The following is a 125,755-nucleotide window of genomic DNA, read 5'->3' as shown; positions in this document are numbered from 1 at the left end:
CAGGCCATCCCAGCCACCAGTGTGGGAGCCCCTTGTCTGCTCCCAGGCCCCACCCATTGCAGACGATTCCCAGGGGCTCTGAGTATTCTGATGGTGCGCCAGTGCTCCACCCCATCCTCCCAGATCCCTCTGTGCGGGCTTTGCTTTTAACAACCTGCACCTGTGGCTTCCTTAAAGGCCCGCCCTTGGGCTAATGGAGCCACTTTCTCCTTCAGGAGCTGGAAGCCCTGGGAATGTGTAAACCCCATTGCCAGGGTCACCTGTAGCCGTGGATGACTGTAGGATGAATGCTCAGCAACCTTCCCTAAAGGTGGTACAGACACTGAGGGATGATTTCCACTCCGGAGCTCCTCGGGGCCCGGCTGGAGCTGGGCTTCATCTCCGGTCATATCCATATCCCTGCCCTGCCTACTTCCCTGCTCCCACGAGAAATTTCTCGTGCACACACACATCATCACGTGCGCACAAACCTCATCTCAGGGTCTGCTCCCAGGAACCAGACTTAAGACAGTGTGGCTGTGAAGTTCCAGCAACATCTCTGGGGAGGCTGAGTTGAGTTGAGCTGACAGGACACCACGCCAAGCCTGAGGCTCCAGGGACATTTGTGGGTCAAAGAACCCCTAAAGGAAGAGGGAGAGCTTCTGGAGAGCAGGGCAGGGACGTGGACCGACTTTCACCCCTCCCACAGGAGCGCCTGTCTACGACTGCACATAGCTACGACTTCTGGGGTGGCCGTGGGCCTTCCTCTCAGAGAAGGGACTCTGCTCTCCTGCCCTGCTCATTCCCACGTCACACGCATGTGAGGGGCTCAAGTTATCGGGAACAGAGGAGGGGAAACGAGGTGACTCCTGAAGGATAGAGAAAAGGTGAGGGAGAATATTCTTGGGAGAGAAACAAGATGAACACTGAGGAGGAGGTCCTCTTGGGTCTCCCATTCATCAGTGGAGCTAGACCTGGGGCCACGGCCTTGCAGCCTGCTCACTGAAGGTCAGACCCCTCTAGGCCACCTGCAGAGCCCTCAGCCCACAACTGGGACAGACACTGAATATGAGCCTTTTCTTCCTTCAATAAATCCTACTCCTGCCAACCATGGCACACTAAGGTGAGAGGAGGTGGTGATTCCCACGGGGGTTACCTCACCTGAGGAGCCATGTTCCCTGAGTTTCAGGTACAAAGACTCTGATGAGAAGACACACAGTGATTAGGACTCCCTCTTTGGAGATTCCACATCACCCCCTGCACACACACACACACATACATGCACACACATGCATGCACACACACGCACGCACGCACGCACACACACACCCTTCCTGTATTCTCTCAACCGTGCGTTGACCTCAGTCAAGGCCAGCTGGGTCGAGGCAGGTGACCGGGCCTTGAGGCCGGTTGTAAAGCCAGACTTCGGGGTGCCTGCGTTTTCCTGCTTGAGTAAAGCCCTATCTGGCAGCCTGACCCAGATAAACACCAGCTCAGGTCACAGGAAAAGTGGTGGGGTTGGGAGAAAGAACGTGGAGCACCACAGGGCCTTGAGACCTGGCTGACAGTGGTGGGCCCCTCCCCTGCTCAAATCATCTCGACTCTCACTCCACATCTGCTCAGAGACTGTGACCTGCTGCCTGCGGAATGCAGCTGCCTCCCTCCACAGCCTTGCGCAGGAGAGGAACAGCTGTTTCACCTCTGGGGAGGAGTCTCTCCCTTGGCCCCAGAGGGATGCTGTCTCCTGCCTTCTTCCTCATTCCTGCAGTTTTGGCAATTCTCCCTCCCTGGGTGATGCTAGGTGTGGCCTTCATTGGAGCTTATCCTCCACTCGTGGGTGTTTATCCATCATGAACCAGGAACGTGCTTCCTCCTCTCAGTCTGGGAAGGTCCTAAGGTAGTGTACAATTCCTCCTCCTTCGTCAGAACTTCCACTGATACTTCCCACAGCCAAACTCAGGCCTCAGAGTAGGCTGCGAAAATCTTCAGCAGGAAAGGTAGAGTTCCTAGTGATATATTTCCCTCCATTCAGGAAAAGCAGTAACTTCAGATTCTCTCAGTAATAACTCAGTTGACCCTTAGGGCCATCGTGGACTATTGTGTAGGTGGCATACTGCACAAGTTTGCCCTGCTGAAGGGATGAGTGGAGGCTGAAACTCAGCCAGAGCTTTCTTTGCCAAGCCATATACTCTGGTATGAGGCTGCATCCTTTTTATTCCTTTGCACAAAACCCCTCTTTGCTCACTGGGCTGTGTACCTAGAAGGGACACCTTTTCCTAATTCATACAAAGGCTCCCTATAATCTAGCTTCTGACCTGGCAACCTTGCTTCCCTCATGCTCTGCCTAGAAATGTTCTCATCTTCGCAGTCTCAAAAGACAACGTCTTTCTCTTTTCATCTCTCCCCCTTCTGTCTGAAGTCGGTCTAATAGAATCAGAGACCAACAGTCTATCCCTGTCATTGAGAAAATAATGCCCACGTGCTTTCTCAGATTCTCCATCCTCAATGAACAGTAGCCCCAGTCGCGCTGGACAGAACTGTCAATACTGGTTTGCCCATCCACTCGGCCTGGTCTTTCTTTTCCTCCCACAGTGTCCAGCAAGATCATTTCTTATGAGACTCTCTCCTGGGAAGGTGAACAAAGATGAGCCTGAAAAGATCCCCCTGATCCTGTTGCAGACTTAAGAAATGGCAGGTGGAGTTCGTGACCAGCCTGGCTCCAATTCCCCTTTGCTCTCCTATGTAATACTTATTTCCCCTTGTCGGGTCTGGCCCTGCTAGGCTGTGAGCTGGAACTAAGCACTGCAGCTGGGGCCAGTGCCCAGCACAGAGAAGAGCTCAAACAAAATTGTAGAAAGGGCCTGCCAGGTACACTCCCCTCACCAGCTTCAGTCTGTCTGATGCAGTGAAGGCACACATATCTCAAGCCCAGTTAGAAACCAGGTCCATGAAGAAGTGGGCTGATTTCTCAGTGTGTCTTTGTCTTCTTGAGCTTGCTGTACAAGCGAAAAAAGAACAGTTTCTCCTGACCAATGAATGCAAGAACTTTATGCTGGGGAGAGGGTAGAACAGAAAGAGTAGCATTTTGACACCAGGGCTCAAGTCTTCTTTGGGGATGAAGATAATACGTGGCCTGTTTGATTCACGCAGTTGTAGGACCAAGTGTGGTGGAAACGCTCTGTTAAGCCCTCAAGTGCTGAACTAATGAGAGTTGTTATTACTGTAGCTCTAATCCTTCTGCCCTCCATCCTGTCCTGTCACGGAGAGAATATTGAACCTGGAGAACCTCTATATTTGTAGAAAAATCTGTCTCCCAAAACATGATTGTTTTCTCCTCATTAAGACTTTTATTAGCAGTTATGGGAAAGTTTCATGAGCTTGGCTTTGAACCTTCTAAATTAGCAGTGATTTTTCTGCTGCTGTCTCAGGAGGCTTCAGCAAAAACAATCAGTCTGGGTTTGTTCTCCCTCCTCCCTTGCAACTACAGCCCTGAACCTTCAACCCAGCACTTGCTCTACAACGTGACCCAGTGGAGCCCAGAGGATGTAAAACACCTTTGGGAAAGTGTGTTTTTCACAATCCAAATAGGCAAACTTCACCTGCTGAGAAACAATTTAAGTTGCTGTCGCTAAAGAGAAGAAAGATAAGGGGACTGAGGTCAATCACACATCTAGCCTTCTATGCCAGGCACTGTACTAGGTAGTTCAATGTTAACACATTTCATTCTCAGACCAAAATAAAGAGAAGTGTCCTTATATTATATAAAAGGAAAGTGAAGCTTCAGTTAAGTAGATTTCCTGAGGTTACATACCTGCAAGATGGTGATTAGGTTTTGAGAGAAATGTTTTTGACTTCAAAAGTTGTCGATAACACACTCATCATACACAGAGTGGCGAGGCTGATTTAAAGATTTTAAAACTGGAATGACAAGAAAGGAAGCGGGGTGGGCTGGTTGCGGGGCTAAGAGCCTGGAAAATGACCATTACCTTAAAGGTGCCAGGGGTTTTTTAGCCTCTAGAGGTGGATACTTCTTTTCACCTTTGGCGAAGAGTACTCCTTGGTTTGGGGACTATCATCACGGGAATGGGCTTCCTGGTGCTGAGAGGCACTTGCAGGAATTGAGGAGAATGGTTTCATGAGAGACTTGGGGGACCTGGCTGTGGGAGCTGCTTCTTGAACCAAGGCAACAAGCTTGGCACAGATAAGAGGAGATACCAGGGCCACCCCTCGGGGTCTCTGTCTATAAAAAACATATGGTTTAAAAACGTATTACTAAATTCACAGGTCCGTGTTAGATATAGCCATGTATCCATGAAGATTTAGAATAATGGGTAGGAAAGAGGTACTTCTGTTTGTGCTTATCGTTCAATCAGTAAAGCTGCTTACCCGAAGATTCTTTGTAAAGTTCAAGCACCCAAAAGGGTAGCAACACAATTATTTCTCACAGTTCCATGGTGCTTTGGAAACCTTTGTAATTAAACAGTACAGGTTTCTTACTTCCCTAATACTGTTGTTTAATACTGGTTATATCATTACTCATGATGCTGCATCATTCATCATGCCACCAGCTGCCAATCACTCTCTCAAAGGCTGTTCTGTGCTTCCTTGATGACGACCACAAATGGAAGTTTTATTCAGAGTATGCAGATGAATGTAAACAGTAATTTGTTTTCTAGTCATGTTAAATTATTGATAGGAATTTTATAGTGAAAGCACAGAAACACACTTCTGATTGTGTCTTATCTTAAACTCATTAGTCTAAATCACCGCATTCCTAGAATGTGATCTCTTTCAAGAGGATACATCTCTAAAGACAGCCTCTTCAGCAAGTGGTGCTGGGAAAGTTGGACAGCCACGTGTAAAGCAATGAAGTTAGAACACACCCTCATACCATACACAAAAATAAACTCAAAGTGGCTTAAAGATGTAAATATAAGGCATGACATCATAAAACTCCTAGAAGAGAACATAGGCAAAACATTCTCTGACATAAATCGTACCAATGCTTTCTTGGGTCAATCTACCAGGGCAACAGAAATAAAAGCAAAAATAAACAAATGAGACCTAATCAAACTTATAAGCTTTTGCACAGAAAAGGAAACCATAAACAAAACAAAAAGACAACCTACAGACTGGGAAAAATATTTGCAAATCATGTGACCGACAAGGGCTTAATTATCAAAATGTACAAACAGCTCATACAACGTAATAGCAAAAAAAAAACCCCAATCAAAAAATGGGCAGGGCTCCCCTGGTCGCGCAGTGGTTAAGAATCCGCCTGCCAATTCAGGGGACATGGGTTCGAGCCCTGGTCTGGGAAGATTCCCACATGCCGTGGAGCAACTAAGCCCGTGTGCCATAACTACTGAGCCTGCGCTCTACAGCCCACGCACCACAACTACTGAAGCCCATGTGCCTAGAGCCCATGCTCTGCAACAAGAGAGGCCACTGCAATGAGAAGCCTGCGCACCGCAACGAAGAGTAGCCCCAGTTCACTGCAACTAGAGAAAGCCCACGCGCAGCAGCGAAGACCCAACGCAGCCAAAACTAAATAAATTTATAAAAACAAACAAAAAAATGGGCAGAAGACCTAAATAGACATTAAGAGATTCCTCCCTCCCAGCCCTCTCTTCCTCTCCACCCCCAAAATACTGGAGCAAGAGGAAATGTAAGACCGGGTCCACCAACCCAGCTCCTCTAATGAGATCCACAGTGAACCACCGACAATCTCCCACCAGCCACAGTCCTACTTTCATTTCTGTGTCCTTACCTAGTTTCATAGGAAGTTTAGTGCCTTCTGCTTTTGGCCACCAGAAAACTCAGAGATACATTTGCTACCAGATATCTCAGGTGTATAAGACCCTGTCGTCCAGAGAATCTATTCTGATTGGTCTTTTCCCTCATCCTAATTTTATTCTGCATTTATATTTCACTAAGCACTGTGCATTTCCTATAAGCCACATTTAATCCTTTGTGGAATGAGGTGGGGTACGAATAAATAAATAAATCATAAAGCCTGACCTCGGAGCTAAACTGAAACCACCTACATGTCTTCTCTACCCCCACCCAGCAGAGGTGGCTGATACAATGGCTCCTTCTTCCTGCGAGTGCAGCTGCCTCTGGAGGTGATGCTTTCCAGCCTTCTCACCAGCACTTTGAATTTTCGCTTATTTATTCATTCAACAAGCATCTATTGAGCACCTAAAATATGTCAGGTGTGGCGGGAGATAAGCAAGTCCCTTCTCTTACAGAATCTATGTTATAGGGTGGGGGAAAGAGACAAACAAGTGAGTGAAAAAATAAATCACATGACTTTAGATAAGTACTATAAAGAATAATACATCAGGGTAGGGCAATTTATTGTTTTAGCTAGGATGGTCAGGGAAGGCCTCTGGGAGGGGCGATATCTGAACAAAGACATGAATAAAGGGATGGAGGTGAGCCAGTGGATGTTCTGGGGGAAGGATTTTCCAGGCTTCGGTAACAGCCATGCAAACGCTGTGTGATGACCCCAATGAGCTTGACCCATTCTGGGTGACACCTGACTATCGTCACCCTCTCCTTCACTAGCATTCTGGTCTAAGCCACCCCGCACCACTGCAGGGGCCTCCTGACTAATCCCCCTGCTTCTACTCTTGCTTCTCTTCTGTCTGTTCAGCACACAGCAGCCGGAGAGATCTTTTAAAATTATAAATCAGTTCACCCCACTGCCTTGCTCAAAAGGTTTCAACTGTTTCCCATTATACTCAGAATAAATTCCAAACTGTTTACCATAGCATATGAGGACCTACATGACCTGGTTCCTCATCTCCTACCACTGCTACTACAACCACCATCAACACCACCACCATCATTATGACCATCATCACCACCACCACCAACAACCACCACCACGACTTCATGCTACACCACAAAAAAGCCTCCATAATAATACTAGTTAATGTATACGTGTATATATGTATATACATACAAAGCTCCTATAGTATGGCAGACACTATTCTTAGCACTTTCCACATAATAGCTCATTTAAGCATCACATTTGAAATACAAATTTATATATAATTTATATAAATTTAACTTACATATAAATGTAAAGCTTCACATAATAGCCCACTTAAGCTTCAACAATGCTGAGGGGAAAGTACTATTATTATCATCATCATTATCCTCACTTTTTTTTTTTTTTTTTTTGACTGCGTTGGGTCTTCGTTGCTGTGTGCGGGCTTTCTCTAGTTGAGGCGAACAGGGGCTGCTCTTCATTGTGGTGCGTGGGCTTCTCATGGCGGTGTCTTTTTTTTTTTGCAGTACGCGAGCCTCTCACTGTTGTGGCCTCTCCCATTGCAGAGCACAGGCTCCGGACGCGCAGGCTCAGCGGCCATGGCTCACGGGCCCAGCCGCTCCGCGGCCTGTGGGATCTTTCCGGACCGGGGCACAAACCCGTGTCCCCTGCATCGGCAGGCGGACTCTCAACCACTGTGCCACCAGGGAAGCCCGCGGTGTCTTCTCTTGTTGCAGTTGCAGAGCACGGGTTCTAGGTGCACGGGTTTCAGTAGTTGTGGCACGTGGGCTCAGCAGTTGTGGCTTGCGGGCTCTAGAGCGCAGGCTCAGTAGCTGTGGCGCACGGGCTCAGTTGCTCCGCGGCATGTGAGATCTTCCTGGACCAGGGCTCGAACCCATGTTCCCTGCATTGGCAGGCGGATTCTTAACCACTGCGCCACCAGGGAAGCCCTAGCCTCACTTTATAGATAAGGAAACTGAGGCATTGAATAAATAATTTGTCCACGGTGAACTAGCTATCAAGTGGTATAGCCAGGATTCAAACCCAAGTGGCCTGGCCCTGGAGTCCAAGTGCTTAACCACTACTCTCTGTGGCCATGTTCCTGCAGTGCAGCTCTACCTCCTAAGCAAGGGTTGATGGGTGCAGTACCTGGTCAGGATGTTAAAGGGAGGGTCATGGCCTCCTTACCCCTTTCCCCCATCTCTCTGGCTGGGATGTAGATATGGTGGCAGGCCACCTTGGAGAAAGCAGGTGAAGGCAATAACTGAAGTTTAACAAAGCAAGAAAATAGAAGGAACCTGGGTCCCCAACAAGATGGAGCCCTTCTATCCATCCTGGATTGCTTAGGGGAGAAAGAAATCAACTTCTGCCTGGTTTAAGTCTCTGTTATGTCATGTCTTCATTACAACAGCTGGGTCAATATCTGTAATAATAAGTGGGCAAATCAACCTAGAAAACAGAGGTTTGCCAGTGGCACAGCTGCCTGTCCGCGTCTCAGAAGCTGTGATGTGCCAAGGGGCCGATTCGGTCTCTGTGTGAGGTCGGAGGTTTCTGAAGACCACTGCACCAGGCTGCACAAGCCAGACTCACATGCTAGAGGTGGGGAGGGGCCCATCTCCACAACAGGGTGCTAATGATTTTATTTATGTAGAACCATAAATGTCCCAGTAGTTTTTATGAGTGTAAAGCAGAAAATTATCAAACCAGAGCAAGGCTTCCTAAGCAAAGAGCTGACACTCCAAAAAGCAGCCTCATCTCACAAAACAGTGTGTGCGTATATTTAGAGAATGTAAGATCACAGGAGAAACTAGATAGGCAGGCTTTTTTTTTAATTAATTTATTTTTTTATACAGCAGGTTCTTATTAGTTATCTCTTTTATACATATTAGTATATACATGTCCATCCAAATCTCCCAATTCATCCCACCACCACCACCACCACCCTCCCACTTTCCCCTCCTTGGTGTCCATATGTTTGTTCTCTACATCTGTGTCTCTATTTCTGCCTTGCAAACCAGTTCATCTGTACCATTTTTCTAGATTCCACATACATGCGTTAATATACGATATTTGTTTTTCTCATTGTGACTTACTTCACTCTGTATGACAGTCTATAGGTCCATCCACGTCTCTACAAATGACCCAATTTCGTTCCTTTTCATGGCTGAGTAATATTCCATTGTATATATGTACCACATCTTCTTCATCCATTCGTCTGTTGATGGGCATTTAGGTTGCTTCCGTGACCTGGCTATTGTAAATAGTGCTGCAATGAACATTGGGGTGCATGTGTCTTTTTGAATTATGGTTTTCTCTGGGTATATGCCCAGTAGTGGGATTGCTGGGTCATGTGGTAATTTAGATAGGCAGTCTTATCTGATCTGAAGACTGGGAAAGAGAAAAGTAGAGTGAGGTGAAGGAGGCTAAGTTGAGTCACAAGGTTTGAGCATGGTGGTTTGGGAGGTGCAAAGAAGGATTCAAATTGCTTTTCCAAATCACTTTTTCTTTCTTTTTTTTTTTTTTTTGCGGTACGCGGGCCTCTCACTGTTGTGGCCTTTCCCTTTGCGGAGCACAGACTCCGGACGCGCAGGCTCAGCGGCCATGGCTCATGGGCCCAGCCGCTCCGCGGCATGTGGGATTTTCCCGGACTGGGGCACGAACCCGTGTCCCCTGCATTGGCAAGCGGACTCTCAACCACTGCGCCACCAGGGAAGCCCTCCAAATCACTTTTTTTCATTGAAAAATCAATATAATAGTGAAAGAAAATGTTAAGCTTCTGTGATTTCACTAATCTTTAACGGAACTTTAAGAAGAATCTTTTATATATCTACCCCTTCAAGTCTTTGTACCCATAATTATCAATCTTATCTACAAATTTATTCAACTTTTAAAATTTCTAATTATGCTTCCCCATATTTCTACATACCTATTGCAGTTGTTGGGAAAGTCATTTAACTCAAAGAGCCTCAGTTTCCTCATCTTTAAAATGCAGCTAATAATACTTAGAGGGGTTGTTATTGAGGATTAGCTGAAGTAAAGAGGGTCAAACACTTAGCAGAGGGTCTGCCACACAGTCAGTATAACACAGAAGCATCCCTTCTCCCTAGAGACTTAAAGTTTCCCCCAAAATCCAGTTCAAGGCCCCTGAGAGTTCAAAAAATCCCCTTCAATTCTGTGAATTCCTAACAATGAACTTCCTCAAGCTTCTCTCTGCCTCCATGCTCATAAGCTATTTCTCATCTGTTCACATCAATCCAGTAAAGGAGTAACAAATAAAAGCTTGGGTACATAAATCAATTATGGTATAATTGGTTGATGGATTACTAGACGGCAATAAAAAAGAACAGACCATTGCTACAGGGAGCAATACAGTGCAGCTCATGGTGGTAATGCTGGGTAGAAGATGTTAGACCCAAAATGACACATACTCTATGATCCCATTATACAAAGTTCCAAAACAGGCAAAACTAAGCTATGGTGACAGATGTCGTAGTAGTGGTTACTTTAGGGGGAAGATGCATGGGTCACATTGCCAGAAAGCAGAGATCACCATGCTGGTTGCACACCATTGTAACGCTCAGCCTAGCACACAGCACAGTTCCACGCTCCGGGTGGACACTTAGTGCTTGTGGAATGCATGAATGTGGATGATGACACGTTTGAGATGGACAGTCACCTCGAGTCTAGAGAAGTATCATCACTTTCAGGGAAATGGTCTAAGAGTGGCCAGGCTGGTGCCCTCAGGAGTGGTCTTTTTTCCTGGTCTACATATTGATGAGAATTAATTGTTGTGTATGAAAATCCCTTGGATGTTGTGACTGAGTACAGCCAACTTAAGAAAGCAAAGCGGCCATAGGAATAAAGATGTGATCTCACTCTTTGAAAGTTCATTCAAAAGAAAAAATATACACACACATAAAGGAGTTAATCACAATGATATGAAGGAGAAAAGAATTTGGAGGGAAGAAATTCATCGACATGGCACTTAAGAGCAGACTCTGAGCTTCTCCTGGGACCATTAGGGTTGGAAAACTGTTCTGCCTGAGAAAGGGAGAAATGTTTGGACACTAGAGAGGAGATGGCAGAGAGGAGGGGTGGGGCCAGAGCAGTCAGTGCAAGCCAGGCATCCTGCGTTGGCATCTGGCACATAATTGATAGGACACTAGCTAGAGAAAAATCTGCATTGGCTGGTTGAAAAAATAAGTGACCTCTAGAGCCTTCCCATGAGTATTGGTCCATTATACCTTCAGTCAGGCCTTTCTCTGCCTCTTTCAAGGCCAACTAGGATAAGAGATCAGAATAAGATCTCATTATAATAGCTTACATTTTTGAGCACTTACTATGTGTTTGGCATAGTTCTAAAATGTTTCATATATATAACTTCACTTAATCTTCACAACACTCCTATAAGATAGGCACTATTTTTATCCTTGTTGTACAGATTAGGAGTTGAAGCACAGAGAGGTTAAGTCACTTACTCAAAGTCACACAGCTGGGGCATATTGGAGCCAGGATTCAATCTAGGAATCTAGAAACTATACTCTTTTCTAATCGCTCCTCCTAAAGAAAGGAACCAAATCTGCTTTCCAGTAATGCCATGGCACCAGCCAAGCATGTCCACAAGCTACTCCCACAGATGAGATGTGGACTGTTTCTCTCAGGATGAGATGGGCCAGGAGTAGTCAGGCATTTGGGGTCAGAGGTGGCTTTGTGGAATGAGTTGGAAATGCATAATATGGCTAAAGTCTTGGAGGACATTCCTGGGGGAATGTGGGGTATATAGCTCCTTGTCCCTTTCTTTCCTGTTTTCCATAGTCACCATACCAAAGCACCTCATCATCAAGGCCCTATTTCCCTCACTCTCAGCTAATGGCCTCACCACCTGTTCCACCAAGGAAATAGTGTATGAGCCCCTCGACCTCCTGCTCCCATAAACGTGCCGGTATCTCCAAAGAGCCCTGGGTCCACGTGTTCAGCCTAAGAGGACGTGTCCCCTGTCTCCTCCAGGCTTCACCTCCACTCCTGTTCCTATTCCTGTTACCTCCGCAGATTTCCCGGCCTTGGTTATTTTCTCTTTGCCCTGGCTCCTTCTCCTCAACCAATAAGGCCGCCCAAGTCCTTCCCAACACTAAAAAAAAAAAAAAATCCAACCACCAACTCCTTTTAATTGCTGCACCTCATGAAGGAGGTCCACCGTGGTGTTTCTACTTCCTCAAACCCAGTCCCTCCGCCACCCGCTGCAACCTGGTTTCTGCCCACCACACTGTTCCCTTTACAAATTGTTCCTGTGCCGGGTATGGATGACCTAATCTTATTTGATATCCCTACAGTGTTGGCAGCCTCCTTTGCCTTTTGTGAGTGTGAATAATAGTGTGGCAGTAAAGAGTGCTGGCTCAGGAGATGGACTACCTGAATTCAAAGTCCCGCTTCTACCTGTGTGACCTTGGGCAAGTGACTTAATCTCTCTGAGCTGCACTTTCCTCTTTTTTAGAGGTACTCATAATAATGGTAGGTACTCATAATAATGGTAGGTTACACAATCAGGTACCTTAGATTAGATGAAATGTGGTACCTTCCTAAACAGAGATTAATGGTGTTTCTCACTGTTAAAAGCCTTAGCGACTCTCTTTTGCCTGGAGTATGAAGTCCAACTAACCTTAGCCACAAATACAGGGCCCTTTCCCATCTTCCCACTCTCTCCCCCAATTCCACTGACACCAGATCACAGTGATGACCCAACAAACTACTCTCGCCACTGCAGGGGGCCAGTTCAGAAGGGAATATGGGGGGATGCTGTGCTGTGGCCTCTTTTACAGAAGTCAGCAAGCTGGACCTGCGTTCAGAGCTTTACCCCTCCCTGAGTTATGGCTTGAAAATTATTTTTCAAAAAGAAATAAACTATTAAATTTTCAGATTTTATCTTACAAAGATAGGATAATTTTGAAATTAAATGGCATTTAAAACTGGGATTAAATATGGGAAATAAAAAGAACATGTTTGGGGAAAATAATGTTATTTCATACATGTATAAGTATTGTTCAATATGCAGATATTTCAAACCCATATTTAAATGGTTTCTAAATTTTGTAATAGAGCTGATTTCCACAAGAAATGCAATACTTAATTCAAGTATAATTTTGCAATAAAGATTTGTTATGATGTTCTTAAACTTGGTTGTTGTTTTTGATTAGTTTGTTTTTTACTCTTTATTTTGAAATAATTATAGACACAGGAAATTACAAAAATAGTAAAAGAGGTTTTATGTACTCCTGAGATTGGTTCTTAACAGATGCTAGAAACCAATATAATAAAAAATGTCCATACATTTAAAAGTTCAAAGAAAATTTACTAAAGAGGGGTTTTATGCATTTTATATATATTCCTGGGATAAATTCCACTTGGTCACAATGAATTATTATTTTTATGTATTGCTGCATTCCATTTGCTTATATTTTGTTAAGGATTTTTGTGTCTATGTTCACAGGTATACTGGTCTGTCATTTCATTTCCTTAGATGCCTTTGTCAGGTCTTGATATCAGGGTTATGCTGACGTCATAAAATGAATTTGAAAACTTTTCCTTTTTCTCCCTTTTTGAAAGAGTTTATGCAAGATTTATATTTTTTTCTTAATCAATAATTTGCAAGTGAAATCATCTAGGCATAGGGTTTTCTTTGTGGCAAGCTTCTTATAGTGAAATTCAATTTCTTTATAAAACATAGATTATTTAGATTTTCTGTTTCTTCTGTGTCAATTTTGGTAAGTTGTATTTTTCAAAGAATTTGTTCATTTCACCTGTTTTCAACTTTATTGGCATAACGTTGTTCATAGTATTTCCCTATTACCATTATAATGCCTGTAGGATTGGTAATGATAGCCTTTCTTCCATCCCATATATTGGTAATTTGTATTTTCTCTCTTTTTAAAAAATTGATCAGTCTTGCTAGGGGTTTATAAATTTTGTGAAACTTTTCAAAGAACCAATTTTCAAGTTTGTTAAAAATCCCTACAGTTTGTTTTCTAATATATTGATTTTCTGTCTTTATATTTATTTTTTTTCTACTTTCTTTGGGTTTAATTTCCTTATTTGTTTTTCTTTCTAAAGTGATAATTTGGATAATTAACTTTAAACCTTTCTTCTTTTCTAATATGATCAGGTTAGTGCTATTAATTCCTCTCTAAGCACTGCTTTACCTGCACCCTATAAATTTTGAAAAGGAATATTGAATTTTCATTAACATTCAATTTGAATATTTTCTAATTTCTCTTAAAATTTCTTCTTTAACCCATGGTTATTGAGAAGTATGTTATTTAATATCCAAATACTTAGAATTATTTAGTTATTTTATTAATTTTTAATTTAATTCCATAGCTGTCAAAGAACATACTCTGTAAGATTTCAATCTTTTGAAATGTATTAACATAAAACAAGTGTGTAACTTACTTTATAGAAAGTGGAAAGTGGTCATCAAAGAGGTGTAGATCAAAGTGGCCATGGGAGTTAGACAAGGGAGAGGGAAATTCCAACTAAAGTTAATAATGGAAGGCTTATGAAAGGAAGTGGCATTTGAGCTAGGTCTTGAAGAATGGATAGGATTTAGAAATAAGGAGTTAGAGGAAGGAAAAACTACATTTAGACTCAATTTTCCTTAAAAGGAGAAATTATCTTTTATGAAACCCAAGACCTCAGAGCACTGCTGCGAAAGTGACTACCAACATATTGCCCCAATATTCTCCACTAAGTGTCCTTAAAACACCTGTTCCAAAACAACCACTTAGGTACTTCGAACTCTGAATCTGGCCACCTCCTGTGTTAGAAACTTAAGCGACACCACATATTTAAAACTAGCAATGATAACAACTAGATTTCATAACTTGAAAAGTATTTTTCTTTCCATTTTCAGGATACTCATCATTCTAAGATTTCCTTTTACGCCCACAGGTCTGGGAGTGTAAGAAGTAGGATACACTGGGAAGTCTGTATTCCCAGTCACAGCCTTTTCCTTTTGGGAAAGTTTGGAATTCTCAATGGCATCATTGGAGAAAAGCTCTACTTGTCACTACAGTCATGTGGCAAGAGTCACTCTTAGAAGTGTCACAGGAAAGAGACAAGTGCCTTGTGGGGATCTATGTCATCTGAAAGTAGCTCCTGGTCAGAGCTCTCTGGGTGAATGAGGCAAATAAGTTTAGGCCTGAGTCCATTATCCTTCAGCCAAGCAACATGTAGGCCACCTTTCAGCTCTGCAGGCATCTTGGGGGCTTACAGCCACCATCTCAGAGCTCAGGGCAGAGATGGTGTTCTTTCCTACTTCACACGTCCTAGTCTCCAGTGTAGCGTTTATGGAAGTCCATCAAGTGACTGAGCAGGGCCCAGCTGAGCCTCCGTCTTCCCTGAGCTCTGCACTTTGCAGGCGTGGCCTTTACCCTGCACTGCCCTCTCAGAGGTAAGATGCTCGCCCTTATCTTGATTCTTTCTTAGGGACTGAGCTCCCAGTGTGGCCAGGTTGGTTTGGAATATTTTCTCAGATCTACTCTGACGTGTTAACACTCACATTCTCGCCTAAAGTTAACAATCCTGCCAGCCTTGCCAGACATCACGCACTTGCCTGTGTCACAGGTGCCCTGCGGGGGAGGGGGTTAAGGGCTGACCTGGGATAAGTATGAGCCCTTGATAGCGGATTCTCAAAAGACTGAGAAGCTACACCAGTCTATCAAGACCTTCAGTTCCAGACAGAATCATTTAATATAATTCCTAGCAAGAAAAGCATAATCCAAAATCAGGTTTAGGGTTAGTCCTCTGTGGGTCTGATGAAACCTATTGGAAAAAATCAGCTTTCTGTTTCATTTGGTCTTGCCGAAGTCAGTGTCCTCTGGCTAGAGGCTGATTTTGGACACACTAGCATGCCTGCCTACGTGTGACACATTTCAGCCATGTGTTTACGATGAAACCTGCAGCAAGGTCCCCACCTCTAGTGAGCGGCCCCTCCATGACTTTTGCAATTCTAAGGCTGTAAGAGCTCCCTAACCAGGATGGTGGTGAAGATGAAACTCTCCCCAGAATGCTTCTCTTCAGAGGCAACTGATGCTTTCGTGTCAGAGACATAGACAAAATGTGAGAGCAGAAAATGCCTCTTCCTCATCTCCAGTGATGGCATCTGATTGATTTTCAGGCTGAGTGATCCTGACAAAGCCTGCCAGCTCAGTTCTTAACACTGGACAGAAAACAGGCATCTGGTATCTCACCATCCAAGCGCGGAGCTTGGATGAATACACGGGAGCCTCTGGGCTAGAGGCCCCACAAGGCTGTTATGCCTGGATGAATCTTAGAGCGTTTAGGAACAAACACTTCAGTCTTGAGTCTGGTGCCTTCTTCCTGATGTGTTGCTTTATGTTACTAGTCCCCCCTTCAACTCGTCAATGACTTCCTTACCTACTCCTCCGTGTTTTCCTCTCTCTTTGCAGAGGAGGCTAATATTTGAGGACTTCAAGATTTGGAGGCTTTTAGACTCAGCCTGGAAACTAGAAAGAGGCCCAAGTGAAAAACAGAAATGCCTAATTGGGCCCTATGGCATATGTTTGTCAAGGGAGAAGAGGAGGGAATGCTGAGGACCCGAAAGGCCATGAGAGGGCTCCTTGTAATGCCTCCTACAATTTTTGATAACACATTTATATGCCAAGACAAATGCTACAGAAAGGCACGTTCCAAACGTAATGGGTTTGACAAGATGGGGTAATGTCAATGTCATACTTGTTTGAGATGTTTCCAGTATCTTCCCAGAACGTGCCCAGAGCAATAACTATTACAACAACGTCATTGAAACAGAAGTGCTCTGGAGTACTCCACCCTCCACTTTCGGGGTTAGGCTTTGTGTATTATCATACATTCCTGACATGTAATAGAACTCCCTCCTTGTATATAAGATGCTTGGGCTCCAACATAACTGGTTTGCATTTAAATGCCCAAATATGATTATATAACCTTGATTCAATTAACAGGTCTGACTTGACTTAAGCCTTGCTCAGGAATGAGCCAAATAGTCATCTAAATAATAATTAGAACAAGACAAACCAGGCTTTCTGGTCTCAAGTGTTGAGGACTGAAGGAACTTCGGAGTCACCAGATGGAGTTGAGGATGCAGAGATCCCAAGACTATGCTCACTCACCTTTGAGGTCCAGGGTTAATGATCTGGGCTTCACCCACAGTGGCCAGCAAGGGATCTGACAATTGCTCCCTCTTTCCAACTCAGCAATGATAAAATGGAGCCCAGGAGAGGTGATGTTTCCAGGCCAGGTTTATTCCATCAGCTGAAAGCAGGGTGAAGACTTAAGTTCAGCACAAAGGGCTGTAGAGTTTATCTCATTCAACCTCCCACCCAGTATAAGAACCTCTGACTGTCATCACACCTCTGCCTGGCCTCTGTGAACAACAGAAAGCCCACTACCTCCACCAGTCTTGGATGGCTCCAACTATGGTAAACTCTTCCTTGTTTTGAGCCCAAACCCACTTCCCTATAACTTTCATCCAAAGATCCTTTTATCCTTATCAATGTCACTTCTTAAATTCCTCTATTCCACTCCTTCAAAATAGATCCTGGATCTTAAAAAACTTGCTCTGCTAAGGTATCAGCAGCTTAGACTTGTGGTTTCTTATGAAGCCCAGTCATGGGCCTGTCTTGAATTTTGAATGTTTCAGCAGCCGTACCATTGAACACTACCACAGCCCCAGACCTGGCAGGGCTCAGGGGAATTAAGGAATCCAGAACTTTGCTGTATAAAGTCATTTGAAGACTAGAACAAAATTGGAGAGGAAAATAAAATAATTAATTACAGCCTTTGCCAACAGAATGACATGTGTTGATGAGACAATCTGAGTTGTTTTTCTGAATAGATTTTTGTATCAGTTTGACAGGGTCATTTACGAGTAGTTAAGGATGATATAGTGCGTCTTTCATAATATTAGACATGATCCCACTGAGGGCCAGTTTGTGGAAGGGGAACCCAGATAACCCAGTACCTTGATTAGATTTTCCATTTGAAGAGACTAGAATTCATCACAGTTTACACAATGCATGGCGCCTGGGAGGCTAGGAGCTGTGTACCTGTCTGCCTTTGCCACCAGACTGTGAAGTCCTTGGAGGCAGGAAGCATGTCCCCTTCATCACTGTACCCTCGGGGTTGGCACAGGCGGGTTCTCAGTAAAGCATCTCTGGCCCACAGCCTCCGTGCGAGAAGGGCTTCGGCTTCTTAGGCGGGGCAGGTGCTGCCTTCAGATTTGGATTTCTCACCACAGGTTCACTGTCAACCCAGAATCCCTTTGCTTTCCACCTCTAGTTGTAAATTACTTAGAAAAACGTGTCTGGGAATCCCATTCTGACATAAAGGGGGTGCGAAAGCCGGGCCTCATGTGCTGGGGTGCTGGTGAGTACCTGCTGTGGATGGTGAACTGGGCTCTGACACTATACTCCTGTCACCTCCCCCACCTTTTTTCCTGCCTCCCTCTGCTTCCTTCTCCACACTCAGTCCATGGGGCAGGAGAGAAGCCATAGTGGTCCTGGCACGCCCCAGACTTCAATCCTGTCTTTGCAGGTATCAGATAGAGACCCTGGCTTCGAGACAACCAACTTAGGATGCAGCTTGGTCTGGGCCTGTAAGCCAACTAGGGAGAGAACGTCTATCACGAGTCCTTCACCTATAGACTAAGGGAGAAGGGTCATTATGGGACTACAGATGTCCTCAAGTGGTCTCTTTGCTGGCCTTTTCTCGGAATGACCCTGGTACGTGGTGTCTGGGATGACCCCAGGATGGCTGGGTTGAGCCTGCCCTCTGAGAATGAGTGCGGTTGGAATGAAATGGGTGACCAGCTCCATTTCTCATTGTTCATCCCAGCCAGAGGAAGCATTGTATAAGATGGCTCTGGCGGTATTAGCCCCCAGTTAATAATCTCCTTGCCTCATCTGCAGAATCATGGCCCTTTACCCACCCGATCTCCCCAAGTCTCTTCCTCCACCCTGTCTCCACTCGTGCTTTACCCTCAGAGTACCTACTCTTTATCCTCAAACACACCATGCTCTTTGACACCATCGAGACTTTACTGTCCCTTGTATCTAAAAGAGCTCTCCCCAATCCTCTCCCAGCTGTCTACAGCCACCACTGATGTCACCTTCTTGCTGTAGCTTGCCACAACAAAGCAAAATTCATTCCTCCCTCGTCCAAATTCCCACAGCAGCACTCTGTCTGCCTATATTGCTTGTCTTATGATATGAGAGCATTCGTTCCTGTGTCTGTCTCATGGTGGTTGGACAATGCACTCTTTGGAGGAGAGGGATCATTTCGCATCCCTATGAACATCCCTGGGGCCTGGAACATGGGAGGTGCTCCAGGGATGTTGTTGGAAAGTGATGAGAGCAGCAGCATTGGGAGATATTTTTTGTGCTCCAAGGGCCCTGGGAAGCTCCTCGGGACCAGGAACACAGCACAGGCTCCTGAGTGACAGGATCTCTCCTCCCTCTCTTACCACATTCTCCAGAGGGGCTCAGCTTGGGTCCTGCAGGAGACAGTCCATCAGTTCTAGTGCAAAGAGGGTGTTCTGGGGGCAGAGTTTGGTTTGGGGGCTCAAAGTGTCCTTTGAAGGAAATCAAGGTTGTTTGTCAAATCCATGAGGATGGCTCCCTAAGCAGGAGGTACAGAGAGATGTAGTTGCCACTTACGATCTGGCTGACTTTGAACATGTTATGTAATCTCTCTGAGCCTCAGTATCTTCATCTGTACAGATGGGGAGATAATCATACCTCATGTTGCCGTGAAGATTAATAATTACTATTTATTGGATTTACTGTAGCACTGCAGGCTCTATAAGTATCAGCCGGTGAGAAAGCAATAGAGACAGAATCAGAACCACTACACCATATGAAAAGGACATGGAAAAATGCAAAAGACTACACAAATGTTACTACAGTTATTTACTGAAAGCACATTTAGACTTCAAAACCTTCGTCCTGTTAGGAACTGAAACTGGAAAAAAAGACATTTTTCCTGAGCCATGCTAAATAGCTGTTATAGGAAGTCCAAAGGTGAGGGGATGGAAAGGATGGCTAGTTGTCCACCAACAAATTGTGCCTCACCTTCCACAGGCTTAATTACTTCTGGGAAGTGGCTACCGAGCCAGGGACTACATTTCCCACCCTTCCTTGTATGTAGGTGGGACCATGTAATAGGTTCTCCTAAGGAATGTGATCAAATGAAAGGTGTCACTTGCAGGTTAAGATGGCTAAGAAGAGGGTGTGAAGAGCCAAAAGGTAAAAACAACCCAAGTGTCCATTAACGGATGAATGGATAAACAAAATGTGGTTTACACATCTCATGGAATATTATACAGCCTTAAAAAGGAAGGAAATTCTAACAGGTGCTACAACATGGGTGAAACTTGAAGACATTATGCTAAACAAAATAATCCAGTCACTAAAGTACAAATATTGTATGTGTCCACTTATATGGGTAGCCAAATTCATAGAGATGGAAAGTAGAATGATAGTTGCCCGGGGCTGGAGGAGAGCAGAGAATGGGGAGTTAGTGTTTAATGGGTATAGAGTTTCAGTTTGGGAAGACGAAAAAGTTCTGGAGATGGATGGTGATGATGGTTGTACAACAATGTGAATGTGCTTAATGCCACTGAACTGTACATTGAAAAATGGTTAAAATGGTAAATTTAATGTATATTTTATCACAATAAAAAAAAAAGAAGAGGATGTGATTTCTCTACATCCGCCAGTTAGATGCAGAGCACTTTCAGGTCCTAGGATGGAAAGAGCCACAGGATGGAAATAGCCACATGACAAAAAGCCACTTGCTGACTGGGAGTCTGCCACTGGACTCTTACATGAGTGTTAAGTAGACTTCTAATGTGTTAAACCACTGAAATCGGGGTTTAACTGTTACAGAAGCTAGTGGAACGCTGACTAACATGACCTGTGGCCGATACTCATGGCTGATGTCACAGCATGATACCACTGCAACACGGTCCTCTGAGAACAAGACACGGTCCTCTGAGAACAAGACGGAGGATGCCTCAGAGCTTGGCTTGGTTTGGGGATGAGTAGATCTTTGTGCTGAGGGCCCATCTCCAAGTTCAGCAGTTCTCAAAGACTGAATCACAACCCCTTGGCTATGAGATGGATTCCAAGGACTTTGTTACTAAGGAAACCCAGAGGAGTCTGTCTCCTTGAAAGACACATAACTCATTCAGTGATAGGAACTGGCTGTGGGCTTGGGCTGTAGGAATGCAGAGGAGAATGGAACTGTGGTCCTCAGTCAGCCAGGGGCAGACATGGGAACCTGTCCCCATATGCTGTCCTGGCCCAGCCTGCCCAGGGGAAGTGGCTCCCTGTGGCTCCAGCTGGGCAGTAGCTTTAGCTGAGCATAGCATTCAAGGGGCCAGGGATTGTCCTGTCTTGGGCTCAAAGGACAATTGCCAGTGGGACCTGCACCAGGGCTGCCGGCTGTGCCACAAACTTGTTCAGCAACAAGAAAAGTCCTAGTCTCAGGGTTAGAGGAAGTGTGAGCAACCAGGACAGGCTTTGGGGCTCAAACAAGGTCATGGAATTACAAACTGGCAGCAACAGCAGCAACCGTACAAGCTGTTGCCCAGGCTCTGGCCCCTCTGGCTTTGGTGGCCACCCAAGACCCCTGGGTTTGGCAGTAACTGAGGAGCCCCCAGCCTGAAGGCATGCATCTGAGGTGGCACCAGAGACCAGGAGTGACCACTGGGTTCCAGGTAATCATCCTGGGAACCTGGACTTCTTGGGCTTATCACAGGACAAGTGACCTGGGGAAAGAGAGAAGGTCATCCTTACAATAGAGGGGATGAAGCTGGAGCCAAAGTAATAGAACTGATGAAAGAGATGCAACTTCATTTCATTCTCAGTTTTGCAAAGAATTTACTGTTTTAATGAATTAGAGCAATTCAAGTTTACCATATAATGCCAATACTCTTACATGCATTCTTCCTGAGCTCCTAAGCTGGAGAGGAAGAGATGGAACGCGGGCTAGAGAGCCAGGGATTGCACACAAATTTGACGGTTGTGTCAAAATCTGGCAGTGTCTGTGGGGTGACTCATGCAGGTGAAGGTCATGTGAGTTGCGTTAAAATAAACGTTGAGAATGATTGTGTTTTCTAGATTTTTTTCAAGGATTCAATGTTTGTTAAATGCAGGCATGCCTCCCTGTCCTTGTCACCACAGCTTCAAATCTCCAGAATTCTCTCCATAGTGGCCATCAGCACTGCTGTTGACTCTTAGCTCTTTTCAGCTTATCCTGGGCATTCACCATGTGATGTGACACCAGGCTCTGAGGCATTCAGAGATGACAAATGGCACAACAGTCAAAGAAAGAAGTGCCGACCCTGCCTTTCTCTGCATCCCGTCTCTTTGAGTCATTCCCTCATTTTCCTACAGGGTAGTGTCTGTTTCTTTCTCCACCTCTGGGCTAATGTTTGCATTTTCCTTCACTAAGGCCCAAGTGGTGTGGAAGCACCTTGCCTATGGTCTGAGCCTTATTTTTAAAAAGCAGTTCTGACTTCCCTGGCATTTTGTACATTCTTATGCAACTCAGCCTGGGCCTTATACAAAAGCCCACTGATAAGCGTATGAAGCCAGCCTTTAAAATGGTGCCAAGGCTGCCTGGGTCGCTTGCTGCTTCCTGGGAGCTGGTCCCAGGGCCAGTGCTGAGCACCAGGCCTCCCGCCTGCCTGACCTGGGCAGGGCCCAGCTGAGAATGGAAGCCCTTGGGAAAGGGAGGCCCATTGACTTTTGCCAATTGGAGGCTGAGTCAGAGCTGCCAATCTGGAATCCCAGTCCCACAACGTAACGATACTCTCCTCACCACTCACTTGCCAGGATGACCCAGCAGCCCCTCTCTGGCTGTCAGCGCTCACCTGCATGGGAAGCACTCACTGGGTCACAGGAATATTTTCCCATTCCCTTCAGCATCAGGGTGGGGTGGTGGCTGTGGTGACTTGACGTCATTCAGGGCCCTGCCTGCTCAGTCTCCTCTGTGCCTCCTGCCCTCCTGCTGCCACTGGGAATGGGTTGAACCATCCCTGACACCTGGAGTTGAGCAACACTGCAGGGATGCCATGGGAGAATGAGGATAACCAAGGTGTGCTCATCATGCCTCACAAAACGCAAAGCATGTGAACCCCAACCTAAGGCCCACTTCCATGAGAAGGCTATTGCCTTGGGTGGGAGGGGGAGAGTAGACTTCTGTTCTTGGGATCACCCCTGCTTCCTAGTTTCTGCTTCTGCTGGATTCTTTCAGTTCGAGTCACGTTGCGACCTGCGTGCACTGTCCTGGGTCTGTACCCCGATGTGGAACTCAGGCCCTTGCTTCAATTTCCACCAAAACCAAACCAACCACCCATGGGAGGCCTTTGTGTGTGTCTGCTGAGGTTCTATTCAGACCAAGGGGGTTTAGGCTGCAGCAATTCAAACGACTTCAAAAGGAATTTTTGATCTTTAATGATCCTCTTTGAGGCTGCCCCACCTCCGGAGATTTTTCACTGGCCAGACCACCCCATGTTGCTAATCAAGACCATGTTTCTCAGAAGTGTGGTTCATGAGCCGCCTGCACCAGAATTCCCAGTGTGGAAGTGGGGTCTGTTGGGGGGAGTGTGTGTGTGTGTGTGTGTGTGTGTGTGTGTGTGTGTGTGTGTGTGTGTGTCGTGCGTGTGTGTGTGCATGTGTGCGCGTAAGAGAGAGACAAGGGGAGTTTGTATTTTGGCTTGTTTGTTTGGATTTTGTTTTTTTGTTAGGACTCCTGTTTGTAAGGGAACCTTTACCTTTGGGGCTGTTTTCCTATATTATTTACAGTGCCCACTCCCTAGAGTGATCTCTTAGACCACATGCACAAAATCCAAAGAGCTGAAAGGAACAATGAACACCATCTAGTTCAGGGGTCTTCAAGCATTTTGCTTTCATATCGCTCAAAAGAATCGTGAGACACTATGTACTCCCCTCAAACATTTTTATGTTGGTATCTAAAATTTTTCATCTTAAGTTTAAATAACTGCAAAAGATTAAAGCCCATTGTAAATGTGAAATATTTTAATAGCTTAAACATTTAAAAATTACTATTGTCACTCATTTAAATGTATCCAAATAGAATTTAAACACTAAAGTAACTGATACCCTCCATCATCCTTTTAAAAATATCATGAATGCTCTCTCCTTTAACAGTCAGAAATTTTACATTATTTCTTTATCTCCTTGAATCTGTATTTCCATTTCTCTTCCCCATAGAACTTTACCCTAATATAACATAAATTTATGATTTAAATATTTTATTAATCACCTTGTCATAGTTCTCTTAAAAATGTATACATTATACTCCAATAAAGATGTAAAAAAATTAAAAATATAAAAAAACAAAAATGTATACAGATTCAAATTTAATTTTTTTCCTTTTCTGTGGCCATAAAGCTCTAAAGCTCTGCTGTCCAATACTGTAGCTACTGGCCACATGTGACTATTAAAATTTTTTTAATTGAAATTCGGTTCCTCATTCACACTAGCCACATTTCAGGCATTCAATAGCCACATGTGACGCATGGAAATTATATTGGATGGAGCAAATAGAAAACATTTCCATCATCACAGAAGGTTCTATTGGACAGCGCTGGTCTACAGCATGAAGATTTTCTTCCAGAATGAGTTATCATTACAATTAGTAGTAACACACAATTCATCAAAATAACATAAATATATCACACAATTACTAAATATTTTGATAAAATACTATTATCCCAAAGAATTTTATTAGGAAATGCTTGTCTTAATGAGAAAGCATTGGTGCTGTTTTATCCATATATCCATGGATGAATACTACTCTCTCTAGAATGAGAGTGGGTTCAGCCTCAATTCTAGCTTTTTCACTTTTAAAAGTATAAGTGCCGGGGCTTCCCTGGTGGCGCAGTGGTTGGGGGTCCGCCTGCCGATGCAGGGGACACGGGTTCGTGCCCCGGTCCGGGAGGATCCCACATGCCGCGGAGCGGCTCGGCTGGGCCCGTGAGCCATGGCCGCTGAGCGTCCAGAGCCTGTGCTCCGCAGGGGGAGAGGCCACAGCAGTGAGAGGCCCGCGTACCGCAGAAAAAAATATATATATATAAGTGCCAAGAAAACTTGTTCAGAATGGAGGGATTTTATTGTAGTGGTATTATTTGATTCTCTGAACTCTTTCCGAGTTCATGCATAATGACAATATTATTATTAATCATTTATCATGTGATATTATTAAATGTTCATTAGCTTCTCCTCCACCTTTGTTAAAATGATGGGATAATATCTGATTTGCAAACGGATTTGTAATCCTATCTTTAGAGTAATTTACTTTCTCAGCTAGAACCAGTACTTTGAATTGTTTCTTTGGTTGGAGTCTGGAGATTTTTACCAATGACAAAATGACAGGATGGACCACATCTTTCTTCTGAAAAAACATGGGAGAAGGACACTTTGAAAAGAGGAAAGGGGAAAGGAGAATAGCTCAAACACAGGAGTATTCTCAGGGAGACGAGTTTCAGTAAAGAGGACATCTGGAAGTGAGCATCTAGAAATTAATTCTTTAATAGAATCTGTACTGGAAACTTTTAGTATGTGTTCATGGACCCTGGGAATATGCTTACCCCAGTTTAAAGACCACTGCTCCAGGAATTCCAAATGTTTTTCAATTTAGCTCTCACACTCTCCTCTCTTGGTCTCTATTTTCCTTTATCCAAATATATGAATTTGTACATCACAATTAAAGGCTTCTTCTTTTTTCTCTCCCTTTTTGTTTGTTTCTAATATTTTATACCTAAAAAAGAAATAAAGATACATATATATTTAAATAAGACATATATACATATATAGTATATAATAATAAGCATAAGTTTATCTATAAATTTATATGTATATAACAATTAAGCAAATACCTGTGAACCTACCACTCCACTTAAAGCCAAATGGTCCTAAGGAAGTAGAACAATACCAAATGACCCGAATGTCTCAGTTTCCCTCCTTCTGGGCACATGATCAGATGGCACTTCCCCACTCCGTTGAAGTTATACATGGCCATGTGACTTGCTCTGGCCAATAGGATGTAAGCAGAAGCAACAAGTGCCTCTCCTGGATGGCCTTTAAGAGCCAGTGCATGCCTTGTCATGTTCCCTCCCCCCACCACACTTACTAGAGACACACCAATTGGTGGAGTCCCTATTAGCTGGCCCATAATGAACCTCTGTTGTATCCAACCCATTGAGATTTCAGGGGCTGTTCGTTACTGAAGCATAACTAGCTCATCATAACTGAAACAGAAATATCTCTGAAACTTCATGTATATCCTTTGGCAGTGGTATTCCTTTCCCTCTTCCCCAGAGATAAACACTATTCTTGCTTTTCTTTAAGGTTTTGCCATATATTTTTATCACTGAATAATATATTTTATGTTTTTGATCTCTATAAATATGAAATCATATTTTATTGTTTTTTGTAAAGTATTGTCTGTGAGATTCAGCAATACTATGAATATTTCACAATTTATTTATCAATTCTACTATTTATGAACATTTAAGTTGAGTTTCTTTTTGCTGTTATGAATTATACCACTCTGAACATGCTCGTATATATCTACTGGGATAGAAGTAAGAAATGTTCTCTGGAATAGCAGAGAACCTCTGGGAGCCCCTGAGATGATCTCAGCGGGGGGGTGGGGGGTGGGCAGGGGAGGTCTGTTAAGTCAAAACTATTTTCATAATAATACAAAGGGGTTTTTTGGCATTTTTACTCTCAAGCTCTCATAAGTAAATGGTGGAGTTTTCCACCACATGAGATATCACAACACACAGATGCAGAAGCAGATATGAGAATTCCAGCTGTCTTCTATTAAGTCAGATTTGCAAGACTATAAAACAATGCCACTCTTCCCACTGTTTTGTTTTAGAAAATATATTTATTTTTCATAAACGTTATTTGTTAGTGTGTAATGAGTTTTTATTGCTACTTTTAAATGAATTAATAAGTTTTTGAATTCTTAGGTTTAATTTCTAATATGGTAAATATTGGTCGATATAACCCATCCAAGCAAAAGTTATTTGGGGTCCTGAACAATATTTCAGAGTGAAAAGGGGTCCTGAGACCAAAAGGTTTGAGAATTGCTGCTCTAGGACAAATAACTAGGAATGGAATTTCTGGGTTGGTTTTGCATTTTCGTCTTCCCTGTATAACACGACAAGTTCTCCCAAGTGGTTGTACCAAGTCACCTTCCCACCAGCAACACCTGAGAGTTCCTATAGCCGCATAGACGATCCACCTTCTCAGAAAGCCTCGTGAAGGGGGTGGGTTTAAAAAGCATCCACTCCTCCCCCTCTGCCTTCCCCTGCCCTCACACAGGTTTTCCAGGTGGGCTTCCCAGGTGAACCAGATTAACAGTCCACTTCCTGAAAAGAGGAGGTTCCCTTGGCTCTGGAGGCCACCATGAGGCTCTGAAGTCAAAGAGATTATGAAATGCCCCAACCCACCAGGGACAGCTGTGGGTTGGGGTTCTGGACAGGAGAATGAATTATTGCAGACTATCCACTTAGGGTCTCGTTGGAACCATGTTGATTTTACACCTCTCTGCAATGATAAATGTGTAACTCCTTTCCCCCTCTTCATCAAGGCCCCTTGCTCCCCCTCAGAGCTTTCCTTCCCTGAGTTCACCTTGCCGGAGCAGTCAGCCAAGGCAGATTGTCTGCACGTCTGTATCCCTTACCCTCCCCAGCCTAAAAAAGCCCTGAAGAGGCCATGATTGGCTCTGGCTCTAATGGGCTGGAAAGGAGCTTCCCAGAAGAGTTTCCCAGCCTTGTCCTGGAAGAGAAAATCTAGAAGGCATGTTCATGCCTCAGAAACACGAAGAGGTGCGGCTGATTTTTGCACTCCGTTATTCCAAAGCATTCTCAGGCAGGGACCGTGAATAGTTTATAATAGTCCTTCTTTGAAAACAAACACACACACCTGGGAATAATTGCATTATTCCCAGCCTAGGAAGTAGGCTGGCCTGGAAGAATAAAAACCCTCTTCATTTTCAGAAACATGTTTACCTCCGAACAGGGTTTTTAACCAGGAAAAATGTTGCTGGGTTGTGTCCACTCCCTTCAATGCCCTCTTCCCTCTGCCCTTCCCACAAATCCCCCACTTCCGTCACAAGTTGGCAGGAACTTACTGTTCCTCAGGCCTGGGCAGCATGCCAGAGCCCTCCCATTTTCCGGAGGGATTTCTTCTATTTCTAAGTAAAGTTGTTTAAAACCGGATGCCACGTGGAGCCTGGACTCCTTGCCCTTCAACCCCCCTCCCAACCCCTGGCCCCACAGAGCAGGCCCCTCCTCCCTTCACTGTTCTTGACTTTGGAGCCTGACAGTGTAACCACAGCCAAGCTCCTTCCGTGGAGTGGGCAGGCGCAGGCCCCCGGCCAATGGGGGTAAGCTGCCAGAGGAAATCTCACTGGGCAGTGAGGCTCCCGAAAGGCCTTCCAGCCACCTCTTCTCTCAGGCCCCTCATTTCCTTCTCCCCCTGCCTCACTGTCCTAGAATCCTGAGGCCAGAAGAATTAGACCAGCTCATCTAGCCCTCAGACAGAGCCAGACTTAAGCCAGCACAGATTACAGGGAGATAGTCCAGTTGAAAAAACAACCAAAGGAGTACCTACAGCCTTCATTCATTTTGTTCCAATACACAGCCATTCATTCATTCATTTTCTGTCCAACAAGATATCTACCATGTACCAGCTGCTGTTCACAGTATTGTGCTGTCGTGGATCTTATGCACTGAGAGATGTTAGAAATTTAATACAAGGAAAGAAGGAACAGGAAGTCAGCAAAATGATAACAAAGAGAATAATTAGAAGGTTGCTCAGTCCCAGAGTATGAAAATATCCTTTGACCCTGTTGCAATCTTATAGGTGCATCCAGGGCTCACCAGGCCTGAAGCCCAGATCTAGCAATCAAGAAGGCCGAAAAACCTGCCCAGAGTGTAACGGCTAATGGGAGTGGGAAACTGGAAGTGTAGCTTTGAATTTCCCCCAACACGTGTATGGACGCGAGCCATCTGAAGCTTAGACGGGTGGGCCCTGGACCCAGCAACAGCAGAACCCCCTGCTCACGTCTGGGGGGCAGCTGGCAGTTAGAGAGTCTCCCCCAGACCAGGGGAGGGGCCCCTGACCTCCCTCCCTGGTGCTGCTTTTCTGGTTGCTACAGGAACTATGAATCCATTATACCCACAGGTCGCCCATGACGATGGGTGGGGGTGAGGGGGGGACCCAAAAAGAAACAGCCACTGCCTTCCTTGAGAGCTGTGGTGGTGTCTACGTCTTTGCAAACCAAATTAAGTTTTCCACAGTGAACTAGTCACCTGGGTGGGAGCCTTTACCACTGTTCCTGATTATTGCTTCTTGGGTAAGGCCTTCAACATTTTGCTTTCAGTTTCCAGCTTTTCTGTCACGTGGATAGTGATCTATAAGTACACATTCATTCAAGGAGCATGCACAGGGTGGCAACCATGTGCCAGGCCCTGTGCAGGATGCTGAGAATGCTCTTGTGGAGGAGGAGCATGGGCCCTGCACTGAGGGCTGTAATGGGAGACGCAGGCACCTAAGAAATGCTCTCATAGAGGGACTAGTGAGCTGAGTGTCTGGGACAGACGGGAAGGCACTCAAGTGTCCCTGGGGATGGGGGAGATCTGAGAGTTCATCCAGTGTTGGTTGCACTGTGCTAGGCACTGGGATCTCAACAGGCTTAGCTCAGGAGGGACAGTGAGCTTATTTGAGATAAATGAATAGAACTTTCCAAGGGAGGCACCTGATGGGGAGGGAGCCGGGAGCTGGGTAGTCAGAGTGAATAACTTGTGCAAAGGCTTAGACAGGAAAAAAGGCTAGGTTCACAGCAGGCCAAAGAGTATTTGCCGTGTGGGGGTGGGGGTGGCCTGACGAGGAGGAGGGTATGTATGGAGGAGGTGCCAAGGAGAGTTTAGACTTTGTCCTATTACAAGAGGGAACTATGGAAGGCTTTTAAAGCATGACATAATCAGATCTGAGAGATACACTCACACACATACATACATACATATATACTACACACACACATATACACATATAGATATCTATAAAATAAACTAAAATATCTATTCTAAATGTATACACACTTGAAATACATATTGCATATATTTCACCCCTATAAATCTAGATAAATCAGTTACTATGCTTTTCTTCCTCTATTCACTCTCTCCTTTTCAGTCAGAAGCCTGCACATTGCCCAGAATTACGATTCTCTTAGCAGAAATATAAAGAGAAAAACATAGTTAATATTCATTTGGGGTATTTTTCCCTTTCTTCCAAACGATGCTCTTGAGAATCAATAAGGAAGGCTCTAGGGAACTGAATTTGGAAGAGGAGGGGAGAGAGGGGTGGGCAGACGACAACCCTTCCAAGGGGGCCTTCTCCTGCCCCGCCCCCCCACCACCACCGACGTGGGGGATGGCACAGAGGGAGGCTGGAGATGCAGGCGGCCTGCGGAAGAGTCTGCATGACAGACTGCCAGCGCCTAGCATGTTGAGTACTAGGAGGCGGGGCAGAAATGATGCCCGCACCTGCGGCCAGTTCAGTGTCTTCCCACCAGCAGATCTCCACGCCAGGGCAGAAAGGGTTGAAGTTATAAATCAACAGCTGGCTGAGTGCTTTGGGGGGGGGGGGGGTCACATAGTAGTGGGAGGGGCCACACCACAGGGGGAGGAGCCCACCCCAGGGAGGAGGGGCACGTGGGTCCTGAAACTGTTGAGCTCCGTCTGAACTGGTTGAGATGACGGTTTAGGACAGCCCTCACTGCTCTCCCACTCCAAAAATACCCCAGAAGTATAGTCTCTGAGATGCCACACAAGAGAGGAAGGAATGGTGGGGATATACCACCTATCATTAAATATGCATATCATTATATGATACGAATGGTGGGGATATACCACATATCATTAAAATATTTTTTCAGGTGACTTACAAAATCTACCCACTGTAAAAAATCTTTTTAAATTTGATAAAGAAATAAGGTATAAGGAGAAAATGGGGGAGAGGTAGAAGAAAGGAGATTCATGTAGAAGGAAAGTCAGTACTCAGTTATTTAAACTGATCTTATAAAATTTTCAAAAGTAGGCTCTAAATTAGGTTGTGAGCTTCCTATGAAACACAGCAAAAATGAAAATGTGAAAGTAACAAAATTGACATTGCACAAAAGATCAAAACCCAGTTCCTCAGGAATACTCTACTCTTCTTTGTTCTGAGACTCTAGTGATCTTTCTCCTCCAAGTCCTCATAAAGGGCAGTTTCCCAGTGCCCTCAACAGCTTTCCAGAAATCCAAGCAACACTAAGTTTCTATGGCAATTTCCGTAGGGTCACTGAGGGTGACAGATATTCCAAAGCTCAATTTAGGACAGCAATTCTGTCAGGTGATAGAGGAGGAAAGCCAAACACATTTACCCATGGTATTAGACTTACCTGATGTGGATCCACGAATGAGATCTACCTTATCTAAAGACTGGACTGCATATCCAGCAATCCTCTGTAAATATTTGTTAAAAGTTGAGTCATACATAATTAGAAGTTATATTATTTGAAAAGAACCCAGCTAGAATAATGTTCTATTACTGATTAAAAGCAAATCATTAATCTTAAAAATCAATCTAACACATATCCAAAGAAACACTAGAAAGTCAGTAACGATTATTTTCTATATCATAATTTTCACGATCTGACAAATGTCCGTAATACTACAGTTAGATAAGAATTCAGTAACAAAATATGATGTATAGCATGAAGCCCTGGGAAAAGGAAAGATATAAAATATTAACTGGTTACTTCTAAGTGGAAAAATGTGTATATAGATAGAGAGAGAGAAGAGTAGAAGCAAAGTATAAATGTTAACAGTCTCTCTCTAGGTAGTAGACTCCTACCACTTTGCTCTTGCATAGTTTGGGTTCTCCTCACTCCTAAGACAAGGATTTGGGTGCAGGTAGTATGTTTGGAGATAATCCCAGGAAGCACTAGAAGGGAAGTGGGAAAGTGAAACAGAGAAGGGAAGAAAGCCAAAAAGCAGTGCATTGGTGAGTGGGTTGCCAGTGTAAGCAACTGGAATGAAATCCCCAGGGACTCTCTGAGAGGCCATGTGGAACATACCTCAGTGCTGTCTGGCACTAAGGGTCAGACAGCTGGGGTATTTACCTACCCACTCTCATCCCCATTGTTGAGGATTGCTCCTGAGGTGTTAACTCCCCGGCACTTTCGACCTGCCCTGTGTGGAGGCCAAACAGGACCCTGTGGCCTCAAGAAGATAAAGTCCTCCCAAAGGTGACAGAGATGCTGAAGAAAGGAAGTCACTGACAGATAAGGGAACTGTGCATCAACTGTAGGGGACCTCCAGGACGGATTGAGGAATATGGGCAGATGACAGACACTGCAGTTTCCAAGTTTTCTACGTATATTACTTTTGCTATTGGGAAAATATTTATAAAAATCAATTTGTCAGAAGATATCTGTTGGCACCTGTTATGAGAATTAAATAGCTGACCATGACTCTCCTGAACAATGACAATGCCATCTCTGTCCGAAGGTGGGCTGGGGCAGTACAACTGAAGGAATGAACTTTGTCTCAACAAATATGCTGGGACCAATCCAGAACACAAACCAATGAGAAGTCAAGATCTCAAACCTTCACCCATGGAATACTAGCCACACTGATGTTGGCCTAAACTTTGTTCACATTAGAAGTTGCCAACTGTCCACTAGAGCCACAGAGCTTAGCCATGCATTCATGAAGCGTTTAAATTTGAGTTTCCAAGGAAAGATGGCTTTCACCTTATTTTTCTAAATTAATTAATTAATTTGTTTATTTATTTATTTTTGGCTGTGGTGGGTCTTCGTTGCTATGCATGGGCCTTCTCTAGTTGTGGCAAACGGGGGCTACTCTTCGTTGAGGTGTGCGGGCTTCTCATTGCAATGGCTTCTCTTGTTGTGGAGTACAGGCTCTAGATGCATGGGCTTCTAGAAGTAGAAGCATGTGGGTAGTTGTGGCTTGCGGGCTGTAGAGCACAGGCTCAGTAGTTGTGGCGCACAGACTTAGTCGCTCTGTGGCATGTGGAATCTTCCTGGACCAGGGCTCGAACCCATGTCCCCTGCATTGGCGGTGGATTCTTAACCACTGTGCCACCAGGGGAGCCCTGGCTTTCACTTTAAATTCATAATCACAAACTTCAAATGGGTGCCCAACACTGCCTGGCAGCATGACTACATCTGTTCTAGTGAGTTCATCTTCCCCATTGTTGCAGTCATGAGAATGCCTCACAGGGAGCATAATTAGCCTAAGGCCCCAGCAGCTGTGCTCTGAAATCCATCACTGTGTTGAAGCTAAGACCACCTTCCCAGATGCTGCTTCCCAATGGCTGAGCTCAGCAGGGACAACAAGGAAACAGGGAACTCCTCTGATGGCCAATTTTGGCTTCCCATTGGCCTACTGAAAGTTCTCTAGATTTCATGGCAGTCTAGTACACTTCTACCCACCCTTCCTTTCCTCTCTCTTGACTTGGAGTCAGACCTGCATCACTGTCTGACAGCTCTCCCATCCTCTTCTGGCTCCCTCCCCCTTTTCTCTCACAGATGGTTCTACTAATAAAATCCTTCTAAGAATAAACCCACCTAAGGAGACAAAAGACGTGTATGCAGAAAGTTATAAGACACTGATCAAGAAATTAAAGATGATACAAACAGATGGAGAGATATACCATGTTCTTGGATTGGAAGAATCAACATTGTGAAAATGACTCTACTACACAAAGCAATCTACAGATTCAATGCAATCCCTATCAAACTACCAATGGCATTTTTCACAGAACTAGAACAAAAAATTTCACAATTTGTATGGAAACACAAAAGACACTGAACAGCCAAAGCAATCTTGAGAAAGAAAAACGGAGCTGGAGGAATCAGGCTCCCTGACTTCAGACTATACTATAAAGCTACAGTAATCAAGACAGTATGGTACTGGCACAAAAACAGAAATATAGATCAGTGGAACAGGATAGAAAGCCCAGAGGTAAACCCACACACATATGGTCAACTTGTCTTTGATAATGGAGGCAAGAATATACAGTGGAGAAAGGACAGCCTCTTCAATAAGTGGTGCTGGGAAAACTGGACAGCTACATGTAAAAGAATGAAATTAGAACACTCCCTAACACCATACACAAAAATAAACTCAAAATGGATTAGAGACCTAAATGTAAGGCCAGACACTATCAAACTCTTAGAGGAAAACATAGGCAGAACACTCTATGACATAAATCATAGCAAGATACTTTTTTACCCACCTCCTAGAGTAATGGAACTAAAAACAAAAATAAACAAATGGGACCTGATGAAAGTTAAAAGCTTTTGCACAGCAAAGGAAACCATAAACAAGATGAAAAGACAACCCTCAGAATGGGAGAAAATATTTGTAAATGAAGCAAATGACAAAGGATTAACCTCCAAAATTTAGAAGCAGCTCATGCAGCTCAATGTCAAAAAAACAAACAATCCAATCCAAAAATGGGCAGAAGATTTAAATAGACATTTCTTCAAAGAAGATATACAGATGGCCAACAAACACATGAAAGGATGTCAACATCACTAATCATTAGAGAAATGCAAATCAAAACTACAATGAGGGGCTTCCCTGGTGGCACAGTTGTTGAGAGTACGTCTGCCGATGCAGGGGACACGGGTTCGTGCCCCGGTCTGGGAAGATCCCACATGTCACGGAGCAGCTGGGCCCGTGAGCCATGGCCGCTGAGCCTGCGCATCTGGAGTCTGTGCTCTGCAACGGGAGAGGCCACAACAGTGAGAGGCCCGCGTACCGCAAAAAAAAAAAAAAAACTACAATGAGGTATCACCTCACACCGGTCAGAATGGCCATCATCAAAAAATCTACAAACAGTAAATGCTGGAGAGGGTGTGGAGAAAAGGGAACCCTCTTGCACTGTTGGTGGGAATGTAAATTGATACAGCCACTATGGAGAACAGTATGGAGGTTCTTTAAAAACCTAAAAATAGAAATACCTTACGACCCAGCAATCCCACTACTGGGCATATACCCTGAGAAAACCATAATTCAAAAAGAGTCATGTACCACAACATTTATGGCAGCTCTATTTACAATAGCCAGGACATGGAAGCAACCTAAGTGTCCATTGACAGATGAATGGATAAAGAAGATGTTGCACATATATACAATGGAATATTACTCAGCCATAAAAGAAACGAAATTGAGTTATTTGTAGTGAGATGGATGGACCTAGAGTCTGTCATACCGAGTTAAGTAAGTCACAAAGAGAAAAACAAATACCGTATGCTAACACATATAACTGGAATCTAAAAAAAAAAAAAAAAGGTTCTGAAGAAACTAGGGGCAGGACAGGAATAAAGAAGCAGATGTAGAGAATGGACTTGAGGACACGAGGAGGGGGAAGGGTAAGCTGGGACGAAGTGAGAGAGTGGCACGGACATACATACACTACCAAATGTAAAATAGATAGCTAGTGGGAAGCAGCTGCATAGCACAGGGAGATCAGCTTGGTGCTTTGTGTCCACCTAGAGGGGTGGGATAGGGAGGGTGGGAGGCAGATGCAAAAGGGAGGAGATAGGTGGATATATGTATATGTATAGCTGATTCACTTTGTTATACAGCAGAAACTAACACACCATTGTAAAGCAATTATATTCCAATAAAGATGTTTAAAAAAAAAAGCAAAAAATAAAATAAAATAAAATCCTTGCATGTTTACTCCTGTCTTGGCATCTACTTCTTGCAAGACCTAGACCAATACAGCACTCTCTAAACTGGCTCTTTTCCTCCCTTCTTCTCTCTTCTCAACAACTCCCTTCTCTTCCTCCTAACAGCTCATGTCCTGACTCCTGCTTCTTTGAGACAATGGAAGGCATCAGAGCCTAAATCCACCAGCATCTCCTTCCAACCCAATATGTGAGGAGGAAGTATCCCTCCTCCTGCCAAAGTCCAGTCTTTCCAGGGGCACTCATGATCTCATCCTGTCCTCCCCAAGAAGATCTTCAATCCTTCATGTCTCTCCTCCCTCTCCTGCAACACCAATCTCTTCCTTACTCTCTGCTGTCCAACCCCTCTGGCTATTGCCTCATCCTTTACTCCTCTCCTAAACCAAATTTTTTTTAAATCTTTTTTTAAAATTTTTGTTTTATTTACTTTTTTATACAGAAGGTTCTTATTAGTTATCCATTTTATACATATAAGTGTATAGATGTCAATCCCAATCTCCCAATTCATCACACTACCATCACCACCGCCCCTCCAGCCACCTTCTCCCCTTGGTGTCCATATTGTTCTCTACATCTGTGTCTCAATTTCTGCCCTGCAAACTGGTTCATCTGTACCATTTTTCTAGGTTCCACATATATGCGTTAATATACAATATTTGTTTTTCTCTTTCTGAATTACTTCATTGTGTATGACAGTCTCTTAGATCCATCCATGTCTCTACAAACGACCCAATTTCATTCCTTTTTATGGCTGAGTAATATTCCATTGTATATATGTACCACATCTTCTTTATCCATTCATTTGTCGATGGGCATTTAGGTTGCTTCCATGACCTGGCTATTGTAAATAGTGCTGCAGTGAACATTGGGGTGCATGTGTCTTTTTGAATTATGGTTTTCTCTGGGTATATGCCCAGGGGTGGGATTGCTGGGTCATATGGTAATTCTATTTTTAGTTTTTTAAGGAACCTCCATACTGTTCTCCATAGCGGCTGTATCAATTTACATTCCCACCAACAGTGCAAGAGGGTTCCCTTTTCTCCACACCCTCTCCAGCATTTGTTGTTTGTAGATTTTCTGATGATGCCCATTCTAACTGGTGTGAGGTGATATCTCATTGGAGTTTTGATTTGCATTTCTCTAATAATTAGTGATGTTGAGCAGCTTTTCATGTGCTTCTCGGCCATCTGTATATCTTCTCTGGAGAAATGTCTATTTAAATCTTCTGCCCATATTTTGATTGGGTTGTTTGCAAAACCAAATTTTTAAGAGCCAATATTTACACATCTTATCTCCACTTACTCACTGCCCATTCACTCTGAATCCACTTCATTTTTGTCTCAGCAACCACTGCTCTAGTGCTCTTGCCAAGGGCAATGCGACCTCCACGTAGGCAAATCTATGGAACACTCTCCTATCTTCATCCCACTCAACTGTTCAGCAGCATTCAGCACAGTTGACCATTTCTTCATTCTTTAAACCTTCTTCTCTTTTGATTGACACCATAGACTCCCGGTTTTCCTCCTACCCTGCTGGCTACTCCTTCTCAGTCTCTTTTCTTGATCCTTCCTCTTTTGCCAGATATCCAAATGTGGTGTCTTCCAAGGCTCGCAACTCCTTTCTCTGCCCTTTCTCCCTAAATGAGCTCATTCACACCCTGGCTTTCAAATCCACTAATATACACATGACTGTCAAGTTTATACCTCCAGCTCTTACATTTCCCCCGATCTTCAGACTTGTTATAGCCATCTGCCTATTCCACATCTCCACTCAGATGTCTAATGGGCATCCCAAATTTAATAGATCAAGAATTTTTTATTTCTCTCCCCAGATATGCTCCTCCCTGGCCCCTCCTCTTCTCAGTAAGTGGCACCACCATTCACCCCGGTTGTATTAGTCAGAGATCTAATTCCTCCCTCTTCAACTCCAAACTATAAGGAAAGGCAGATGTGTTCCTCTTTTTGTGTATTTCTAAGTTTTATTCATTACCTGGACTTTCCTTTCATATATGACTGAATCTTTCCATTTCCTTGCACTGTAAAGTGAAAGGCTCCTCAGAGAGTGGGGCCTGACTCTGGCAGTCCTCCGAAGGTTACAGAGTTAGGCTCTAGCCCCTTGGAGGATACCGCATGCTTCTATAGGGGTCCTCTGTTGTCTAAGACTCTACGGCTGAAAACCATGCACAGAGAAAAGCACAAAAAGTGGTGTCCCTGAGTATTGGAGACCTGTATCCCACTGAAACCAGATTAGCAACCACAATGCAGTGTCTCAGGGTTAGGGTGGGTGGTTGCTGTTTTACGTTTTATTGGCTGCTGAAAGAAAAGGTGGAGGGGAGAGGAATCATCAGGAAAGCTTCCATAAAATAGGGATCAAATCATCACCGCCCTTGGCAAGGGGAGAGGAGGTGAATCATAACTGTCACATCAAAAGTCAACCCCTCTTTAATCCTCCAGCCTGATCCTAAGTCATGATTTTTAAAACTGCAACAAGAAGGGCTCAGTGTAAATAAGTGTTGAATGAATTAAATTACAGGGAAAAGAAACTAAACATGCTTGAATATAAATCCCAGAGAAACAGATGCACACGTTCATCTAGAGACATGTATAAGAATATTTACAACAGTTATATTCATAATAACCAAAAAGTAGAAACATCCCAAACATCCATCAGTAGGAAAATAGATAATGAAATAGTGGTCTATTCATGTAGAGGAATACTACACAATGATGGGAAAGAATGAACAACGGATACACTCATCAGCATGGGTGAATCTCATAGGTGTTCAGTTGAACCAAAGCAGTCAAACACAAAACAGAATGTGGGGCTTCCCTGGTGGCGCAGTGTTTAAGAATCCGCCTGCCAGTGCAGGGGACACAGGTTCGAGCCCTGGTCCGGGAAGATCCCACATGCCGTGGAGCAACTAAGCCCACGAACCACAACTAGTGAGCCCACATGCTGCAACTACTGAAGTCTGCGCCCCTGGAGCCCGTGCTCCACAACAAGAGAAGCCACCACAATGAGAAGCCTATGCGCTGCAACGAAGAGTAGCCCCAGCTCGCTGCAACTAGAGGAAGCCCATGCACAGCAACGAAGACCCAATGCAGCCAAAAATAAAAATAATAAATCAATAAATTTATTAAAAAAAAAACCCAGAATGTGGCAGACACACTCTACAGTGACCCCCTCCCAACAAGTCACATCCTTATACAATCCTGTCCTTGTGATTGCAGGCAAAGCCTGTGACTTGTTTCCAGCAAATACAATACAGCAAAGGTAATGGGATGCTGCTTCTTTGATTAGGTTATAATATATGTCACAATTGATGGGATACCACGTCTCCCATGATTATGTTATTTTATTCAAGACTCTGTCTTTGTAAACTAGAGAGAGAGCTTCTCCCTTACTTCCATGAAGTAAGCTGTTATATTGTGAGAGAGCCTGTGAGAGGGCCATGTGGCAAGGAACTACAGGTATTCTCTAAGAACTGAGAGTGGCCTTTGGCAAACAGTCATACAACCACAAGGAAGTGAATTTTGCCAACAACCTGAATGAGCTTGCAAGCAGTTTCTTCCCCATCAAGCCATCAAATGAGAACACAGCCCAGCCAACACCTTGACTGCAGCTTCGTAAGATCCTGAGCAGAGAACCCAGGTAAGCTGTGCCCTAGCTCCTAACCCACAGAAAATGTGAGATGATAAACGTGTGTTGTTTTAAACCACTAAATTTATGGTTATTTGTTATACCACAATAGAATACTAATACAGAAAATATATTGAATAATTCCATTTTTATGAAGTTCAAGAAAAGGAATGGGGAGGGTGGGAGGGAGGGAGACGCAACAGGGAGGACATATGGGGACATAGGTTTATGTGTGACTGATTCACTTTGTTGTAGGGCAGAGGCTAGCACACCATTGTAAAGCAATTATACCCCAATAAAGATGTTAAAAAAAAAAAAAATAAAAAAAAATAAAAATAAAATAAAATACAGTTTACCCAAAAGATAAAAAAAAAAAAAAAAAAAAAAGAAAAGGAAAAGCTAATCAATGGTAATATAAATCAGAATATTAGTTACCTCTACAGTGAAGGAAGGATAATTAACTAGGAAGGAGCAAGGGTTACTTTCTGGGATGCTGAAAATGTCTATATATTGATCTGAGCAGTGGGCACATGCATATACATGTAGACAAAAATTCATTGAGCTGTACACATAAGGTTAATGCTCTATAAACACTTTACTGTATATATTATATTCTCTGATTTGAAATTTTTAAAAATAAGAAGAAAACCAAAGGAGAGCAAGAATTCTGAAGAAGGATCCCTTCTGAAGAAGGTGTCTATCCGTTCACCAGTCTTGCATCCAGTTGAGCCTCCAGCGAAGAGGGGTTCCCAGGATTTGGGTTCTAGTATATTACCTCAGTCTTCCCCCAGCTGAGGTACACTTCCCTGCCCCACACTGCTCCTTCCCTAGTTACAAAAGGAAGCCACTGCAGAGTTCTGAGCAAAACTTTAAAAGCAGGCTCAGGGTATTAATTTAATGATGAGGGTTTGACTAGTCCTTCATAATTCAGAATGCCTGTGATGCAGGTGTCCTTTGCATGAGGCTCACTTGTGACTATCTCCCTCTGGAAGCTTGGTGCTCCAGAATGTCACTTAGCTAGTGTGAGTGAACCTGGCCAACTGTGCAGCAACCGCATTGCAAGGGGACTTTACTGTTCTCTACTGTCTTTGTGTCCACATTCCACTGTGTATAGTGTATACTTTTGGGTATTCACATATTTGAGGATTCTGGCAGGTCTCCAGTTATCTTCTGCCTCTTGAAGTCAATCACCCAGACAGGCACCTTCACTGCCCAATCCCACTCCTCCATCCCCCAGCAGAGTTCCCTCTTATGTCTTTGCTAAAGCCTCCTGCCTGCTCTGCTCCTAACATGACACAGCCAACCATATTCTCTGCAGGATCCTCTGCTGACAATCTAGCTTTGCCCATGCTCTCTTTAAGTGGGCTCCAAGAAAGTGCTTCTGTTTCTCAGCCCTTTTCCAAGATACGTATTTATCCCAGAATCCTCCTTCCCACTCCTCTGAAAGATTAACCTCCACCTTTTCATGGGGAGCGGGGCAGCGAGGATAACTAACTGTGGAATGTCGGCTCAGCTACCTGCACAGGCGTGACACTAACCTTCCTACGTGGGGGATGAGAGGAGAAGAGGGAAGGAATACAGATGAACTCCATACCAACAATGCAGTCAGAGTCACAGCACTTCACCCTAGAGGTATGTGCCCAAGCCTTTCAAAACTCTCCGCGCCCTTGGGGAAATATCTCAGCCCTGTGATTCCCACAATCAACCCTGGTCTCTGTCCCAGTATCAAAGCAGGTGTGGATCTACTGTAAAGCTAACGAAGCTCTAAAATCCTGGGACTCCCCTTGCACTGGCTCCTCCATGGCTTTCGAAGGGCCCTAGCAATGGGATCATACAGCCCACATATTTTTGTAAAATTGGCAATATATATGTGTGTATACCAATTTATATGGTGTATGTATATAGTATAATATATAATATTATTAATGTATGATATATAACAGTTGTATATATAGTGTGTATATATATTATATATCATTGATACATATAGTATGTATATTATATACAAGCCACAGGGTCCACCTGAAATATATACTATATAACTTACAAATAATAAAATATACATATATAAATATATATATTTCTGACAACCATAATTTAAGATGACAGTCTCTTTCCACTCTCCCTCCTCCTCTATCATGCATCCCTCAGAGGTCAGGCAGCCCTGGAGTGATCATGGGCATTTGGGGGATCTCGCTGAGAAGAATTCAAGTTGGAGATACACTTGGTGTGCATTTAAGGGAATGTTTGTGTTCATTTCCACGTGCAGTTCAGTGATGGTGAGCCGTCCCACTGTAAGAATGGCCTCGACAGCCCTCTCTGCCAGCTCACCCAGTGTCCCAACCTGAAGGTGCAGAGGGGACATTGTGCTATGAACCTGGCACCAGCACCATAGTGCTCAGCACCAGAACTATCCAGGTAAAGGAGAAAAAACAAGGATTAAAAGGTGGAAGCTAGTACATGGAAAAATTCTTCCAACTCTTACAGCTCTAATACGAAAGAAGCTTGATTAAGGTTTTCCCAGATTTGACTATAATCCTAACATTGTATACAACATGACCAATAATGAGTTGTGAAGCTGAAAGAAACTTTGCTAAACTATCAATAGCTTAGAAAAAAATTTCAAACACATTAAAGACAATTGTCTTTCTATTTTCTCCAAATAAAGTGATAGTGTAAAATTATTGTCACATGAAGAGAAAATCAAAATGTATGAAGACCAAAGCTATAGGAAAAAAAGTATTATAAAGGTATGTCAGGCAACGAACTAATAAAGATATTATGGTTTTTTTCTGGATAAGCAAATATTCGCTTTTATACTAAATTTTCATGGTAATTTTGCATTCTTTTTCTTAAAGAGGACACTTCAAATTACATGTGTCAAGCCCCGCAAAACGCGGATTCCCCCAACGGAGAGGCCCTTTGCATGAGACTCTCTCCCCACTTGTCTCTCATACCCGTGCCTCTTTCCCAGTGTCTTGCTTCCCTGCACCTGCATAGTGATCTTCATAGAACCCCTGAGTGGCTTCAGACATTTGTGTCATAGACAGTCTTTGAATTATAATGTGGGTGCTGGATAGAATGTTACCACTTATTTGGACCACCACCCATTTTACAGATGAGGAAACTGAGACCCAAAGAGGCAAAGTGAATTTCACAAGGTCACAGCAAGCTGGTGGCAGAACTTAAACACAGCACCCTGACTCCCCATCCAGTGCTCTTTACACTGTTACTTGTAATCTATTTGTTATTCCAGTGGTTTGCAAACAAACCAGTGCATCAAAATTACCTGTCTGTTTGAAATGCAGTTTCCTGGGCCCCACTCCCAGAAATTGTAATTCATTAAATCTAGGTCTAAATATCTACGTTTTAAAAAACCTCTCTAAGTGAAGCTAAGGCAGAGGTGGATGGGGCTAGTTCAAGTATCCCAACCTTCTTATTTCTCGAATCCTACACTTTCTCTTTCCTCTTGGTCCCCACATCTCCCAATATAACTGGGAAAGGAGCGGCAGCTGCCAGGTCTCTTCTTTGTTTCTTTTCTTTTTTTCTTTTTTTTTTTTTTTTGCGGTACGCGGGCCTCTCACTGTTGTGGCCTCTCCCGTTACGGAGCACAGGCTCCGGATGCGCAGGCTCAGCGGCCATGGCTCACGGGCCCAGCCGCTCCGCGGCATGTGGGATCTTCCCGGACCGGGTCACGAACCCGTGTCCCCTGCATCGGCAGGCGGACTCCCAACCACTGCGCCACCAGGGAAGCCCTCTTCTTAGTTTCTTACTGTCCCACCTCCCACCAGATACACACACACACACACACACACACACACTCACTCACACGCTTGTACGCAATACTGTGGTCTTTTTTCCTAACACCTTTAGCTTACAACCATTTATAAGGATAAATACCTAGTGAGGCTCAAGGATTATCTAGAGTCTAAACAGCAAATAGACCACAGATCCCATACCAGGAGTTTTGCAAAATAATTCCCGGTAGATTTCACAAATGCTTACTTGTCCTCCATATGAAATGTAAAAGCTGGACCTGTCATATCCAGTTTCATTACTGACCATGGGGATAACCACAGGGTGAACCAGAGAATAGCTGGTGTGATTAAGTTCTGACTCAGGCCTTTAACACCATCTTGATGATAACTAGTAGTGATCTGATCTGTCAGCTCCAGATATCTGGGGCCTCATGAGGTTGGCAACCAGAACAGGACACACACTCCTAATTTCCAAACAAAGTGGATGCCATTTGAGGCCTTAACAATCATGGTCCCTGAACTTCACCTGCCCCTGGTAGACCAAGTTATTAGCAGAGGACAGCTTTTTCCTAGTGGAATAATGTATATGAAACTCTTTACCAATTCTCAGAAGCAGTACAAATGCAGTGTTTCTATTCACTATTTTTATAAGGCCCAGATCTGGAAGTCCTCGAAAGGTGTTCCTGAGCCCAGAGTAATCAGCTGGTGCTCCCCTCAAGCACGTTAAGTGTAGACCTGACTAACAACTTGACCCAAAGAAACCCTCACAGTAATACCATTCTATTTTTATAAGAGCTACAAGGAAGACTATTAATGGCAATGCTTTTTGTTATTAGTAATCAAGCTTGCCAAAAACAGTACTCTGTGGTGTTCAGGTTCTCACACCCCTGAGACATGAGAGACCTCTGGGGCTCAAACCAACCAGCCCCCAGGAACTGTTGGCTTCTTTTGCTACAGAAGTTTTGCTATATGAAAAGCGTGACTTTTTTATGTCCTTTGGCCTTTCTTCTTCCTCTGCGTTCAGTGTCCCCAGACTAAATTCAAAAGAGAACCTAAAGTCTATGTGTTTCTCTAAATAGACGTGTAGTTAGTGCTCTAAGAAGAAATGTCATCCTTACCTGCATGAACATAGTGGTCCTGATTCTAGGGGTAACAGCTGAACAGCAGCTTGTCCCAGTGGTTTAGGAAGTTCTTTTCTCCGTTTTCAGGATAAAAATAAAGATTACTCAGATAGATCTGTGATTCTGTCTTGGCAGAGAGTTTCAGAGCCTGGGAACCAGAGTCTATTGGATGAACATTCAGAGGTTTAATTTCAGAATCTCAAATGACAGAAACATTCTCACTGACTGCAGTGACGGCCAGAATGCTTGGCTAGTTTTGATATTTTAAACTAACAGCCTTAAAACAATAGTGAATACCATCTCTTGAATTTCCTTATTTCAAAATGTACTCTTAGACTGCCTTCACACAAAAAAGTTGAAGTTCCATCACTGAGAAAACTACCTAATAAATTATCAAGAACATTTTTTGATACACAAAGAACTATGCTAAGTACCTTGGTGCCAAAAACTAGGACACAATTTCCATCGGGAGGACCCTACAATCCAGTCAGGGAGTCAAAACATGTTCACTGGTTTCACACAAATAGAATATGAGAAGTACCACAAAAGAGGGACAAACAAGCTATAGCATTTCAGATGCAAGAGATTACTTCTAGCTGAAGAGACTCCAAGAAGATCTTACAGGAGGTGACATTTGAGCTGGGTCTGACAGCGTGTGCACAGTCTCGCTACTAGATCTGCTGAGTGTTTCTCCAATTACCCATTCGATAACGTTTTCTTGTCGGTGGAGCTCATGGTCATCCTCGTGTGAGTTTTCTATTGCTGTATAACACATACCACAAATTTGGTGGCTTAAAACAACACACATTTGTCATCTCATAGTTTCTGTTGGTCAGGAGCCTGGACATGGAGTAGCTAGGTTCTCTGTTCAGGGTCTCAAGATGTCAGCTGGTCTATGTTCTCATCTGGAGTTCTTCTGAGTTCACTCAGGTTGTTGGCAGAATTTTCTTGCAGTTGTAGGACTGAGGCCCCTGTTTTCTTACTGGCTGTTGTTTGGGGTTGCTCTCAGCTCTTAGAGGCCACCCTCATATTGTAGCCACATGGCCTTCTCACAACATGGCATCTTACTTTTTCAAAGCCAGCAGGAGAATCTCTCTCTAATTTAGGGAAGACCTGACCGTCCTTTAAAGGACTCACCTAATAATGTCATGCCCACCAGGGCAATCTCCCTTTTATTAACCCAAAGTAACTGATTAGGGACCTTAATTACATCTGCAAAATCCCTTCACCTTTGCCATCTCACGTAACCTAATCACCCCAGTAAAATCCCATCATATGTACAGGTCCCCCACACTCCTAAGGGGAGGGGCGTGTACACCAGGAGGCAGAATCTTGGGGTCCCTCTCGAGGCCATTCTTCCTACTACATGATTCAAGCAAAAGTGTAAGCTTTAACATCCATGTCTTACACAAACCTTACTACAAATTCCATCTCTGTCTATAAATTTAAACCACTAGGACTGTAAGTGGCAAAGAAAGTGATGGTGAATGTGGAAAGAGAGGTAGTAGATTGAACTTTCAAACACAGCTGTCACAACATAGTGCATGTTCACTACACTTAATACATATACACTACATTACTACAATAGAGTACATAGTACACTACAAGAGTGCGCGAACGCACACACACACACATACACACCACAGGCTGTTTTTACAATATGACATTGAACCCTCCTCCTAATGTGTAGTGGGGTCTATGTCACCCCCTCTTGGACAGAATTTTGTAACTGCCTTGGCCAGTAGATTATGACAGAGTAACACTAAATGACTTCTGAGACTAGGTCATAAAAATAATATGCACTTCCACCTTATCTCTTGAGACATTCTCTCTTGGAACCCAGCCACCAAGCTGTGAGAACACCAGTCTCATAGAAAAGCCACATGAAGGCGTTCCAGCCAACAGTCCCAGTTAAGGTCCCAGCCAACAGCCAGCAATAAACAGCAGACACGTGAATGAATGAGTTTCAGATGACTCCAACCCCCAACTGTGGAGTCACCCCTCACCTTCAAGGCACCCCAGCAAGTGCCATGCTGAAATCCCAGATTCATGAGCAAAACAAATGATTGTTGTTTCAAGCCACTTAATTTGGGGTGACTTGCTAAGCAGCAATACAGAACTGGAACACACGTGGAATGGCAAGCTGGACCCTGGCAGCTCTGTACATCCCCAGAATCAAAAGGAAACCCTTCTGTGGCCAGGAAGGTGGAGGTGTTAAAGATTCTGATGCCCAGCATCCTAGCAACTATAAGCCATTCTAACCTTCCTTGCTTTAATCTGGGGCCCCCTCCACACAGCAGATTAAGAACACTGAGCTGCTGTCACAAGGAGCTTGACATGCTGTTCCAAGGCAAAAGAGGAAGCAGGGGGGCTGGAGAGATGCATGAAGAACAAAAGAACTAGAGAAAGAGATGCAGAGGAAAGAAGAGGCTGACTTTTAAATTGGAGCCTGAAATGCAAATACACGTGTAAATGGGGGAACACTAGAAAAGACAGAGATTTTAATGTAAGATACCCCCTACACACACACACACACACACACACACACACACACACACACACACACACACACACACACACACACACACACACACACACACACACACACACACACACACACACACACACACACACACACACACCCCCTTAGCTGCCAGCAAGAGGTAGCCCAGCCTCTACCCTCTCTTGTCCTCTCAGGTTTGGGAAAAGGAATTTGGTTTTCAAACACAAACTGAATTTTTTATTGCCATGCCACGTCCCTGGTTCTCTACAAAGCATGTAATTCCAGCTGTTTGGCTGCATCTCAAGAGGCCGTGGAATAAGAAAGGCTTTTTACATGTGTTCTTGCTTACTTGGCTGGGGGTGGGAGACAGGGTTTCTGAAGGATCTGGAAATCTAGCATAGATGGGGCAATGGGGGGTCACTCTGGACAGCAAGAGTAAATAGTGCATGACACACCAAATGCACACATACTGTACACACAACACACGCACGTGGCACACATAGGCCACATACACACAGCACATATACATGATGCACATACACACTACACTACACCCACACTACACGCACATACGCACCACACACACACACAGCCATTTAACCTTTGGAAAGAGAAACACAGTGATATGTAGGGTTTGACTTAAACACTTGTAAGAACCTAAGTAAAATTACAAATCCTAGAATTGTAATATTTTGCAATCATTTAATCCAACCTCTCTATTTTATAGGCAAAGAAGTTGGGGTTTAGCCAGAAGTAGGAGGCTGGAGCTTTTTCCTCCCATCTCAGTGCTAGGGAAGCCCTCACTGTGCCTCTCCTAGAGTTTTAGAAAGATCCACTCTGATTGAGACTTCAGCCGCAGTCACACACACACACTCATCTGTGCGACTGTTGTTTTGACTTAAGTTTAAAGAAAAAGAAAGGAAGGAATTTGTTGCTTCCTCTCATTACCCATGCAGAAAACCATGGGCTTCCTTTTGCTCCCAACACATGCAGTCTCGTCATTTATTTTTCAATTTGAGCACCAAATCCAGATCCCAAAACTCTAAGGATAAAGTTGCTGTGGCAGCTGAGGCGCAGAGCAAAGTGAGAAAATGTAGGCCACAGGAAACCTCTCATCACTCAGATGCCACCCTTCACTTTGGGGCCAAAGAGACAGTGTCTGAGCCCCTGAACCACGTATCCAGGAGGCCGGCCTCTCATTGGATCCTCTACCCAAGGCATCCTGGGACGCCTCAGGAAGGCAAACCCATGGGTCTCTCCATGGATGGTGCCGCTCAGAAGCCCTGCCAGTCACTGGCCATTTCATCACCGGCTCCTCCCGGCCGCCCTGAGTCTGCTTAGACAAGGCACGTCCGCATCAAGTCAACTTTTGAATCCTGGGCCCAGCGAGAGAAAGAAACCAATTTCCCCTCAACCTCGTCTCCCAGGAGCTCGGGCTGCTTCACAATCAGGTTAATCATTTTCCATAGAGACGCAGCTCTGCCCACCAAGAGGAACTTCTGCACCTGGAACCAGGAAAGCTCCCCGCAACTCCGTCCCACCCCAGTCCGGCCCCACCTCAGTTCCTCTGATGGATCTTCCTCTCCACAACATCCTCACCCCTCTCAGGGCCAAGGACCTTCTGTTGTGGGGGGACTTAACAAGCGCCCCGGGCTGTTGTTGAAGGAGTCTGCCGAGCTGCAGATGGAGCTCAGCAAATGTCTTGGCCATGGGAAGTCTTCTTTTCCATGGTTGATGGGAGACCCTCGCCAAATAGCAGGTGCATTAGTCTGCTAGGGCCACCATAACAGAATACCCCAACTGGGTGGCTTACACAACAGAAATTAATTTTCTCACAGTTCTAGAGGCTAGAAGTCCAAGATCAAGGTGTCAGCGGGCCTGGTTTCTCCTGAGGCCTCTCTCCTTGGCTTGTGGATGTCTGCCTCTTCACTGTGTCCTCACATGGTCCTTCCTCTGTATACACACATGCCTGGTATCTCTTTTTGTGTCTGTGTTTTCTCTTCGTATAAGGATGCCAGTCAGATTGGATTAAGGCCTACCTTAATGGCCTCATTTTAATTTAATCACCTCTTTAAAGGCCCTATCTTCAAATTGAGGGCTTCAACATATGAATGAGAGGAGTGGACACAGTTCAGCCCATAATAACAGGAGAAGACCTGCCTGGCACACAAGTGATATTCCTAGTCAAATGGTGCAGGATGGCTCTCGTAGCAAGGCACCCCAGCGCTCTCCCCCTCCAGGGCAGGAGATCCCCAGTAGTCTCCCTGGAGAGTAGGGGGCTGGGCAAAGGATGGCTTCCCCTTTCTCACCTTTCTTGTCTGTGCCCTGGCATAAACTCTGTGCACCTAGGCCCTCGGAGCCCTGTCTTTTGATTTGCAAAAACCTGGTTTGGAAGTTTATAATAACCTCAATATCAGTATTTTCTTCTTTTTGTATTCTTACTATAACAAGCCCACTAAAAGAAGAACCCAGAATGCAAGGGGAGAAAGAACAGCACAAAGATTAATATTTCAAGAACCCCTTGCTTTGTACTTTTTAATGTAGAGCTCTTCAAGGTTCATGGTCCTAATTTTGGGGTCTAATTTCAGAGCATTCCCATTATACTTTTCTTAATGATGACCAAAGACCTGAGAAACGGGAGGTTGGAAACTTTGACCAAGACTAACTGTGAGAATGAAATCAGATAATGGCTGAATATCAAAGTGCCTGGCACAGAGCAGTACCTAAATCTAAACCTCTCTGCACCAGATTTGCTCATCTGTGAAATGGGGATAATTATTAGGTACACAGGTTATTTTAATGCAGAAATCTCATGCTTCACACATAGTACATGCTCAGTAAATATTCATTAAACTTTTAAAACCTTCTGTTTTTTCAGGACTCTGAATTATGTCCAGTAGTGTCCAGATTTAGAGCAATGATTACAACAGCAACACTGTAATTCCTTGGGGTTTATAGAGTGTATAATTTCTCCTTTCCCTGGAGGCCTTAGTATCAAGTCTTCAAATCAAGTACCACTTGGTTTTTTTTTTTTTTTCATTTTAACATCTTTATTGGAGTATAATTGCTTTACAATGGTATGTTAGTTTCAGCTTCACAACAAAATGAATCAGTTATATATATACATATGTTCCCATATCTCTTCCCACTTGCGTCTCCCTCCCTCCCACCCTCCCTATCCCACCCCTCCAGGCGGTCACAAAGCACCGAGCTGATCTCCCTGTGCTATGCGGCTGCTTCCCACTAGCTATCTACCTTACGTTTGGTAGTGTATATATGTCCATGCCTCTCTCTCGCTTTGTCACCGTTTACCCTTGCCCCCTCCCCATAGCCTCAAGTCCATTCTCTAGTAGTAAGTCTGTGTCTTTATTCCTGTTTCACCCCTAGGTTTTTCATGACATTTTTTTTTCTTAAATTCCATATATATGTGTTAGCATACGGTATTTGTCTCTCTCTTTCTGACTTACTTCACTCTGTATGACAGACTCCAGGTCTATCCACCTCATTACAAATAGCTCAATTTCGTTTCTTTTTATGGCTGAGTAATATTCCATTGTATATATGTGCCACATCTTCTTTATCCATTCATCCGATGATGGACACTTAGGTTGTTTCCATCTCTGGGCTATTGTAAACAGAGCTGCAATGAACATTTTGGTACATGACTCTTTTTGAATTATGGTTTTCTCAGGGTATATGCCCAGTAGTGGGATTGCTGGGTCATATGGTAGTTCTATTTGTAGTTTTTTAAGGAACCTCCATACTGTTCTCCACAGTGGCTGTAGCAATTTACATTCCCACCAACAGTGTAAGAGGGTTCCCTTTTCTCCACACCCTCTCCTGCATTTATTGTTTCTAGATTTTTTGATGATGGCCATTCTGACTGGTGTGAGATGATATCTCATTGTAGTTTTGATTTGCATTTCTCTGATGATTAGTGATGTTGAGCATTCTTTCATGTGTTTGTTGGAGATCTGTATATCTTCTTTGGAGAAATGTCTATTTAGGTCTTCTGCTCATTTTTGGATTGGGTTGTTTGTTTTTTTGTTATTGAGCTGCATGAGCTGCTTGTAAATTTTGGAAATTAATCCTTTGTCAGTTGCTTCATTTGCAAATATTTTCTCCCATTCTGAGAGTTGTCTTTTGGTCTTCTTTATGGTTTCCTTTGCTGTGCAAAAGCTTTGAAGTTTCATTAGGTCCCATTTGTTTACTTTTGTTTTTATTTCCATTTCTCTAGAAGGTGAGTCAAAAAGGACCTTGCTGTGATTTATGTCATAGAGTGTCCTGCCTATGTTTTCCTCTAAGAGTTTGATAGTGTCTGGCCTTACATTTAGGTCTTTAATCCATTTTGAGCTTATTTTTGTGTATGGTGTTAGGGAGTGATCTAATCTCATACTTTTACATGTAGCTGTCCAGTTTTCCCAGCACCACTTATTGAAGAGGCTGTCCTTTCTCCACTGTACATTCCTGCCTCCTTTGTCAAAGATAAGGTGACCATATGTGCGTGGGTTTATCTCTGGGCTTTCTATCCTGTTCCATTGATCTATATTTCTGTTTTTGTGCCAGTACCATACTGTCTTGATTACTGTAGCTTTGTAGTATAGTCTGAGGTCAGGAAGCCTGATTCCTCCAGCTCCGTTTTTCATTCTCAAGATTGCTTTGGCTATTCGGGGTCTTTTGTGTTTCCATACAAATTGTGAAATTTTTTGTTCTAGTTCTGTGAAAAATGCCAGTGGTAGTTTGATAGGGATTGCATTGAATCTGTAGATTGCTTTGGGTAGTAGAGTCATTTTCACAATGTTGATTCTTCCAATCCAAGAACATGGTATATCTCTCCATCTATTTGTATCATCTTTAATTTCTTTCATCAGTGTCTTATAATTTTCTGCATACACGTCTTTTGTCTCCTTAGGTAGGTTTATTCCTAGATATTTTATTCTTTATGTTGCAATGGTAAATGGGAGTGTTTTCTTGATTTCACTTTCAGATTTTTCATCCTTAGTGTATAGGAATGCCAGAGATTTCTGTGCATTAATTTTGTATCCTGCTACTTTACCAAATTCATTGATTAGCTCTAGTAGTTTTCTGGTAGCATCTTTAGGATTCTCTATGTATAGTATCATGTCATCTGCAAACAGTGACAGCTTTACTTCTTCTTTTCCAATTTGGATTCCTTTTATTTCCTTTTCTTCTCTGATTGCTGTGGCTAAAACTTCCAAAACTATGTTGAATAAGAGTGGTGAGAGTGGGCAATCCTGTCTTGTTCCTGATCTTAGTGGAAATGCTTTCAGTTTTTCACCATTGAAGACGATGTTGGCTGTGGGTTTGTCTTATATGGCCTTTATTATGTTGAGGAAAGTTCCCTCTATGCCTACTTTCTGCAGGGTTTTTATCATAAATGGGTGTTGAATTTTGTCAAAAGCTTTCTCTGCATCTATTGAGATGATCATATGGTTTTTCTCCTTCAGTTGTTAATATGGTGTATCACGTTGATTGATTTGCGTATATTGAAGAATCCTTGCATTCCTGGAATAAACCCCACTTGATCATAGTGTATGATCCTTTTAATGTGCTGTTGGATTCTGTTTGCTAGTATTTTGTTGAGGATTTTTGCGTCTATGTTCATCAGTGATATTGGCCTGTAGTTTTCTTTCTTTGTGACATCCTTGTCTGGTTTTGGTATCAGGGTGATGGTGGCCTCGTAGAATGAGTTGGGGAGTGGTCCTCCCTCTGCTATATTTTGGAAGAGTTTGAGAAGGATAGGTGATAGCTCTTCTCTAAATGTTTGATAGAATTCACCTGTGAAGCCATCTGGTCCTGGGCTTTTGCTTGTTGGAAGATTTTTAATCACAGTTTCAATTTCAGTGCTTGTGATTGGTCTGTTCATATTTTCTATTTCTTCCTGATTCAGTCTTGGCAGGTTGTGCCTTTCTAAGAATTTGTCCATTTCTTCCAGGTTGTCCATTTTATTGGCATATAGTTGCTTGTAGTAATCTCTCATGATCCTTTGTATTTCTGCAGTGTCAGTTGTTACTTCTCCTTTTTCATTTCTAATTCTATTGATTTGAGTCTTCTCCCTTTTTTTCTTGATGAGTCTGGCTAATGGTTTATCAATTTTGTTTATCCTTTCAAAGAACCAGCTTTTAGTTTTATTGATCTTTGCTATCGTTTCCTTCATTTCTTTTTCATTTATTTCTGATCTGATCTTTATGATTTCTTTCCTTCTGCTAACTTTGGGGTTTTTTTGTTCTTCTTTCTCTAATTGCTTTAGGTGCCAGGTTAGGTTGTTTATTCGAGATGTTTCCTGTTTCTTAAGGTAGGATTGTATTGCTATAAGCTTCCCTCTTAGAACTGCTTTTGCTGCATCCCATAGATTTTGAGTCGTCGTGTCTCCATTGTCATTTGTTTCTAGGTATTTTTTGATTTCCTCTTTGATTTCTTCAGTGATCACTTCGTTATTAAGTAGTGTATTGTTTAGCCTCCATGTGTTTGTATTTTTTACAGATCTTTTCCTGTAATTGATATCTAGTCTCATAGCGTTGTGGTCGGAAAAGATACTTGATACAATTTCAATTTTCTTAAATTTACCAAGGCTTGATCTGTGACCCAAGATATGATCTATCCTGGAGAATGTTCCATGAGCACTTGAGAAAAATGTGTATTCTCTTGTTTTTGGATGGAATGTCCTATAAATATCAATTAAGTCCGTCTCGTTTAATGTATCATTTAAAGCTTGTGTTTCCTTATTTATTTTCATTTTGGATGATCTGTCCATTGGTGAAAGTGGGGTGTTAAAGTCCCCTACTATGAATGTGTTACTGTCGATTTCCCCTTTTATGGCTGTCAGTATTTGCCTTATGTATTGAGGCGTTCCTATGTTGGGTGCATAAATATTTACAATTGTTATATCTTCTTCTTGGATCGATCCCATGATCATTATGTAGTGTCCTTCTTTATCTCTTTCTAATAGTCTTTGTTTTAAAGTCTATTTTGTCTGATATGAGAATTGCTACTCCAGCTTTCTTTTGGTTTCCATTTGCATGAAATACCTTTTTCCATCCCCTTACTTTCAGTCTGTATGTGTCTCTAGGTCTGAAGTGGGTCTCTTGTAGACAGCATATATATGGGTCTTGTTTTTGTATCCATTCAGCCTATCTGTGTCTTTTGGTGGGAGCATTTAGTCCATTTACATTTAAGGTAATTATCGATATGTGTGTTCCCATTCCCATTTTCTTAATTGTTTTGGGTTCGTTATTGTAGGTCTTTTCCTTCTTTTGTGTTTCTTGCCTAGAGAAGTTCCTTTAGCAGTTGTTGTAGAGCTGGTTTGGTGGTGCTGAACTCTCTCAGCTTTTGCTTGTCTGTAAAGGTTTTAATTTCTCCATCAAATCTGAATGAGATCCTTGCTGGGTAGAGTAATCTTGGTTGCAGGTTTTTCTCCTTCAACACTTTCAATATGTCCTGCCACTCCCTTCTGGCTTGCAGAGTTTCTGCTGAAAGATCAGCTGTTAACCTTATGGGGATTCCCTTGTGTGTTATTTGTTGTTTTTCCCTTGATGCTTTTAATATGTTTTCTTTGTATTTAATTTTTGACAGTTTGATTAATATGTGTCTTGGCGTATTTCTCCTTGGATTTATCCTGTATGGGACTCTCTGTGCTTCCTGGACTTGATTAACTATTTCCTTTCCCATATTAGGGAAGTTTTCAACTATAATCTCTTCAAATATTTTCTCAGTCCCTTTCTTTTTCTCTTCTTCTTCTGGAACCCCTATAATTCAAATGTTGGTGCGTTTAATGTTGTCCCAGAGGTCTCTGCGACTGTCCTCAGTTCTTTTCATTCTTTTTTCTTTATTCTGCTCTGCAGTAGTTATTTCCACTATTTTATCTTCCAGGTCACTTATCCGTTCTTCTGCCTCAGTTATTCTGCTATTGATCCCATCTAGAGTATTTTTCATTTCATTTATTGTGTTGTTCATCATTGTTTGTTTCATCTTTAGTTCTTCTAGGTCCTTGTTAACTGATTCTTGCATTTTGTCTATTCTATTTCCAAGATTTTGGATCATCTTTACTATCATTATTCTGAATTCTTTTTCAGGTAGACTGCCTATTTCCTCTTCATTTGTTAGGTCTGGTGGGTTTTTATCTTGCTCCTTCAACTGCTGTGTGTTTTTCTGTCTTTTCATTTTGTTTATCTTACTGTGTTTGGGGTCTCCTTTTTGCAGGCTGAAGGTTCGTAGTTCCTGTTGTTTTTTGTGTCTGTCCCCAGTGGCTAAGGTTGGTTCAGTGGGTTGTGTAGGCTTCCTGGTGGAGGGGACTAGTGCGTGTGTTCTGGTGGATGAGGCTGGATCTTGTCTTTCTGATGGGCAGGTCCACGTCTGGTGGTGTGTTTTGGGGTGTCTGTAGACTTATTATGATTTTGGGCAGCCTCTCTGCTAATGGGTGGGGTTGTGTTCCTGTCTTGCTAGTTGTTTGGCATAGGATGTCCAGCACTGTAGCTTGCTGGTCGTTGAGTGAAGCTGGGTGCTGGAGTTGAGATGGAGATCTCTGGGAGATTTTCGCCGTTTGATATTATGTGCAGCTGGGAGGCCTCTTGTGGGCCAGTGTCCTGAAGTTGGCTCTCCCACCTCAGAGGCACAGCACTAACTCCTGGCTGCAGCACCAAAAGCCTTTCATCCACACCGCTCCTTAATTTGGGATGATTCGTTGTCTATTCATGTATTCCATAGATGCAGGCTACATCAAGTTGATTGTGGAGCTTTAATCCGCTGCTTTTGAGGCTGCTGGGAGAGATTTCCCTTTCTCTTCTTTGTTCTCACAGCTCCCGGGGCTCAGCTTTGGATTTGGCCCCGCCTGTGCGTGTAGGTTGCCGGAGGGCGTCTGTTCTTTGCTCAGACAGGACGGGGTTAAAGGAGCCGCTGATTCGGAGGCTCTGGCTCACTCAGGCCAGGGGTAGGGAGGGTCACGGAGTGCGGGGCGGGCCTGCGGCGGCAGAGGCCGGTGTGACGCTGCTAGCCTGAGGCGCGACATGCGTTCTCCCGGGGGAGTTGTCCCTGGATCCCGGAACCCCGGCAGTGGCGGGCTGCACAGGCTCCCCGGAAGGGGGTGTGGATAGTGACCTGTGTTCGCACACAGGCTTGTTGGTGGCGGCAGCAGTGGCCCTAGCGGCCCATGTCTGTCTCTGGGCTCCGCACTTCCAGCCGCGGCCCGTGCCCGTCTCTGGAGCTCTCCCAAGCAGCGTTCTTAATCCCCTCTCCTCGTGCACCAGGAAACAAAGAGGGAAGAAAAAGTCTCCTGCCTCTTCGGCAGGTCCAGACTTTTCCCCGGACTCCCTCCCGGCTAGCCGCGGTGCACTAACACCCTGCAGGCTGTGTTCACGCCGCCAACCTCAGTCCTCTCCCGGCGCTCCGACAGAAGCCGGAGCCTCAGCTCCCAGCCCCGCCTGCCCCGTCGGGCGAGCAGACAAGCCTCTCGGCTGGTGAGTGCCGGTCGGCCCAGATCCTGTGCGCTGGAATCTCTCCGCTTTGCCCTCCGCACCCCTGTTGCTGTGCTCTCCTCCGCCGCTCCGAAGCTCCCGCACTCCGCCACCCGCAGTCTCCGCCTCCGAAGCTCCCCCACTCCGCCACCGGCAGTCTCCGCCCGCGAAGGGGCTTCCTAGTGTGTGGACACTTTTCCTCCTTCACAGCTCCCTCCCGCTGGTGCAGGACCCGTCCCTATCCTTTTGTCTCTGTTTATTTTTTTCTTTTGCCCTAACCAGGTACGTGGGGGGTTCCTTGCCTTTTGGGAGGTCTGAGGTCTTCTGCCAGCGTTCAGTAGGTGCTCCGTAGGAGTTGTTCCACGCATGGATGTATTTCTGGTGTATCTGTGGGGAGGAAGGTGATCTCCGAGTCTTACTCTTCCGCCATCTTCCCGGAAGTCTTCACTTGGTTTTATTTTATACATTTTTTTCTCTCTTTCAGCCTACAAAGGCAGAAGTAGTGACTCCAGAATTTCTATATAAGAGGTGTCAATTGTATTAAAAAGAGATTAGTCCAGGGGACTTGAAGATGCATTTACATAAAATATAGCTGTTCTACACATTCATATGCAGGTTTTTGTGTGAACATGTCTTGATTTCTCTGGGATAAATGCCCAGGAGTATAGTTGCTGGATTGTATGGTAGCTGCATGTCATTTTTTTAAGAAACCACCAAACTGTTCTCTGGAGTGGCTATGCCAATCGACTTTCCCACCAGCAATGAGCAAGGGACCCAGTTTTTTCATATCCTTGCCAGCATTTGGTAGTGTTGTCACTACTTTTATTTTAGCCATTCTGATAGGTGTGTAGTGATGTCTCACAGCAGTTTTAATTTGCCTTCCCCTGATGGCTACTGATACTGAACATATTTTCAGATGTTTATTTGCCATCTGTATGTCTTCTTCAGTGAAATGTCTCTTCATGTCTTTTACCCATTTTCTAATTGGATTCTGTTTTTTTATTATTGAGTTTCAAGAGCCCATTATATATTCTAGATATTAGTCCTTTGTCAGATATGTGGTTTGCAAATTTTTTCTCCCACTCTGTAATGTGTCTTTTCACCCTCTTCCCAGGGCCTTTTGCAGAACAAAAATTAATTTTGATGAAGTCCAATTTATCAATTTTTACTCTTATGAATTGTGCTTTTAGTGACAAGTCTAAGAACTCTCTACTTAGCCCAAGATCCGGAAGCTTTTACCCTATGTTTCTTTCTAAAAGTTTTATGGTTTTATATTTTACTTTTAAATCCATGATCCATTTTAAGTTAATTTTTGTAAAAGATGTGCAACTTAAGTCAAGGTTCAGTTTTTTTAGCCTATGGATGTCCAATTGCTACAGCACCATTTGTTGAAAAGTCTATCTTTCCATCATTGAACTGCTTTTGTACCTTTCTCCAAAATAAGTTGGACATATTTGTGTGGGCTTATTTCTGGGTTCTCTGTTCTGTTTCTTCACCATTATCACATAGTCTTGATTACTGTAGCTATATAATAAATCTTGAAATCAGGCAGACTGAGTCCTCCTACTTAATTCTTCTTTTTCAAGATTATTTTAGCTATTCTAGTTCCTTTGCCTTCTGATCTAAAATTTAGAATATTCTTGCTGTATCTATAAAAGCTCCTTTTGAGATTTTGATAGGAGTCGCGCCAAGCCTGTATCCAGTTTGGGGAGAATTTACATCTTTACTTTGTTGAATCTTCTCATCCGTGGAAGATGGCATGTTTCCATTAATTTAGATATTCTTTGATATCTTTCATCAGTGCTATGTAGTTTTCACTATAAAGTCCTGAATGTATCGTATCAGGTTTACACTTAAGCATTTCTCTTTTTTTGAGCAATTATAAATAATATTGTATTTTTAATTTCAGTGACCATGGTTCTTATATTTCATATAGAAATACAATCTATTTTTGCATGTTGTTTTGCATCTTGTATCATGTGCATCTTGTATTCTGTGACCTTGCTGAACTTACTGCTTCTGGGAAGGTTTTTTTGTATAGATTCCTTGGGATGTTCTACACAGTCACTCATGTTATTTGCAAATAGGGACAGTTTTATTTCTTCTTTACTGATCCATATGCCTTTTATTTCCTTTTCTTGCATTATTAATTTTTTTCCTTCCAGTCTATTTCTCTCTGTCATTCAGACTGGGTAATGTCTATTGTTCTCTCTTTCAATTCACTGATTCTTTCCTCTGTCTCTTCCATTCTGCTGTTGAGTGCATTCAGTGAGTTTTTTGTTTTCATTTTGTACTTTTCAGTTCATTTGTTTCTTCTTTGTATGCTTCTATTTCTTTTCTGAGACTTTCTATTTCTTTGCTGAGGTTTTCTTTTTTTTTTTTTTCACTTTTTCAAGGGTGTTCATAATTGCTGTTGAAATACATTTTATCATCGCTGCTTAAAATCTTTGTCAGATAATTCTAAAAATCACTGTCATCCCAGTGTTGACATCTATGTTCATTCAGTTTGAGATCTCCCTGGTTCTTGGTACGATGAGTGGTTTCTGATTGAATCTTAGACGTGTTCATATTATGTTATGAGACTGGATCTCATTTAAACCTGTTTTAGCCAGCTTTCTCTGACACAACTCTAGCAGGTGAGAGAGGAATGCCGTCTCATGACTCCTGGGTGGAGGTAGAAGTCCAGGTTCCCTCACTCAGCCAGTGAAAAGGGAGGGCGGTGTTCTTTGTTACTGCCGGGCAGGGGTGGGAATTCCAGGTCCTCACATGGTCATCACTGACACTGTGGTGGGGATGGCCTCATCACTGCTGTGTGATGGTGAACGTCCTGACTCTTCTCTAGGCCTCCTCTGATACCACCCCAGCAAGGAGGGGGATGGGTACCTAATTATAACTAGGTGGAGGTAGAAGTCCAGGCTCCCCATGTGGTCTTTATCCAAGAACCCATAGTTAGTAAGTTGTGGAGCTGGGACTCAGGCCCAAGTATCTTAGTCTCCAGAGTCCAAGGTCTTAACTGCTCCATCATAATGCTAGAAACTGTGATTATAACTTTACACAAGTACTTTTATATATGGCCAAAGACTGGGGAGTTACGGAAGCATGAGAATAGTAATTCTGCTGGAGGGAAATATGATGACCCTTTTTATTTAAAACATATTTTAAAGTACTTTTGCCTCCAGGGAAACGGAGTAGACATACTGTTCTCTATTCCTCCCACTAGGTACTTCTAAAAACTCTGGATATTATATGTAAACCAAACATGAGAAAACTCTGAAAGGTAGAGAGAAGAAGGCAAACAGGCTAGGCACCTCAGGGCCTGAGGAGTGGCAGTGGTGTGTCCTCTGGTTTACGCTTAGTCTTCATAAGCCTATATTTCCTCATCTATGAAATGTATATACTAATAGTACCTCATGAGGTTAAGAGGATTCAGGGAGAAAATTAATGTTAAATACTTGTCGGAAGGGTTTGGCCTGTAGGAAGTGCTTAATGTTAGAACCATCACTGTTATTAACGGTCATATACACTTGTGGGTCCAAGCGCTGGCTTTTAATGCAAGGAAATCCCTGTTGCCCGTGAGTTGTTTTATCATTTTCAAGTTTTCCATTTCCATTTGGATCGAGTCCACTAACATCTGTGAGGTTGTAGATTTTGAAGCTTTTTTCTAAAGCTTTTGTTGTCCAGCTGCTCTAAATGACAGTCTACTGGCTCCATCAGAATGAGCTGGAGCCCTTGTTACAATTACAAAGTTCCAGGGCCCATCAACCTACTGAATCAAAAAGTTTTTGGTAGACTCAATATAATCCCTTTCACTCTTAACATTCCTGGACTGTTTCCCCTTTGCTTATCCTTTTGCTTTCTTACTGACTTCTATGATTTAGAATGCTTCTTTCTTACTTGTTTCTGAAATTCTGGTTTAATAAAACTTCCTTCAAGTGAAGCATAAATTCTCCTATCCAGATTCCTTAAAAACAAATCAAGTAATGGCATTAACATTCTGTTTTGTTTCCATTTGAAGGCTTAATTATGTAAATTAAATGATTTTTAATAACATTCAAAAGTTGAATTAAGTGAGACCTCAGATCCATCATCTTGCATCTATTTGTGAAGGCTCATATTACCGGCCACTCTAAAATATCTTAATGCCATAATACCTATGCTGAATATTTTCCATTTGTCCTTCCATATCCATCCACCTCTCTTTCTCATCCTGCTGAGGGCTTGAGGAGATTGACCTTTACGGATTGCATTAACTAACCTCTGGCTGTTGGACTGGGTCAGTGGGAAGCACCCCAGGAAATCAGAGGGTGAGTAGAACTCATCAAGGTCAGGATATTCATTTCCTGTTCCCTTTCTGCTGGGTCACCATGGATTGACTGTGTCTCCCTTTGAAAGGTCATAGCTCTACAGATGGCAGGCAGCCATTTCCTACAGCAGTCTCTCTGGGTTCTGTCTGGGTCCCCCCTAGAAATGGTGCCATTGTTGCTAGTCCTGGGTACTACACCATGCCCTGTTAGCTTCCCTTGGCACATCACACCTTTGAAAATATCCCCTTTATTAAGCACTCCTGACCATGCTGAAGAGTAAAACCTTGACTGACATAATATCCTACCCAATTCTGTGTTTTCTTTCAACATTCCAAGGGTGACTTCTATAAGCTTTTCTTTTTAGAAAGTGAACAAATGTGTGATCAACAAGTTTACCTTTAAACAAGTATCAACAGGATTTCTCTGTGAGAGGAGGTACAATTAGTAAAATGAGCATATGGAAAATATTCAATATTTAGCCTCAATTGTTATCAAAACAATAAGCAACAATGAACTTTGTTTTCTGCTGGTCAATTCCCATTATGCTGGCAAAAATATAAAAGATAATGAGATTACTAGTTCTGGTGAGGATGCAGGGACTGGTACACTCATACTTTGTTAACAGGTATAACCCCTGGAAACTGTGTTAATTGATACAACTCTTACAAAGCCACTCAGCAACATATTTTGAAAATCATTCACTGTTCATACCCTTTGACACAATAATTCTGCCACTGATAGTTCATCTAAGAGGAGATAATTTATAAAAATTAAAGGGCTATATTAATGTTTAAGTTACTTAGATAATTATTTAAAATAAAGCAGAAAACAAGATTGGAAATGACTTAGATGTCTACTGATTGAAAAACTGTTGAGTAAAGAAAATGATAATTAAGAAAATTAATGATAAGAAAATTAAAAATGAGAGGAAATTCTTAGGGTATAATGCTAAGTTCAAAAGCAGACTTCAAAACTGTAATGATGCTATAACTATGTAAAATGATAAATACATGTGATCAAGGACTAAAATGGAACCATTAAAATAAAAAGAATTGATTTTTAAGATGATAGAATTATGGTTATTTCCTCATTTCACTGATTTTGTCTATATAACTAATTTTTAAGGGGTCAAAGGATACCTCACTAAGATAATAATATATATACAATATAGTATGTATTGCAGTAATATAATATACTCTATTATACACCATTATATACCATACTACATGGTATTACATTTGGCACTTACCTATAGCATGGATGCAATGTAATCCTCATTTCATACATGAGGAAACTGAGGCCCTGAGAGGTTAAGAAAACTGGCTCAAGAACACCATGAAAGTAAGAAGTGGAGCAGAGAGTCAGCCATAAAGCCTGCAGTAGCACTGTTTGCTATAAGATCTGGCCCCTGACCCAATGCACCCTTCTACAGGCTTTCTTCCCCTACTTTCGTAGTACAGTTCTTGACTGTTCTCCTCTGACCGTTCCTGTTGAATCCCAAGAGCATGAGCCTGGAATGAAGGCATTTCCACAGTTCTATTCGTGGCTTTCCCTCTCATTAGACTTCATCCCTTAGAACACTGAACTATCCCTAGAGCTGTAACTCCATCTCTCTGTAGATCCAGACCCCTTCATTCTCTTGCATTTGAAACCTGAATTTCCAACTGCCTGGTAGGCCTTCACATATGTTGGCGTCTCAACCTAAACACATCCAAGACCAGAGCATCCTCTACCTTCAAAGTAATTTCTTACCCCCTAACCTTCAACCTCCATTATGATACCATCATTCTCCCCAGTGACCCAGGTGTAAAACCTCTTTGAATTCCTCCCTGTTCCTCCCTCACATTCCATCACTTGCCAAGGCACGTAGATTCTGGCCTCACTTTGCTTATTGCATCCTTCCCCACCTTTCCTATTCCCACTGCCTCTCTCCAAGTGCTGGTCTCATAAACTTTCAACTGGACTGTCATAATCCTCACAATTTGTTTGGACTCATAAATTCACTAGTTTTTGCATCAGAAGTACATATACACACATATTCCCAGGCCCAAGGCACACCTACTGAATCAGAACCCTTCAAAGTACAATAAAGTTGGGAATTTCTTTTTAATCTCCAAGTGATTCTGATATGTAGACAGGTTGAGGAGCCCCTGACTTACTGATTCCTTGCCTCTAGTTTTTTCTTGAAGCACCCTCTTCCCCAAATATTGATCCAGGTTGTACATTGCTTTCAGAAATGTTTCTAAAGCATCTGCTTACATTATTCTTTTCAAGAACTCCAATGGCTCCCCACTGCCCCGGCAGCACCTTCCTGCTATCAGGTGTTATGACGGAAGGAGGGTGGGAGGAGTCCTGTTCCTTTAAAGCAGAACTTCTCAGCCTTTAATAAACAATTATACATTGTGAATGTTCAAGGAGAGATATATGTATAGTTCCCAAATTTATCTGACCATGGAACCTTTCTTTTGCGAAACATCTCACTGCTCTAGAGTTCTAAGAAAGCCTTTGGGAAAGGCTAGCACGGGATGAATTCCAAACTCCTGAACCTGGCCCAAGTCAGCCTGTGGTCAAACTCAAGTCTGCCTTTCCAGCCTTGTCACGCACAGCTTCCAACTACCCTACCCAGAATGAACCATTCACTCTTCTATCAACACATCTTGTTCTTTCTCTCTTGAGGTAGAAAGGGCTTTATCATGACAGTCAAACAGAAGTCCACCACTCTGGGTTCTTGTCCTCTCAATCACAGGCCCATTTCTACTTACCAAACTAAAATGTATGTTTATGCAATTTAAACTGACCTTTAACTAGAAAAAAAAAGGCCAGGTTTCCCTTCTATACCAAAAAATGGTATCCACGATGCATGTGTACACACGCTCACGTGCACGTTCACAAATGTGTACACACTAAGGAAGTCTTGATTATTTGGTGCTGCAGGGTATGGAACTGACTTTTGTCCTTGATATTCTTATTTGTTTACTAGAGAAACTTATTGGATTGTTGGGAAATAATGACATAAATATTACCAGGAGTTACTCAGACAGACTCCATAAAGTTATCTTCTTCCATTCAATCTCTGCAAAGTTGAGACCATCAGACAAATAACTCCTTGACTTCTGGGTCACAGGGACCACTGAAAACAACTTAAGGATTAAAAGAGGAATTTCAGAGTTTTCTTTCTTTCTTGTGGTTAATCAAATCCTCAGGATATTTGAAATTTGATCTCCCTCAAACCCTAAATGCAGTGACTTCTTGGGACAACTGAGCCACCCTCGTTTAGAACCAGGCTCCTTAGAGAAGCACCCATGATAAGGAAATTAGGCAACGTGTATGAGTGCTTCCATCACGTGAAACAGAAACCAAATTACAGTGCCTAAAACAAGCAGCTTATTTCCCTTACATAAAAATTGCGGGGATGGCACTCCAGGTTAGCCATCCAAGGGTCCTTGATTCCATCAAGGACCAGATTCCTCCTAACTTTCTGCTCTGCCATGATTAGCGTGTAGCTTCTGCCCTCATTATGTCCATGCTCCAGTAAGAAAGAAGGAGGGAGAACAAAGAACTAAAGGCACTGGCCAGCTCTTTATGGGGAAAACAGTGGCTTTTCTGAATGCCCCATCAATGAGGCTTCCACTGAAATCACACGGACATTATATGACTACCTTGACAACAAGGAAGTCTGGGGAATAGAGCATTATAGCTGGCAAGTAGCCGCTCACCTCAAATAGGTTCTTTTTGTAAGGAAAGGAGAAAAAGGGGGGATAGATATTAGGTAATCAGTGGGAAGTGTCTGATGTAAAGGAAGCACCAAGCTACCTGCACCAGCAGGCAAAGTCCTTGTAATCTCTATATGGATATAACCCCAAAAATCAGGCATCTAAAAAGCATCTAAATAAATGTGTGGTTCTATTTACCTGCCTGTATTGCAATGTGCACACACACCCAGCTTATCTTCAGGAGTTCCTTCTCTATATATAACATTTAGCAAATTGCTTACATAAGGATTACTGAACATTCCTGAGATCTTCTAGTCACTAAACATTTAAAATAAACTTTCAGCAAACGAAACAAAAAGCATAGTGTGTTCTGAAAATTGAAGTTGTTATAAAAGCTGATCTGGAAGAACTCCTTTTGCCCAGGGACAAAAAGATTGATAGACATTTGAGTGACAAGTTTTTTAGTGAATACCACTAATTCATGCATTGACACACAGCATGAAGAGGGGAAGAACTGTCTTCCTTACCTTGCTGTTACTGAATCCACTATAGTTTTTTAGTAGAAGATGTTTTAAAAGAGTCCAGTGTGAGCTGACCATGTATTAAATGACTTGGATTTAAGAATTTGGGCAAGCTTCAGACATAACTTCCTAACAAGGCAGACAAAAGAAATGTTAACAGCAAATAACTGGGCCAGTGAAAAGGAAAGACTCATTCTTTCTGTAAAGATCCCAAAGAAATAATCATTAAAGACACACTCACTGGGACTTCCCTGGGTGGTGCGGTGGTTAAGAATCCACCTGCCAACACAGGGGACCTGGGTTCGATCCCTGGTCTGGGAAGATACCACATGCTGCGGAGCTACTGAGCCCGTGTGCCGCAATTACTGAGCCTACGCTCTAGAGCCCGCAAGCCACAGCTACTGAGCCCGCGTGCCTAGAGCCCGTGCTCCGCAACAAGAGAAGCCACCGCAACGAGAAGCCCGCGCACCGCAACAAAGAGTAGTCCCCGCTCGCCACAACTAGAGAAAGCCTGTGTGTAGCAACGAACTGTCACTGTGTGACCCAACGCAGCCAAAAATAAATAAATAAAATTTATTTTTTAAAAAAAAGATACAATCATTTTCCAAATTGCTTTATTGCAGTTTCATGCAAGGCTTTCAGGAGCTTTGCACTCATGTGGTGTGACAGCCAAGCCCAGAGAATTGAGCTGGCATCCTTCTCCCTCTGTGACTCAGGCCGGGTAGCTCTTTTCAACAGCACTTGTTAATCTTGTTAAATGATAAGTGCCTCTTGGTTTTATGAACCATGCTCACTTTCCCTTCCAGCACTCACTGACCTTGCTTTGTGTGGCTTGAATGTCATCTCATGAAAGAGGTGTACAGTTAATTCTAGGACAACACCAGGCTGAAGAGTGTGTGTGTGTGTGGGGCTTGCATCACAGGGGAGAGGCACAGGGCCAAGGGTCGGTATCAGATGCCCATCGAATTGATTTTAGATCTATCTGTGACCAAATATCTTTTAGAGATTGAATTTTGGTGACCTGGATGTTGCATTCTGTCTTTGTTTTTTAGAAGAAGAAAATAAATTTATCCTAGGGTTGGTTCAGCTGAGTGGAGATGCACCACACATGAGAGCAGAAAATGTATTTAGTTGGCCCAGCGGCACCTATAAAACTGCTAGATGCAAGTACCCTATAATCAAGCAATTTCACCTCTAAATAGTCAAATGCTTTGATTTTTCACAAGAATGTGTCCTGATTTTCCTGGTGAGTATAGTCTATGAAACAGATCACTTTTTGATACTGAATTCAGCTTCTGGAAGAGACAGATGTCCTAGAAGAAGTGGATTCCAAATGCAGTGTCCAAAGATTGAATACAGGCACCTCGATGTCCTAAAACAACCCACCTTCTGAGTGCTCCCTAAAATAGGGCTTATTTTCATTGGGTCCCATGCACGATGCCCAGCTGAGAAATGACCGCAGAAAGGCAAGTCAGAATTGTCAAAGGGTCAATAGGGAGCATGAAGAATTCCAAGATATCTCCTCTCCCTCCCATCACTCCAATCCCTACCACTCAACGGTTGACCTTCCACACTTATTCCTGCTTCTGCCTTCATAAAGCCTGTCGCGTATGGGGGAAACGTTCTTCAATAAAATCCTGGAGTTCAGAAAGAAGTTATTTGTCCCCCGACCCAAATACAAACCATTTAACTCCAGGAAACAACTAAGTTTCTCTGAAACCATGCTCATTTTCAAGAGGATGGCGTTAGAAATATACTATGCTCCAGATACAAATCCTCCCAATTTGGCGCAGCGTAATAGATGAGTTTGAGTATGTACTCTAAGCAAGAACCGTACTTGGCATCGTGAGTTCTCCTGAAGTTGTAAATTACATTTTTTTTTTTCCTTTGGCTGAGCCACGCGGCTTGTGGGATCTTAGTTCTCCAATCAGGGATTGAACCCCGGCCTGTGACAGTGAAAGCACCTAGTCCTAACCACCGAACCGCCAGGGATTTCTCCTGCAGTTGTAAATTACTTTTTAACATCTACATATTTGCTTTGCTTTGTGAATTATTTAGAGCATTGTTATTCTGTGGGCTGCAGAGTAAGTTTCTAAGACAGCATTATGTGTTACGAAAATGGGCAAACTGTGTTGAAATATCCATAGATAGAGTATGTGACATGGGAAAAAAACCTGTTAACATTAAGGGTCAACAATAGCGACGTAATCAGTTCAGCAGCCAGAATGACCTTTATTAATATCCCAGGTAGAATCCTTTAATCCTTCTGGCTCAGAGGACACATTTGGTCTGCTGGGAAGTTTACATGTCCTGTTGCTGAATTTTATCCCTGCTGACTATTTTTGCAAAGAGCCCTTAATACCAAGATGTTGTTCCAGCCTTTTGGAACATGTTTTTATATACAAATAAAGATAGTGAGGGGTTAAAACAGAATTTCTCTATTGTGTTTAAAGAGGGGATTTCACCAAACTTCAGAAAAAGAATGTGAAACCAGTTAATCCCACTGGAATGAAAAGTCTAAAGGATAATGACTTCTATTGCCTGGACTCTTACAGACAAAAAGAGAATTGCAAATAGGGGGAAATATGTATTCTACATCATCCAAAATAAAACTTGTCATCCTTGGATTCCTTCCTTACCTAAGCCTGGTCTTTAGAACTAAGAAATCTAATTATGTAAAGTGGGAAATGGTTTTTAAATATCTTTAAAAGATCATGTATATGTATAAGTCCAAAAACAGTGATGGAAAAAATGTTCTGTCGCCACTGGGTTTTCTCTTTCCCTTCTAGGAGCAGCCTGGACTCCTGTTACCTCCTCTTCTGCCCTCCTGGTTCTTCTCAGTGTTGGACTGTCTTCCAGACCCTCTCAAGAGCACTCCGGGCCCACCCTGCTCACATATGTTAAATTCCCCTCTCCTTCTTTACCTTCTTCCCAAGGTGTCACCTGCTTTTCCCTCAGGCCCTTATCTAACTAACACCTCACTCCTGTGACTGGCAGAGCACAGAACTGGTTGGCCTTGCCCTGTATTTTATAGCTTTTCTTCCATCTACTCAATTCTCTTGACCTAAACTCCAAAGGGGTTGGCCTTTTCCAGGCCAACATGAGAATTTCAGCACAGGCTACCTTGTACTGGAATTCAAACCCAGTCATTACCCCTCAGCATCTAGTCTGGATACTTAGATTTTTACAGGCAGGATTTCATATTCAAATACGGTAGGCAACCCAAAATTATCATTCTTTTGATGCTGTTTTTAAGAAATGCACCAATACGAGGCAAACACACGCGCACACACACGCATGCACACACTACCTTAGAAATAACTAAATAACAACCAATATTGTCACTGTTATTATTCTTAGGCTATCATCAACAGTTTCTATGAAGCAATAGCTCAGACAGAATAGCTGAGCAGTTAAGAACTCTGATTCTGGAGCCACACTTCCAGGGTCAAATTTAAGCTCTGCTACCTGACCTAGTCTGGCAAGTGAACTAATTTCTCCATGCCTCAGCTTTGTCATCTGTACAATGGGGCTAATAAAAGGGCCTACCTCTTAGGGTTATCACGAGGGTTAAATGAGTTAATATTTGAGCAGACCCAGAGGTGCACTTCAAGGGAGAACTTGCTGCCCAGAAGCAGGGAGGATGGGAAGCAGACAAACTCCAGCTCTCAGCAACTCCAGTGTGCCTCCGCTACACAGCAGCCTTGCCCAAGGCCATGCCCTTCCTGGGGGAGCCCACATTTGGTGCCTGAAAGAGGTGGGGGTAGAAAGGCAGGCCATTCCAGTCCCATGTGGGACACTCTGACAGGTAGCACATGCCTCAAGTCCCTGCCTGGTTCCCAGACTCCCTGAGCCTGTAGTGCAGTTTGACCTCTTGCTTTCTCTGCCTCCTCTTCAAAGGTGTTAATCCCTAATAAGCACCTTACACCCCAAACTCTGTCTCCCCTATAGCTTCCAATGAACTCAACCCGAGACAGCATTTGTCAAGTATTTAGAAAGGTACCTGGAGCTTGATGAACATTCTACAAGTGCTTGTTAAATAAAATTAAATAAGTAATCGGGAAAGGCAGCACCTTCATTGCTCACCCCTCTTAGAGAAGAAGCTATAGTTAATGTTCAATATCAGGTTACTTTAAAGAGCCTAAGCGTCTATCTAATCAGGATGAGGAAACAATAATACTGCTAATAAAGCTATTGACATTGCTATGCTTGTGCTTTGGGATTTTTTTTTTCACTATTATCTTTCCTGTACTTGATCTTACCAATTCAACTTTTCATTGCTTATAAGTAACATTTAAACTTTAGGGTCAACAACCTTGCCTAATGTCTAGGACGAATTTATATGTAACCCATATGGCATCTAGAATCAAGACTCCTCAGTGGTGGAAAGGACATCTCAGGGCAGAGTCTTTATATGTCAACCCAAAGAGGATTGTTCTCAGGCTGTGTAACAGGGAAATGAGTAGACTCTGGCCTTGGGACCCTGGAGTCCTCAACAGCTCTGAGGTTTTATTTCATCTGCAGATGTGTGGCTGTGCATTATTCATTAATTCATTCATTCAGTCAATAAATCTTTGCTCCCAATTTCACTTCACTTCATGAATTAGAAAGACAAGAGTCTGCTCTCAAGGCTCTTACCCTCTGATATGGAAAGATCACACCAGGTAATAAACAAGACAATTAAAGACTGAGGTAAGAAGTGGAGAAGATGAGGATGCGCTAAAAGAACCCTGGCAGGGGCGTATATGAGGGAAGGTTTCTCACAGAAGGTGACATTTGAGTGAAGAATTTAAGAATAAGAAACCAAAAAAGTGCCTGGGGAAGCACGCTCCAGGCAGGAGGACCAGCAAGTGAAAAGACCCTGAGGAATGAGTGTGCTCGGCTGTTGGGAAAACCCCACGGAGGCCAGTTTTGGCTTAAGAGAGTGAGCAAGGGAGAGGAGCACGGCCTCCAAGAGAAGGTGGAGAAAGAGGGCCAGACCCCACAGGGCCTTAAAAGCCATGGAAAGGAATTAGGGTTTCATCCTAAATACCATGAGAACCCACCAGGTGATTTTTTTTTTCCTTTTTTTTTTGTGCGGTACGCAGGCCTCTCACTGTTGCGGCCTCTCCCGTTGCGGAGCACAGGCTCCGGACGCGCAGGCTCAGCGGCCATGGCTCATGGGCCCAGCCGCTCCGCTGCATGTGGGATCTTCCCGGACCGGAGCACGAACCCGTGTCCCCTGCATCGGCAGGCGGACTCTCAACCACTGGGCCACCAGGGAAGCCCTCACCAGGTGATTTTAAGAAGGGTTGATGGTACATGATTTATGTTTTTAAGAGACCATGCTGCCTTAACATGAACTCAACATTGAAGAAGGGAGTTGAATTACAGTTTACAAAAGATGTGGGTACTCTCAGATTCCTGGGCGATGCCTTATTTTAGCACTGTGTAGTAATTTCTAAGGGCTTTTGGGTGAACTGTGGCTGTTTTATAAGCTGCTATCAGGGCACTGAGAATAAACGACATTGTAGATTAAAACCATCCACTAGACCTAAAGAAACACCCATCCTTCGCATACTTAGAAATTCCACCCATCCTCTCTTCTCACTAAGCTCATCCCTTCTTATTTCTAATTATAGAATATCACCTGACATTGGATAATCTGTATAAATCATCTAAAGCCAACCGTTAGTTGTAGCTTCTCTAGAATAACTGTTAGCTGTATCACTTTGGCTTGAAATGAATGACACATTTTCTGGCCTGTCCTGGCTATGGCACCAGTCTGTCAACAGTGACTAAGAGAGAAAACGATGCATACTGGCCTCCTGAAAAACAGCAACTCCTGCCTTCCAGAGAAGGACCATTTGTAAAAGCAATCTGTTTATCTGTTTTAAATTTTCTCTTTCAGGCTCGTGAGAGTCTACTCACTGAAGACATGCTGTGGAGGAGGAGCCTGCCCAAGAGGAGAGCCCAGAGCGAATGGAAGGAGTGGGGAGGAGTCTGGGCTGGCAATGAAGTGGGGGAGCCTATCGAGGGGAGAAGCTGGCATTACTGGGGAAAGTGCCCATAAGGCTGATGTCTAAAGTGGGCATAACTGGCCGGGAATCGAGTCGTGTGAGGGAAGATTCCAGACCAGTGTCAAGGAGAACCCCTGTTAGCAGAGAAAGTGTCAAAGAATAAAAATTTAATACTTGTATCTCTGCCTCACTCATCTAAAAAAAAGTATGAGGTTCTTCTCTTGATGGAGTTTTTGCTGGCATTAAAATCAATGGAATCAAAAACAAGCACAGACAACGACTTTGCTTCCTCTCCCGAAGTTACTTTTTTTTTTCTTCTTTTTTTTGCGGTACGCGGGCCTCTCGCTGTTGTGGCCTCTCCCGTTGCGGAGCACAGGCTCCGGACGCGCAGGCTCAGCGGCCATGGCTCACGGGCCCAGCCACTCCGCGTAATGTGGGATCTTCCCGGACCGGGGCACGAACCCATGTCGCCTGCATCAGCAGGCGGACTCCCAACCACTGCGCCACCAGGGAAGCCCCCGAAGTTACTTTTATCTATTCCTGGTATTAAAATGAGGATTGGCTTTTAAGAAAAGGTGGAATTTTCCCTCCTTCCCCACTCCAACTGGCCTTACACACACATACACATACACATACACAAACACACACCAGGCAATCTTGAAAAATCATGCCTAACCCCAAAGCCCCCTGAATTTATAGAGTTCCGATTAATTCTTAAGTTTAAGAGTAACACTGAGCCAACCAAGGCCAAGGTTGTGAATGAATGAAATGTGATGAGTTTAATCAGTGTAGATTACCAATTTGAACTTCTGCAATTTAAAATATTTTCTTCAACTCTTTTTTTTTCTTCAACTCTTTAATTAATCTTTCTCTATGGAATAAATTAATCATTTGGAGGTGGAATTAAACCAGCCTCTGAATTCAAAACACTTTATATTTATTTTTGAGGCTATGCTGCCACGTTGGCAGCGGAGCTCTTAGACCCATTCTGAATATTGTCAGATGAAACAGGCAGTGTGCAGGGAGGAATCTACAATATGAGGAAGTAGAGATGCCCTGAAGAAACTCATATGGAAAAGGAGGGCAAGTATTTTAAGTCCAAATATGTATATGGTTGTTTGGGCCTCTTTTAAGAAAGTAAAAAAGATCATAATCACAACTAAAATGGAGCCCAGCTCAATAAAGAATTGTTGAATAAATAAATGAAGTCTGTTTTCTCTGAATCTCTTTGGTTAGTCAAATTTGGATGCCAAGTGTAAATTCCCAGGTCCCTCCTGGATGGTGGTTTGTTCAGAAGCTGTCTGTGTTAATCCCTTCTCTGTGTGGTTCACCTTTTAAGAAATCTAGAAATCTGTGTCACTCAAACACATTTCCTCTAAAAATCAAATGACCACCTGGCAGCCTGACTCCTGAGTTTTCCTGCCCATTAGTCAGGATTTCCAGCAGACTGTTAATTCTGAATCTTCGTCTCCTTCCACGCAGCCAAGCCACACGAGTTTCCACGAAACTACCAAACTAAGAAATCCATTACGCCACTGGACACCGAGAAAGTAAAATCACAGAGGCAATAAAAAGGAGGACTATAAACCAGCAGATGAAAACAGAAACATCAAGCATAATGAGAAGAGTGAAATGAGGCCCGGGACTCCGCCACGTAGGCCTGTCCCATTCCTTACTGGTACAAGGCTGGCTGAGCACAGATCTGCCTCTTGGAATTGCTGAAAGGTAAGGCTGGAGAGGAGGCACAGAAGCACATCCTTGGCTCTCAGTCCCAGCACAAAGCCCTGTATCTTAAAATATCTTTCATTCATGCTGCCAGTTCCAAAGACTGGAAGCAGCATTCTTTGTGCTTCTTTCTGGGCGAGGGCTCTTGCTACCTTCCACAGGAGTGAGCCAGCTCGGGGTGCGCTCCTGCGACATCTCAGACATGATAAAGGGCCCACAGTGACATCCCCAGGGTAGGAAGCAGTGCATACCTTTGAAGCCCTGAACTCCTCCTGGGAAATGGGCTCATTAGTACCCTTTTCAGTCTGGAGGTTTTCTGCAATCAGTCCTTCCTGCGCTAAGTAATTAAAACGCAAGCAGGAGTCTGGTTCTAGCTTCCTCATAAATAAACTGAAAATAATGAAATGTTAGCTACTGGCATTGACTGCCAAGTTTTATGGTTGTCCCCTAATTACACTGGTACAACACAAATTTGTGTGTGTGTCTAAAATAATATTTGATAACCGTGACCATAGTTCCTAGAATAATTAAGAACTTTAATCATGTACTGAAATACAGAAAAATAGCTTGATAACTATTTGCCCTCCTACCTAACGAGGTAACCAAAGAATGCTGAGTTTGTATATTTTCTGCCTACGTGAATATTTATCCTGAGCAGAGACTGGCCTGATGAAAACAATTATGAAGAGATGAAAGCCTGACCAGCCTGTGAAATGGTGCATTATCTTTTTCCTCAAAGTGGGCTGCAGCCACCTTCTGGGGTCTGGGGCAGGGAGGGAATCAAGCCACAAGATGAACAGGGTAAACATTTAGATGCTTTAATTTTGCTGTATTTATGGGTGTGGGGAGCACATTATGTTTATACCAAAAATAAACATGGCGATCTGTTGAACAGAGTGCAAAAGTCACACAAATTTCTCAATATTACAGACATTTTGAGCTGCCAGCTACATCCACAGGGGTCCTCACAGGTCCTCCTTCATTGTAGGGGGTTCTCTGTGGAACCATTTGTAAAGTGCTCCCATAATATCAGGAAGCAATGACTTGCCAAATAAAAAGGCAAATGTTTCTGATATGCAAGTTTCTACTCCAGATTAGATCAGATGGATTTCATATCATATATATGAGTAACAGGAATCTTAAAGCACCTTTTAGATAACTGGTTCTCCACTGGGGGCAAGTTTTCCCCACCCCACTCAGGGACATTTGACACTTGTCAATGTCTGAGGAATTTTTGGCTGTCACCATTTCCGGGGAGCAGCTACTGGCATCTAGTGCTCAACATCCTACAATGCACAGGACAGCTCCCTACCACAAAGAATTTCTCAGCCTAAAATATCAATAGCACTGAGGACGAGAAACCCTGCTGCTGCCAATGTGTATATATACGCAGAAAACAAGTGGTCTGAAAGTCAAAGGCAGGCCTCGGGGATCCGGGCCCACAGTCACAGTGTAAAGGAAGAAGGCACATATCTACCCGGACCAGGGCAGGAGACAAAACCAGCCTCTGGAAACAGGGGTTCAGCTGGTGACCAGACCAGGCGGAGTGCGTTTAGAATTCGGGCCACGAATAGAGCTGCTGTGCAGTCTTTGCAGACTTGCTTTGGTGGGATGGTGGAAGGGGCTGCCGTGCTTGTGGTCAGAGATATGCCAGTTCCTCCAGACAGCTGCCTTAATCCTCCCAATGGGAGTGACTCTCCCCGCTCAGTGCTCAGGTTGTAGATCTGAGGCCTTTATTATCTTACCCACTGCATTCTACATTGGTCCCCAGAGTGAGTTGTGACCTTCTTCAGGACAAGACCCATGCATTTTCATATATCTCTTCTTGGTCCAGGGTATCACAGCACAATGCTCATAACATGGCTGCCGAATTGACGTCAATGCCATATTCTCCCCACAGTATTAGAAATTCTGCATGCCTACATTTGAATAAAACATATTAAATGGGAAGGAGAGAAGGACGTGATCTACTATTTTCATCTGGGAAGATCATTTAGCAAAGTCTATCTTCAAAGACCTGTGTATATTTCTTTTTCGATGCTGACTTTCTTTAGCCTTTTTAGTAGTTTCTAGCAGTAATACAGTTCACTGTTGCATTTCATAAAAGGGTCACAATCTTGGTTAATGTTTTTTAGACAAAAATGCCCATAATCAAAGCCCAGAGCAAAGTTTGCCTGTCCTTCTCTCTACAACTTTTTAAAAATTCAAGCTCTATAATTCATTTATTTGCTAATGAATTTCCCTGTCAGGGGTAGTGTGACTCTGCTCAGCTTTAATTATAACAAAAAATTCATTTAGGCTTTCTCCCTGCTCTCCATATTGAAAATGAACTATTCTATAGAATGACTGAGAAGGAACAAAGCATTTTTGGAATAAAAGGCAATTTTCCAGTTTAAAATGTTCTGGGCAGGTTCAGTACCTTCCTGTTCTTTACATTCCTAAAATGTAAGAATTTTAGGAATGTAAAGAACATCTCAAGCAATCCAAGTATCTTCAACTCCACCGACAATGTAAATCAAAGGGTTATTCTTCACCCTACAAAACCACTTATTGAAAGATTCAACCCAAGATTATTTTCATTCAGCAGCACCTACCATTTAAATTTAGATGGCATTTACACAGCTTTTTTGCGGTACACGGGCTCTCCCGTTGTGGAGCACAGGCTCCGAACGCGCAGGCTCAGTGGCCATGGCTCACGGGCCCAGTCGCTCCGTGGCATGTGGAATCTTCCCAGACCGGGGCACGAACCCGTGTCCCCTGCATCGGCAGGCGGACTCTCAACCACTGTGCCACCAGGGAAGCCCCAGAAGAACTTTCTAAGAGCTAAGAAGGAATGATGAATGAGCCCAACCTCTTAATTTTGTGGTGAGGAAACTGAGGCTTAGAAGTCAATTTGAACTCTCAGAGCTATGTAATGACAATGGCTAGGACTTTTCAAGGGCGCACAGCTTCTCTTATCTTCATCATTCCCACCGTTGTCTAAGCCACCATTATATCTTGCTTGGATTGCTGCAGGAGCTTCCTAAGTCCTGCTTCTACCTGCCTCCTACACACTGCCCTCCTCACAGAGACCACTTCACACAGCAGCCAGAGGGATACATCCACAACAGAAGGCAAGCTATGTCACTCCTTTGCTCAGAAACTTCCAATATCTTCCCACCTCTCCCAAGGAAAAGCCAATCTTCGCAGTGTCTACATGGCCTATTCCATTTCTAATTACTTACCTCTTCCGCCTCTGCACCCCAGCTGCACCCAACACTTTCTTCCCTTACTCCACCCTGGGGACTTTGCCCTTGCAGTTCCCTCTGCCAGCAACCTCTTCTTCCAGACTTCCAAATGCCTCCCCCACTCCCTTCCTCCCATTAGAGGTCCTCAAACTCACTCTACCATAGGTGGCTTCCCTGATAACACTGTAAAGAGCATCGCCCCACCTCCTACCTCTCTCTTTCACCTTACTTGCTTTACTATTTTTTTCTAATACTTTTACCACCTGACATATTATATATTTATTTGTTTATTAACTGCCTTTCGCCATTAGAATGTAAGATCAACAAAAAAAATCCCCACTGAGGTTCCTTAAAGAACTAAAAATAGAGTTACGATATGATCCAGAAATCCCACTTCTGGGCATATATCTGGAAAAGATAAAAACTCTAATTTGAAAAGATATATGCACCCCAATGTTCATAGCAGCACTATTTACAATAGCCAAGACATGGAAGCAACCTAAATGTCCATCAACAGATAAATGAATCAAGAAGATGTGTTATGTATATACAATGGAATATTACTCGGCCATAAAAAAGAATGAAATAATGCCATTTGCAGTAACATGGATGGACCCAGAGATTATCATACTAAGTGAAGTAAGTCAGACAGAGAAAGACAAATATCATATGGTATCACTTATATGTGGAATCTAAGAAAAAGATACAAATGAATTTATTTATAAGACAGAAACAGACCCACAGACATAGAAAACAAATTTATGGATACCAAAGGGGAAAGGGGTAGGGAGGAATAAATTAGGAGTTTGGGAGTAACAGATACACACTAATATATCTAAAATAGATAAACAACAAGGTCCTACTGTATAGCACAGGGAACTATATTCAATAACTTGTAATAACCTAAAATGGAAAAGAATCTGAAAAAGAACAGCTGACTCACTTTGCTGTACACCTGACTCTAATACAACATTGTACATCAACTATATTTCAATTTAAAAAACAATTTTAAAATAATAATAAAGTAGAAGCACAAAAAAATGTCCCCCCTGTATTCCCCAGTGCCTGGTACATGGCAAGCCCTCAAGATGTTTGTACATATGAAGAGTAGCGCTTACTAAGTGCCAGCTACTATTCTAAGGAAGGTACAGGAACCAATTTACCTAATCTTCCCAATAACACAAGATAGGCACTATTGTCATCATTGCTGTCATCTCTGGTTCACAGATGAAGAAACTGAGGCACAGAGAAGTTTAGTAACATGTCCAAGATCACCCAGCTAGTCAGTTGTAGAGCCAGGATTTGAACCTAGGGCACACGTTCTTTAACCACCATGATGTATTCTGTCACTCTTAGCTTAGCTAATGACAAAAAAATACTTCAATGAGTGTCCCCTATACCAAACTCTCAGAAATTGAGATATATCAAAGTGTGCTTTCAAAATGTCAGTTGCTTCCTATGACTGCCTAACATTTTAAAATAATCAATAAGGTATGATTTTGAGCTAAGACTGGTAAACAAGAGCAAAAGTGTGAGCCACTTGTGCTGCACTCAAATTCAGAGCACACAAAGGATATGACTTTGGTTTACAAGCGTGTGCAGGTAATTCTCCCTACTCAACTGAGATTACCATGATTAGCTCTGGTCCATAAAGGGAAAGCTAAGACACAAAAGCCTCAGTGATGTTCCAGGCCACACAGCCAGCAACAGTGGCAGGAAGGGAGCCTCTGAGGGCCCCTCTGGGATTGCAGCAGGTCACACATGCTCCCTGCTTATTAGTATAAAACACCAGGGTGATTCACACAATGGAATGTTTAAGCCAAGATGTCACCTAATAGAGGCTATGTTGATACAGCTTTACCTGAGAAGTTACATAATCGTCCTACTGTGGAAACGCCATAAAGGAATTTGTGCCTTGGAATAAAGAGAGGTGGACCCCCTAGGAATTACTCCACAAAGGATCTCAGGAGATTTTCAGTGTGAAATTCACTAGCCTAGACTGGAAAGGTGACTTGTAAAAATCGGCCCAATGAAGACTTTCTGAGAGCAGTCACTGTGCCCAGTTCAATTTGGTAAGACTTAACCAGACCCCTGCCTGAGAGAGCCTCCAGGGACCCCGAGACTTACCCATCTTTCCACAGGGGAGGGAGGTGTGTTCTGTACATCTCCTGTATAAATATAAAAGTCCCTACTGTGAGTCCTCTCTGCCTCCTGCTTTTAGGTCAAATATTTATTTATGCAAGCCTTTCATTATCTTTCTACCCTAGAAAGCCGAATGAATCTTTCCTCGCTCTTTGTTGGCATTCTCTGAAAGAAATCTCGAACTCTGGAATATCACCTCCACCTCCAATCCTCCCTTGACCTCGCCCTCCACTGTCCCACCTGCCCCAAGACACAACCTGAGAAGGAAGGCGGGGAGGTGGCTGGAGAGGAGGAGCGGTGATGTCACCAGCACCTGTCACCTGGCAGGCCCCAGCCCCACCCACCCTGCCGCCGAAGAGTGTCGACCGGGCGCCCGCCCTCCCGCACGCCCCGACCCTGGTAGGCCAGTCCCTCCCGCCCCAGCCTCCTGCCACCGTCCAATGGCCGAGGGGCAGGGCAAGCTGAGCAAGCCGCTGCAGCCCAGCCGGCTCCCCGCCCTGTTCCCGGTTCCCCAGCCGGGCTCCGGCGGCCTTTAAATGCAGCCCAGGGCCAGCACGGCGCACCCTCGACTCCTTTTTCCTCGGGCAGCAGCACCCCGAGGAAGAAAGCAGCCTCGACTCGTCAGCGCGGTCCGGGCTGCGGCGGCCACCTCCGACCTCTGGACCCGCGCCGCCTTCCCGGCCTCCGCCTTCTCCTTCCCCTCCCCCCGGCCCCGCCAGCCGGGTCGGCGCCGGGCCCCCGGGAGTGCACGCCCGCGCGCCCGTGTGTGTGTGCGCGCACGAGCCAGTCTCGGACCCGCGCCCCCGCCCGGCGCAGGACCGCCTCTGAAGCCCAGCCCGCGCGCCGTGTCCCACGTCCCCCACCGCCCGGCCGCCAGCCGCGCACCCCGCCGCGCTGCGCGAGAAGATGGCGGGGTCGGTGGCCGACAGCGATGCAGTGGTGGTGAGTGCGGCGGGGACACGCGAGGCGCCCCCTTCCCGCAGCCCGCACGGCCCCTTCGCCGGCTCCGGCTCGGCAGAGGCCCAGCCCCGCGCCCCACGCGTGAGAAGGCGCCCCAGTACCTGGTAGCGGGAGCCGGCTGTGCGCGGCGGACGTGAGGGGCCGGAGGGGTGCCCCAGCTGGAGGGCCGCTGGCTGAGGGGAGGTGTTGGGGGCGGCCCGTGGGGTGGGGGGTGACCGACAGTTCCCTCCGCGCTGTGCAGCCTCCGGCCAGGTGTGTGTATGTTGCACGTGTGAGTGTGCGCCTGTGTGTGTGTCCGGCGCGCGCGCCCCGCGCCCGCCCCGCGCCGTTCCGGGGATTTCCCCCTTGGAAATGGGTCCGCGCCAGGGGCTCGCGAGAGAAGTTGAGCGCGGCCGCTGCACTCCAGCCATGTCCCCGAGGACAGGCCTGGGCGACGGCGGTTCCATGGGCGTTTGCGGTTGGAGAGGGGCCTTCCCTCCCTCGGCGCGGGGCTCTGGCTCCCCAGTGGGCCTCGACCTTCATTTTGATCTAGATCTGAAGGGTCTGAGGATCATCAGAGGCTTAGCTACCTGGTGGAAAGGACGGGTTTTGTTCCGGGAGTTTATGCGGTTATTCAGTGGGCTGTGAGGTGGGAGCTTTTGCAGAGGCTTCCTGTGTTCTATGGAGGACTGCTGGATTCCTCCAGATTTGTGTAGGTTCTTCCCCGCTCCCTCTAACACCCCCCTACAAAAGCTTTTGGAAAGCCAATCTGTGTGCTTCTATTTTTAGAAACTAGATGATGGGCATTTAAACAACTCCTTGGGCTCTCCAGTTCAAGCCGACGTGTACTTCCCACGACTGGTAAATGATTTTGTTCTGTGCTCTGTCTGCCTGTACCCTCTTTCTTCTATCCTTAGGTCAGGTCCTAAGGATCTGAGGCCTTGGCTCTTCCCTAACAGGCTGTAAACTTTCTGTTTCTCCTCTCATCCTTTGCAGATCGTGCCATTTTGTGGGCACATTAAAGGTGGCATGAGACCAGGCAAGAAGGTATTAGTGATGGGCATCGTAGACCTCAACCCTGAGAGGTAAGGCAGAGTCCTTGTCACCTAGACCTATCAGGCAGTTACAAGGTCCTGCCCACTCCTGTTGTGGTTTACTGCCCCTCCTCTTCCCACCCCTGTGGCCAGTGTTGCTAGTTTGAAGTGCCAAGAAAGTACTATGTTCCCATGAAAAGAATGTGTATGAATCCCAGCCATCATTTCTCTAGACAGCTATTTATATCAGAGATTATAAATATAGACCCACATCATTTTCTCTTTGACCCTTAGGGAGGCGAAAGGATTTTTTTTTTTTTCCAAACATGGTGTTTGGAGTAAGAACTATCAATATAAATGAGAACCAAACTTTACGAGATATCGTTTCCCCTGGTCAATTAATGGGGCTGTTTTTGAGTCTTCTGAAATGGATTAAGACACAGATGTGTGGGTAGTTTGGGGTATATGAAATGTCTACAGTTAGTTATTTTCATCTCCACTGAAGTTTTCACCAGGGCCTCCTCTGGGTAACAAACCAGTTTGATTGTAATCCTATTTCTCCATAGTCTAAACCCCCCAACGCCTGCCCCCATATGAAGAGTAGTGGCCCATTAAAAGCTGACAAATCCAAAGAAGAAGAAGGAAATGGAAGCCTGGGTCATTGTGGAAATGGGAGCCTGGGTCATTGTTAATGTTGTTTTGCTCACCGTGAATAAGTGAGATGATTTTCTTTTCAGCTTTGCCATCAGCTTGACCTGTGGTGATTCGGAGGATCCTCCCGCCGATGTGGCAATTGAACTCAAAGCTGTCTTCACAGATCGGCAGCTACTCAGAAATTCTTGTATATCTGGGGAAAGGGGTGAAGAACAGTCAGCGATCCCTTACTTCCCATTCATCCCAGACCAACCATTCAGGGTGAGTGCCTCGAGTGCTTCTGCTCCAACCACTGGCAGGATGGTGATGTTCTCATCTAGTATGTGCCAAGAACACTTTAAGCCAGAATTTTTGCAATTCTATTTAGCCAATACGTGTAAATAAACCCATATTTACATGTCTATATTGTTAAAAATAAATACTTTTCTATGTAGTATTTAACATAGTACTAGGCATATAATAGACACCTGTCCCAAAATATATTTGATTGATAAATAATAATAAGTATCTAGAATTTTCCTCATTTTTTTCTCAACCTTTGAGTAGCACCAAACCATATCAGTTATGTCTTTTTTTAAGAATCTAGTTGATTATCATTTTATTTTCTCTTGTTCCCTTTGCTAGTGAGGACTTAGTCATGTCCTTGTTTCCCTCTCTGGGTTAAGTAGCCTCAGTCTGTTTCACTGTCACAGTCTCTGTGGCTGACAGATTACTTCCCTTGGGCCTGGATGAGTATAGATTTGCTCCCCACTATCTGTCAGGCAGGAAGCACAGCCCAAACTTCCATTTCAATCAAGCAGCATTAGCAGCACCTTCCTCTATGAAGGACAATACCAAGTAAGAGATGCAAGTCAGTAATGTGTTAGGAAAGAATTTACTGACGTGTCAGACCTGGTGATGAAGTGTCTACATTACACCTTGTTAACATACATCACAATAATGACAACCCAGTTAAAAGCTCCCTGTTGCATAAACACCTGACAAAGCAGAACTACCCTTAACCTGTTGCTCCTCATCTAAAAATTTACAGGGGCCTGTGAATAAGTCATACTTTTTCTTCCCATCTTACAGTCTGGGGGGAAAGCAAGAATCCGTGATTGTCACATCAATGATAGAATAGAGACTAATTGCCCTTCTAATAGTAGCCTGGGGAAGACACCCCTACCCTTCTCTAGAATGGTAATGACCCTGAGGCTCCCCTGAACTGTGTCAGTTTCTTACTGGTGAATCTTAATGCAGAGCTCGTGAGTGTGAGTAACCAAAGCTTCTGCCAGGAGGAATAGTGCTCCCCAACACTAGGGGTGAAGGGGTGAAATGAAATCACCCCTTCTTGGTGATATAATTTTAGTAATAATATGAATTAAATGTGACTAATATCATATACGGAGTCTCTCCTTGCATGATGAATACAAATGCTTTTAATAAATACATAGCACAGAACCAATGATTAAACTCTATGGTGAATTACTTAAGTTTCAAAAAAGGAGGAAGAAAAAGCTTTTACCATGTGGAATCAGTATTTCTGTTTGGCTTAGCAAAGCCTTATTAATTACACATCCTTGGTCGAATGGTAATTACTGTGTAACCTTCTCTCTGCTTAGTGTTTAGGGGTGTCTAGACTATTATTACATGCTACTAATGGGTACCAGTTCTGCTTTGCGAGGGGCTTCTCTGAAGGTGGGATAGAATTGTTCAGGGGATGAGGATGGAGACATTAAGTGCCGTATAAATAAATCTCTGCCACTTTCCATCACTTTCTGGCATGCAAGGAGAAGGGAGAAAGAGTAAAGCAATTTTAAATCTTTAAAGGACATTGAATAGTGTAGAGCAATGCTTCATAAAGTGTGTTCCTTATTCTAGCAACACCAGCATCATCTTGGAACTTGATGGAAAAGCACATTCTTAGACCTTACCCTAGCCCTACTAAATGGAAATTTTGGTGGGTGGAGTCCAGCAGTCTGTGTTCTAACACGCCTTCTGTATGATCCCAGTGCACTCCCGTGTTTGAGAACCACTGAGGATGTTGCCTTTCTCCAAAATGCAGTACTGTTTGTTCGTTTTCCCCAGCAGGGTTCATTGAAATTATGAACTGAGGTTATTATTTTGTTTCTTCCAGGTGGAAATCCTTTGTGAGCACCCACGTTTCAGAGTGTTTGTGGATGGACACCAACTTTTTGATTTTTACCACCGCATTCAAACGTTATCTGCAATCGACACCATAAAGATAAACGGGGACCTCCAGATCACGAAGCTTGGCTGACGTTGTTTAAACCACGTCTGTTTCAGATAGCATCAGGTGCCACAACTGTATGACTGTTGGTCTGGAAGAAGTGTCCTAGCAAGATCTGAAGACTTAAAAAGAAAACAAAAACGAAAAGGGAAACTTCACCGTCTCTTCTTTCTGTGCGGTTTAAACCCAAAATGACTTCAACGGTGGTTTGCCCTTAGGAAGCTGTCGGAACAAAGACACCGAGCCATTATTTCCAGAACAAAGTAATACACTTACGCTGGATTTTATTCAGACTAAACTGAACTGGATTTGTGAGTTGGTAGTAAGTTATTCATCGTTTCAAGCTGATGTTTAGAACAAAAGTGCTAAAGACTTAAAACAACAACAACAAAGACGGTACACAGAAGTCAACTCATTTCTGCACTGAAGTGGAATTGTGTAGCACAACCGACATTTTAGTCAGGGTATTTAACATAGAATGTAGGTTGTTCAAGGTTTGTTTTGTTTTGTTTTGTTGCACAGCATAATGTTAATTCAGATTTTTAAAGCTTTCTTGTAGTTATTTATTTCTACTCAGTGTATGAGAGAATGATTAATGTCTCAAGAACAGCAAGTTATGAACTTTTGAATGTACAATTATCTTAGGTCTGGAGGGAAAATTACCTATTCCATCATGATAAAGGTGAATTTCTACCTTAAAGAGTTGAGTCTTATCCTCCGTACCCCTAAACTTAGGATATCTTGATATAAATTGCTGTAAGTGCTTTAGGGAAAGCTTTGCAACGTTTCGTAAGACTGCTTTTCAAGTTATTGATGATTATTTACATTGCTTTTTCTCCTTACTGTGAAGTAGCACAGTATTGGCTTCCTTAAGACTAACTACTTTTCCCTAGACCTACATAATAGCTCATTAAGTTGTTATTAAGCTAATTGAAAACACGTAAGAAGTGATTGCATAGACAATTTTTAAATGACTATTATATAAACTTTTGAAAGTACAGTATGAAAATGATTCTGGAATGCAATGGAAAGCAGAAGCAAATGGCCCCAAATAACTTACCCGGAAATAATTTATATCAACTTAAGCTGTTAGCTCATTGTATCACTTTTATTATGTGACCCTCACTGATATCCCTAAGCAATGCCTTTGGAGCTTCGGAGTAGAGGGTGCTTCCTACTGTGTTGGCTCTGCTGAGATATTAGGATAAGACAGGATCCAAATTAGGAAATGATCCAGTTAGTTTATCTGAAAAATTAACTCCCAGGACTCTAGGTCTTTGAGTCCAGCCAATAGTGTGAATGCTCCCAATTAAGCTTTAGGTGTTTCCCTGTACTTGTGGAACTGGTTAGACAGCAGGGAGTCTCTAGGAGAAGCCTGCAGTGATAAGATGTCACCACACAGCAAGGGATGGTTGGAGTCCTGGGTGCTGGATTTCACAAACTCTACTGGCCCTGGAGAGAAGGACCCTTGGCATTGCTTTGGTCAGCTGGTGGGGAGAAGAGGGGGTGCTGGGGTGGGGTGTGTATTTATATATAATTTAGGTTTTGTCTGTAGAGCATACTGCGTCTTGTTATGACACGTCCTTCTCCTGCTTTGCTTTTGAGTTTCTTTACACAACATGCAGAGGCACTGAAGTGACCATGTCATATTCATGTGTCGAGAATGTAGACAGTGTTTCGGTACCAAAGTCTAAGAAAAAGCAAACTAAAATCATGAATTTTTTAGAGGTGATATATTTGGATTCTTCTCAACTTTTAAACTGTTTAGCACAGTTCCACTGTGTTATATAAGAAGATGCTTTATCCAACAAGGCTGGCTGAGTATTGAAAAGCTATATGTACCAGCTGAGTTAAGCAGCCATATTCAGCCAGGAGGGCTGTTCTGTGGCTCCGGCTATTTTTGAGCCTGTGATTAACTTGTAGAGCCACTAGGTTTTGATGTGTGTTTGTAGAGAGACTTAGAGGGTACCCTGAAATATATTGGTAGGGATTTTGATTCTCCTTATGGTGGAAGACCCCCACAGGAGGTTTCCTTTGAGTGGCCATCCATTCCCACCCACTGCATAATTCAGCGGAAACTAGAGGAGTTGGGAGTGTAACTGTTTGGAACTGACACTGTTCTCTCTACCTATCAGCTAACTGGTTAGCAGCCAAGCCCTTAGGCAGCCTAGTGTAAAGATTCACTGTTAACCCTTCATTTCTGTGTGGGGAACCTCTTGGTTAAGCCTACTGGAATTAATCTAAATGATGTGATGATTTGATTCAGGTATAGTTAAATTAGCAAGGGGCTAATCCAGCTGTACTAATCATTAGCTGTAAACTGGAAACAATGTTCACATCCTCTCATCAGCATGCGAGGTCTAAGGTGGGAATTCAGGATGGAAAGTGCAATTTTAAGCTTCACAGGAAAGCATTTGGGTACGTAAGGTGTTATTTCTGACCAGAGCCCTAATTTTGCAATATGACCAAAACCAAGGAACATAGATAACAATCAGGCTCTGGGGGAATAATAGGCAGGCTTTAGACAATCTGTTCATTTCTGCATCAAAATTGGAGTGAATGTATATATCTACTTAAAAGTTAATAGAAGTGACTTCTACTTTCTGGGCTATCCCAGAATTGTCTTAATTTTTTTTTTTTTTAATTTGAAACCCCATTTCATATCTTGCCAACCTCAGTTCAAAACCTCCTAAGAGATGACTCTTAGAATTATTGGTGATTTGTTAAAATGGCAAGTCCTTTCATTTGTATTAAAAAGCAAATATCCAAAAAGAGGGAGGGAGCCCTGTTGCCTTGAGAGAAACAGCCTTGGCATTTTCCAGCTACATTATTAATGTAGAAATAATGTTCCTATGATGACATATTTTCGAAGAAACACTTTCTTATTTACTGCGTGGTGTAAAATGTTGCTAAATGTGTTCTTACATTATTATGTCACTGCTGAAAGTTATTTGCACTATAATAAAGGAATTTTCTACAAAAGGGTTTCCAGTTTATAAGGTGCTAAATTTGGCACGGGGTGTAATGTACTTAGCATGGACCGTATGGTAGAGCAATCCTCCCTCACTTTCACGCACACACTCCAAGACCACTTGTTTGTGTGTTGCCAACATTAATAAACTGATCAAGGGAAGGAAAGTGTCTGAGGGCCCTCAGAGACCTAATGAGTTCATGTTGTGTGTGCAATGGGTTCTTTTAAAATATAATTTGCATACAGTAAATTCACATTTTTCTTGGTGTGCAGTTTTAGGAGTTTTAACACATGCATAGATTCACGTAACAATCACCTCGATCAGGATGTAGAATCCTTCCATCACCCCCCAAAAATTCCCTTGAGCTACCCCTTTGTAGTTAAACTTGCCCCCCACTCCTAGCACTAATCAGGCAACCACTGACCCATTCCACCTGCCTGTAGTTTTGCCTTTTCCTGAATGTCATTTGAAGAGAATTATACCACATATAATCCTTGGAGATTGGCTTCTTGCGTAATGCATTTGAGATTCACGTTGTGTGTATCAAGTTTTTCCTTTTTGTTGCTGAGTAGTATTCCATTGTGTGGATGTACCAGTTTCTTTATTCATTCACCTGTTAAGGATGCAGTCGGTTCTTAATAAATCATTAATATAGTCTTATTAGAACAGTGTATATACAAAAGCAAGATTGCATTTCTCTTGCCTTCTCTTTCCTGTGGTTTGAATGATTAGGAAGGAAACTTGATCCCTTAGCTATTTTGACTACAAATAAAACTGGCTTATAGAATTTTGCCTAGCTTCAGTTATGGGTGATTTAGCGGAGATAATTTACTCAATATGCTGGATTTAGGGTACCTACTTATACCTTAGTTGGTTTTATTAATCCTTTCCTTTATTTTTTTTTCATTTTTATTTTTTAAGGAAGCAAAGCTGTGAGGCCAGTCTTTGTCACAGCTTTCGCAGTGAAGTATAGGCAGGGAAAGTCCTGTCAAAGTGGGGACAATTTGCTTAGACTGTTGGGCAGAGATAGGAGAGCTTCCCCCGCCCCTGTGGGATATAACATTATACCTGTCCTATGACAGCATTTTGAATTAGACAGTCTGGAGGATATGTATAACTGGAGCCTCTGAGTGCCACAAACACTTAGGACCTTCATTCATTCAGCAGGTGTTTATTGAGCTCTGTCAATTGCCATTCTAGGTACTTGGATACATCAGTGAGTAAAACAGACTCTGGTGCTTTTAAACTTTAGTGTGCTTAAGAATCACCCAGGAGTAGAAGTGCAATCTCACCCAGGGAAATTATGTTTCAGTAGGTCTGGAGAAGGTCTCAGGAGTTTGTATTTTTAAGAAACACCCTGTATGGTGTTGGTGGTCCCAGATCCCAAATTAAGCAGCTCTGACTTTGGGAATTCCAAAAACATTCACTGAATCAAACTTGAATTGTGCCAGGCTGTGGGATTCTGATCTGTGGATATCTTTCTGTGGGAATTTCATTTCAACACTGGGGCATCCTGCTCTGCCAAAAGACAATCATGCAACTTTCATTATAACTTTACGACTAAGTGTCTTCACCCCTGATGTAACCTCTCCTCACTCCCGCCCCTACCTCAATACAAACACTGTAGTAAAAGGAAGTGCCTTTCAGTCGAGTTTTGTAAAGAATCCTCCTTATTGGGGTTGGTTTAGGACCTCAGTAGAACCCTGACACCTATTGTAAGTAGTGGATTCTCTGAGAAAGATTAAGGTTCGTAAGCATTTCAATTAGTTATTCGTTTGCAGAATCACCACGGTAGTTCCCAAACGTTCTGCAAGGCACATACACAAGGTGGCTTATAACTTGTGAAGAGGGCAGAGGGCAAGTGGTAATGGCCCAAATGAGCTTTTCACAGCATTTCGGAAATGAATTTCAAGTCTTCCTTTCACTAAATGCAGCTGAGTTTGTACAAGGTACTGCATGCCTAGCTTGCTTCCTAATCACCATGTTAATTTCACGATGATTTTTTTCCTACAAAAGAAAATGTCTCCTGCAAAAGGCAAAGAACTGTCTTGCGAGGCATATATTTCATAATGAATTTAAATGGGTATATACAAGGTGCCGAAGCAATATTCAACCGAGAGAGAGAGAAGGGGAAGAAATAGCTGTTGACAATTTCTCTTGCTTGGATATGCACTTCCATCTCCCGGGGAAAGATGGTGACTAGGTGAGCAAACACAGAAGGTAAGGAGGCATCGTTGTTTGATAGGACAACCCAGACAGTTCTAAATAATGGGCTCTGGGAAGTGGCAAGCCAGCCACAGGCCTTGGGGATGATATGGGGTTTTGGGGACCTTCCAAGCTTTCATGAGTAAGAACAATAATAAACATTTTTCAGTAACTCCAGCACCTCCCTTTTTGTCAGTATTCCGTCATTAATTCTAAAAAGACAGATGCAAACAATCAAAGCTTACCTGAACAGTTGGTTTTGAAAGGGGAAGAAGAGAAGCAGTGAGGCTGTGATAAGGTGAGAAGGAAGAGGCACCTGGGCCTCAGGGATTTGTTGTGTGTGTTCAGGCAGGCACTTTATTTTTTTTTGTTTATAAATTTTACTTATTTATTTTTGGCTGCGTCGGGTCGTCGTTGCTGCGCACGGGCTCTCTCTAGTTGTGGTGAGCAGAGGCTACTCTTGGTTTCGGTGCGTAGGCTTCTCACTGCGGTGGCTTCTCTTGTTGCAGAGCACGGGCTCTAGGCATGCGGGCTCAATAGTTGTGGCGTGCGGGCTCAATAGTTGTGGCGTGCAGACTCAGGAGTTGTGGCACACGGGCTTAGTTGCTCCGCGGCACGTGAGACCTTCTGGACCAGTGCTCAAACCCGTGTCCCCTGCATTGGCAGGCGGATTCTTAACCACTGCGCCACCAGGGAAGTCCCAGGTGGGCACTTTAAATCTCCAGTCTTAATTTGCCTCCTGTGGGAAATGGAAATAATGAAACTTGTGACACTGTGTTTGGAGAGCCATAGGTGACAACGGAGTAAAACATTTCTTACAGCTGATAAGGCCAAAGTTAAAATAATCATGATACCAATTTCTACAATACTCTTCCATGATTTTGTAATGAAACAGCATTAAAAGAGTTAATCCTTGAGACTGTGTCTAATCCATTGGAACATGCTTTTCATATCATTTCATTGAAGCCTATTTTATTTAAAATCTAGCCAAAATTAGCAGTGTATTAGGCAATATTTAGAATGATGTTTGTAAAATGTACTCAGAGATTTTTTACTCTGAATTATTACAGCTGTTCCAACATTAGAAAGCATGGGTTTCCCCTAATGCAATAAAAACTATATTTAGTTCAGCATAAAATGATTTTTAATGTTGTTAAAAGGTGAACAAGGAAGATATGCACAACATGATGAGAAATTACTGAAAAGAAATAATTTTTTTAAATGAGAATCTTCCTGGAGTTGTGTGGTCTGTTACTCTAAGATTCTAATTAACCATTCATTTATCCCGCTTTTTTTAAATCCTCAAATGAAAAAAACAAAACAAAACAAAAAACCACATACAAGACCACAGTCTCTTTCTTTGAGAAGGTTAGAAACAGATCTGCTTTTTTGGTAAGGCTTTGATTAATGTCAAATATTGAGGTTACCTCACCGTTTGGGGTTTTTTAAGGCAACTAACATTCTCTTTGCTTTTGCAAATGATGTAAATTCCTGACTTGGGAACTCCCTTGCAATCCTCAACTTCAAAATTAAGTAAATGATTTTAAAAATTCAGCTTCCTAAGTTGAAAGGGCAAATACTGGCCTTTTCATGTACTTGGTACTCTTAAAGCATGTCTATAGAGTTAGTTCATATCCTGAGGGAATCACTCATAACTGTTGCTAATGAAGCTACATAGGAATGGAGCACTTTTATATGAAGGCACCGTGTTAGACACTGTGGGTTATAAAAAGAGATAAAAGACCTATGCCATCTGCCCTTGAAGAATTTATGATCAAACTGGAAAGACAGTTGTATGTATAAAATATACATAAAGATGACTGTCAATATATAGGACCAGACCAAGCAGGCAGAACACTGCACCTTACAGGAGTTCCCAGGGACAGAGATTGCCGCTCGCTGGGGTGACCCAGGAGGGCATCTGGGTCTAAAGGATTTTAGCTGGGCTTCCAAGGGCCTGAATGCCCCTTGCCCTCTGTGCTGCCCCCAAACACCCCAGTGTATAGAACAACTTCAGGTTTGATCTGAGGGCCAGTGTTGTGTTTTCCAAAGCTCAGTGATGTAGTTGAAATTCTGGCCTCCCAAAGAAAGAGTTCAAGGAGAAACCTGGTGTTCTTTAATTACAAAACACATGGGTCTCTGGTGGAGGGGAGTCCCTTCCTTTAACCAAGCCCCCAGCAAAGAACGGACGGCCTCATGGAATGTGTGTGGGGAAATCGTATTGTAAATACGTTTAATGTACTCAACTTCACCTCTACACATTTGGCACCAAAGCATAAAACAAAAAACACCATATATATATATAAATATATATTTTATATACATTTATATTAATAATATATTATATATATATATAGAGAGAGAGAGAGAGAGAGGACCCTTAAATGCTATGGGCAATTCCACCTGCCATCCCATGGAAGTAGCAGAGAGCCTGAGAATGCAGATGTGATTCAGATGTGCCTTCAGGTGCTTCTGGGTCTCTCACAGCTGAAGGCTAGCTCCCTGCGGTGTCACACCCATGTTCACAGATACCATTGATCTTTCTTGTGCATTGCTCCTAACTACAAATCAGATCCTTCTTCTTCTGCTCCAACGCTGGATGAAGTACTGCAGTCTTGAATTTACTGAGAGCTTGTCTCCAAAGTGACATTTTCCTAAGGGATTTTTCAAGGGAAAATTTGACATGAAGCCATTTTTGCCTTATATGCTGACTTTTGTGCCTAACCCATGAGTGAGACAGACTTCTGTTTATCCCTAGTGAATAGTTTTCTTGTTTATACATAATGGTCAGTTCTTTGATAGCAGAATCCATTTTATGAGCTCTGGCTCTAGACACAGGTCTGTTGAATAAAACTGTGGTGTCGGAGAGGTTCTATCTATAATCTGTACTGTCCAATATGGGCTATGAAGCACTTCACATGTGGCTAGTGCCACTGAGGAACTGAATTTTAAATTTTATTTAATTTTCATTAACAACTTTAAAGAGCCACATGTAGCTCATGGCTACCATATTGGACAGTTCAGGTCTAGAACATCAGGCCCTGTTGGGCTTATGTTTGGTCTAGATCTTCAGGGAATATTGTAGGTAGCAGAAGTTCCTGTTTGAACCTAAGCCATGTTCACCCTCAAATTCAGGAAAGTCTAGGCACCTCCTCAAGGCTAGTAGAGTAGTGGAGGCCTATTCATAGAAGAGACCAAGGTGCCCTTGGGAAAGAACTCACCCCAGGGGAAAAAAATGTCCACAAGGTGGTTTGTTTCAAGAAGACAAGCAAGCTTTAGAAGAAAGTGGCAGCTCTCTGGTCATTTCTGTGTTGTCACTGACATTGTCCCAGGCCCAGCTCAATGGAGGCATTCCTGAATCTCAGAACAAGGGGCTACAATACACACCCTGCACCCCGTGAACCCCACTCCCTGGAGCATTGAAGGACAAGGCAGCGGCAGCGCAGGCAGCATTCAGTCACCCATTCAGCCAACATTTCCTGAGCTTCTCCTAAGTGCCAGGCATGGTGCCAGATGCCAGCAGTGTTGACAGCTGCTGCAGCACCTGCCTGGGCCTCAGCCTTCAGCAACCTCTGTACAGTTGTCAGCAGTGACACTGATGCCACTGACGAACGTCAGGGGCACAGCTGTCCATTTCGGAACTGCAGTGATGATCAGAAGCATTTTTTCTTTTTATGATTAACACCACTGTGTTTATGTGTTTGTTTAACCTGTAAGTGGCTGGTCTCCTGTGAACAGCCTTGGGTTCACCTGAAGTCAGTCTTGAAGGAAGGCATATTCTCCTTTGTCTTATCTTCAAAAAGCCAACCTACTCCAGAAAGCATCAGAAAGCAAGAGATTTTACTGGGAGGAAGAGCATTTTACCGCACATTACTTGAGAAACAAAGGAATAAAAATCCCTGTTAGATATTTTTTCTCCCCAAATTCTTCTTTAGCTTGTAGCCTTCTCCAACCCTCTCCTTGGCTGCTTCTTAAATCTCCCTAATTCCCTTCCTATGCAGAGCTATTTGACCTGTACCAGCTCTCCCAGGGGGATTTTTAAAGCATTCATCCAGCAAAGGTCATTTCCTCCACAGGGGAGACTCTGCCCCTAAGAGAAATAAGAATTCTCTATCATTTCAATTTCTAGTTTCTTTAACACCCTGTGTCATTTTCCAGAAGAACTCAAGGCAGCCAAAAAGTGAGGACATCAAGACGGGTGGGGAGGAAAATGCCAGAACCTTCTGGCTCTTTCTATCTTCAAGACTTAGGTTTAATGTTTCCTCTGCAACTTCCTCAACAACTTAATTTTAAAGAAGATGCCTCCTGGCTCTCAATGTTCTTTTACCTGTTTGTCTCCTTGCTTAATGTTCATCTCTCCTGCCAAATGATCATTTCCGTCAGGGCAGGTACCATACTGATCGTGTTCACTACTGCATCCCAAGCACGTAGGTTGGGGCTTGTCACAATAAATAATGAATGGATGTCTGTCAGATGAATGAATAGTAGACAGATGCAGTATTCGTTATCTACTGCTGGGCAACAAATTATCGCAAAATTTATAGGCTTAAAACAACAATGAACAATGATTATCTCATACAGTTTCTGCTGGTCAGGAATCTAGGAGCAGCTTTACTGGGTGTTTCTAACTCAGGGTCTCTCACAATGTGACAGTTAAACTACCTGCCAGCGCTGCAGTCATCTGAAGGCTTGGTTGGGGCTCCATAATGAGTGCCTTCTTTGTATCTGGAAACATTTTTGAGGGGAATCAATTTCTCTTTACTCAGAGGTACTGTGCAAAGGAAAAGAGCATTAGGACAGACAGAAGGGCCTTACCAGCTCTAAGATCCCACCACTTACCAGCTCTATGATCTCTTTGTATAAGTTTTGACAAGTCTGACCCTCATTTTTCTCTTCTGTAACATGGGGTTGCACAAATCTTCTTTGCAAGACACTCGTAAGGATTAAGCAAAAGAAGGTTCATAAGGCAGAGTGCCCGGTGTGTAATAAGAGCTCCATAAATGGTTGCTGTTAGAACTACATCAGAGTGACGTCTCCCTCACCTGATGTTTTATACTCTGGACCTCAGCTTAGCAGTTCTGAGGCTACCTGAATAGTGGAGCTGGCAAGGTTCTCTTGTTGCTGATGAGAAAAACAAGTCCAGAGCACTCAGGGGGCTTGTCCACGGTGTGGCTTTGCTCTTCACTGCTTGCTGGGATCCTGAGCAGGGCTCTCCCAGGACACTGGGCAGGAATCAGTTCAGGAAGGGAGGGTCACCAGCAGCTACTGCTAGAGGCAAAACAACCACTTAGGCCTGAATGAGCTTGCTCGGCTGTGATTCTGGGGAATCCTGAGAGCCTTACTAATCATCCCGTCTTGTTACTGTTGTTGTTTGGGTTTTCTAGGTTTTGTTTTGTTTTTTGTTTGTTATGGTGTTTTGTGGGGAGGGGGGTTGTTCATTTACATTTTTTACAGTTTTCCTCACTGGGCAGGCTCCTGCTTTGATTATTCAACCAGGCTGTCACATCCTACTTTCTGGGTAGACGTTCAGCCATTTGCAAATGTGAGACTATGAGACGGTTTGCATTCGCCGGGGTTCAGACTGCCTTCCATTCACCTGAATGGCTTCCATCTTTAACCCAAAGAGCACACACTTCTATTTTGAAGCCATTCTAGAACCTATGACAAACCACCCAGGGCTCTAGAGGAGAAAGGGGCCAGATTTTCTCTTTCCCAGAAAAAGTAACTCCCTGGTTAAGCAAGGAACAAAACACTGGACACTTTTTAGGTCAGAAGGGTAGGATGGAGTGCTCTGAACAGGCTTTTATGAACAACTCTGTATATGAGACACCACCATGAAAGTTAAAGAGCAAGTTGATCTGTGTTCACACTGCAATAGGATCAAGGTCCAGCCCACTCCACCCATGGCCTAAAAGAGGGAAAACTTCTACTTATGCATGAAGTTGTACAAGTGGGGTGTCTATACCAGGAGAGCACCACTGAGACTAGCAAGTTCTGGGCAGCTGCTTGTTTGCAATGAGTGGTGGACACCACAAAGTCAGGCTCCACAACATCACTCACCCACCTGATGCAGGGTGTGCTGTTCCCACCAGGAGAGTCACTCTGGAGACGTGGCCCTCCCTCTAGAAGGCACTTGGGAAGAATTCAAAGAAAATGTCTGGAAGGACAGCATATTCGCCCTGCAGGACTGGGACTTGGAAGGATGGTTCTGAGGTGAGAGAGGGAACCGACAGCAGACATAGATCATTCTTAAGGTGATCCGATATTGCCATTTTAGAAAACTAAGGCCCAGGGAGATGAAGTCAACTGCTTAAAATCACAGTTTGCCATAATCCTGCTTCCTAGGCCAGGACTCTGCAGGAGAAAAACCAGGAGCAGGAGAAGGCAGCATGAGAAGTAGAGGTGAGATGGGAGTTTCCGAGGCTGCTGGAGAGGCACTGAAAGGCAGGAAGCTGGGCACTCCAGATACTTCACGTGTTTTCCAGGGATTATCCCAGTTTAGGGAGGATAATGAAGGCAACCTTCCAAGAAATTGTATTTTGCTTCAAGCATAAGGAAAAAAGATGCAGAAATAGAGAAGGGCCTATTCAATTTAGTTAGATGCCCAAAAAAGAGAAGGGCTGAGATGAAGTACTGTCTGGTGACCTTGGGAGGCTGTATGCAAATACAGTAGTCTGATGGAAGAATTGCAGGCAGTTCAGATCCATAGAGCTGTTTCCAGCAGAAAGTATGTTTTAAGTGAATAGAGATAAATTGATCATCTGTGGTATCTAAGAATGACATGGTTATCCAAAGACAGGTGCCAAAGGCCAACTTTGCGAGGCATGCCCACCACCCACACTCCCAACAGCCGTTGGCTTGCAGGGATGACTCACCCATGGGTCCTGAGATTCTCCACCTTGCAGAGGACTGCTCATCCCTATGAAATGGGGAAGGGCAAAAGTCCCTAAGGGCCTCCATATTAGGTCAGCAAATGGGAATATGGACCATGAGAGGAATGGAGTGGGGACAATAAGGAGGATGAGGATGCTGGACCCCAAGTTCCCCTAAATGTATTGGGATCGCACTCATACGCTGAAGCAGGTACCTGAACAGTCCATGTGGAGGAGGGACAGTGCATGTATTTGGCTCCCTGGCGGGCAGGAAGCTGAACTGAGGCTGAACTGCAGAGTCAAGCCTGCGGCATCTGTGACCATCACGAAGGCTGAGGAGAACAGAGAGAGGGCACTGAGTTCTGCAGTGCCACATACCTGCTATTGGGGCACGCATGGTTCTGCGAGGTAGACTCTTGTCCTCACAGCCAGACCCTCCAGTTTCTGGCCTCCTCTTCACCACCACACGCCCAAGAGGATGAGCGTCCTCCTTCCAATAACAGACCAGTAATTTAATGTGGGAGTTGTGGGTAGTAGTAGACACCAAGGCCAAGTGGAACCTGGCTTGGCTCTGCTGCTAGGGAACTTTCTCTCCATCGCAGCCCACCCACTCCCCCGGCCCTCTTCACTTTAGACCGTGTGCTGCAGCCATAAACAGCCCTTGAGTTTTAGTGACTGAAAACACAAAGGTTTACATCATGCTCATCACTACATGTCTCTCTCAGGTCGGTGGAGAGTGTTGGGCTCTGCATCATCTTCATTCAAAGATCCGGGCTGATGGAGCCTCCGTTGTTTAGAAAGTCACCAGTCACCCTGGCAGTAAGCACTCAATAAATGGACCCAGCGTTCTCATTCTGGAGTTGGTTCTGTTGAAGATGGTGTAATCAGGGATAGAGAGGATGAGCATATTCAGCACAGGGCAGTGGGAAAGCCAAACAACAAAGGTTCAGGAGACTGATTCCCCCTTTTGAAACTGCCAGTTTCTAGCTGTGTGACCTAGGACACCTCATACATGTTATGAACTGTTTCTGTGGCCTTGATTTTGGTCACTGTGATGATTAAATTATCCTCAGTGTGAGTGTGCATTAAGATGTAGGCTTTGACCATAAAAAGAAACGAAATTGAGTTATTTGTAGTGAGGTGGGTGGACCTAGAGACTGTCATACAGAGTGAAGTAAGTCAGAAAGAGAAAAACAAATACCGTATGCTAACACATATATATATATATGGAATCTAAAAAAAAAAAAAAGGTTCTGAAGAACCTAGGGGCAGGACAGGAATAAAGACGCAGACAGAGAGAATGGACTTGAGGACACAGGGCAGGGGAAGGATAAGCTGGGACGAAGTGAGAGAGTGGCATGGACTTATATATACTACCAAACGTAAAACAGATAGCTAGTGGGAAGCAGACACATAGCACAGGGAGATCAGCTCGGTGCTTTGTGTCCACCTAGAGGGGTGGGATAGGGAGGGTGGAAGGGAGACACAAGAGGGAGGAGATATGGGGATATATGTTTATGTATAGCCGATTCACTTTGTTATAAAGCAGAAACTAACACACCATTGTAAAGCAATTATACTCCAATAAAGATGTTAAAAAATTATTTTTAAAGATGTAGGCTTTCTCATCAGGCGTAACACATTCTGGCTCTCAGTTCATTGGTGATTCTCAGGTCATTGGTGATGAGCCTGGTCATCTAGGGCTTTGGCCCAAGCAGGACTCAGGCTCACCTCCATTCCCAGGTGGGAAGGAGCCAGGTGGCAGCCTTGTGTGGTCCTCGGACTCACGCTACACTCACTTGATCAACGAGAAATACCTGTAGCCATAGTATCCTGTGGCCTCTGATCTCAAAAGGGTTCAATTTCTGCTGAAAACACTGTAAAAAGAAATCTCTCTGCTTGTCAAACAACACTTTGTAAGCTTCAGAGAGTGTGGACACTGAGACTTCCTTTCTTCTGTTCCTTTTCTGAAATGCAAAGGGCAGCTGATGGGCCAAGAGGCTGTTCCAGATTAAAGCCCTCCTGACAAGCTTCCCACGGACTTGCCAGCACACAGCCTCCTGAAGCACCAAGATGTCCGGGCCAGTCTTTCCAGTCAGGAGTCTCACCTGGACAGGAAGAACAGACAGGCTTCCTAAAAGCATTTGATAAAGCAGAAGAGAACACTTCTTAAAAATCAGACCTTTAAAAAGAGACACTCTCAAACAGCGCTAGGAGAAGCGTGCATTGGAGAGCCTGGTTGGCAAGACATTTGGCAAAAAGTATCAAAAGCATCAAAAGTGCATCTGCCATTTGAGCTGGGAATTCCACTTCCAGGAACTTACCCCAAGGAAACAGTCTAAGATATGCCTAAAGACTGAGGTGCCAGGGAATACGTTACAGCCTGTTTAGAATAGGGAAAAAGCTGGAAACAACTTAAAGGAGAGCAGCTTCAATAAATAAGTGTGATCATAAGATGAATCTTACCTAGGCTGCCACTACAAGTGATGCCCCAAAATATTGTAAAATGAAAGAAAGGAGAAAAGAAAGGTGGGGGGAGAGGGAGAGGAAGGAAGGAAACAAACAAAATAGTATGTACCATAAAATCTTATTTTTGTAAAAATGTATGAAGGACACATTTCAAGAGGTAGTTGTGGGATTATGTGTAAATTTTATTGTCTTCCTTTTACTGCTCAGTACGTTCTAATTTTTCTTTTCTTTCTTTTTTTAAATTAATTTTTCTTCAGGAAACATAAATACATTCAATCTTTCAACAAATATGTATTGAGTAACTACTAGGTATCAAGGCCTGTGCTAGGTTGGTACTGAGAGATAAGATTCCTGTCCACCAGAACTTTTGGTTTATTAATACTTGTACAATTTTTTTAAATTTTTAATTGTATTATTTAGTACTATAGTACAAATAGTACTAACCATACTACTTAGGTAATTTTCAGTCTAGAGTCCAGAAGGTGAGTTATACCAGAGGCTCTCCAAACGTTTTAGTCTACAAAGCACCTTGCAGTGCTGAAACCCGTGGCCCTCCTGCCTCTTTCTCCCACACCCTATTCCTGCTTGTCATGACAAACCAAGCAAAAGCTTTGGCAGGGCAGTAGGGAAAGCAAGACCTGCTTTTGGAGAAGGCTATACTTTTGTTAAATATCAAAAGGCATTACTAATTTGTGTGGAAAGCAGGATACCTGTGGTGAGAGATGGAACAATGGGATGAAGAGAAAGGGTGGCTGTGGTACCAGCCCTGCTGAGGCGTCTGGGTGGCTTTCAGAAAGTCATTAACGTCTCTGTGCCACACTTCCCTTGTGGGAACGTCTGCCCTGCCTGTATGTCTAATCGTATGAAAAGAGGAAAACATATCTGCCCTGTCTACCTGCATGGGGAGTTGCCCCAGGATGGGCCATGTTTATATCCCGTGGCCACAGCTGGTTGGACTGGGAGTGGACACCACCCTCACCCAGGCACAATCAGACTTCCTCTCCTGGGATTTTAGAATAAGCACCAGGAGGTTCAGGCTCAGTCTGGGTTGATTTTTTTTTTTTTAACTTTACTCTTTTTATTAATACATCCCAACATTTTTATTTTATTTTTTTACTAGAGTATAATTGCTTTACAATGTTGTGTTAGTTTCTGCTGTATAACAAAGTGAATCAGCTGTATGTATACATATGTCCCCATATCCCCTCCCTCTTGGGCCTCCCTCCCACCCTCCCTATCCCACCCCTCTAGGTGGTCACAAAGCACTGAGCTTATCTCCCTGTGCTATGCTGCTGCTTCCCACTAGCTATCTATTTTACATTTGGTAGTGTATGTATGTCAATGTTACTCTCTCACTTCGTCCCAGCTTCCCTTCCCCACCCCCACCATGTCCTCAAGTCCATTCTCTACGTTTGCATCTTTATTCCTGTCCTGCCACTAGGTTAATCAGAACTTTTTTTTTTTTTTAGATTCCATATATATGTGTTAGCATACGGTATTTGTTTTCCTCTTTCTGACTTACTTCACTCTGTATGACAGTCTCGAGGTCCACCCACCTCACTACAAATAACTCAATTTCGTTTCTTTTTATGGCTGAGTAATATTCCATTGTATATATGTGCCACATCTTTATCCATTCATCTGTCAATGTAAGGCCAGACACTATAAAACTCTTAGAGGAAAACATAGGCAGAACACTCTATGACATAAATCACAGCAAGATCCTTTTTGACCCACCTCCTAGAGTAATGCAAATAAAAACAAAAATAAACAAATGGGACCTAATGAAATTTAAAAGCTTTTGCACCGCAGAGGAAACCATAAGCAAGATGAAAAGACAACCCTCAGAATGGGAGAAAATATTTGCAAATGAATCAACTGACAAAGGATTAATTTCCAAAATATACAAGCAACTCATGCAGCTCAATATCAAAAAAAAAACCAACCCAATCCAAAAATGGGCAGAAGATCTAAATAGACATTTCTCCAAAGATATACAGACTGACAACAAACACATGAAAGGATGCTCAACATCACTAATCATCAGGAAATGCAAATTAAAACTACAGTGAGGTATCAGCTCACACTGGTCAGAATGGCCATCATCAAAAAATCTACAAACAGTAAATGCTGGAGAGGGTGTGGAGAAAAGGGAACCCTCTTGCACTGTTGGTGGGAATGTAAATTGATACAGCTACTATGGAGAACAGTATGGTGGTTCCTTAAAGAACTAAAAATAGAACTACCATATGACCCAGCAATCCCACCCCTGGGCATATACCCTGAGAAAACCATAATTCAAAAAGAGTCATGTACCACAATGTTCATGGCAGCTCTATTTACAATAGCTAGGACATGGAAGCAACCTAAATGTCCATCGACAGATGAATGGGTTGATTTTTTGAAAGGAAGAAATGAAAAACCTTAGTTTCTGGGCTTGGCCAGAAAGGAAGCTGGCCAGAGAAGAAGCTGGGCTACAGAAGAACAGAGCAGCTTGCTGGGAGAGGCAGAGCTGAGAGACAATCCTGATGGATTTCCAGTTCCTGAACCCTGGCCTGGCCTGGCCTGAGGCTGAGCTTTATGCCTATCTTCAAGTCTAAGGAAATGCTTTTATCTTTTTACCATAAATTCCCCAATTTTACTCATGCTAGCTTAAATGGTCTCGGCTTCTCATAACTGAAGAGCTCTAATGAATACCCTTGCTCACAAAGCTTCTATGAAAATCAGATAGATTCATTTTACACAAAACATTTGAAAACTCCTTTTAAAAGACTCCTGAATTTGCAGTTAGGGCAGGATCTCAGGTTCTGACTGTTTTTTTTTAATCCCCAAATTCAAAAAATTCTGCTGATTTCAATCCCACCCTCACCACATGTTCAAAAGTGCATGTTGTATTCAATGTCTGGGTTTTCAGAGGGGAGTTGCTGTACCACAAAGTAACATGATCCTTGGATTCTGTATTACAGTAGATAACCCTGGCTGCTCTATCAACAGGCCCTCAATTCTCAGTGATTTGCAAAATAAAAATTTAATGCCCACTTCCTGTCAAAGTTCAAGGGTGTTGGCAAGGAAGCTGTGCTCTACCCCGTTATCTGGGAACCTAGGTTTCTTCTACCAAGTGCTCTTGCCACTTGGCATATCTTACTTCCAGAGTCTCAGAGTTCTCCACCGGATCCTCTGTACCCAGCCAGCAGATAAGGGAAGAGCAAGTGAGAACACGGAGATCTCCTGGGATGTTGTTAAGAATCCAGGCCTGAAAATGGCAGACTTTATTTCTGTTCATATGCCACTAGCATTCAGAACTCAGTCACGTAGCCCCACCTAACTATGAGAGAGGCTGGGAAAATATAGGCCACCTACATGTCCATAAGAAAAAGGAAATGCTAGTGAACATAGCAGTCCCTGACTCCATTGTTCAGCCCTTCTTCCCCAACTCCTGTTTGGAGTTGTCTCTGGCCTGCTGCCATGGAACCAATAATCCAGAGACTGGCAAACGGCCTGTGGGTTAAATCCAACCCATGCCTGTTTTTGTAAATAAAGTTTTATTGGAACACAGCCATGCCCATATTGTCTTTGGCGGCGTTCCTGTGATAATGGCAGCGTTGAACAATTTTGACGGAGCCCACAGTAACCCACAATGCCTGAACCATTTACTATCCAGACCTTTACAGAAAAATTTGACAATTCCTGCAAAAATACATCAGCTTTCCAAATTCCAAAAGTGTGTTGATCTCTCTGAACTGTGACTTTTCTTCTGTTTCTTTCCCCTTGCGGTGCAGCATGCTGCGCTGGGCAAACCAGTGGATGAGACCACCTCTGGAGAAGGGTTCCGATGTGCTGGGGAAGAACTTGGATGCTCGCTTATTCCTCGGGTCATTGGGGCATTTTGGTCATTTTCGTAACATTGCTGAAGTTTTCCATGTTTTTATGTTTAAGGAAACTTTCTGAATTTAATTCTTTTCACTTATTCAACTTCCAAATGAAGTTCCCATATCATTTGGAAGTTTTATATGTTTTCAAAAATGGAAGAGAAAGCAGACAATGTGACTGTGGTCAACTAAACGACAAAAAAAAAAAAAAAAAGGTATAGGAAGAGCAAAAATTGGAAAGAGAGCTGAGAAATGTTATGACAAGTCTCACAAACTGCAACCCCAACTCTACCCCCGTAAAATCATCTTATTGTTGCTACTGAAAAAAAGACTAACTGCAAATATGATTTATTGCATAAGTTGTGCTATCTTTGTAAATTCAAAGATTATACGTCACTTAGGTCATTTTTAACTAACAATAGCTATTGTTGCTTCATTTTCCTTTATTATATATAACGTTATTAAACTTTGCTCTATGATCAAGGCCTCTTGGATCCTTTATTTAATAAAGATTTTGAGACTTCAAAAGAGCCTGCCTCGGGCTTCCCTGGTGGCGCAGTGGTTGGGAGTCCGCCTGCCGATGCGGGGGACGCGGGTTCGTGCCTGGTCTGGGAGGGTCTCACATGCCGCGGGGCGGCTGGGCCCGTGGGCCATGGCCGCTGGACCTGCGCGTGCGGAGCCTTTGCTCCGCGGCGGGGGAGGCCACGGCAGTGAGAGGCCCGCATACCACAAAAAAAAGAGCCTGCCTCCCCTCTCTGATGGCCTCTTCTTCCCTGGAGTTTCTGTGATTCACTGCAGCACCATCCAACTCCTGGCTGCTCTGCCGAGCCCTTCTGCGGTGTTTCTAAGGACATAGGTTTGGTTTCTAAAACACCAACACCTCCCCGCCTCTCCCAGTGCTCAGCAAAAGTTTCCACCTTCTGGTTTGGGGCTTTGGCCAGAGCCCACGCCCTGTTCGCAGATGCGTCGGAAGGGAGCCCAGGCCCTCTGGTGGAGGCACTGTCTTCTCAGCCCACGGAGTGGCTGGTGGGAGGTGATGTGGATGCTGCCCCCCCGAAAGTCACCAGGAGACTCTGGAGTTGGGGCTGGAAGATTTGCAGACTCTTCTCTGGGCTCCACCTGAAAGAGAAGTTCTAGGTTATGAAGCTTGTGACGACTTCTTGTTTCCTGCTTTGTGAGTCTTTTTCACTAATCCCCCTTTTTCATAGATCACAGGGCCATCTGAAATCAGAGCATCCCGGCACTCCAGCTGAGACCAGGGGAAATCTCTCTCTCCTCTGCCCCCAAAGGGTCCTGGTAAAATGTAAGCTTCATGAAGACAGGGACGTTTGTCTCTTCACTGATGGATTCTAGGACAGCCCTAGTACATATTAGGTGCTCAATAACTATTTGCTGAATGAATGGCTCTTAGATGACTGACCAAATGGCACTTGGGAATGACTCTGTGTCTGCTTACTGATGATTCTTTTTTCATTTCTTAGACAAAAAACAAAAGCAGGAAGAAAAAACAAAACACAGGTTTTACTCAGGTAATATTTACACACAAAGAAACGTACAGGTCTTCAGTGCACAATTTGATGAGCTTTGAAGATATATATTCCCTATGCAACCAATATTCCAATCAAGATTTATAATATTTCCATCACCCCAGAAAATAACAATGCCTTTTATTAATCAGCTTGGGGTCCTACCTTATATTATGTATTCCCCTTAAGAGTTCCCATTTCATTGTATCTTATTATACGAACTCATGTCAGCCTTCACCTACCAAAGTATAAGCTCAGTGAAGTTGGGGACACCATGACTCATCACGGCCTCTCCAGAGCCAGGTGGCTAAATAAATGTTAAAGAATGCACTCCTGGATAATCTGAAGATAAGGCTTATAATAAAGATGCACTGGGGTGCATGTGACCTATTTCTGAGTGAAGTGCTGGGTGGAGAGCACAGAGAGAAAATACAGGGTGGAGGAGAAAGAAAAGCCAGCTAAGTTGAAGACAGAACAGAACCGAGTTCAAGAAGTGCCAGACAATGGGACACACAGAGACCTCATAATTTTGTCGCAGGTCAGATCTACTTGCAAGCAAAAGGATTCCCTTCCCAATCATTCAATGAAAGATTAGCATGCTTCATCACACCAAAACCCACACCCCCCGTTTGCTAGTTAACAGTGCTTTGCACCCCCAGTGGATGTTCAACACTAGCTTCTTCAATAGAATTTATTGAATACCTGTCTTATCCCACGATACAGCTGTACCTGACCCAAACAACTAGGACCCAAAGGACCCTTCAGGAAATGGACTAAGATCTGGAACCAACCAATAGCATCACGGTGCAGAATAGGGGCTTTGGAGCCAGTTGACGGCATTCAACTTCCAGCACCACTACTAGATTTGAGCCTCTGGGCATGTTACTTAACATCTCTGTTCCACAGTGTTTGCATTTGTAAAGGAGGATGACCAGAGGGACAAGCTTCTTGTGAGGATTAATGAAAACAAAGTATATAAAGAGCTTAGCACGAGCCTAGCGTATACTAAGCGCACAACGACGGTTCTCATTATTAGCAACTCTTGGAAAGTGAGCCTGACAAGAACATCCCCAGCTGCAGGAGCTGAGCAAAAAGTATCTCATCCATTCTGGGGTCAGCTACAGTATTGAGAAGATGTGGCCTCAGCAGGTCATAGTCCCAGCAGAGAGGGGACCTTGGAGAATCTGAAGGAGGCAGCAGAACAGCCCAACGAGCAGGGACAGAAAAAGCTTGGAATTCAGGGGCAGTGGAGATGGAAGATGAGCCTGGGAGAAATACTTAAAGAAAGGGTGGAAACTGAAAATGAGTGACTTGTCCAGAAATGTGGAGGCAGTTCTGCCTTCAAACCTAATACATCCAATTCCTTCCCCCCATATTTTTCTAATTAGGCTACTGGTACACAGAAGGTATGTGCTCAATACTGGTACACGCACAAATACATCACATGTTTGTCACGAGGAAAAGATTAGGTAATTAACACAGAATATTGAAAATACAAATGGAGGAAAAAGAATTTGTGATACATTTCCACGTTAGTGGTTCCCTGATAAAACGTGACTCTCAGCTCTATAAATCAGACTGATGATGAAATGCAAGTGTAAGTTGGTAAGGACTGTGAGAGCTGGGGTCTGGAAACTTGAGCTAAGCATCACTGCATCCCTAGATCAGAGCAAAGCAGGGAGGGGAGAGGCATGTCTTGGATGAGAAGCTGGTTCCATGTAATTTTTTTCCTTTTTCAGGCCACTTTCTCAATATCACAATTATTAATTATCCATTTCTATACTCCCTATTAGAAGGACTCCCTCCAGGGAAAAAGCAGTTGATGTTTAAAAAAATGTAGTTCTTTAAAGGCTTAGGCCTATGACTGTCCCCTCTGTGATGTTCTAAAAATGCTTCCCTTGGCAGTTCAGCTATGACTCACATGGCTCAGAATGGCACTTCAGGGAAATAGCTTTTCTCTGTCTCTGAAACTAGGCCTACAGTCTAGTCTCTGTTCTTGGTTTCTCTTGTTCAGCTGATGAGGCTTTATGGTGCCATCTTGGTGAAGGAGTCAGAGTTATATCTGCAAATAGAACCCCTCCACTCCATCATGTGTCCCATTTGCTGTGGCAGAAGCCAAGGCTGAGGGCTCCCGCTTCTTGGTGAGTAGGCCTGGGACAATCTCTCTGGGCCCCAAAATTCCTGGTTGTCCTTCTCCACTGGGGTGGGCTGTTGCAGGCACCCGTGGGAGCAGGTGGCACTGCATCCTCCCTGGCACATTCAGCCTTTGGCTTAACACAGAAGCCATCTGACTTGGAGAGTGAAGAAGGGATTCCTTCCCCAAGGGATTTGTTTAGCTGGCAGCAGTTCTGGTTAGAAATTTACCTGTTGGCACAGAAAGAAAAGAACAGAGTAATTCTGTCAAAGCTGTACAATCAAACTGGTCAGCCCTCTCTGAATGAAGGCCTAATGTTGGAGTTAGCTCCGTGCCCCATCAGCAGGAACAAGTGGACCTATTATTGTATAAGAACAAAACCTGCATGCCAGGAGGCAGCGTGCTGCAGTGGAACCAACATGCTTTGCTTGTGTCCCATCACTGCCACTTTCCTGATAAGTGATCTTGAGAAAGTTATGTGAACTCTCCATGCTTCAATTTTCTTATCTATGAAATAGAACTAGTAAAACCAGCCTCATGGGGTTTGGGGAGATGACTAAATGAGACGAGTCATGGAAAGTGGGCTGCAAAGTGCTTGACACATAGTAGGCCCTCATTATTGTTAGTTTCTCAACATATGTCTCTTCCCTGTTCCTTTCCCTTTCCTGCTGGCTCTCACAAAGGCAAGGAGAATGGAAAGAAATAAAAGTTATGAAGAATGAAAAGGTAACACAGGCAGGCAGGAAGACAGAGCTGGCAGGGAAAGTCTGATAAGGAAAGCTCAGGACATTCAGAAACCAGAACAATGATGGTGTTTTGTGTACTAGTAGGTTCTGCAGTGGATATCTGTGTATTTTTTCTGTCTGCTGAATGTCCTTCCTCCCTGTTTAAGTTTTCTGTTGCTGCATAACAAATTACTCCGAAACTTAGCAGCTTAAAGCAATGTATATTGATGACCTCACAGTTCTTATGGGTCAGGAATGTGAGTGTAGCTTAGCTGGATCGTCCAGCTCAGGGTCTCTCACAGGCTGCAATCAAGGAGTCGGCCAGGGCTGCCCTCACTCAAGGTTCAGGTGGGAAACATCCACTCCCAAGCTCTGTCAGTGGTTATTGGCAGGACTCAGGTCCTTGTGGGCTATTGGATTGAGGGTCTTAGTTCCTTACTGGCTATTGGCCAGAGGTAGTCCTCAGTTTCTTGCCATATGAGCCTTTCCATAGGGCAGCTTATAACATGGGAGCTGCTTCATCCGAGTGAGCAAGGGAAAAAGGGGGAATCACAGACTTTAGTAAAATAATGTCAGAAGGAATATCCCATCACTTTTGCCATATTCTATTCATTAGAAGTGAATCGCTAGGTCAAGCTCACACTCAAGGGGAGGGGATTACATGAAGGCCTAGACATCAGGAAGTGGTGATCTCTGGTAACCTAGAAGGCTGATTACCTCACTGCCCTTCTGGTGAGAGCAACCCTCCTCCCTCTATAAAAGCACACATGATTCTGGTAAGATCACTCTCCATAATACCTGCCATCCCCACCCCACCCCACACTGGGATAACATGAGACCCAGGTCATCAATCATCGCAGCACATCCAGTTGGCCACAGTGATTGGTCCAAGAAGTAGCCATGTGACCCAAGCTGGGCCAATCAGAGTCTTTCCCTGGGATTTATATATACTGAAACAAGGAGACAGAAGTTCTCTCTTTCATCTGAATCACTAACATGGAATGATGTAGCCTGGGGTTTTCTCTGGCCATATCCTCTACCAACCATAAAAAAAGAATTCCAGTTGTACCAGGAACAATTGAAGACATCACATTTTGAAGCAGAGACAAAAGATCTGAGATTAAAAAGAGAGCACAAATAAACTAATGACATTTGTTTTTCTCCCTTGAAGCTAGTTCCACCCCTGAAAGCTAATGTAACTCCCTTTTTCACTTGAGATAGTTTAAATTGGGTTATGTCTCTTGAAGCAAAAAGAAACTTGATTAATTCAGCCTCTGTTTTTGCATCTGTAAAATCAAGGATCTAAACCAAATGATATCCATGGCTTTTTCCACGTTTCAAGTTCTAAGGTTTGGACTTGAACGGTCTGATCCTTTATCAAGAAATAGATTTTTCAGAAATGGGGAAAGAGTAGAAGCAGCAGCCTGAAGGAAGAGGAGTGCATAAGGGGGTCAGGGGCACTCCTATGATCTATGGAATCCAAAGACCAAGTCTGCCTTCTTCGTAATTTAGCAAGGCTCCAAGTTTTGACTCAGAACCTTAAGACTGCCACCAAAAAGGACTCATGCCTTAGTGACCCAGGGTAAGACTCAGACATTCGCTTCTTTCACATGCTGCTGGAGCCATGATAATACTGTCTCAGGGACATGGGCTTTAGAGGCAGTAGCCCTGGGCTTAATAATTATAATAATAAAATAATAATATCTAATGATTACTGAGTGTGTACTACACACATGGCAATATCTTACATCTCAGCTTCTTGACTTACTAGGTATGTGACCTTAGGCAAGTGACTTACCCTCCAGAAGCCTCTGCTTCTTCATCTGTAAAATGGGGGTAATAATAGTTCCTCTCACAGGGCTGTTGTGAGCACTCCTATGAGTCAATGGAGGTAAAGCACCAAGCACCGTGCCTGGCATGTGCTGTTCTTCTTCAAACGTTCTTCTTTGCCTTTTACACCCAGCTCAAATATCCTCCATTCCACAAACTGTCCCCAGTTGCCCTCCACCTCCTCTGTGCTCCCACAGCACTTTACTTCTGCCTGCTTTTCTAGCCCTATGGCCCTGCAATATATTCACCTATTCACCTAGTTATCACTCCTGGCCGACCATACCTTATTTATCTTTGGGTTCCTGAGGTCTAGATCCATGCCAAACACACAGTAGGATCTCAACAGATCCAAATGGGCTGATAAGCACAATATATATCAGCCTCTCAAGCAGAGGAGCAGACAGTCTGATTGGAAGCAGGACACACCCAACCAGAACACCGCCTCGTTGGGCATTTAGGATTTTTGTCAGGCGAAATTCTGATGTGTGTCTGTAAAACTACTCCTCCAATGAAACCACAATTTCTCAAGTGAAAAGTAGTAATTCCTCACAACTGGCAGGAGAACCCGTCAGTAGCCAGTGTGGAGCCCAGTGTTAACGGGTGTGGTGCAGCTGGTTTGGAAGCCTACCAAAGAGACAGCAAGTAAACATGACGGTTGCCTGGGTGCACAAACACCAAACCAGCTTCTCATCACCTCATCCCTGAGACAGTCCAGTCACAGCATCTGTGACACCCACAAGTGGTTACTTGTCAGCTCCTGTCAAGTGCAGCAGCAAGGGCCAACCACCCCCAAAATGCAGATCTTAAGGACAAAAACACAATAACAGCAGTTTTTATAGGAAGCTAAGCAGTGTGTGTGTGTGTGTTTGTGTGTGAGTGTTCAGAAAAAGTGGTCATTTTCTAAGGTGAGTATAAGACAAGGGACTGTGTTAAAAGAGGAAATATTTCTCCCCTTCTAAGACCACATTCTTCTCTCTAGCAAGAGGCTAGGCAGGGCTAGAAGGGAAAATTGGTTAGAATTTTGAACCCGCCCAACTAACTACAGAAGGACACCCTGGGGGACAGTCTGCTAGGCTACATGGAGCTGACCACATGGCACTTCATTTCTCACTCATGTGGGTCTCAGGGAAGCAGTGTGAAGTGCTTTTGGAATCTATAAGGAGAGTGAGGAAGGAAATTGGAAGCATGCCTGGCTGGGGTGGCATGAATAGAGGAATAAAAGATTTTAAATATAATTTTTATCCCCTTGTGTGGATTGGAATTCAACTACAGGGCATAGTAGAGCTTACAGGATTACGGTGGGTGGTCTCCCCCATGACAGGAATTCAATAAAACTCTCTTACCCCCAATTCCTCTTCCCCATCTCTTTGTTTCTATTCATTCACTCATTCATTTATCTATACCCTGCCTGGTTCCCAAAAGCAATGCAGCCTCATATTCTACAGGCCCTGGGGAGCTACCAATGGTTTTTAAGCATGGGAGGCTCCATGATCAAATATGACTTTTAGAGCATCTAGAATCAGTGATGAGGATGGAATTAGAGAAGACAGAGGCCAGCAGCCATCCAGATGTGTACTAACTAGTGTCTGTGGAGGAGAGAGGATAGAGCTTATTTGAGAGGATAATCAGGATTTCTTGGCTGGGCCAGAATGTGGTTGGTGGAGAAAGAGCAAAAAATAACTAGAAAATTTCTTCTTTAGGTGATTTTGTGAATGATGACACTACCAAAGAAGATTGACAATACAGAGGAGGAGAATTTTGGAGCAGGGGAGATAAAAAGCACGAGGAACCACTTTAGTGAAAGATGCCATATAATGATATGTCCTGTTACCAGTGCAGGGGACAGATAATGTTGCTAACGAGGGTCATCTTTTGCTCCAATGATCTGTTGTGGGTTGACCTCCAGCTGCATCATGTGAGGTTGCTCTGGTCCACATCTACAGCTGGTCTTAGATGCTGATCGTGCCCCATGGTATGATCACTATGGTCACTACAGGAACTTTGAGAGTGTAGGAATGGGGCAGTACAAGCCTAAGCCCACCCCTTAGAGACCACCCAGAAGACCTCTTTTACTGATAGTGGTCCCTGCATGTACCACTTCCACATCTAAATATCTAGAGGTTGGACAGACATCCACTGGTAGTGGAAAACTGAGTACACCAGGGTAGGTAATCTGACTGTTGTGATCATCCTCAGGCCCTGCCTTGAGTCTCTGCTCAGATCTGACCTCCTAGCCTGAAGGATGGAGGGGGAAGAGGAATCCTTTCCAAGCAGCCTAGTCTCTCTTTTCCCCCCAAACACCTTCTGCCCGTCTCAGAGCCTCTGCTCCTCCTTCCTTGTCCCCAGAAAGCCTTCCTTTTCCATACTGGGCAAGTCTATTAGCCGGGAAGCTTCCTGAGTGGGAGAGTTGTTATCTGTTGAAGCAGTCTACCTCTGGACTTGGTATGCTGTCTGTCTCTGTTTGCTGCACACATAGAAAGCTTTCGTTCAGCTTGGAAGTTTTTTTGTTTTGTTTTGTTTTGTATTGCTTATTTATTCTCACTTTGTTTTAAATAAAAGTTTGAGGGCTTCCCTGGTGGCGCAGTGGTTAAGAATCTGCCTGCCATTGCAGGGGACACGGGTTCGAGCCCTGATCTAGGAAGATCCCACATGCCGCAGAGCAACTAAGCCCATGCACCGCAACTACTGAGCCTGTGCTCTAGAGCCCGCGAGCCACAACTACTGAGCCCACGAGCCACAACTACTGAAGCCCGTGCGCCTAGAGCCCTTGCTCCACAACAAGAGAAGCCACCGCAATGAGAAGCATGCGCACGCAAGGAAGAATAGCCCCCACTCGCCGCAACTAGAGAAATCGGTGCGCAGCAACAAAGACCCAATGCAGCCAAAAATAAAATAAATTAAAGGGAGACCAGGCTAGGCGCGAGGACCTCGCGAGCTCCTCCACGTGGGCTCCCCTCCCCCCTGCGGTGACCCCCGCTCCCACCGACTGGCCCCGAAACGGTGGCGGCGGTTTGTGGTCGTTGGTCCCAGGCATTTAGCACCAACATTTGAAGACCCGAGGGGAACTGCAACCATGAATGAAGAAAATACAGATGGAACAAATGGGTGCAGTAAAGTCCGAACTGGTACTCAGAATGAAGCAGCATTACTTGCTTTGATGGAAAAGACTGGATACAACATGGTTCAAGAAAATGGGCAAAGGAAGTTTGGTGGTACGCCTCCAGGTTGGGAAGGTCCACCTCCACCTAGAGGCTGTGAAGTTTTTGTAGGAAAAATACCTCGTGATATGTATGAAGATGAATTAGTTCCTGTATTTGAAAGAGCTGGGAAGATATATGAATTTCGACTTACGATGGAATTTAGTGGTGAAAATCGAGGTTATGCTTTTGTGATGTGTACTACAAAAGAAGAAGCCCAGTTAGCCATCAGAATTCTTAATAATTATGAGATTCGACCAGGGAAGTTTATCGGTGTGTGTGTAAGCTTGGATAATTGCAGATTATTTATTGGAGTTATTCTGAAGGAAAAGAAGAAGGAAGAAATCTTGGATGAAATGAAGAAAGTTACAGAAGGAGTTGTAGATGTCATTGTTTACCCAAGCGCAACTGATAAGACCAAAAATCGCAGTTTTGCGTTTGTTGAGTATGAATCTCACAGAGCTACTGCTATGGCTAGGAGAAAACTAATTCCAGGAACCTTCAAACTGTAGGGCCATACCATTCAGATAGATTGGACTGACCCAGAGAAAGAGGTTGATGAGGAAACCATGCAGAGAGTTAAAGTTCTCTATGTATGAAATGTAATGATCTCAACTACAGAGGAAACAATTAAAGCAGAATTCAATAAATTCAAACCTGGTGCAGTTGAATGAGTAAAGAAACGTAGAGATTATGCTTTTGTTCACTTTTTCAACCGAGAAAATGCAGTGGCTGCTATGTCTGTTATGAATGGAAAATGCATTGATGGAGCAAGTATTGAGGTAACACTGGGAAAACCTGTAAATAAAGAAAACACTTGGAGACAGCATCTTAATGGTCAGATTAGCCCCAATTCAGAAAACCTGATTGTGTTTGCTAACAAAGAAGAGAGCCACCCAAAAACTCTAGGCATGGTACCAACTCTTCCAGCTTGTCTCAATGGCCAGCATGGCCCAAGCCTCCCCGAAATTGAAAGATGCGCTTATCCATTTTTTCCTGGAACAAAGCTTACTCCAATTAGTATGTATTCTTTAAAATCCAATCATTTCAATTCTGAAGTAATGCATTTGGATTATTACTGCAACAAAAATAATTGGGCACCACCAGAGTATTATTTATATTCAGCAACAAGTCAAGATGGGAAAGTACTCTTGGCATATAAAATCGTTATTCCTGCTATTGCAAACGGATCCGAGTTACTTCGTGCCAGACAAACTCTGTACTACGTTGGAAGATGCAAAGGAACTGGCAGCCCAGCTTATGTTACTTCATTTGGACAGGGAACACAATCTCTTCAGCCTGGACCTATGTAGAAGAATTTGGAGAAAATAAACAGGTCCTTTCTGATGTTGCTTGAGCTTATTCTCCTGCAGTTGATCTCATTCCTGTTGGCTTAATATTAAGTCCCATGACAACACTAAGTTAACATTCATTTTTAGCCCTCATTTATAGCACCAGGAAAATATAGAAAAAACTTTACCTGTGCATTAGATGACCTAATTTCTTCTGTTCCTAGAAACACCGTACATTTTATAAGTAATCACTTCATAGTCATTTTCACACCCTTGGCTTACACTACACCAAAGAACATAGTTGAGTTTTTGGAAAGTACAGGATTTACAAATTTGGTCTTTAGTACTCACACACATCTGTAAACATTATAACTAATGAAGCAATAAATTATTGATACGTAAAATGAATGTTTATTGTGGAACAGTAATATTTCAAATGTTGGTTTTTAAAGAAATAATTTGGTTTAATTTTTGGATTTTTCTGTACTGTAAGTTGATAATGGTTTCTTGAAGTTTACTTTATAAAGATGATTCATTTTACTGTTTTATGGTACCAGTAGGATTCTAATGTTAAATTGGTTTATTGGGTTGTATAAATGTTTACATTAGTATTTAAATAATGAAATATTGGAGAGTTTTTGCAGTCCAGGGGTAAATGTTTCTGCTGGTTTGATACCTAGTACAGTTTCAAAAAAGAAGCAAATATGAATTCACTGTTTTATATCTTTTCTTCATGGACGACCCCTTAGTGTCAGTACCAAATTTAAAAGGAGCTTCATTGTGGATAGAGCAAGAGAAATCAGAGATTCCCTTTTTTGGTGATCATAAAGATACAAAACAATTAACAGATATCCAAGAAACAGATATCCAAGAATGCATTCTAGTAAGGTCTCTGAAGCATTGTGTCAGTGACAATTTACTTAATACTGACTGATGAAACTATCAGGATTTGCAATGCAGTGAATGCTGAAACAGTCTTTACCAGCAATATAAGATTATCAGGATTTTGAATGTTAGAACATTATGTGATTTTAGTTTTAATGCTTTGTCTCTTTGAATTAAATTTGTAACCATAAAGATGTGAAGCATAATTGTTATGTATTTATTTACAGACTACAATTTCTGTCACAGTTCAGTAAATAGTCTTTCCCCTGTTAGTGCTACCCTCTCTTCTGGGACTCCCAGTGTGCTTCCTTACACTTCAAGGCTTTATTCTTATCCAAGCTATCCTTTGTCAGCAACAGTATCACTTGCTAATGGAAGCCATGTTGGACAGCGGCTATATATCTCCAATCAGGCCTCATTCTTCTGAAGAAAATATTGTAAACAGGCGTATGAAACTTTCCTTGTAAAGCATGCAAATTAAAATGCTGTTTTATTTTAGAATCAGGTTTGTACATTTGGTTTTAAAATGATAATTATATATTTATTTCAACATAGTGAATATCAGTCACAATTCAGAATAACCTACTGTTGTAAAACTTGTAAAAATGCTAAGTTTTAAAAGTTACTCAGCGATTTCTCTTGATAAAGGTATAACAAACTGCTGTTCTTTTTAAACTTTTGGGATTTTAAATAACTTCTGATTCCTGAGTGGTCAGTAGAACCCAGAAGTTTACATTAAATTTTTTCATTATAACTTTGCTAAATAGAGTTTCACAAGTATTAAAGCACTTGCAGACAATGGTTACACTAGATTTGATTACCAAGGATCACTATCTGTATTAGCAATTAGAACAATTATATAAACAGAAGCATCTAATTATTATGTAGGAAGAAATGAAGTGCAAAAAGATTAAGATGCAAATTTTATGCAGTACTAAAGAAAAAGCAATCTACCATTGTGGTCCTTGAAAATAACTATAAATATTTTAGTTAATAATTGTTTGTTGTGGAAATAATTATAATTTTGCTTTTAATGTATTTAAGGTTTTTATAGGTATGCTCCATTTGTGTTTTTGATATTCATTGTCTAGTTCTTTGAGTCATAAGTGTTATGGTTTTTAATGTTGAAATCATGTGTTGTTTAATTTTTGTACTTGAATTCAAATTCTTTGACGTTAAATATAGGATGCTTCTAAAAAAAAAACAAAAAACCTTTGTTTTAAATAAAAGTTTGAGGCATCTCTCAGTACAGTGGGTTTTTAAAAAAATAAGAGCAGAGGGACTGGGGGATAGCTTGCTTAGGGCTAAAAGCCCACGGAGCAAATGTAGAGTCTCCCCCTGCTGGCTGGTTTAGCCTCTGGGAAGCCCTGCACAATTTCACAGGGGAGAATCAGCCAACTTCAGAAGATACTCTTCCTTTCCGAAACAGTGGTCAGTGCCTCGGTAGACTGACCCTGTTTAAAACTCATTCCACCACTTTCTGCCCCTCGCTTTCACCAGCTCTTGCACAAATATTCAGGGTCTTAATTTGTTCACCCGTGGAATATTTCCTGGCCCCTGACGCTGAGCCAGCACTTTGCCAGCAGTGGGAGCCTTCAGGCGAATGAATCACACTCCCCGCCCCGGGAGTCCAGCGTTAGCAGAGCTGCCCTCTTTCGGTAGCAAAGTCCTAGCCAGCCCGGTCTGGGCACACTCAGATTAAAGGGGCTCCCCTGCCAAGGGCCCAGACCCAGGCCCGTGAGGGAGGCTTAGAATCTATCTAGGATTTTCAGGAAACGGGTGTATTTTTTCAGGAGTTAATTTAGCAGTTATCTCAGTGCTTCTGCTGGGCTGAGGCAGAACCAAGCTGCCCCCTACAGGTAGGAGGGAGAGGTACGCATCCTGAAGGCTGCAACCCTGGCTGGCTGTGCTCCGCCTAGGTGACCTTCATCTCAGAGGGCTCCCCCAACTGGGCGATGCTCCCAGTGATGCTCAACACGTGATCCCCAGACTAGCGGCAGAGGCCACACTTGGGAACTCATTAGAAATGTAAATTCTCAGGCCCCACCCCAGTCCAACTAAAAGGCAACTCCAGGAGTGGGACCAGCAGTCTGCTTTAGCAAGTCCTCCAGGGGATTCTGATGCACCTCAAGTTTGAGAACCACTGGTCCGGAGATAGTGGTGTGGCCACCTCTGGGGGCCCTACTTTATGGCTTGGCTTCATGAGACTCGGCACCTCCTGCCTCATATCAGCCTCAGAACCACAGCATTTCAGAGGTACCTACTGCAGACCCCTTCCCCTTAAAATGAGAACAATTAAGTGCAAGGGAGTGGTTTGCCCAAGGCAATCCTGTCAGGGAATTCTTCCCCAAATCTCCCAAATTACACGAGAGGAAAAGAAGGCCAGTAAATGTGACCCTCCCGGGGTTCCTCAGACCTACCTGCTCCGTGTTTGGGGGCTCTGCCCAGCCTCTCCTGCGCGTCTGGCTCTCCCATGCCTGTGCCTGGAGGACTCGGAGCTCTGGGCCCTCGGAACAGAGCCCCCTTCCCTTCCCTTTTCTTCCTTTGAGCCATGTTCCATTCAGTCTTCTTTCTTTTTTTTTTTTTTGCGGTACGCGGGCCTCTCACTGTTGTGGCCTCTCCCGTTGCGGAGCACAGGCTCCGGACGCGCAGGCTCAGCAGCCATGGCTCACGTGCCCAGCCGCTCCGCATCATGTGGGATCTTCCCGGACCAGGGCACGAACCGCGTCCCCTGCATTGGCAGGCGGACTCTCAACCACTGCGCCACCAGGGAAGCCCAGCCTTCTCCTTTTTGATCACACTGGTCCTGCTTGCCACTCCGAGATGGAACAGGAAGGGCCCAGCTGTGAAAGGATCACCACAGGATTTGGTTTTGGTCAGTCTCCAGCATCTAAAGCTACTTGTCAATCACAGAGAGATAGGAAGTCACTAGAAAGGCAGGAAACATTCAAGGATGAAAACGCGTCCCCCTCAGCCTGGTCCTCGGGCACAGATGTCTCTGCAGATGAGCGCCTGGGTCTTTTTGGGGGGCTGGAATGAAGGGGGTGCTCTGCCTCTCTCTCCTCACAATGTTCACAAGCCTTGGTTTTCTAGAAAGGAGATGAGGAGAGGGAAAAAGGAGAAAAGAATAGCATCTTTATTAATATGAGTATGTTTGTTAACATCATCAGAGGGCTTGGGTCCCCAAGGAGAGATTATACCTTGAAGACACAGCTTTCTCTCGAAGATTGGAAAAAACAATCAGCCCCCTTTCTAAATGCTGCACTCAGCCACAGAGTGTCCTGATACCTCTCCACTTGTTATGGCCTTTGCGACAGGTCCAACGCTCCTCTGTTTCAGAACATCGCCACACACACTCTTCCACCCCTTACCCAGTGCGCAGGGTGGGTAGTGGAGGGGACTTTATAAAAAGGAAAAGCTGTCCTTCTCACCAAATGTGGAGGAGTCATTTTTGCAGGAGGCTTTAAATGAATGCTACAGCTGAAATTATTGAGGAAACACTGGGGGAAATCCTCCAGTAATAGGAAGACAATCCTTTTTCACATTTGCCATGAGAGCTCCACTCCCTCCAGCCCTCTTGGGAGGTGGGCTTTGCGCAAGCCTGTTCCATTCAGAGGGGCTTCAGCAGGTATTTGTAGCATGGCTGGACTTGGGAACTGGAATTAAAGGAAGAAAAGAGACGATCTTGCAGTGGTGTGGGAAAGGGAGCTCAGGGTATAAAAGGCACGTTCATTACAAACACACTCACTCACACTCAAAGCTAATTCTGTTTTGTCTTCTGGATACCCCACCTCCTCATTCCAAGAAAGTGGCCAATCCTTATATTTCTTAGCCTCAAGAGCACTTGCTAAGTGGAAAGGTGGTGTTCCCAGAAGATAAACTCTTTTCCTGGCCTAAATGAAAGTTTTAATCTCCTTGAGGATATTCTATTACTCTGGAAGTGGGCAGTGTTTAGGGAAGGGAATGGGGGGTGAGCAGAAGGAAGAGGGAGATTCATGGGTTCATTGAGGATTGGGACCCACACTGTACTCTCTTAATGCCCCAGGGATACAGCAGGGCCTCTGGGAGGAGTGATGCACCTCAGGAGGCTAGATGGGAGTCTGGGGGTACCCATTTCACACAAAGTGGTTAAAAGAAATCAGGTGGCCTGGGCTTAAACTCAAGCTCTACCACTGGCTGGCTATGTGCCATGGGATAGCTGCTTCCCTTTATGTGCCTCAGTTTCCTCATCCATGAAAATTAAAATCACATATTCCAAAGCATTTATTGAACTATATGCTAGGTACTGTTCTAGGGGCTTGAGAGATAGAAGTAAACAAATAAAGATCCTACCCTTTTAGAGCTTACATTCTACTGGGGGGAGGCAGACAGAAAACACTATTAGTATGTAAATCATATAGCCTAGAATGTGCTATGGGAACAAAAGTAGAGCAGGGAAAAGGGATGGCGAGTGTAGGGGATGAGGCACAGAGGCAGGTGGTCAGGATAGGCCTCACTGAGAACATAATATTTGGCAAAGACTTAAAGGAGATGAGGGAGAACTGTGAGTTATCTGGGAAAAGTATGTTCTGGGCCAAAGAGCAGTTGGCTCACATGAAATTATTTTTGTAAAGCACTACTGAGTCCCTGGCACTTTAGTAACATTCCATAAACATTGTTGTTGCTGTTATTGTTATTATCATTTTCATGCCCAAGTGTGGTCCAGCAGCTACCAGATACCGGATTGCCATGTGGGCTAGGAAAAGAGCATATCTACAATAGCCAACTTGCCCTGAACTGGGGGGACCCCTCCAAATGTTTTGCTCTGTATAAGAGCCCCAAGACTTTTGCCTGACTCTAGAATGAAGGGAGGTATCCCTAATAATGACGAAGACTGAATTTCTCTCCAGCCCTGCCAAATGGGGACTCAGAGGCAGACTCTATGATGATTTAAAGAAAATAATGTAGCTTTCTAACCTGAGTTGATAAAGTAAGCTTCCTACCCATCCCAGAGGAGCATGGAAGGAGACAGTAAAAGGGAGAACAGTCTAGACACACAATAGGGCATGAAAGATCTAAAAATATCTGAATGCTGCAGATTAAGTAAATATGACTTTAGTGAGGCATGGGACAAGAAAGGGGAAAAGACAAATAAGAGCTGGGGTCAGGAAGAAGAAAAATGTGTCCACAAGGATCATGTTGCAGGACATATCTGGAGATACTAGAAGGACAATGCATGTGACTCTACCAACAGGAGCAAGTCCTGAACATGTGACCAGAAAAACCAACCCCCCAAAGGAGGTGGGAGCGACAGTCAGAGGGGCTGCTGGTAATGGGGGCCAAGAGTGGCATGTGGCTCCAGGGAACCAAGTTTGCCCACAGTCAAAAATGTTTGGGCTCCACAGATCAGTGACCTTAAATGTGTTAGAATTCTGAAATGTTAAAATCCTGGAAAGGGCTCTACTGCTTATCTAATCTGACCCCAACCTTTTTATAAGTGAGGAAGCTGAGACTCAGAAACATGAAACAGCTCGCCCAAAGTCACATTAAATTTGTCAGGACTCTCATTCACAGTGACAGAAACCCAACTCAAACCAATTCAATAAGCAAAAGGGAATGTATTGGCTGGTGTAACTATGGGAACCACGACTCGTCCCCACACCAGGACTGAGACAGAAATTTGGCTGTGAACAATTCTAGGATTTTGAGCACAGTCAAGATGAGAAATAGTATTCTGTGAAAATACAGGCAGGCATGGGACTCCCTGGAATTTATAAGACTTTGCCTGAAACTCCTTGTGTTTTATTTCCCAGAACAAAATGAATCAAACATCTACTTTGTGGGAGGTGGGAAACTGCTTGCAGCTCTAAATGGCACTTTTCTCCAAGGACTTCTCAGTAAGGGTCTAAAACAGAAGTTGTAAACTCATGACCTATGAACTAAATCAGATCTCCAGCTATGCATCATCTGACCCACATACTGGCTGTTTTTAAAAATTCATTTACTTAACAAATAAATGTTGAGCATTTTCTGTGTCCCAGGTACTATTCTAGGCACTTGACATACAAAAGTGAACAAGACAAAAAAATCCTTGCCTTCATATACTTTGATCATAATGGTAGAAATGTGCAGATCAATCAATAAGTTTTTTAAATTATCTATTTAGAAGGTAGTAAATAGTATGGAGAAGAAAAAAACAGGGAAGGAGGAGACAGTATAAGGTGGGAGGGAGAGTGTGCTGTGGTCTTAAAGAGGGTGGTTGGGAAAAGCCGACAGGGTGACATTTGGGCAAAGGCATGGGAGAAGAAGAAACAAGCCTTGCAGGTGCCTAGAGGAAGAACATTCCAGGCAGAAGGGCCAGCAAGTGCAAAAACCTTGAAGCAGAAACATACCTAAGACATTTAGGAAACAGCAAAGATGTCTGTGTTTTGGTTTTTTAATCCATATGAACTGCCAGCATTTAAAAAGTTGGGAGATTTTGGGGCTTCCCAAAACCCCCAGATTTTGGGGCGCAGTGGTTGAGAGTCCGCCTGCCGATGCAGGGGACGCGGGTTCGTGCCCCGGTCCGGGAAGATCCCACATGCCGTGGAGCAGCTGGGCCCGTGAGCCATGGCCACTGAATCTGCGCGTCTGGAGCCTGTGCTCCGCAACGGGAGAGGCCACAATAGTGAGAGGCCCGCGTACAGAAAAAAAAAAAAAAAAAGTTGGGAGATTTCACATCAACATCCAGATTCCCAGCTTTTCTTGAGAAAATATGCAGTTAGGATCTGGCAACGCTGGCTCCAAAGTATCCCATAAGAGAATGAGCTAGATCTGAGCAGCAACTCTTCCCCTGTAATGGGGCAAGCTTAGTCCCAGAGTCAGGGTAGTACCCTCCCCACCCGAGTCCCTGCTCTCTGTTAGGCTCTCAGCTACTTCATTCATTTCAGTTGCCTCCTGGTCAGGCCCCTGCAGGTATTTAAGCTCTTGTAGCTACATAGACCAGGCTACAGTCATAGGTAAACCCCGACAGCTCAGTGGCTTAATATAACAGAAGATTTATTTCTTGTTCACACAAAATCCAACAGGAGTAGAGTGATTCTTCCAGGCATCTATCCTTCGTGAAGTGACTCCAGGGGCCAACTTATTTCCATCTTGTGGCTCTGTCGTTTCAACCAGTTGGAGCCTAAAGTGTTTTGACTTTTACAGCACATGCAACTGATGAGCCAGTGGGAGAGGAAGGCGAGAGGCATGAAGAGCATGGTGTTATGGAATCCGTGGTAAGAATCCGAAGAAAGAGAGAACATCTAAGTTGTCTTCCACTCCTGGGTATAGTGTTGGATTTGGAGTAACTTGGGTTCTTTAGATTAGATAAAGCTCACTTGGGGTGAGCATTAGTAATATGCCTAAGTCCATAAAGTAAGGGGAAACCTCCCTGTGGGCTCTGGGATGTCTGTTCAAATCCCCAAAACAAAAGCCACATGGCCATTCCTCTGCCCAAGCAGTGCTGAACCCAAGCCCACCAGGGTGGACAGGACCTTCTGTCTGGCTCTGACAGTAGGGCCTGGGAGCCAACTCTGCCCCCTCTGACCCCAGAAAAAGAACAAAGCCCAAAGGCCTGGTGTGTTCGACTCAGCTTTACCTCTTCAATGACTGCTTGCAAAATGGCCCTTCCCTTCCGGAATCTCATTTATGTGCCTCTCACTCTCAAATCTTCACTGTTCCCCTTTTCTAAGCATGGCTCATAGTCAGGAGTGTCAAGGACTGAGGTCATTGGATGTGCTGTCTATTGATGACTTACGAGAGGCCAGTTTTAATAGAAATTGTGGTTCCAGATAAATTGACTAGGGCCTGGATTCTGATAGGGAAGCATAGTCATGCTATAGGTTTTTGCAGTCAAGACATTGGGGTATGTTTTCAATGAGCTAGAAGAGAACAGGATCTTGAAGATGCCAGAAATAGGGAGATAATGGTTGATGGAGGTGGAGATGGGGAGTTACTGGTAAAATCAAGAACTCCAGAAAAGGCTAGCTTTGGGAACAAAAATAAGATGTGGCTTCTCTGGAAATATGTAGAAAGAATGAAGGAAAAAAGCAAAGGATGGATGACAATGCAGATCAAATTGAAAGAGTGGAGAGGAGAGCTGAGGTCTTGACCCCCTCAGTAAACTAGGTGTGGAGGTCATCTATGGGGGTGGGGGAGGTCAGAAGTTCTTTGAGAAAAATGAAAAGGATTTGGAACACCTGCCTTGAAGAATTCAATATAAAGTTAAGAGGAATAAAAAGGCTACTCTGACAACAAAATGACTTATGAATCGGAAAAACAAACATGCCTGGATAATGCATTGGGTACAGATTGATTTCCTCCAGAAAAGCCTTTACAGGTCTCTGCTGACCGCAGTGCTGGTTCGAACATCTATCTGAATGTCTAAGTCTGATAGAAATCTTTGGCAGAATAACTAATGGCTGGGATAACTATTAGCCTGCACTTCTCAGTACTTAAGAGAAATGAAATGTTCCACTCACAGTAAGCTGTTAAAATCCTAATTATCCCCTTGGAGACCAGCCATCCCCATTTCAGAAACTAGCTCCTTTACAAAGGAAAGAAATCTCTGTCTCTGTCTCTGTCTCTGTCTCTGTCTCTCTCTCTCTCTCTCACACACACACACACACACACATACACGCACACGTACCCATTCATACACACCATGACTAAAATAAATGGATCTTCATTTCCTCATCTGGTTAGATACTCTAAGTCACTCCTTGACATGCTGACATTCTGCTAACCCTATCATTGATTGTTCCAAACAAAGTAAGCTTTCTCCCAGCTCCAGTGACAGCAGCGGCTGTTTTTTGTGGGAAGATGCATTTATATCAACACCAGACAACTTTTACTCCTTCATCACACTGTGGCCCATTATGAACGAAAGGCCAGTTCCTTTCCTCCTGGGCTTTTGTGGAGAGACTGAGAAAATCATTTCCTGGGGAAATGAAGGCTGAAAGCCCTGGCAGGGAGGGAGACAGGTCTGCAGAGAGGCATTGGAAAAGGTTGGCAGGGGGAGAGACATAAGAGACTGATGCCAGAAACAAGGTACTGAATGATGACAGCACCTTCTTCCAAGCCTTAAAGGGCTTCTCCGTGGGCTCAGGCTTTTCAGCAAATAGAAGCCTGTGTGAAACAGCAAAGAGAGTTGCCTTTACTTGGTCCTAAGAACAAAGACTGAGTAACACAGCCTGAGAAACCCCAGGTCAACCAGAAGCCCCATGGCAGGATGCCCAAGGGGGAACCCAAGAACAGAGTGCAGGTTGGAGGAGGTTTGGGAAGCAGAGCCATGCTTTAACCAAAAGGTGAACAACAATAGAAGGAAGGGGAATGAAAGCCCTCCTATGTGGTCATTCGTGCACAGAAGATTGAATTAATTAAATTAAAGGCTACAGTAATACTCTACAAAATTTAGAATTTGCAGCATTTTGTTATTTGGGAACTGGTGTTAGATTGCGGTTAGATGTGTAGTTTAGTATATACAGATCATATGTGTTATAATTACTATGAATCCACCGATGGTAAAAAGAAAGAAAGAAAGAAAAAGAAAGGAAGGAAGGAAGAAAGGAAGACAAAAAAAGAAGGAACCAGCAGGGCTATAAGGAGGGAAGCTGCTATGGGGACATAGTGATGGACAGTTAAAGAGTACAAAGAATGTGGAATTAAATGAATAGAATGAGGCTACCCCTGGGAGATAAACAACTGAGTTGAAGCACAACCAGACAGGTCATATATTGTGTTCTTTCCCAAGGCTGGCTGTTCTTCAATTGTGCTGTTTATCTCTTAAGAACACTTCGGTATTTGCAAAGTCAACTTCTGACCTGAGAACTGAAGAACTGTAAGTCCACTTACAGCCCCCCGATTGCTGTAGACCCCTTGGTGCAGAAGTAAAGGCCCTCCATGGATTGGTCTCAGCCTACCTTTCCAAACTAAGGCATAGAAGAGCTAGTTGGTAAGGCATTAGGTTGGGAAAAGATGAGTTAACATGGGCCTCTCTAATACCATGTTGGTAACTGATAGAAATTACTGGTTGCCTAAAAATGAGTGAGAGGGTGGGTGGGTGGGTGAGCTTGCCCATGGGTCCAGGCATTGTCCCACCTCCTCTGCTGCCCTCTCCACTTCCTCCCTCCTTCACTCTCACCCCATTTTCAAGGCATCCAGTTGCACTCTGGAGGTGCTTACCATCACATCCAAAACTAGGCTTGCAGCTCTTCGACATCCTCCAGATTACTACCCCCTTTCCTTCCACTTTCTGCCCCACTCCCCAGACAAATCCACCAAGAAATTATGGCATTATTTGTCACAGCAAAACACAGCAGAGACACCTTCATGCTAATCATCATGGGAATTGGTTAAAAAAATTATAGCAGCATATTATGGTGTACCATACCGGTATAGAAAGGAGAAGGCACTGTGTAAATTGATGGGGGAAATGTCCATAATATATTGCTGAGTTTTTTCTTAGAAAGCAAATTCGCTTACATGAAATTTCTAAAAATCGTATATGCTCTAGTATAATGTTATAAGTCATAATTCTAGTTATTACTTTAAAATTTATATCTCAGAAATAACTAAATTTCCTTGTCAATTGCATTATTATGAACTTTCATTGAATCTTTACCCGTGGTCATTTTTAAGTCTTTTGTCATTTACAGACAGTTCTGGATGTACTCTGATGCTTTTGCAAAAATGTTCCTATAAAAGGGTTTCATCTTCAAGGAATTCATGGAAAAGACTCTGACAAGTACAGGTTTCTGGTAACTGACTATACTGCTGAACTGAATGAATAAGCGTTTTCAGAACTCTAATGGAAAACTGATGAATTCATAAAAGTGCTAACAAAAGATCAAGATGAAAAAAAAATTAATTACATGGGACTGAGTGAACTGATGATTATAATTTTTGTGACTTTCTGTTTGAATAATAATAAAAAAAATCCCACAAGGACTCAGAGGCAAAAAATATACAAATCAATTTTCACTGCAAAGTAAAGGAGCTGTTACAGTGGAGGATTACTGGACTGAATGTCAATATTATGACATAGTATGAGTATGTTTCGTGTCTGGGAATTGCAATCATTGTTGCTTTTGTTGTGGTCATCCATTTACAATGCTTGGTGTCAGTCTGTTTATCTCTTGTAAAAATAAAATATAGTGTGTATGTGTGTGTGTGTGTGTGTGTGTGTGTGTGTGAAAAAAATTATAAAAAAAAAGAAAGTCAAGGCTTTATTTAACATCTTAATTTTGAATATTTATTATTGGAATTTGCTACAGGTACTTTGATTAAATAAAACCAGTGTGGTTTGTTTAAATATAAAATTTACTCTTAATAGTAAATAATATTTAAATCATAAAAAAAAAAAGCAAATTTGCCCAAAAGTATGTCTGGAGTCAGATGATTCCATCTTTGTAAAATAAATAAAACAAAACAAAAAATGTATAGATAGATGTCTTGAGACCCCAAGGATAAGCTTGAAGAACAGCAGATGGTCTGCTTGGCGAGAGCCCAAGACTCACCTTGCTGGGTTGGGTTACACACACTGAGTGGATCTAGAGGTGGAGGTGGTGGAGAACAGAGTGAGTTTTCCCTCAGAGAGGTTAGGAGGAGGTGGGTTTGGGAGGAGGATGGGCAGGAGAAAAGAAAGGGCTAGAGAGACACCATGCCATAGGGAGAGGAACTACTTCAGGGATGTCCTTACAGTTACTCTGCAAGTCATCAGGCCTGTGGTGTGATTCACTTTCTAGAGTCAGTTTCTCAGCTCAGAATTTTTTTTTTTTCACACTATTGAAAAAGAAAACTCCTCACTGGGTTTTAGGTTTATAAATTGTCAGAAGAACTTTCATTTACTCATTTTTAAACCACTCAGAAGGAAGATAACAGAGCTGGTGTTTGCTGCCTCAAACACCAGAAATCACACTGTATGGTGTTAAAGAAGAAAAACCTGGAGAACAGTGAGAAAGGAGGAGAAAAATGCTTTGAATTTAATGGAAGTTCATGTCTATATTTCCATGTGTTAATAACAGGCAATGTACAAACCATCATCATACATACAATTGTTTTATTACCTTCCACGCCTCTCTCAGCCTTTATCACAAGCCTTCGTGTCCATACAGATGTAACAGGTTTACATTTTTAGAAAAACCATTTGACAACGATGGCAGTTTTATCCCTTTATAAGTAATGAGGAAATGTGTACCTTGATGGATATCAGTGCACAGACACATTTATTCTAATCTGAGACCTTCATCACTATCCCTGTAAGTCAGCTAACAAAGGTTTTCGGTTTAGTTCATTGGGTCTTCACTTCAGCTTCCTTATCAGCAAAGAGCAGGGCATTTAAATACAACGTTGAATAAACAAAATATTTTAGATCGAAGTGTTTTTTTATAGATTCCATTTAATAAAAACTGATTAACGAAGGTTGGACCTTCAAGATGGCAGAGGAGTAAGATGTGGAGATCATCTTCCTCCCCATAAATACATCAAAAATACATCTACATGTGGAGCAGCTCCTACAGAACACCTACTGAATGCTGGCAGAAGACCTCAGACTTCCCAAAATGCAAGAAAATCCCCACATACCTGGGTAGGGCAAAAGAAAAAAGAAAGAACAGAGACAAAAGAACAGGGATGGGACCTGTACGTCTGGGAGGGAGCCGTGAAGGAGGAAAAGTTTCCACACACTAGAAGCCCCTTCACTGGTGGAGACTGTGGGTGGCGGAGGGGGGGAAGCTTCAGAGGCTAGGATAGGTTTTTATATATTTGCATGGAAATAGGTACCCAACATGATTCCATAGGAAAAAAAACAGATCATAAAATAGTATTTATAATATTATCTTACCTTTTTTTTTTAATGTTTGTGTTTATATAGGTCAAAAAACCTATAACTACCTATCTCGTCCCCACAGGTGTGTATATATTAGCAAGCTGCTAACACTGGTTATCGCTAAGGAGGGAGAATTGTGGAATTACAGTAGGAGACACTTCCCCTTTTTCTGTATTTCCATTATAATGTATTATCTGATGAAAAATATTTCTGGATGTTTTTTGCATTTTTATAATTAAAAAATTTTTAATTATGTACATAAAGGTACAAAAATTACAAATATATATTGTAGGGACAAGAAAATTTGACAGGCCCAATTTAAACACAAGCCTTTGCTACTTATAAGAACTG

At 43.4% G+C, this 125,755-nt stretch overlaps 2 protein-coding genes and 1 long non-coding RNA gene across 4 annotated transcripts; 2 read left to right on the top strand and 1 right to left on the bottom strand.

Moving 5' to 3' along the window:
• Positions 1-8,718: 8,718 nt before the first annotated feature.
• LOC132598218 (uncharacterized) lies at positions 8,719-78,973 on the bottom strand. Of its 2 annotated transcripts, none has more exons than XR_009566131.1 (4): positions 78,804-78,973; positions 25,428-25,597; positions 16,921-17,062; positions 8,719-9,145 (listed from the first exon to the last, which is right to left on the bottom strand). It is a non-coding gene; the product is annotated as an uncharacterized lncRNA (long non-coding RNA). The 2 variants fall into 2 exon arrangements; XR_009566132.1 differs by lacking the exon at positions 78,804-78,973 and adding an exon at positions 44,136-44,209.
• On the top strand, positions 78,156-85,581 carry LGALSL (galectin like). Its single transcript, XM_060309222.1, has 5 exons — positions 78,156-78,684; positions 79,471-79,542; positions 79,678-79,766; positions 80,453-80,630; positions 82,486-85,581. The coding sequence occupies exons 1-5, from the start codon at positions 78,649-78,651 to the stop codon at positions 82,627-82,629; spliced, it is 519 nt and encodes a 172-aa protein (XP_060165205.1). The 5' UTR covers positions 78,156-78,648; the 3' UTR covers positions 82,630-85,581.
• Positions 85,582-110,274: 24,693 nt separating this feature from the next.
• LOC115864024 (probable RNA-binding protein 46) lies at positions 110,275-111,730 on the top strand. The gene is given in 2 exon segments (XM_030877380.2): positions 110,275-111,590; positions 111,592-111,730. Coding segments are annotated over 2 exon segments (1,455 nt in total).
• Positions 111,731-125,755: the final 14,025 nt, after the last annotated feature.

The sequence above is a fragment of the Globicephala melas genome, chromosome 12, assembly GCF_963455315.2.
Source record: "Globicephala melas chromosome 12, mGloMel1.2, whole genome shotgun sequence".
NCBI lineage: Eukaryota > Metazoa > Chordata > Mammalia > Artiodactyla > Delphinidae > Globicephala > Globicephala melas.
Note: the sequence above shows the minus strand (reverse complement) of the source record. Positions and strands in the feature narration are given on the sequence as shown.

Excerpts from the sequence above, each read along its gene's own strand:
- LGALSL (XM_060309222.1), top strand. The coding sequence starts at position 78,649 with ATGGCGGGGTCGGTGGCCGACAGCGATGCAGTGGTG. Across the intron at positions 78,685-79,470 it reads CCGACAGCGATGCAGTGGTG|AAACTAGATGATGGGCATTT; the intron begins GTGAGTGCGGCG and ends TTCTATTTTTAG. Across the intron at positions 79,543-79,677 it reads ACGTGTACTTCCCACGACTG|ATCGTGCCATTTTGTGGGCA; the intron begins GTAAATGATTTT and ends CATCCTTTGCAG.